General features: G+C 37.8%; 1 protein-coding gene across 1 annotated transcript; it reads left to right on the forward strand.

Annotated features, from left to right (window-relative positions):
* The first annotated feature begins 42266 nt into the window (after nucleotides 1-42266).
* RSPO3 (R-spondin 3) lies at nucleotides 42267-119691 on the forward strand. Its single transcript, XM_081250950.1, has 5 exons — nucleotides 42267-42381; nucleotides 74296-74487; nucleotides 76514-76660; nucleotides 81547-81744; nucleotides 119283-119691. Exons 1-5 carry the CDS (start codon nucleotides 42285-42287, stop codon nucleotides 119474-119476), a joined length of 828 nt encoding a protein of 275 aa, XP_081107076.1. The 5' UTR covers nucleotides 42267-42284; the 3' UTR covers nucleotides 119477-119691.
* Nucleotides 119692-144179: the final 24488 nt, after the last annotated feature.

The raw sequence follows: 144179 nt of genomic DNA on the forward strand, positions 1-144179 counted from the left end.
GCTACTCTCTCACTTCACCCCAGCTTCCCCTTACCCGCTCCATGCCCTCAATTCTGTTCTCTATCTCTGCATCTTTATTCCAGCCCTGCCACTAGGTTCATCAGTACCACTTTTTAAAATTCTATATATATGCGTTAGCATGTGGTATTCGTTTTTCTCTTTCTGACTTACTTCCCTCTGTATGACAGTTTCTAGGTCCATCCACCTCACTACAAATAACTCAATTTCGTTCCTTTTTATGGCTGAGTAATATTCCATTGTATACATGTTCCACAACTTTATGCAGTCATCTGTTTATGGACATTTATGTTGCTTCCATGTCCTGACTATTGTAAATAGTGCTGCAATGAATATTGTGGTGCATGTCTCATTTTGAATTATGGTTTTCTTAGGATATATGCCCAGTAGTGGGATTGCTGGGTCATATGGTAGTTCTATGTTTAGTTTTTAAAGGAACCTCCATACTGTTCTCCATAGTACCTCTATCAATTTACATTCCCACCAACAGGGCAGGAGGGTTCCCTTTTCTCCACACCCTCTCCAGCATTTATCGCTTGTAGACTTTTTGATGATGGCCATTCTGACCAGTGTGAGGCGATGCCTCATTGTGGTTTTGATTTGCATTTCTCTAATGATTAGTGATGTTGAGCATATTTTCATGCATTTGTTGGCCATCTGTATGTCTTCTTTGGAGAAATGTCTATTTAGGTCTTCTGCTCATTTTGGGACTGGGTTGTTTGTTTTTGTTGTTTGTTTGTTTTTGTTTTTTGCTTTAATTTCCACAGCTGCTTCTTTATTTTACTTTTTAAACATCTTTATTGGAGTATAATTGCTTTACAATTTTTTACAATGCTGTGTTAGTTTCTGGATTGTTTGTTTTTTTGATATTGAGCTGCATGAGCTGTTTGTATATTTTGGAGATTAATCCTTTGTCAGTTGCTTTGTTTGCAAATATTTTCTCCTATTCTGAGGGTTGTATTTTCGTCTTGTTTATGGTTTCCTTTGCTATGCAAAAGGCTTGAAGTTTCATTAGGCTCTATTTGTTTTTATTTCCCTTACTCTAGGAAGTAGGTCAAAAAGAATCTTGCTGTGATTTACATCATAGAGTGTTCTGCCTATGTTTTCCTCTAAGAGTTTTATAGTGTCTGGCCTTACATTGAGGTCTTTAATCAATTTTGAGTTTATTTTTGTGTATGGTGTTGGGGTTTGTTCTAATTTCATTCTTTTTCATGTAGCTGTCCATTTTTCCCAGCACCACTTATTGAAGAGGCTGTCTTTTCTCAATTGTATATTCTTGTCTCCTTTATCAAAGATAAGGTGATCATTATGTGCGTGGGTTTACCTCTGGGCTTTCTATCCTGTCCCACTGATTTACACTTCTGTTTTTGTTCCAGTACCATACTGTCTTGATTACTGTAGCTTTGTAGTATAGTCTGAAGTCAGGGAGTCTGATTCCTCCAGCTCCGTTTTTCTTTCTCAAGATTGCTTTGGCTATTTGGGGTCTTTTGTGTTTCCATACAAATTGTAAAATTTCTTGTTCTAGTTCTGTGAAAAATGTCATTGGTAGTTTGACAGGGATTGCATTGAATCTGTAGATTGCTTTGGGTTGTATAGTCATTTTCACAATATTGATTCTTCCAATCCAGGAGCGTGGTATATCTCTCCATCTGTTTATGTTATCTTTGATGTCTTTCATCAGTGTTTTATAGTTTTCTGAGTACAGGTCTTTTGTCTCCTTAGGTAGGCTGATTCCTAGGTATTTTATTCTTTCTCTTGCAATGGCAAATGGGAGTGTTTCTTTAATTTCTCTTCTAGGTTTTTCATCATTAGTGTATAGGAATGCAAGAGATTTCTGTGTATTAATTTTGTATCTTGCAACCTTACCAAATTCACTGATTAGTCCTAGCAGTTTTCTGGTGGCATCTTTAGGATCTTCTATGTATATTACCATGTCATTGGCAAACAGTGACAGTTTTACTTCTTCTTTTCCAATTTGTATTCCTTTTATTTCTTTTTATCTCTGATTGCTGTGGCTAAAACTTCCAAAACTATGTTGAATAATAGTGGTGAGAGTGGACATTCTTGTCTTGTTCCTGATCTTAGAGGAAATGCTTTCAGTTTTTCACCATTGATAATGATGTTTGCTGTGGGTTTGTTGTATATGGCTTTTATTATGTTGAGGTAGGTTCCCTCTCTGCCCACTTTCTGGAGAGTTTTTCTCATAAATGGGTGTTGAATTTTGTCAAAAGCTTTTTCAGCACCTATTGAGATGATCATATGGTTTTTATTTTTTAATGTGTTAATATGGTGTATCACATTGATTGTTTTGCATATATTGAAGAATCTTTGCATCCCTGGGATACATCCCACTTGATCATGGTGTATGATCCTTTTAATGTGTTGTTGGATTCTGCTTACTAGTATTTTGTTGAGGATTTTTGTGTCCATGATCATCAGTGATAGTGGTATATTATTTCCTTTTTTTGTGATATCTTTGTCTGGTTTTGGTATCAGGGTGATGGTGGCCTTATAGAACGAGTTTAGGTGTGCTCCTCCCTCTGCAATTTTTTGGAAGAGTTTGAGAAGGATGAGTGTTAACTCTTCTCTAAATGTTTGATAGAATTCGCCTGTGAAGCCATGTGGTCCTGGGCTTTTGTTTGTTGGAAGATTTTTAATTACAGTTTCAATTTCATTACCTGTGATTGATCTGTTTATATTTTCTAATTCTTCCTGGTTCAGTCTTGGAAGGTTGTACTTTTCCAAGAACTTGCCCATTTCTTTCAGGGTGTCCTTTTTATTGGCATATAGTTGCTTGTAGTAGTCTCTTATGATCTTTTGTATTTCTGCGGTGTCAGTTGTAATCTCTCCTTTTTCATTTCTAATTTTATTGATTTGCATCCTCTCCCTTTTTTTCTTGATAAGTCTGGCTAAAGGTTTATCAATTTTGTTTATCTTCTCAAAGAACCAGCTTTTAGTTTTATTGATCTTTGCTGTTGTTTTCTTTGTTTCTATTTTGTTTATTTCTCCTCTGATCTTTATGATTTCTTTCCTTCTACTAATTTTGGGTTTACTTTGTTCTTCTTTTTCTAGTTGTTTTAGGTGTAAGATTAGATTGTTTATTTGAGATTTTTCTTGTTTCTTGAGATGAGTTTGAATTAAGAGAATTTGTAAAGAGAAAAATATATGGAAACCCGAAGGTGCAATATCTGGTGAATCAGAACTTCCCAGCCAAGCTGTAACAGTTTTTGCCTGGTCATCAAAGAAACATGCAGTCTTATGTTATCCTGATGGAAGATCGTGTTTTCTGTTGACTAATTCAGGATGCTTTTCATCGAGTGCTGCTTTCAGTTTCAGGGAGCAGTACTTGTTGGAATTAATCGTTTGGTTTTCCAGAAGGAGCTCACAATAGAGGACTCGCTTCCAGTCCCACCATATACACAACATCACCTTCTTTGGATGAAGACCAGCCTTTAGTGTGGTCAGTGGTGGTTCATTTCACTTGCCCCATGATCTCTTCCATTCCACATTATTGTACAGTATCCACTTTTCATCACCCATCACAATTTGTTTAAAAAACAGAACTTTTTTTTTTTACGTTTAAGTAGAGAATCACATGCAGAAATACAGTCAAGAAAGTTTTTTTCACTTAACTTATGAGGAACCCAAACATCAAAGCAATGAATATAACCAAGCTGGTGCAAATAATTTTCAATGCTTGATTTGGATATTTTGAGTATGTCAGCTATCTTCCACGTGGCATAACATTGATTGTTCTCATTTAATGTCTCAATTTGATCACTATCAACTTCAACTGGTCTACCTGACCTTGGAGCATTGGCCAGTGAGAAAGTTCCAGCATGAAACTTAATGAACCACTTTTGATACGTTTGATCAGTCACAGCACCTTCTCCATACACTGCACAAATCTTTTTTTTTTTTTTGCGTTTCAGTTGCATTTTCACTTTTCTTGAAATAATAAAGTAATATAATATTACTTAAAATAATAAGTAAAATAAAAAGTATAATAAAAATGTTGCTTTTTTTCTTGCATCTTCAATATTAAAATGGCTACACAAAAATTCACCAATTTTGATGTTTTTTTTTAAATGCATGCTGATATGACAGCTGTCACATACAATTTAACAAGATCGTTTCGAATGAAGTTAAAGACAGCTAAACATTACTAGAGCCATCTTATGGAAAAAAATGCGACTAACTTTTTGACCAACCCAATATTACATGGGATTCTGCAGGCATTAGATCTGCTAGTATAACTGAAATCTTGAAAGATTTTTCTTTATTTGTTTTTATTTTCAGGGATTTTGGAAAGGGAACAGGACTTGAATTCAGAAGACATGTTTGGAAGCCTTGCTCTACCACTTTCTAGCTGTAGTTATTCTATGAATCTGAGCTTCCTCATGCAAGATAGAGAAATGTCTTCTTCACAAGCCTGTTATTAACATAAGATGATATCATATAGAGAGCATTCTGCAGTCTGTAAGGGTTATACAATCTTGCTATATCTGATCTAATCTAGTCTAATGAAACACATCATAGTTAAATGGAAAGGTTTTTCCTTTGTCTTCATTATTCTTGATTTGGCTGAAACATTTTACTCTGTTGATCAACTTCTTCCTGAAACAACCTCCTGTGTTTTTTAAAAGAATGCATCTTCTCATTTCTACTTCTTTCCTTCATCATGGTACTTTCCTGATCTCTTCTGGAAGGATCATGATTTGAAGGAGGAGGGTGGGGGAGAGAAGGGGAAGGAAGAGGGAAGAAAAAGTATCTGAATCAGAAAAGCCACTTTCAAATAAGACTCCACTGCTTGGTACAAGGCCTTGTACCAGTTATTACTTTGTTTTTAATTTTCTTCATCTGTATACTTATACTAAAAATATGTATCTGATAGAATTCTTGTGAGTGTTAAATAGGTAATACAACTGATTATCTACATCCCCTATGACATGACTAGGTTGAACATCACCATGCCCTACATTCTGGTTTAACTCAATATCACCACTCCCTGTGCATCAACTAGACTTATCTCCCAATTTAGATCTTTATGTCCTTTAGTCTAACTCAAGCTTCCACATCTTGTCAACATATTGCACTGTGCCCCCTGGAACTCATGGTTTGTCATCATCAATAAACCCAATATTCTCAACCTCTTCTCCACCAGTTCTCTTCATCATCAGATTCACTGTACCTTGCATATCCCTCAGTTGATGGTTTTTTCTTCCACCCACAGGGATGAGGTAGATATTATCTCTGACTTTTATTGCCACTTGCGACTTCCAAAAAAATTCTGGTTACTTCCAAGTTCATGCTATCAGACTCTGATATGTGATAACCCTTCCTTATTGCTGATGCCTATCATCATCCAGGTTGCTCCCTCTCCTCCACTGAATATTTTATCATCTTTCTCTTTACCACCACCTCTGTATTATGGGAATTTCAATATCTATCCAACACTTGGTGACTTGGTTCATTGACCTCCCACTCATTCTATGCTGTTCTTATATCATAACCTTGAAAACAGCTAAACTATGTAATGTTTCCCAAATATACACTGTGTTTTCCAGCCTCAGAATATTTGCTTAAGCTCTTTTTTCTGTTATAGAGCACCATCCTTTTTCATTTCTACCTAACAAATTTCTACTCATCATTCATTGCCTACCCTTAATAACATTTACTTCATGCAGCTTTTCTTGATCATTTAATTTGACTCTGAATTCTCCTTTCTTAAAATCTTGTGTCATTTTTATTAAAGTTAGTTTTTAATTATACTCTTTTGCATTCTTGCCTTATCTTTCTAGTCTTATACAGATGTTTATTTTATGGTAAGCCCTTAGATAGCAGGAACTACTTCTTACCAATGGTGGCATTAATTGATGGATCTAATACAGACATTTTCCTAAATATATACTAAAGAATCCTTGTTTAATTGGAGAATTATTGCTTCTTAATTATAGTTAGTAATTAAAATTTTTTTTCATCTCAATAGACTGCTGGTTCCCATAAAGAATATGGAGTCAGGCAAAGGACTAAAGTAGCATCTTTTTCAGATTCTGATTGCCTAAAACTGTGCTTTTATATTCAAATAATTTTTGTTGAATGAATGAATTGTTCTGTTTTTGTAGGTCAGGGTTTCCTATGCCCAATACATCTGAAGCAAGACAGACGCTTGCAAGAGGCAAACAACCTGCAAAAGTCTTGCAAGAAAAAAATAATCCTGAGTAAAAGTGGTGACAATTCTCTAAAACTGTAATTCAAAAACTTGACCAGTCACAAGAATCATCTGCAGAATATTATAAAAAATGTAAATGCCTAAGCCCCATCCCAGACATACTAATTAAAATCTCAGCAAGTGAAACCAACCATCCAAATAACTTAACGATCTGGGGATGAGACAATTTTGGAAACACCTCTTGTAGGACACATGGCTGAGAGCTGGTTCCATTTCCTACCAGTAAATATAACTTCTGTACTCCATCCAAAGTAATTATATATAACATATTTTTTTAAAATTTGAGTGTATGTAATCTGTGCATTGAATAAGCATTTAGGAAATATAATTGAGGCAGAATAATTGAATAAATCTGCAGGTCAGTGATAATTACAAGTAAATACTTTAAATGTGGGAAACTAAATGTGGCTCTACTTCATTTAAAATAGATTTATATAATATTCATAACCCAATTTTGGCATATGAAAAAGGAATTTTCAATTTAGTGTTTTTCTGGAGATTTGCTGAATACAAAAAGACTAGGCAATGTTAGCATGTATTTGATATTGTCTGTTCTTGGCTTGTCATGTATAATTGTGTCATATGGACAGGTTCAAGCCAAGTAGAGATAATTTAGCAATGTAACAGTAACATGACAGCTAGGAAAGATTATTTATGATTATGTAAGATAGCCAATTGTAATTTCTGTTTGTTATTCGTGGGGTTAATCACAGTGGCATAACACTAACTTTTACTTAGCTAAGCCACATCTCCTCTATTTTCAGAGAAAACTGAGCACCACACCTTGTTCTCAGAAAAGATTTAATAACTGAGAACTGAAGTGAGATTGAAATGTCAAGTTGTATTTCTCATATTAAAATTAAAAGCATTAGACTAGGAGCAGAAACACTGGACATTGTTGAGTCAACTGATCTAAGTTCTTCTGCTAATTCTACCTACTGAATTGCTATGGGGAAAATGAGAGCTGTTTTAAGTACTGAAACTATATTTTTATTTAAATAGCAATGAATAGGGACTTCCCTGGAGGTCCAGTGGTTCAGAATCCGTCTTCCAATGCAGGGGACGTGGGTTCGATCCCTGGTCAGGGAACTAAGATCCCACATGCCGCGGGGCAACTAAGCCTGTGCACCACATCTACTGAGCCTGCACACTCTAGAGCCCATGCACCACAACTAGAGAGCCTGCCTGCCACAACTACTGAGCCCGTGCACCACAACTAGAGAAGAGCCCACGTGCTGCAATGAAGATACCGTGCGCTGCAACTAAGACCCAGTGCAGCCAAATAAATAGCAATTAATAATAATAATAAAGACAAGAGAAAAACCTTGCTTCATATGTGCTAGACATAGGAAATTTGACCTATAAAGATAGAAGTCATTCATTCAACAAAAATAATTTGAGCATCAAACGATTGTAGTAGACACTCAGAAGCCAAAAAAAAAAAAAAAAAAAAAGAAAGAAAAGAAAAGAAAAAGAAGCCACTCCACCCCTTTGGATTCATGGTCTAACAGAGAAGCCAAAAATATTAAGAGACAAACAATGAATATATTTATTAAGCATTTATTGCATAGTCATCTAATATGGGATGAGTTCTCCATGGGCTTTTCTAACCATAGGAAACTTTAAGGAAGAGAGAAAATTTAGTTGGGCTTGAATAATAAATGAAAAGATAATCAGGCATCGGAAAGCATTATAAACAGTGTTCTGAAGTAATAAACACCATATTTGCAATCACAAGACTTTGGTTCCATTGAGAGTCATGTAATTTTTGAAAGCCAGTTAACCTTTCTGAAACTCAGGTTTTTCACCTGAGAAATGGGGAAAATAATAATATCTACCTATCTCTTATCATATAGGAAGGATCAAATAAAATAGTACCTGCAGAAGTGCTCTGGAAGATGCAAAGAGCCATGAATATGTTTCGGATGATTTGAGCTGGGGAAATGATGTGACTGGAAGATCCAGAGGCCCAGTGAGCCTGGTGTGTAGAAGAAGGAATGTCGACAGTAAGAAAGCCAACTTAGCTGAAGTGGAAGACTTACTGGGAGTAATGTAAAGTCAAGTTAAATAGACATAACTAGGGTCAAACGATTTTGTTTGCAATCTTGATAAGCTGTTTGGAGTCATTTTAGTAAGCAATATAAAAGCACTCTAAGCTCTTGCAGTTGAGGGGAAAGGGGGCAAGTCAAAGCTGACTTATTTTCTACCAAAGCTATGCAGATGGCTCAAAAGAGGGAGAACATATCAAATAGTGAAAAACTGTAGCATTTTAGAAATGACTTCCTAGCAATCTGTGCTAGAATATTGTCTATGATAATGGAAAGGAAGGGCTGTGTAATGACAGAAACAACTTGTCAGAGTAGCTGACTTGTTGCTAACGTGAGATATTCCAAAAGGATACCCAAGATTTATATTGTTGTTGGGCCATGAATAGAAATGGAATACAGGAAAATAAAATCAGTTTAAATGTTTATGGGAGTAGAGAACCAGAGAGGCAGGGAACTGCCAAAATAACAAAGTTTGTTTTAATCACGTTGAGATACTTTGAAAAAAATGAATGGAAAATTTGGGTAAAATAGAAATACTGAAGTCATGAGTATAGAGTTGATAATGGAAATGCTAAGAAATTTGATTTATATGTATGAGGGAGAGGGGTGTAGGATATGCCCATAAATAAGGGAGTTGGTAAAAATGAGAATGCTTAAGAAATAAACAAAGGATGAGAAACAAGGGACAACAAGTAAAGATTACTACTCTTATACTTATTTTAGCAATTAAAATTTTTTAATATTAAAATTATTAAAATATTAATAATTAATTAAAAAGAAGCCCTTGAGTAAATCTTTAAAGGTATTGGGACAACAAATTGTAACGGTGTTGGGTGTGTTTGTAGACAAAGGGAAAACAGGAAATTTAAGAAAGAAGTTCCCAAGAGGGACTGAAAGATGAAATCAATTTTTTTTCATTTTGTTTATGATATAAATATTTCCTTTTCCTTTCTCTCTTTCTTACTAAGTAATGCTTATTTTTTCACAATGTCACCTCGAGGTAAGAGGGGGCAGTTGAGGAAGAAATAAAAAACAGGCATTGACACCCTCTTTAGCAGAGTGGGACAAATCTCCAATAGGCTTGGGAAGCATTGCTGATTGTGGAGGTCAGAAGACCAAGGGGAGCTTGGTGAAGTGGAACTCAGGACTCTTTCACAGAGGATCAGTTAGTTAAGTGGGAAAGGAACTAATTTTTATAGAATGCTTATTAGATACCCAGCATCATTCTAGCTGTTTTACATATAATCTAGTGAGCTACAGTGTGCTATTCGCATTCTTTGAATAACCTCACAGAAGTTAATTTGCCAAAAGTCAAATATCTAGTAAGTAACAAACATAGGGATTTAAATGTAGATATGTCTGACTACAAAACTTGTGATTTTTCTTTATCCCACTCTTTCCTTATCTGTAAAATGAAAATTTCAGACTAGATACTCTCTAAGACCGCTTCCAATTCTAACATTCTCTGCATCTCCATGGTATAACCACTTCACTGGACAACTCACCTTATTCTTTCATTGCTGGCAAAGCAGGGTTTTAAAATGAGCCCTTGGACTGGTACTATGACTGCCTGATCTTCCCCAAGTTGCATTTCTTTCATTTAAAAATGCATCCTTAATTTAGTAAATATGTCATATTTAATTTTGAAAAAAATAAAACCCCTGTCAGAATCTTTGCCTATTTTTTGAAAAGTACTAGTAGAAGTTAGACATTAAATGGGAAATGATCCAGATGTTAATGAATATATGTTTAGGTGATATTACTTCCTCTTTTATTTACTCCAGAGCTGTAGAATACTCCAACTGTGCTTTAAGAATTCTGTATTCTGCAACAAAATTTTAAAAATATCTACAAAATGATGGAGTTTGAATAAAATTGATGACTCTACCCTAATCCTTTCACTTTATAGATGAAATAACCAAGGCACAGAAACATGAAGGCAACAGAGTATTCAGTAAACACACGGGCTTTGGAATGAGACTGTCAAGACTAAATCTTGGCTCAGTAGCAAGGGTTTCTAGGAATCATTCTTGGTCTGATTCTCAGATATTTATCTGTAAAATGAGGATAATTATAGTATCTACATGATAGAGTAGTTGAGATGGTTAAATAATTTAATGTATATAAAGCACTTCCCATAGTGCCTGACCCAGAATAACAGCTCAATAAAAAGCTATTGTTAAAAACATACTGTATAACTCATTTATTTTCATTCAAAAACAAGCAAAAACAACCCATGGTTATAAGTCAGGAAAGCTATTTCTTTTGGAGAGGAAAAAGAGAGTAGAGATTAAAAATGGGATGTGATGGAAAAAGGTAGAGATGGAGACATACTGGAAACATTCTGGTTTTAGACTTGTGTGGTGTTTACATGTGTGTCACTCTGACAATTCACCCAGCTGTATACTTAAAGTTATGTAGTTTTCTGCATGTATTATTTTGATTAAAATGTTTACAGTAAAAAACAGTTATTGTTATTACTACTATTATCTTCATCATCAACAGCATAGTCAATATCAGCAGCATCAGTCTTGTTATTCAGGATTAGTCAGAGGCAAAACTCAAACCCAGGTCTCATGAGTCCTACTCAGTATTCTTTCACTTTAGTTTCAAGGTTCTCCACAGAATTTTAAGTTAATAATACTGCACAAAATTCTTTAAAAAGCACCTTCTTCTTGAGTACCTCTCTCAATACTGGCAACTCTGTTTCAGTAAACGTCACTATATATGTAGTTTCCACAACCCGACCCAGACCACAGTCAATTAGGATGAGTGACCCGATAAAAAGCAATACTAACTCTTCATCACAAATGCAAATAGCAATATTACAGAGCTGAGATAATTCAATACACAATCATTTGAAGACAAATTGAAGTTGACATTTTTCATCAGTCTGGCTGTTTGTGGCACAACTATTCTCTAATCCTCCCACATTTTTCAGATGGTAGTAATGATAACTCCCATTTGCATAGAGCTATACAGTTTTTGGAAAAGTTTTCAACTCACATCTTTCTGTTTGATTCTCATTATCTCATTTTATAGTTGAGGACAATGAAGCTAAGGAGTGACTTGCTTAAGGTAACCCAGTTGGCAAGCAGCTGAGTCTGCCCTGAAATCCAGAAATTCTGTCCCCAAGTATAAATGTGCCCTTCCAGCTAGAAAGCACTCTCGCCTTAGCTTGACTTCTTACATATACAGACAATTATTTACAAGACTGTCAAAATGAGATTTTAATTTCCAGACCAGGTTCAAGTACAAAAGAGTCGCCAAGTAAGTTCTCAGAGTAACTGCAAGGCACTAGCATCCTACAAAATAAGTTAGTCTTATTCAGACACAAATATTAATCTGGTTTTCTGGAGCATTACTAATTGTACTCCTGCCAGAGAGAATTAGATACCTGTGAAGATAAAACTCAGAATCTTTCTTTAAAGCATGGAAACATACACAGTAAACTTTCCAGTGGAAAAAAGAAACCTAACAGAACAAGCAAGCAAGCAACGGTCATCTTTCTAAGTTGTTATCAAGACTTCTGTGCAACATTTGATTCTGTAATCTGTCATTGCCCAAAGCCAAGAAATAAAAAGACAGTGGGAGTCAAGTCCTTTGTAGAAAGCAGTGGAGCTGTTGGGGGCTTTATTCCCTTCCTTCTGCCAAATGGGATGGGACTCTGGCAGCAAAATTTTGAATAAATCGTGAAAACAGTTTTAAGGGCCAAGAAATTACTTCATAAGGGAGAGGGAAGGAGATAGAGAAGGAGGTGCTGGATCCCTGGAGCAATCAATTTATGTGCTGTGATATGAGCACATAAATTATCTTTATCTTTATAAAGATATAAAATATCTTTATCTGATTTTTATAACTTTATCTGATTTTTATAACTTCAAATGCTATTGGTCACCAAATACCCTGCATTTTTAAGATCTCTGACTCATTTTTTAACCTGGTGACTTGTCTCTACATACCGGTTATTAGTTCCATTTTTCCCAAGTAATTCAGTATGCATCACCTCCACATTCCCTGAGGGTATTATCTTGTCTTTTGTTAACTAGCACTGGTTTTCATTTTTCATTCTTCAATTCCAATTCATTTTTCAATATCAAGCTAAAATAATTACAGCAAGTTATGGTGAAAAAAATGTTGAATTTATTATAGGGAGACTTGAATTGAGGTCCTGGCTTCGTCATTAATTGTATGACTGTATCAAGCTTAATTGTATCAAGCCATTTTTACCCCTGAGGAGCTCAGTTTTCTCCTTCATTCAGAAAAAAAAAAATGTTTATTTCTAATGTCTAAGTCTTTAATATCTTCTATAGTTCTACAAATTTCTGACTTCCAAACAATCCACAGGAATTCCTATGTTGCCAAACACTGAGGTAGTATTTCTAAGTAAAATACACTCTCCTCACATTCTGGTAGGAGAGTAAAAGAATCTATAGGCTACAGCACATATAGCTAAGGTCACATTTTATTCCAAAGTATTTCCATCCAGGTGAATTAAATGAGCAAATACAAAAGCAGTTAAGATTTTATGTATTTTATATCTTGCTTTAATGTGCAACTTAAAAATATATATAAAATAATATGGAAACATTAATATATCAAAAATTAAAATAAGGAAATTGCGAGTCAAATAGAAGACCAAGACCATAAGGGTAGACAGAACAAAGACTTGTTTAGATTGACAAGGTCCTTTACTGTTATTAACGTTGATCTTCATGTCAGTCCTCACATTATGTTTTCCCCATGCTTAAAGATCACAAACTTTTGTATGGGGCAGTGAAGTTATGTTTATTATTTTCAAAGTCAAATATTTTTAAATATTTGTGGTCTTTTCTTACAAAATATCTACCTTATTAAGGAAAAGCCCTGTCTCACACCATATTTCCTAAGTCCCAGATCATATCTGAAACACTCAGGATTGGGCAATTCTACATGTCTTATGAAAATAATGTATTCTCTATGCTTTTTAATGCATATATATCTGATCCATACTTAAATAGGTATTAAATCCAAGGTCTGGATCTTTATTGAAATGGTTTTCAAGATATATCTCCCAGTTATATACTACTTTCTGATTCTTTTGACCCCACTGTCAACCCAGAAAATACACATCAAGTAAAAGCTTGATGGCCATCTTGTGGGGATCTTACAGAGGGTGTTCATGTTTTGGGCAGAGTCTGGCTTTTTTTTCATAAAAGCTGGTAAAAACTGGGTGTGGACTTCAACCCTATGGACCAGTTCTCAGGAATGAGATAGAATCCCAGAGGCCTGGCTAGATCAAGTTTGTTTTGCAGAGCACTAGACAGCAGATATAAACCAAGGAGCAAGCACTAGTTTTATCACAGGGATTACCAGTCACTATCTGAAGAGTATTATTAAACAGAAGATCCAAGAGAAAAATGTAAAGACGTAGACAGGAAATAAGGCAAAATCTCAGGAGCTACAGAGATCATGAGCAAGTCAGAAATCAGTGTGGATGGTGGCATGTAGTGAAATGTTTATGGTATTGCTATCTGGTCCATGAATGAGTGAGGCAATGCTGCCAGGACCTTTTTTTGGGGGGTGGAGAGGGGATGTTGAATGGTATATAGATTAGTGAGCTTAAAGGAGCATTAGGTTGGATATATACCACCACAGCTATCCAGTAGAAAAGACAAAAGTGTCAAACCCTCTTTAGATGTTCTGGATCCTCTGAGGCCACCTTAGACCCATTGTTTTGGCAAAGTAATCGTAATAGGCCTCTCAAATCACTCAATAGTTTAAGTGTAGAATATCGAGAGGAGAAGCATGTTTTTGTCAAATTTTGCTTTAGGAGACATTTCTCCATGAGCCTCTTCCATTTTTCCACATCTTATGAGCTGAGGCACTTTCTATTATTGTTCCAGACTGTCTTTTCAAGGATATTTGTAAAACAAAGAGCCTTTGGAAGATAAAGACAGGTTACACACCAGAGCAAAGGTCAGGTTTGCCTATTGTCTACTGTAACAAAAATTGTGTCCATTTTCAGAGTAAAGGGCAGGAATGGTTACTGTCCATTATAAAAGATTCAGGTTTCCTCATTTCAGGACCTCTCTCCTTTAATACAACCCACTGCATGGACAGGTATTACCTAATATTTGCACTGTCTTATGAGAATGGGGTGTGGGGAACCACTGCAAGTAAATGTTTGATACTCTGGCTGTTGCTGTTACTGCCAATAAGGTCATTTGTCTCTGAAGCAGGAATCCTGTATCTTCTGCCAGCATCTATGAAACTGTGGCAGGTTAACTTAGCTTGCAAGGAGTATAAAATCTCAAACAGAATAAAGATTAATTTAAAATAACTTGCTTGTAAAAGAAGTATCTTAAGAGAGACTCATCTCTGTTAACTGCTTCCATGTGAAAGGTGATACTTTACCATAGGCTCTGAAGAATTTAAAAGCTTGAATTTCATGTGATGTTTATCTATTATATTTTATACACCAAAAATATTGGCTTTATATAACCTTACTTCAGAAGCATAGGCATACCTATTGAAAAGAAACCCATTCATACCTATAGATACATTGAATACATTATCTCTACCCTAAATGAGATTTCCTCTTAACTGATAAAACTTGGATTTAGAAATCTCAAAAACTTTCCCCTTTGACTTTGAGTTTCACCTCAGTTATCCTTGATCTCTACTCCAATTTGCAACGAATTTTTATTTATGTCCTTAAGATATTCAGTACATTTGCAAGTCTCAAATGGTAACCATTTATAATTGAAGCATATCAACCTACTGTTTTTCAGTTATCACATCTACAGCATTTATTTGTCCGAGTCAGTACTGTAAGCCTTTCATTAAAAACTGGAGGAAACATGAGCCACATCTACATGGTACTCTTTACAGAGGTCCCTTGTAATTTTTTAAATTCTTTTTTAATTTTATTTTTTTGCGGTACGCGGGCCTCTCACTGTTGTGGCCTCTCCCGTTGCGGAGCACAGGCTCCGGACGCGCAGGCTCAGCGGCCATGGCTCACAGGCCCAGCCGCTCCATGGCATGTGGGATCTTCCCGGACCAGGGCACGAACCCGTGTCCCCTGCATCGGCAGGCGGACTCTCAACCACTGCGCCACCAGGGAAGCCCTAATTCATTTTTTAAACATTATTGGCATTATAGCTGGATTGGGGATGTCATCCTGGAATACAGTTTGAGAAAGATACAGAAGGGGAGGATGAAGGATCATAAAATACAGACATGAAAGAAGAAACAAAATGTAGGGTCTTACATTTAATTTTAAGCAAAGAGGTCAGTAAATTCAAGAGGAGCCCATGATGGGAGGAAATAGAAAGAGCAGAGGTGACAGGGCAGGTGGTGGCCTGAGGCAGACATGCTAGTACACCCCAAACTTAGGTTATTCTATTTTATCACTTTATTCTCCCAAACAACTCCATCAATACAAATGCACCATCCTATTCACTTCAGCAAATCTTGCCAACACTCAGTAAGTTTTAGTTTAAACACATCACACAGATGTTTCCATTCAGCAGAGAAATTTGAGAATTTTCATCAGGATATACAAAAATTGAGTCTGGAAGTTTGTGGTCTAACAAGTCCTCCCGCTCAAAAGCAAAGGCATGATCACTAAAAAGGCTGTTGACGAGGGGACTGAAACACTGAGAGGTTTCCTAGATGATGGGAAATATCACACCCACCCAACTAATCTGTGTTATGAATCAAGTCCTCTTTCTGGCCACACCAAATTGTCCAAAACCAGATTTTTGTGCTTCCTCGACTTGGTGTCACAAAAAAGAGGAACTGTTTATTTCAATAACTGCACACTGGAATTCATGGTTTGGGTTTTTTCTAGGAATGCATGACAGGGCCCTGAGTAAGCAGGGCTCTTATTTCTATCAATGGAAGTTTTCCCCTAGAATATACATTTTAAACTATAATTTTTCTTTTAGTTTCTAATTTTTCACTTTCTGCTATTTATGCAATAAAAGTCATTGATCACCTACTATATTTAAAGCATTTTACACAGCACAGAGTACCAAATGATGAATAAAACAAAATCTTTGCCCTAAAGGAACTTAAAGGGGGCAGTTATCTTTGGAAACAGACCATCATAGAAACAAACACATATTGCCACGCCAACAAAAATATTTAGGTTGTTAGTTGGTTTAACTTGCCACATTTATTAAGTGATTTCACCTACCAGGATAAAGACATTTTATAAATATTACATATATATATACATATATAAAAAATTGTTACTATACTTTTGCAAAGTTGAAAGTGATACAGAATCACAAGTGGCTAGGCTTATTCTTGTCATTCGTTTTTAGTAAACTAGAAATATAAAGGCACTATAAATACAAAAACTAGTTTGGATTAAACAAATAATAACAATAGTAGCTTGTGGTTTTTCTATAACCACTATAAACCCCATTCTCCAGTCATGCATCCAGCACTTGGTCACTCTTTTCTGCCTGTATAAAGGAGGAGCTAAGTCATTCTTATCTTATTGTGAATTTACTGCCATCATGAGGTTTGCATTTTTTAAAAAGTGAATCCAAGGAAAGTAGTCCAAGGAAGGTTTCAGACAGCTTGGCCAGGATAGAGATAATATAGGTGTTGAAGACCCATCCTACAGCCATCAAACAGCATCACACAGTCATCTGATAAATTTATTGTTAGGGCTTATCCTTTCGACAGCCAACCTCTATAGTTAGTTGCCCACAGGATAATTATTACAGTGACATTGCCAGCTGTAGACAAACTGCAACTGAGATCTGGCCATTATATATATATCAGATCTCTTAGGAGACACAGACAAAAATTCAAAGATCATATCCTCGAATGTACCTCTATCCTATCGCCCTCTGCTTCAGACGGTAAAATCACCTTACATTCATTCATATATGGTCTGCACTTAATATCTGGAGCAGCCCTAGAGGAGAAGAGAATCAGTACATGAAATCTAAACACAAGCCTCTAATTTTCACCAGTCATTGTGACTCTTACCTCCTCTAAACTTATTTTACAAAAGCGAAAATACCTCATCTTCAACCAAATTTGGTCTCTGTTCCCTTTACCCATCTTTTCTCTCCTAGAATATTAACTCCCTCTCCCTACCTCCAGCGTGTGCATTGTTTCAGTTGCTTCTGAACACAGCCTATGCGACCATGGCCTCACCCTTTTGTTTTCGCCCATTCATGGTCCCTAGTCCTCCTGTGCTTCCTAGCTGGAAAACCTCCAAACTTGTATCAAGGCAACAAATCCCCCTTCTTATTTCTTGGCAACAAATCCACCTTCTTATTTCTTAACACCCAGGAAATAAGGAGAAAGTCACTTACTGTGAAAACTGTGGCCTCTACCTGTTTCTGGTTTCTGGCCTCATCTGGGCCTGCGATGTTTCACTTGACCCTGGCCTTTGCCTCTCCCTCCTGGTTGCTCGTGTTAGGCATCCAAATTTCCACATCTTTCCTTGGCCTTATGCTTCATCCCACTTGCCCCAGCCCCAGCCCATGGTTTCTTCCTAACTACCGCCCCACCTTATTCTTAACTGCACATTCAGAGTGAGCTTCCTGAAATGTGATCTTTCCTTCCTTTTACTTTGTTGCTGTTTTGAAGAAATCAGTGATCATTTCTTTCCTGGACTTAATGCAACTTTCTAACTGCTCTCCCTGCCCACAGTCTTGCCTTTCCCTAGCATCTGCCCCCTTATATACAACACATTTTCACTCGAATCCTATTTCCATATGCTGGTAACTCCCAAACCTATATGTCCTGTCCTGACTGATCTTCTAAACTGCAGGTTCCTAGTTACAACTACCTTCTGAATATCTCCAAGGGGACATTCAGCAGATTTCACATGCTTAACATATCAAAAACAAACTTTTAAATCCCCACCCTATAACCTACTCTCCCCTGCACTAAGGTATTGAATCACTAGTACAAGTTAGAATCTGTTACTCATTGTAGGCCCGTTCCTCTCATTTACTAGTCTCCCCCAGACATCACATATAATCGATTGCTAAGCATTGTTACTGAATCTCTCAAATACTTTTTGAATCTATTCTCTTCTCTGTAATCCTCTTACTAATGTTCAAGTTTTGTCATTTTGGGTCAGAATCATGAAAGTATCCAACTAACGACTCTTGCTTCCTCAACCCCATTCCCCATCAATGCACCTGCCATGGTGATGCCAGAGCAATATTTCTAAAACATACATGGGTAATTCAGTATGAAAAGGCTGGAAGTCTCTGACAAATCTTCCCACCCTTCACCATCTGAAAGAAATGAAAAGATGACATACACTGGAACTTAAGACCAACAGTGAACTAACACCAGAATTTAGGAAGCATTTGAGAAGAATCCTCAATAAAAGGAAAGTCAGGGGCACTGCCCACCATAAGGAGGAGGAAAGAATATACATTTGTTGAGTATCTACCATGCATCAAGTCATCTAGTGGGGGCTTTAGACAGGAATCCAATTCATCGCAACTCACTGGATCCAATGTGTACTATCCAGAGGGAACACCTATATATCCTTGGTGGTAGGTGCACGTTTTCGAAGCAGGCAGGGGGCTTCTTTCCACTTCTACTGCCCAATCAACCATTGGGACCTCCCTTTCTACATCTGGTCTAATCCTGAAAATCTAGGAAACTGGGTAGGAAATAGAGTGTGAGCACAGTAGTAACGGCACATTTATGTCTAGAACAGATACTTCTTACAAGTGAGTCATTATAGACATAGGTAGAGACAAGATTTGTGGAAGCAGAGTATATTGAAGATTGTAGTTTTTAATGTACTTATGTGTTCAAAATGGCATATAGCAGACAGTGGAATGTAAAGGTAGATTAGATCTTAGATAATGACACTAGATAAACAGTTGCATAGTGAAAACTAGGCAAGAACTCTCTGTACCAACCAGACATTATGGCCAGAAGTCTAAGAAGTAGACTTAACCATCACTAAAGTAAACAGACTCTGAAGCCCAAGGGGAATGCACATACCCAGTGTGTTAGCAAACACCAAGAGTAAATAAACAGGAAACTAAAACAAAAATAAAGAAAGCTGGACTTCAGGAAAAAACAATAAAAATTAATGGTAACCTGAGAGAAGTTACATCAAATTTAATGCCCAATGAAAGAAAGAGAACTATGAAGGAATAAATTTAAAATGTGTATATTTGGTATTTTAAATTAAGATACAAGAAATTAGAACATTTATGAAATAGAGGAGAAAGCCATAAGGGTGAGATGAAAACCAGCAGAGTAAGAATCACAAAAACAAAGATATAGGTAAGATAAGAGAGGATTGCTTTCTTAAGCTAAAAAGCAAAAACAGAATTAAAATTCACATTGGAAGACACAAATTATGATATTAACACTGTGAGAAATAAAACCAGTAATGTAGTGAACATCCTTGAAGCAGTCTTCCAAAATACTATGAAAAAAGAAAAAAACTAAATGGTGGATATGTAAGCAAGGTAACAAATATCTAAATATCCAACAAAAGTTAACACTTACAGAGCAGCTTTCAAAGCACTTTACATGCATTCCATCCACTCAGTTCTCTCAACAATCCATCCCCATATTTACAGATTTAGAAACTGAGAGGAAATGACTAGCCCATGGTCACAAAGCTAGTAAGGAGAGACTTACAACTAAGGACATTTGACATCAAAGTCTGCTGTTTATTCGTTGCTATGCTATAATATCCAGGGGAAAAAACAGTCACATAAAAAAGAGAATTTAACTGATAAGGGATTTAAAAAGTTACATTATGGATTTATTATCCATAAAGATAAACATAACCTAGGCAAGAAATTTACGTGATGACTACAAAGAAAAAGAATAGCTGACATAGATCTTTTCTGTAATAATAACTGGCAAAAAGAGTTGAGGGAAAACTTTTTGTCCCAATAATTTAATATTCAGCCAAGTTAGTATTCATCTGTGAAGGTAATTGAAGATAGGCAAAGGTTCAGAAACATACCTTCCTTACAACACATATTAAAAAAAATAAACATGCTTAAGAAATGTTTGAATCATACAGTTAAGTGGGAAAAGTAGATTATAAAACAACAGGTATCATGTGTCTTTTTTTGAAAAAATGTATATCATTACCAACATATTCACAGAAAATATTTGAAAAGTTATATAGCAAAATGTAACATGTATGAAAGGGTTTTTTTTCAATGTGAATTTCCTATTTGTATTATGTAATTGCTTGTGTCATAAAAGAATAATAAAAGGTAAAATTAAAAAAGGTTTCTGGAAATGAAGAGATGAATCAAAACTTCATAGGTAATCATATTATTTAAAAAGATGGTAAGTGCTGAACTCTATTAAGCATAGAATCAATTGAAATACTCACTTGATAATAAAACATAATGAGAAACCACATGAAAAAATAATTTGCTAATAATAATCTAATATAAAAGTCAATATTTTTTAAAACATCAATACCTCAGTAGCAGGAAGGGTTAAAGAGTAAAATATTCCCATAGTTCATAACACATGCGGGTCCAAAAGCTATCATGAGGAAAGAATAAAAACAAGCACTTTTAGAAGAAGAAATTTTAGTGACTGGGAAACATGGAAAGCTAATTGTCTTCTTCAATTAAGGAAAAATAAATTAAAACAGCAATGAAATTTTTTTTCACACATGGGCTTGGCGTAAAATAAAGATGTATACTATCCAGTGCTGTTGAGCTTGAAAATTGTTGAAACTGATCACAGTAAAAATGTGTGCAGAAGGGGCTTCCCTGGTGGTGCAGTGGTTAAGAATCCGCCTGCCAATGCAGGGGACACGGGTTCGAGCCCTAGTCCGGGAAGATCTCACACACAGCAGAGCAACTAAGCCAATGCACCACAACTACTGAAGCCTGCGTGCCTAGAGCCCGTGCTCTGCAGCAGGAGAAGCCACCACAATGAGAAGCCCACGCACTGCAACAAAGAGTAGCCCCTGCTCACCACAACTAGAGAAAACCCAGGCACAGCAACGCAGACCCAATGCAGCCAAAAATAAAATTAATTAATTTTAAAAAAATCTTAATGCTTCACTTGAGAAAGAGTGCAATCAATGACTGCAAGAGTGAATGAGAGAAACCAGAAAATGAAGCAAGGAAGCAGGGAAAGCAAAGACAACATGGGCCTGTATGGAGCTGGCACAGTTTCACAGGAAAGTATAGCCAGGGACATGTCCTGGCAGGCCACATGGAACATCCATCCCACATCCAAACAGCTGGGGGTGGGACGAGGAATGAACTAGAGAATCAGCTGTCTCTCATCTCTTATTCTTCATTGGTCAACTTTTCCCTCACAAGTTAACTCTGTACTTCTGGATTGTATTAGTCATGACATCGGACGAGTCTTTGGGAAAGGCAAATCTCATGCCCAATGTTCAGTGCTCAACTGAACGCAAAACCAGTGGGAAGAGATAAAATTGTCATGCATTTAGTTGAGTTGAGCCTAGTTTAGATGCTGCTATCGTTCTGCCTTCATCAAGTGCAGTAAAATCTGACATCTTGCCAGGGGAACCTGAGACAGTAAGGGATATTTGGGGATGAGGTGACTCCACAGTATAATGGCCAAAGATCTCCACTGAGCAAGTAGCCAAGACCCCAGGAAGTACATGACATCCAGTGAATGTGGGAAGATGCATGTATGTTTAATTCTACCACAGATATATTAAATTACATAAGTATACTAATTACAGAAATAAAAATAAATAACTAAACGAACAAAAAAGTTACTAATACATTTTTACCTTCAATATAAGGGAAACTAAGAAACTAAAGCATATTTGAAAGTGTTTTAATTCTACTAGTTAAGCAGGAGTAAAATTTAAAATGGGATGCTTACTTTCCAAATTCCTAGACAAGTAAAAACCAAAATATAGTTCATCACTAATAAAAGGAGACTCCCAGGAAGCACAAAAATCAGAAAATATAAAACAAAATACTAAAAAGGAAAAATCATACATTTTAATTATGCTAAATGGTCAACTTCCCTATTAGAAGACAAGGATACATAATATTAAAGCAAACAAACAAACAACCAATATCCAAATATTTATTGGAAAAACCTTCCTCATCAGTTCTGAGACTTCTCAGAGCACAAACTAAGATATTAACTTCATTTAATGCAAAACATCTCCAACTGTCAATAGAAGAAGAGCACCCAAATGAGTAGATGAATATAGATGAATAGTCTTAGAGTCTGTGCATGCAATCTAATGGCCAGAACTGAGTAATTTGGAAGTTTGAATATAAAAGCTTCATTTAATTATTTTAATGGAATTTATCTTATCTATAGTTATAGAAATATGATTCTATTTCCTTGTTTTCTAGTATGAAAAAATTATTTTATAAATCATGGAAACAACAGTGCATTGAGATTTTTTTGGTGGGGTGAGGAGAGAAAAAGTGAAGGAAGAGTGTGAATCCTTATGCTTATGGAGAAGATTCTTTGAGAGCTTTACTTCTCTATGTGTTTTGCATTTTTTAAAATCTTGGCACAAAATTGAACAGAAGTATAAAGGCAACAAGAGAAATCTACCAGTAATAATTCAGATAAGACTTTTGAGAGAGTTCATTATGATTAAGATAAGTTCCTTATTTCTGGGCATCTGCCCCAACATAGCTTTTTTCCCTACAAATGTTTTATATATTTTTCTGCATTATTGTAAATAAAACTTAATCTTTTTTTTCCTCTCTAGTTCAAAGATCTTTAGTGGATTTTCCAAAGCCATATCTAAATGTCTGAGATAATTATTGCACTACAAAAATTTACATATGCCATCAAAGTCTTTACCATTTATCCTCAGGAAATATTACAGTTAAAAGAAAAGATATTTTTTTCTGTTCCATTATTTCTATCCTTGATATAAACTGCACCCCAAAACATACAAAATATGAAGAATTAAAACCATACATCCAGCATAAAGGCAACAGAGACTCATGACTACAAGCAGTGTATAGGTTACTATGAACACTACTCTTCTGGCACTAATTTTTTCCCTAGGAATGGTCTTGGCACTGGCTTTATAAGTCTTTATAGATAAACACATTTGCTATGATGTGTTCAGTTCTAGATTCTGAACATTTTTATGGTATTAGTGTCTTTATTCCAAGGTATTCAAGCACTAGCTTTATCAGCCATTCATTTTAAGAGCTTCCAAAAAGATTTGAGTTCAGTACACACAAACACATCAATTTGTCAGTTAATCCATACTTTTCAGACATTAAAAGAAAAAGAAATGAAGAAGGAAGAGAAGAAAGAAGGAAAGAAGATGATGACACAATCTAAAATCCTGAAATACTGAAAGTAGGTCAATTCTATGACAACATCATAAAATTTATGTTCACTTTATCAATATTGGCCATAAATATGTTATACTTTACCACCTATATTATTATCAATAGCATAAAGTGCCAGCCTGAAATCCAAGTCAGCTCTGAAGCCAAGAGAAAAGAATGATACCAACCACATCATGAGGGCAGAGAGCCAGCCGCTCCTTAGTAGAGTCACAAAGGCTTTAATATTTAAAATATTCCTCTATCATTTAAAGGTACACCTCAAAATGTGAAAGGAATCATCAAAGAAGATACAGAAACCAAGACTCTAAAATCATAGATGATACTAATTGTCTCTATTACAAAATTCTGTTCAGAGTTTTGAGGTAAGGGATAAAAATATTTTTTTGTTTTCTACCATATCAATAGTTTGATTTCATAAATGAAAACATCTTCATTGTACAACGAAGACCTAGAAATTGCACAGGGAGATCAGCTCAGTGCTTAGAGGGGTGGGATAGGGAGGGTGGGAGGGAGATGCAAAGAAGGAGGAGATATGGAGGTATATGTATATACATAGCTGATTCACTTTGTTATACAACAGCAACTAACACAACATTGTAAAGTAACTATACTCCAATAAAGATGTTAAAAAAAAAGACTTAGAAATTAACATGGAAGATAAGTTATCACAAAGCCTCTGCAGTCTACGTGAGACATTGCACACTCCACACTGCTCAGCCTTATAGAACTCCAAAAAAAAGCAGCTGAACAAAACATAAATCCAAAGGACAAAACTAAAATACAGAGTGCCATGAACTCCTACCAGAGCTCATCCTTGCAAATGGCATTTATCCCTCTTTAATACTGTGTTTCAATCTGGCCTTTAACATCAATCTTTTTGACACTACTGACTCTAGTATACTATAGTACCATTAATATAACAATTTTCAGGTATATTTTTAATGGAGATAAAGTTTTCTTACCCTAGTCATCACATCAGTCCAGAGGAGGCAAAAAGAATTGGGGGTGGGGGGTTGGGAATGGAGGAATTGGAATTAAGCAACTTGGATAAGAACTCTGCCTTCTGCCCCGAGCTGAGCTGAGAGGTGAGGAGGCCACCCCTACGTGAAAGAGATTCAATATCAGGGTAGAAGGAAGAACACTCTGCCCACGCCCATTGGTAAAGCCATATATGTTCATGACATGATAATATGAAGGACATGAGGATGCACAAGGCCCTCATGTCCAGAAATCTCAACCCCACCACTTAACATTTTATCATCAGGGATTTATGCCTTTGCAATTACCAAGGGAAGGGATCCCACAGCGTAAGCTGACACCCAAGAGGAAAGAAATGGCAGCCACTTGAAGAAAGAAATCCAGAAAAGCTAAAATACAGGATGAAAGGTTTGTGATGAAAAAGGCCACCGAGAGAGCAGGTAATTGTAAGTTACCAAAAAAAAAAAAAAAAAAGACAAATTCCACATGTGTCACTCTTTTCCCTGGATAAAATTCCATTTCCTAGTAGAAGAAAAGGACAAGAATCAAAGCAAATAAAATACGTATTGAATACCTAGCATATAAATGTCTTGTTGTAGCTGTGGGCTGTAAGGAAGAAACAAAATGTAGAAATCAAAGTAGGAAGATAAGAAGGAGGCATAATAATAGAAATCAAAGTTACAATAATTAAGAAACTGTGAAGCAAAATTCTAATACACATTTTGTACTAAATGTGAGAATTTCTAATTCCACATTCAGCTCTATTTAGAGATGTGATCCTGTTGTGATATGGAAATAAATTGATGCCTGATGAGAAAAATGCTGGCTACTCCTCATCTCCAAGAGCTACATCTACAGGAAAGTAACTATGTGGAAACGTTATGCAGATCTTAAAAAACATTCACTCAAAATCTGCTTTGAGTAGATACCAATTTATAGTTGCCAGAGAATAAAATCAAAGCTGTGTGATTTCTTAGAAATAAATATGTAAAATGCAAAGGACAAAGAAATACAAAATAATTTTTCCTCCCTCAATCCCTAAAGAGAAAATTTCCTAAAACTATTTCCTCACAGATACAAGAGCTGTCTCATCATTCAAGCATGAAGCCTGAAGAATTGCAATTAGTGATACTAAAACATGTCTTCTTAAATAAGTTTTTAAAACTAGGTGTTTTTTAATTCAATAGCATTCTTTTGTTCATGCTTAAATAAATGTTTGTTGAGCATGTCCCATGAGCAAGCCATGTTGCTTAAAATAAAGAATATAAGCAGATCACTGGATCCCTACACTTAGGGAGCTTTAATGTGTGTTGAGGTAAGACATGTCAAAAAAACAACCATAAGGCAAGGTAGAAGATGATAATGCCGAAAGAAAAATGAAAGCAAAATGCCAGGAAAGTTCAGAGGAAGCAGAAATCATTCCCATAATGTTGGAAGGTACAAGACGTTTTTCATGGAGCACACACCAGCTGAGTCGGGCCTTGAAGAACATGTAGGATTTCTATAGTTGTAGAGAGCACTGGAGGAATTCCAAATGAAAGAAATAGTGCAATAAAAGGGGCAAATGTGAAAAAGCCCAAGAAGCGTTTAAGGGAAGAACACATAGTCCAGTTGTGTATGTTTAATGATGGTACAAGTATTTTAAGAACAAAACGCTGGACTTCCACAGTTCTTCTAGAAGTTCCTGACTCATACTCAGATTTTCAAGGCATGCTTTTATACAAACAATAAACTATCTTCTATTGAAATAATATCATGAAATTTAGATCTGGGCCTTTCTTACTCAACCCTCTATTTTAGCAGAATTGAAAAACTGACTTTCAAAGAAGATAAGTGGCATTTCCAAGTTCATACAGCTAATTAATGGCAGCGATGAGACTCATAGTGGAGCTTATATTCTGGTCTGGAAGGAAAGATTTTCCCTGGTCCATAAATACTCTCTCACTCCACACCTTACCTCCCCATTCATGACAAAGTATGCACTGGTTCACAGGCTGACCCATGCAGTCTGTAAGGAAGGGACAGGGTATTTTCTCTGTAAGATGCTAATTGGCTCACACAAGGAGTCATTCCCTACCTTGGCCTCATTAGCTCCAGGTTCCCACCAACTCCTGTACGGGACCCTTATTAACAAAGAGGGTCAAACAACGATGTCAGCAAGAAAAGGAATTTCTAAAAAGAACCAATAGCAGTTGAAATGCATGAAATATAACTTTCTTAGATTTGACTCCCTCTAGAGTATGTTGGAGGGAAAGACTTGATCCAGGGAATTCTTTTTCAATACACATTTTAAAACATGGAAAGTTCTTGATACAATACTCCCCCTCCTCCACAACATCTACAAGTTTTCTTTAAAAAGAAAAGCCAAAACAGTTCAGTCATTCTTAATGGAGAGAGCTAAAATGTTTCTGGCTGAGTAAACTCCTGATTTATATCTCTAGCTCATCACCTGCTGATACGAGGACCAGAGACCTCTAAAGTCAAGTCATTAAATACTGGCTCTGTGATTTAAAGTATTAAAATTCCAAATTCACAGTAATAGCTTTAGTGTGAGGCAGCTAGTGGTTTTTTCTAATGGGCTAGCATTTAATAAATGCTATCAAGTAAACCTATCATGAAGCCTTTATTTCTACAACTTAAAGTTCACTAACCAAATTCAAATGATATTCAGCTTTTTCACATGTATAACGAACATACATTCATTTGTAAAATGTGTAAATGCTATGTGTTGTTTTATGGCAAGATATATATGCATGGTTTCCATACTGCAAAAAGGAAAATCTGGGACTTGCTTAATTCTCCTAAAATCTTAACCTTTGAATACGTTTAAGAGATTTTTTCACCCGTTTTGCATTCTCAATCTCAGGTAGGCTTATTCAACATAGAAGTTTTGTCAAGGTCCCTGAATCATTAAGTATCATACATCAATAACAATGGAGGTATTTATGAAATCCCTCAAGGGAATGATACTTATGCTAGGAAAATCAAATTACATCTAATCATTTTTGTTCTTTCTAGCAGGAAACCTACATAAAGTACATATATATATGTGTGTACATATATATGTATATATGTATACAGATATAGATGCATTGTAGTTATGGATATACATAGATATTTTAGTGACCTGTTTAATGAACTTCGGCTATTCTAGGTTGGTAGACCCTATTAAAGTGTTATTTTAGTATCTACCACCCCGAAATTTAAATAGCGTATTTTTGGGAGAGGCATGCTATGCAGCTTGTGGGATCTTAGTTCCTGGACCAGGGATTGAACCTGGGCCCCAGCAGTGAAAGCGCCGAGTCCCAACCACTGGACTGCCAGGGAATTCCCTAAAAAGAGTATTTAAAGAAACTTGAAAATAACATGAGAAAAGAAACCATAAAATCTTTATTTGAAAATACCTTAACAGTCATCCGAATTTATGTAGGAATTCTACTCTGCAGGAAAACACATTCCACTTTAGGCAGCTCTCATGGTCCAAAATGACCCTTATGTCTTTCTCTCTCAAAAATGCTCCTCTCAGTGAAGAAATTTCTCATTAGGCCTTGGGTCCCCAGCTATTAGTTGATTAGTAAAGTACTTTGGCTTGTCTACTAATATTAATAATTAACTTGATCGATTAATATACATTAAAGGTGCAGAGGAAAGTCATGCTGGTGGGAACCTGTAACAAATTGGTTATTTATTTGGACACTCTGGTACACTGAGAGTTCATTTTGACTTCATTGAATACTGCAAAGCAGATAATTTCTCACTTTCTGCAGGAGTGAGAGAGAAGAACTCCTTTTTCACAAGTTGCAAAATGTAGTGACTAATCTTTATTGTATTGTATTACACAGTTGTGTGATGACTCCTGACGTCCATAGACCATTTTCCATTCCACAGACTGGACTCACTTGACTTTTTGTTTATTTAAGTGACACTTTTGTTTGAAATTCTGGGTGCTTCTTATCCCTTTGAGTCACACACTGTGTCTGGGAGCCTCTGCTCTGGCACTTTTAGCACCTCATTAATTACTAACTGTAGCAAAGTCCTGCTGTTTTGCAACTCCTCTGCCTTTGTCGGGAAAATCACAACCCCTTGTTAGAATGAGAAGGCAGGACAATAGTTATCTGCCAAATGTCCAGTTTGGAAGCCTATTACAAAGGCTAATTATCTTAAGGTCTTGTAATTTCCCTAGATATTCAAACTTGGTAAGATAACTCATTGTGTCTCTGAAGCACCTTTAAGCTTAGCACCAGGGGAAATCCAGGGAGCTTTTGCATTCAGCTAACTAAGATTAAGAGAAGTTAAATGATTGTGAAAGCTATAAGTGAGAAAAAGTGATGAAATAGAATATAGTCTCCTCGTTCACATAGGCATCTTTTAGCGGGAGAGGCCCAAAGCTCAATACCCACAGGCATAATAGCACTCCCAACTTCTTTAGCACTTATTGTCTGAATCTCCAGTTTGGCTCTCAGTATGTGCTCTGCTGCAATGTTGTTTATTTTCTTGTGCATACAAGTTCTGACCATCCGCCCCAACTCCTTCAGAGGCAGGGGCTGTATCTTTTAATATTCTTCTTTTTTTTAATCTGTAGCACATAGCAGAGTACTCCACACATTTCTCTAATGTAGGTATTTAAAATACACGGTATTTTCCTACTACAAAACTATAACAAATAAAAATCTAAATAATTATATAAATCAATACAAGGTCTTAGAAAGAACAAGGTCTTAAATGACAGCTAACAATTTTATGAAGGATTAATCTGTCGGACCGATTTGGTGTTCTATGTCGAGAGGGCAGATATATTGAACAGATGCAATGAGCATACTCCACACCAGTATTAGAAATGCGTTGTTGCCCTTTGCGTCACATATACCAATAAAAAGACTACATCTTCTTGAAATCAGTATTCCTCAATTTGGGGGTTAAATAAAAGAAATCCAAAGGATAGCTTTCCACAGTACTGAAGAACACCTACTCATTCCCTTCGCGTTGAACCCTAAGACTCTCAGTCATGTTAACCATTCTGATTTGCTCTCTGTCTTCCCCTAAATACTCTGGTTATCTTCTCTGAAATGTTCCCTTTCAGCACCACCTCTTTCCCAAACAAAGAGATTTAGAGTTGTTGAAAATTATTCACTGGTCTAGGTGCAGCAGTGGCTCTTGATAAAGCTAAGGGGACACAGACTGATTTGAGCTCTACCCACCTCCACCTCTGCTTAGACCTTATCAGATATTTTGGAATGTATATCTCATCCCACATTCTCTCCTTTCCATGTTTACCTCCCTGCTTTGTGGGTCTATTCCCTCTCGTCATCTGGTAAAAGGATATAGGGGCACTGACTAGAACCTCCTGGGAAATGTTGAAATCATACAGATGCCCAACAACCAGAGATTCTGCTTTAATTGTGTTGAAATAGAGGCTCGTTCATCAGTACTTTGAAAAGCTCCCTCAAATGATTATATTGTGAAGCAGCTCCTCAAACCTTAATGTACATGAAAATCACCCAGGAACATGGTTGAAATGATTCAGTAGATTGATTCAGCAGGTCTAGAGTGGGTCCTGAGATTCTGCATTTCTAGCAAGGTAATCTCTGGGGTGCTGCTCTGTGGACCACATGTGAGCAGCAAGGCTTATTAAACTGACATCTTTGGGAATGGAGCCAGAGCTAGAGCTAGCACTTACTCACCCGCCTTCCCTTCTGCTCTCCTTCTCCCCCACATACATTACTTATATATTTTAGATTCCAGTGGTGAGTAAGACTAATAGCATGGAGGGGAAGATTGAGAATAACCTGGCAACCAGCCTCGTTGGAAAAACGATTAGGTGAACGCATGTGACAACACACCATAGCGCCTTGTGTGGACACTGGAAGGTGAGCTCTCGGGAGCTGCTGCTGAAAGGGAATCTGAATGTTCTGAAGGGGCAGGTGCACAGACTGGGTCATTCAATTGGTCTCAAAGGAGAGAGAGAAAAATTCAAGCGTAAGTCTTTTGAACAGGAAGAACTTCAACACCTGAACTACCCTTTCCCTATATCTTCATCAGATTTGCTTCAGAATCTGGCTTCACACCCAAGTCTTTAAAGACTGATACCTTGACTGCACTGACCTAGTTCTGCTCAGTTCTCTGTAGTCTAAAGAGGAACCTTTGTAACCTCTTTATATCCTCCTCATAACTAAATTATGAGCTCCTGGAGACCTGTGCCCATCATTTTTTTGGTGTAATTTTCACAAAAGTTAATACATTTATGCTTACTGTCCACATAGCAGACATTCATCATTCTCACTAATCGTTAGTCTGGAAGCAGAATCCAAGTGATTTTCATATATTGAAGTAATCTGAAAATAAGTGACAATTTCAGCAGTACAAGTATAGGGTATTACATGGAATAAACACATTGCCTTATTTAATTGAGGAGGGTATAATTTTTTTTTCCTTAAGTACAACTGAAAAAAAAAAACAGGGCTACTTGTATAGCAAATCCATATTGGAATTCTCTATTGTAAAAACAAATATGGGCTTCAGTTAAGAAAGTAAATACAAAAATATTAGATCTTCCTTCTATTATATTCAGAATTCATCTGACCCTAGACTTTGCAAATGCAAGTAAATGAAAGTCTATGAGGAATTATTAAAAGAACCAGAATTAAAGTGTTTAACCCAAGGAAATGGGTAAATTCATAATATTTTAAACTGTATTAAGAATTCTTCCTTTGAAAATGGTAATGAGGAACAAAGGCGATGCCCAAAGAAGGTAGTAAAGGAATGTTGAATAAATGTGAGTGAACAAAAGAATGGACTAGTGAATGAATGAGTTGTTCTCAGACTCCACTGATGTGAAACAAAAGGATACAGATTTCTAAAACAGCCCAAGTGATGAAACACTGAATGTTAAATGAAACTGCATTCACAATCTTGGTGTGGTCAAAAATATCCTAGTAATGAGAGTGACTGGGCTTTAGTCTCAGCTTTGCCAGTGTGACCTTGGGCAGGTCATCTCATCTTTCAGGTCTCAGTTTCCTCACTTACAAAACAAAATTATTTATATATATATATATATATATATATATTAAGTGATCTCTAAGAGCCCTTCCAGTTCTAGAATTCCATGAATTTGGGGAGTCAAATTAAACTAAAACTTTCATTAAGAACCAGAAGTTTTACCAGTTTCTAAGCAAAGATTCTAGTTTGCTTTTGAGATTTCAATTCAGTACAGAAAACTTATGTTGGCATAAGCTGCATTAGTGAAATAAAATTTGTTCTGTATTTTTTAAAGCTTGCAAAGAAGATTGTAAATTGCTCCCCACAAGGTCTTTAAAAACAATACAGACTTTTGCATCTCAAGGATGCCTTATGTGTTCTCCCATCTCAAGTTCAAGTGGCAAACAGGTTTCCCTGTTGTATTCCAGCTCCCATCTAATGGCGGTCACAGCAGAGAGCCCTGTATGTAAAGCATCCTGAAGCCCCTTAGGACTTGGTGTTCCAGGGTGCCACAGTCACAGCAATAAGGTGCACTTCAGTGGGAGGGAGTTGTAGCACCAGACTGAAATATTGGCCAAGTATGAAAAATTAGATTAACTACCAAACCCTTCAAGTTCTCTAAAACACATATATATTAATTCATCAATAGTAAACATATCTTACTCCAGGGGATTCAGCTGTGCCATCTTTCAGTCAATTTTGCCCATTATCAGTAAGAACCTGTTGAATTTTACCTTGTAAATTATCCATTATTTTTATTATGATGGAAATTTTCTATTTTAATTCTCTTATTTATTCTCCTTCTGCACACTTGTCTTGACTTACATATGCTAGGACCTATATTGACTGAAGGAATCAGAATCTGACTTAAGGGAAGTCTCAGAAGCCCAGTAAGTACAAAGCTGTATTTCTCACTCATGCTATATGTCCAACATAGTCAGCAGCGCGTAGGGAATGAGAGGGCTGTTCACCATAGTCCCCCAGGGACCTAGTCTGAAGAAGGCTTCATTTTGTCCTGTGCTTCCATGAACATCACAGCACTAGAAAGAAAATGTGGTAAACCTGACTCTGGTTCTTAAAGCTTTTATCTTGAAGTGACTTAGTGTCACTTCTACTCTCATTTCTTTCCACATATACATTCTATGCCTAACTTTAAAGGGAGGGAGGGGGAGGGATATGAAATCTCTGTACATGTCTAGAAAACATAGCGAAGGGGGATAAGACTATTTGCTGAACATTCACGTGGCTACCACATGAAGCCATGCCAGGGCTGGCATTACAATTATTATAGGGAAACTCCTGTGGTCACTTTCAACCCATACTTGAGTGCTGTACAAGATGTCTCCGGCTCCCAAGAAGGTCTGTCCTTGAACTATTATGTTAGGTCCCACCAGCATAGGGAGGAATTTTAGTTCATCCTCTGATCTTTGATTATAAGTTCCTTATGGACTTTTTACACAAGGTCCTAGATATCCATAACAATTGTATCCCTCCTATATGAAAAGAGACATGAATGATTGCCTGTCAAGAGGAGACTAGACTATGACTTCTTTGTCCTACTCTCCTACTGTATTTCTTCCTGTTCCAGAAGAATTCTCCATGTCCTCTTCCTTCTGACAGGGAAATCTTTAGTGACTACACTGTGGCTTTCAGTGGAACTCTATATTTGGATCTCCAACTTTGCTTGTATACATAAAGGGAAGTTTTAAAGTATAGAAATATCTTGACTCTCAAAAAATCTATGGCAAGGTGAATATTACTGGGAATCCAAGAAAGGCAACATTGAGACTCAAAGCAGAACAATGAAATTATGGTCTAGGTGATATCTGCCCTAACCCACAAATAATAAATGGCCTTGATTCAATAGATACAGTAGCCATAGGGCAGCATAATTTTCAAGAGAATGAAAAGTTCATGTGCTTAACGTTTTCAAAATTGGTATCTTCAAATTAAGCAATGTAGAATATTAAACTTCAGGGCTATAACTTAAAATGTTTTTCACTAGCTGGTACAGTCTTTATTTAAAATGTAGCATGGGTCCTAGTATACAATCAGAAATATCTATGTTGTCATTGAGGGTTCCCCCAGTTAAGCATTTAGAAGTTGTTCATATCAGAGAAAATCCTTTCATATAATTCTCACGAAGAAGTACCAACAATAGCAACAATTTTGATAGCAATTAATTTTTAAAAGAAAATGGATAAAACGTAAAAATGGCATAGTATGTTTTGCCTCACCTTTTTGTGTTTAAGAGTATATACTCATCTATTTTCAATCTTCAGAGCACTTTCTGTACAATTTTTCTTCTTTCCTAAGTCATAGGACATGCCTACTCTCAGGTGAAGCTGTATCAGGGAATTTTAAATTACTTTCAGAACAATCCATTGTTTAATCTTTGCCATAATCTCCTCCTATGGCAAGGGAATTGCAATAAGGTGTCTAATTTACATTTTTGTTAGTGCTTCATTGGGTCACCCCTAGAAAACTAAGTTCATCCTTGAAACAGTCACACCTCCCCTTCTGCTGCTTTTTCTTTCAGCTTCTGTTTCTGCCCTTACTTTTCAACCTCCCATAGTCACTGAGCATCCTTATTCAACACGTCTCCACATACTCACGTTTCATAACGCCCTGCACATGTTGGACCTTCTTCCCTTGCCACATGTCAGATATCTGTTAAGAAAAAACAATCTAATTAAAATAATTCACTCATTCTTAACTTGCTTGGGAATATTTGCATTTAAATAAATGTTTAATTATGATAATTTCAAGTAGTATACAGGTGAACAATTTCAGCAATGGGACTAGACAGATGAAAAATATGTACAGTCATATGCACATATAGAGAAAAAGTAGCCTTACATCTTCCCTACATCTGGGGCATACCACCCAGGCCAGCATGAAATCAAAATCAAAATATGTTTCTAGAAAGAAAGGTTTACGTGAGGGTAGAGAAGAAAGAAAGAATGGCAGAGCTAAGCTAATCCTTTAGAGCGGTCCCTGACCTTTTTGGCACCAGGGACCAGTTTGGTGGGACAAGTTTTCCACGGTCGCAGCGGGGGGAGCATGGTTCAGGCAGCAGTGAGAGTGATGGGGAGCGGCAGATGAAGCCTTGCTTGCTCGCCCCTACTCACCTCCTGCTGTGTGGCCGGTACCTAACAGGCTGCGGTTGGGGACCCCTGCCATCACTAAGGTGTGAGCTAGGGTTCGGTTTCAGAGTAGGGCACTTCTAAAACGGGGAGGGCTAGATTGACCAATGGATGAGACTCATCAGGGGATGTTTGGGTAAGGTTGGGTGACCAAAACCCTGTCTGGGAGAACATGTTGCAAAGAAATACCAGAATGTGTAGTGGATGGTGGAGCGTTGCGGCTAGGGCGGGAGAATGAGAGAAGCCAGACACCTAGGAAGGCTGACCTTCATTTTTTTGTGGGTTACTCTAAATATACTCAAACCCTTATAAGAAATTGGAGAAATGAAACGTCATTTTTCTCCCATGAGAGGAATCCACCCACAGTGCAGCTACAGTAAACTGGTCAAATCATTAACCCACAAAGACCCCTGCATAGGTATCAGCCATTAACAACACTCCCACATAGTCAATATTGAGCCACATTGAATTGCCAGAGGAGGAGGAGGAGGAGGAGGAGGAGGAGGCCTGATACCACTCCAGGAGCATGGCTGCCTCCCTAGCAAGCAGGCAGCCAACCTTGACCACCGACCTTCACAAACAAGATAGAAGGAGAGCTTATCCCTCAACCTCGGAATTAGGGCCGGTCTAAGCAAGGGAAGGAATCCCTCCTTATCCACATTTTAAGACTCACCATTAGTCCTTTAAATGCTGCCCGTCTTAGACACAGAGTTTATCTCCCCCCACCTTTCCCCAAAGCATTGTTCCTTTTTCCTCTTCCCACAACATACCACCAGCCTTATCACATAGCATTTATCTCGTGGAAGCTTTAATGGTTTATGTGGCTGTCTCCCTCACTGAGGGTGTTCTACTGGAGGGCAAGGCCCTAGTCCTCATAGTTTTCTATCCCTGGAGCCTAGCATGGCGCTTGCCACATGTCCAGTGAATGCTGAAATAAGGGTAACCAGCTGACCAAAAGTAGCTACCCAAATGCATTGGTAACAACAAATGTAAACCATAAATGATAGGTAAATATATAGATAGAGAGAGGTTGTTTTTGTTTTGTTTTGTTTTTTAATAGAGTTGCTTTGATGAATGTTTCCTTAAAGCTTGTTGTTGAACATGCCCTTATGTGCCTCTACATGCCATTTTATTTCTGTCATAAACCATAACATTGTTTTTTGTTTTTTTGTGGTACGCGGGCCTCTTACTGTTGTGGCCTCTCCCGTTGCGGAGCACAGGCTCCGGACGCGCAGGCTCAGCGGACATGGCTCACGGGCCCAGCCGCTCCATGGCATGTGGGATCTTCCCAGACCGGGGCACGAACCCGTGTCCCCTGCATCGGCAGGCGGACTCTCAACCACTGTGCCACCAGGGAAGCCCCCATAACATTGTTTTTAACCAGAGCACCAATACAACCTATAAAGTCACCCCTTCCATATTCTTGTCTTAAAGACCTTGCATAAGTCTCTGCTTCTTTGTCCAGCCCGGAGTTCACTCATAGCAGGCACCATCAATATACATTTCTGGAATGAAGAGATGACTGATGTACCTTAGCTCCCACCCTTCACTGCCCTTTCCAATAAAGTATCCTCACTCACCTATGGACTGTAAAAGACTGGTTTTAGACCTAGCAGGAAAAAATAAATATAAAAAATTATTCAAAACAGCCTTAAAATCAACATCATCTTTTGCTACTGCTGTATCCTGACTACTTTGCTCCTTCCCTTCCTATGTATCACCTTGTTGCTGATGCCTGGCTACAATTTTGAACATGAACTTCGCTTTGCTCCTTGCCATTCTGATTCTAGTTTTTCCCTCTGGTTTAGCCCACAGCCATGCTCTGATGTCTGTTGTACGCCTGCTTCTTTACTTGCGAAGCCTTCCTGGCTTGTAACCCTGCAGCCTCCTCTATTTCCCTCCCCTTCACCCAACTCAGTTTTAATCAGAGTGCATTCCTCTGGAAAGGCCAGACAACACGGTAGAAAAAGCACTGGCTTTGAGTCAGATGACCTGGTTTCAAGACCCAGCTCTGACACTTTAGGACCCCGCAAGAATTTTTGGAAAATACTTTTAAAAAGGACTATTTATAATAGCACAAAGTGAAGGGAAACAAAGGAGATATTAAGGCACCCAGGAACTAGCCATTTCCACTCCTAGGTAAAGAGGCAGGGAGAGTCAATGGTGTTATTGAAACCTGGTTAAGAACTAGGGCCACAGAAGAGGGGCTGCTTGACGGAGCTGTGGTCACCCCTAGGGATACAGCCATTTCCAGAATGATGTCGAAGAAGGGAGGGAGCAGAATCACTCTTTCCTCCCATACTCTGATCTCCTGCTGGTGCCCTCACTGACTGAACTCAACCAGGAATCAGAGGAAGAAAGTTCTGGGGATTTGTCCATAGAAATCAACATCCTGGGGGTCGGGGATGGCAGAGAAAATAGATGTTAGGGTAATATAACCAGAATAGTTTCTATATAAGTTTAGGCAAGCAACTTTATCTTTCTGGCTTACGTTGTCTCATCTAGGAAACAATGTGTTTTGAGGCTGTTTTGAGATAACACATGCAAGAACAACTGCAAAAATGTTGCTCATTAAAATTATCCCTCATGTAGCCTTGCCCACGACATCTTATCGGACTTGTATGTCATTGACAGTAATCCTTCAGCCTAAGTCTGTGACCACAGCCACTCAAGCTTCACTGTTGACTTTCTGAAGCGTTTCCTAGGACAAAGGAGACATGGATATCAGTCCTCATCCAAAGATATGAGTAGGAAAAAGAAAGGACTAACACAGAGTAAAAAGGAAAGGCTGCACTCAGTAAAATCCATGTTCCTTCCTCACTTACAATTCCTAAAGACAAAAGGAGATTGAGTAGTGTCTCCATGAGGTGCAAAAGTCCTTTACCCTAATCTCTATGGGGGTCTGCCCAGAACCCGAGGTTTAAAATGTGTTCCCCCTTGTCCCAAAGTCTAGAGACATCTAGACAGATTAAACTAGTCCTGGACCTAATTTGCCAGGCCAGTGTCATCTAGGATTCTTGTAAGGGTTTAGGCATTTCCAGAAAAATCAACGCGTTTACAGGCAGATTTCTAAATCTGGACCTATTCAGTTAAACATAATTCCGTAAGTGAAAGATGTGATGTCACATAACTAGAAATAGCGTTGACATTTGCAATTACAAGTCTGTCTTTCTTTTTTGGGAAATATTGCCATTATTTTCAGAGCTGAAAGGGACTTTGGAGATGATTTACTTGAATTCCCTCATTTTTCAGATAAAGAAACCTGAAACACTACAATAAATTCAGAGCAAGGACTCACCTTGATCCCTAGATTTCTTGCCCTTGTTACCACAACACACAGCCTCTTTCTGTTAAAACTCTGTAGTCAAACAAAATTTTCTGAGGTAGTAAATAATTTATACTAAGTACTACCAGATATTCACTTTCTGAATGAGCCCAGCAAAGAACTGATTTGTGAAAGTTTTTAAAAATAGGCACACCAGACAGTGCTCACCACAATTTTATAAGTGTCCCATAACTTCATCTGGGAGGAAGAACATTCTTTCTTGTTGACAGAAAGTAATTCATCATGGGTCTTGATTTTCTCGTGTTCTTAATGCTATATAACCATTTAATCATTTTTAAAATTGCTACAATAATTCTGTCGCCTTTATTTCTCTCTCTAAAAATAGTAGTTTCCTTCATCTACTCATTTCAATGGCTTTTAAATACTGCTGTCTGCTCTCTATTTCAGGGATGACTTCTAGCTGCATCAGTTACACAGACACCACCCGGAGGACCCTGCTTGACTCACTCACTCAGATGCCTCCAGATCTGAGTAACTGGAGAGTTGAGCATTTTCAGGATCTGCATGTTAGCTCCGTGGTATAATGACTGAAGTCAGCCCGAACTTTGCCAAACATCTCTCATCACTACCAGTTATGTACCCTTCCAAACTATTGGGCTTGCTCTCTCTTTCTGGAGCACACCCCCCTTTCACATATTTGCAGTATGGATTCAACAATATGACAATCATTTTCTTTCCTTAAAGTGGCACTGCTGCAAGTGACAAAAATAACTTGTTACTGTTGTCAGTGCCTGGTGGGGGAGGTAGAAAAGGAGAGATGAGAAGTTGCCGTAACTACTCTGGATGTGTTTAACCCTCTATCTTTATCCAAAACTATTCTATTCTCCTGACCCGACTCAAACTCCTGGTTATCTCAACTCCCCGGGACTTTGATGTTTTCTGGAGAAAAATAGCAAGCAAATGTTGGCTTCTATGCTGAGCCTATAGTTTTTAACTTGCTTTAGGCTTGGGCCCTGGAATTCATTGGCAGCCACAGGCTTCTGTGAGCGCTGTTTTCTTGATTAAAAAAAAAAAAAAAAGTGCTATGTTGCACAAAATAGGCCATGGCAAGCTTTCCATAAGCTGTAAGGACAGTCGAGGGACACAAGGCTCAGCCAGGCAAGTAAATACACATTTAATAGAATGGTAACATGGATCAGGAAAAAGTTATTCTAAAGCATAGTGTCAAGAGAGAAAGAATACACTCGCCGTTTATTTAATGTTTTCCTTATGTTTCCTCAGAGCAGCACTTATTACTTGACAAGCTTTTCCTGCCCACTGCATCTTTTAGTTCTTTTCTGGGATGGCTCAAGAACTGCAGCTTCTCACTGTGTTTGTTTATTTATTTACACGCCCATTCCTGTCCTCATCCAAACTAACATATGTCTGCACAACACACGGTGAAAAAAGTGAATTCTTTCTTCGTGTTTATTTCCCTGAACTTGTTCACCAAATTGCTTTTTTACATCCCCTTTTGCAATCTCATCCCATCCGGCTCAAGTATCCCGGATTAGAAAGGCCGTCTCTGGAGTCCTTTTCAAAGGGAGCCTCCCACAGCCTTTAAATCCCCCACGTTTTATGGTGCAGATATTCAGGATCTGAGGTATTAAGAAGGAAAGCAAAGCTGACTGAGACGGGCATAGAAAAGTAGAGTAGCTTCTTTTTTGGATAATCATTATTGGAATTGTCCTGTTGTCTGCAACTTTTCTGGTTCAAAGTAATAAACTCGGTCCTTCTCAACTGGACATTATGCAACAGATAAAGGAAGGGAGTGTGTGTGTGATGTATGGAAAATACAGTTCCACCACAGAAACAGAAATCTTGCAAATGGGAATTTTTAAATAAGCCCCAAATCATAATCTTGATGGGTTGTTGTCTTCCCCATAATAAAGAACCTAAAGAAAACTATTCCTGCCTCCAAATTCCAATACAGGAATGCAAAGTAATAAATGATATTTAATTAAGGAATTCATATGGGAAGACCCAGTCTCTCAGATTCTAATTTTTAGCACCTTGACAGGAGTGCCTATTTCATGTTCCCTTCCTTTTTCTTCCAGGCCATTTCACCTCCTCAATCCTCACTTTTGGGATGTATAACAGCTACACCATTGAAGTCTTCATAGACACAACAGTTTGAAGCACTGCAAGCTTGAAAATGGAATGGCTAGACACAATCACCTTTCTTTTCTCCTCTCATTTATCAACACAGAAATTAAGGCAATCTGGTAATAGGGATTACAAATAGATAAAAGAGAAACACAAATCTTAATTGTTCCTGCAAGGCTTTAGCTATTTTCTAAACCTAAATTATTTGAGCATAAGAATTAGCAAGGTGTCTTTGAATCAGGGACTTTTTCAAAGCCACCTCTCAGAAGTCTGGGGCTGTGTAAAACTGTAATGCTGTAGAGTGCAGTCCTTGAGACAGTCTGTGTAATACAACACATAGGACAGATTTATGTTAAAAATCACTTTGGGGGCTTGTGACTTTCAACTAAATACTTCTTCAGAAACTACTGGAAGCTCTTCGACTTGTGCTACTGGAGAAAAGAGGTGGGAAGCTACCACCGACTAATAAGAGCCAGGGTGTACCCCGCTCTGAAGGGCCGGCCCTCGGCTTTCCCACCCCGGGGTGGACCAACGAACCTTATTTTTTTTCGCTGCCAAGGGCCCCTACCTGAACTTGGAACAGAAGGAAGTAGTGGACCCTCTCCCCTCCTCCCCAAGCAGGGAAAAATCTTTCCAAATCTCATTCCCTGTCCCCCCCAGATGGGAAACCAAATTGCACAAGAGATCTCGAGAAGATTTGAGAGATGGAGAGTGAGAGAGAGAGAGAGAGAGCGGCGCTGGGCGAGGGAAACTGCGGAGGGAGCTGCCTGAGGGGAGGAGGAATCTTCCAGAGCCTCAGCAAAGACTCCGCTTGGGAGAAAGTCTCAGCACAGTTGGATTTCCAAAGGTGTGTGAGCGCGCACACCTCTGAGTCCTACCCGCTCCGGGCAGGTAACGGGCGGCCGACCTGACCACCAGTGCCCACTGAGCTTCCCCCGGACCACCCGCCCGGCGCCCAGCTGCAGCTACTTCTACTGAAAGAAAGAAAGGAAAGGAGAAAAGCAACAGAGGAGGGGCTCAAGAACGCTGGGAAGGAGTCCGCAGCCAGAAACCCTGCAGCGATCTGCCAAGGGGGCGAGAAGCGAACTGCTCTGGGGCAGTGGTTGCGCGCCGGCGCCGGGAGTGGAGGCGCGAGGGAGCCGGGACGCGGGGCCCCGGGAGCGGGGTGCGCCCAGCCTGAGGCGGTTGAGACCGGCCGGAGTCGGGGGCGGGGAGGGGGGCGTCCCGCGGCCGCTGGACCGTCCACCTCCACGGTCCCAGCCCGAGCGCGCCCGCCTCTCCCCGCGACCGCGACCGTTCTAAAGAGGGGCTCTTCTGGGCACGCAGTGCCTCCCCCCACTCCCTCCGGCTCCCGTTCTCCCGCCTTCTTTGCAGTGTCCAGAGATGCTCCGCCGCAGACCCGGGACCCCTTAGGCGCCTCTTCCCGTCCCTCTGCCAAATCGCGACGCCTGTACTTTTCCAGCTCCCTCTTTCCCTCTTGAAATTGAAAGTTATTGAGGTCGCTCAGGGTTGTTGCTCCAGCAGTTTCCTTCCCCGCCCCCGAGCTCCCCCCGCCCCCAGCAGCCATCCCCCTCCCCTCCCCCCTCCCTCGCCCCGTCCCTCCCACCCACCCTCTCGCCCTCCCTCCACCACTGGAGCGGCTCCTGCTCGCGAACAGCAGAAGCAGCTCGGGGTCTCTCCGCCGCCCCTTGGCCATGGCCGCGGTGCTGACGGCGCCCGCTCCCCTCCGCTCCCGGGGCCCCCGCCGCTGCCGCAGCAACCTCTAAGCCCAAGGGGTCGCCACCGTCGCCACCGCCCACCCGGATCCCGCCCGCGGCCGCCGCCGCCGCGCACCATGCTACCTGCGGCCGCCCTGGCGAGGCCGCTCGCTGCTTCTGGAACCCTCACTTGCGGCACTGACAGCCACCACCGTACGGGAGCCCCCGCAGCTCAGGGCTCGGACAGTTTGAAAGTACAGTAGTTGGTTTCCCTGACCACCCGACCCGCTTCGTTTGCCATCCCAGCTCGCCTATCGGATCTGAGTGGAGGAGTCCGCTGCTTGGATTCTCTCTTGCTCTCCATATACGCCTAACACCTACGTGTATTTCTAAAACATTTAATATTAATTAACAATCAAAAGAAAAAGGAGAAAAGGAAGGGAACTATTACTGGGTTACTATGCACTTGCGACTGATTTCTTGTTTTTTTATCATTTTGAACTTTTTGGAATACATCGGCAGCCAAAACGCCTCCCGGGGAAGGCGCCAGCGAAGAAGTAAGTGCAGGCTTTTTTACGCATTTGCTCCCTCCCGCCGCGTTCACCTGTCGGGTCGCTTTGCCTGTCCTGAGTCGGCTCCCAGAGGCAGCGGTCCTGCCACCCAGCACCCCACGCCTCGAGAGGAGGTAACCGTTTAGGCTCCTGTGTTGGCGTCTTTCACGCCTTCCTCTCCGCGCCCCTCTCTTCCCCCGCGTCCTTCTGGGTGCCAGAGTCCGGCGGACCCGGCGCTAAGGTGGCTCCCGCACCCTCATAATTTCAGGTTCGCGGAAAAGTTCGGCCCTTCGTTAGACTAGCTCGAGGGATTTGTGCTTTCGTCCCGAGACGTGCACGGGGGCCTCGAGCCCCCAGGCATCACGGACACCTGGCCGGCTGGATGCCCCTGACCACTGAGTTCCCGCCGGGGAAGGCGCGGCCGCGGCGCCCGCTCACCTTGCGTCGCCGCCTTGCTTGGGGAGACCTCGCAGGGTCCTCCCGCGGCGCTGGGGTCGCGAGGAACCCTCCCGCCCCTCGGGAAATGGCGAGCGAGCGCCTGCGCGGCCGCTATACCCCCAGCCACGCACGAGTGGAACCGAAGGGCGCGCGGGGCGCTCGGGGTCCGCGTGCCTGCGCGCTTAAGGAGACGCTCGGCGTCCCAGTACGAGGGATGTGAGGGCTGCCGAACCGGCCGCTGGAAGCTGGAGGTGCCAGGTTTCCAGTTACAATCTTGCCTGTCACGCGTGAGCGCTTTTACCGTCTCAGGCCCTTTCAAGTGGGTCCCCTGGGGCAAACACAGACTGAGGGTGGGGTTCCCCCTAAAGACTCAGGCTCGCCCCCTCGCTGCCCCTTTTCCCGATTCCAGTTACTTGGAAGGTTGGCTTGTGAAGACTTCCTAGGACAGTGCCCTAGCTGGGATGAAACGGGCACCGCCCCCCCACCAGGGCACCCTCATCCCGGGTTGGTCTGTTTCAAGGTGGCGTCTTCCATAGATGAGGAGACAGACCCGAGAAAGGCACCTCTCCCTGCCCCTGGGTAGCCCGGCGCGCTGGCCGCTCCGCTCCGGCGTTATGTGCAGGCGTGGGGAGTTCCTTCGCAGACAGAGCCGAGGGCGACCCTGGCTCCAGCGTGGGGGGCGCTGGCGGGGACTGGGAGGGAGAAAACTTCCCGGGGCGCAGAGAGCGATGCTATTGCCTTGACCAACTCGGACCTCCGCCGCCCAGGAGCCAATGACGCTTGGCGGCGCCTGGTCCCGCGCGCAGAGCCACCTCGGATCGCTGGCCCGCGAAGCCCCTGGGGGCAAGCTCGGGTACAGCGCAGTGGACACAGCACAGTCTTGTGTGAGATGGAGATTTTAGTAATCGCTTCTCCGCCACTGTTTGTGCCCTGCCTCTGGACGTGAGGGACCGCTGAAAGCTCCCTTTGTGCCGCTTGCCTAGGGCAGACAAGGTTTGATTCACCTGAAAATTGCCTGTAAGAAACGCTGTACCAAAGCGCCAGGGGCTCCCACCCGGCCTCAGCGCCTCTAGGATCGCGTAGCCGGGGGCAGGAGGGCCTAATCTAAGCACGTCGGGGCATCCGATTTATGCTTGGCCTCTGGATGGTTGTATTCTTCGAAACTCCTCCACTCACCCACTCACCCTTTCACTCGAGACTTGCGGCCGCCTCCCAAAAGAAGTGGCTTGGAGCTCGAGTCTTGCCCTCGTTTCTGGCGGTCCCCAGGTCCCCTTCTCGCAGAGTCCGGCCAGGGGAACTGAATCGCAGGTCGGTGGGGAGAGAGAGAGATGCTGGGCACAAGCGCAGCCTCCTGCTTTCCATCCCTCTTCCAGCCAGTGCCCAGCCGGCGCCCATGGCCCACACCCTCCTTCACCCCACTGAGGACCCCAGGGCCAGGAGCCACACAATCGCAGGGGAGGGACGGGGTCCTGAGTGTCAGAGTGGTCTCCGATTGCAGTTTGGGGGCCCCTGTTCCTGATGGAAGACACCGGAAAGAAAGCTGGCCATCCATTCGTTCTCACTTCCCCCCAGCAAGGACAGCGGTGCAGGAAGCTGCCCAGTGGCGCTGCCCCAAGTCTTCTGGGAGCAGAGAGGGATGGAGCACCCCTAGGCTCCGATTAGAGAGGATTTACAGAGTCCAAAGGCGAGCTGCTTTTTGATCTGCTTTAATCTTCTCAAGGCCATGTCAAAGGCGCCCTCTTGTTGTGTAGTGGGGATGAGAAAGGGAGTGGGTGGAATTGTGCTGAAATTCCGATTGTTCTGTGGGTGTGGGGCCGGGAGAGAGCTTCCCTAGCAGGGGATGCTCCTTGCTCCTTCACACTTGAGTCTGCCTTTGCTCCTGGGGTTTGCTGATGCAATCCTGGGAGAGGGGCGACCCCTTGCGTTCTCCGAGGAGACAGAGGAGACTCTTGGCAGGTGCAGCATGGGGTTTGTTGTTGTTGTTTGTTAGTTTTTGGTTTTTTTAGAATGGGGCAGGAGTAGAGGGGAAGGTCCAGAAAATCAAGGTCAAATTGCAGGTGTACAAACTCGCTTCCTTGGAAATCTCTGAAAAAAACGTTTTCTCAAATAGGGACTGGGAAAAAGTTGTTTAAATGAAAAATAAGGTAGTAGTCAAAGGTATTCTAGAAAGAAACGGTCTTTCCTATTTTTGCTTCAAGAGACAATTAAGGTATTTAACCTTTTGGCCTATAGTTAAGTAGCTTCACTCTCCTAAACTTTTAAATCTTAACTAATGATAGCAATTTGGGGTGTAAGAACTATTTTTCATAGTTTTGAAAGTGGTCTCTTGAATGTTTTGGTAGAAAAGTTTCTTGCAAAAACACGTTCATTTGCAGTGTTAAATATTATCAAGTCTAAGGAACCATGGCTTATCCGCAGATAAAGCAGATAAAGCTATCTGTATCAGTAATCTCCTGTTTCCCTCAAGGAACTGCTATACCATTTATCTCTATTTTGTTGCAAACTAGTGATCCTGTTTCCTCTTATAGAAAAAATAACATTTTAAACAGGAATTTTGTACTTTAAAAAATATCTATTATGTTATGGATGAATAAATACTCAATAACTTTTTTACCTGCTTGGATTCATATACAGCTCCTAGAGTTGACTAAGTTGAATTTACTCAAGATAAAAATGAAACGCAATCCTTATTCAAAAATCTTCAACCAGAAATGTTTTCAGAGGATGTTAAATAAAGAATCCTGAACGGAGTTTTAAACTCATTTCCAGCTCAGCCTTTGCTGCTTGGTACAGTCAGCTTCTGGATTCTAGCTTATCTGCTAATAAAAGTAAAGGTTATATGTGCCATAATAACGGCAGTACCTTACAATTGCACCACACTTTCACTTGAGTTATTCACTTGGGTCCCTAAATAGCCACTTGAAGTATAGAGGCAGGTATTAATATCCCCATTTTACAGGGAAAGAACCCCAAAACAGAGGCTAAGTAACCTATACAAAGCCATACAGCTACTAAATGGAACTTATTTCCTGCTATTTATGCTATATGTTGGCCCATGTCAGAGAGAAGATATCAGGCGTGTTAAATAACAAATGTGATGGTCTCAAAACCATCATTTATCTTGTGTTTGTAGAATAAGCTGTTCTAACTGACTGGAAATTTTTGAACTGATATTTTTATGTATTTATTATACATTAATGACCAACGTCAAAGAGTTAAATACCTGATAGTGATAATGAAGCTTGCTAAATATAATATAATATTATTTAGTTATTAAGAAGACATTGTAGGATCATATTATGCCAGAAGACTATTGTGAGAAACATCAGATGCCATTGTAGTACCCTTTTTATTTGATGCCATCTATTAATTGGTTTTTAATTGCTTAGATTCCAGATAGATCCAATTTTTGAAAAGCCATTGTAGGCATAATAATTACCAAGCACTCACTGCACAATATATAAAACTTTTAAAAATCTTTCACAAAGATGTTTGAAATAATGGAGTAAGAACATATGAGAAATCATTTTAATGGTTATAAAATGAAAACCGATTTATTGGAATACAGTGGCCATTGCTCATGATACCGTTTTGGATGTTAAGCCATTCTTTGAGATTCTGATACACTCTTTTTTTTTTTAACTTATTTTGTTTATTTATTTTTGGCTGCATTGGGTCTTTGCTGCTGTGCGCAGGCTTTCTCTAGTTGTGGCGAGCGCGGGCTGCTCTTCGTTGCGGTGCGCGGGCTTCTCATTGCAGTGGCTTCTCTTGTTGCGGAGCACGGGCTCTAGGCACGCGGGCTCAGCAGTTGTGGCTTGAGGGCTCTAGAGCGCAGGCTCAGTAGTTGTGGTGCACGGGCTTAGTTGCTCCGCCGCATGGGGGATCTTCCCGGAGCAGGGATGGAACCTGTGACCCCTGCATTGGCAGGCGGATTCTCAACCACTGCGCCACCAGGGAAGCCCCTGATACACTCTTGATGATTACACAGCTAACCTGGAAAATAATAGGTTAACTACAAGACAGAAAAATCTTTCATTCTATTATGCATTTTATCATATTAATTTTGAATGGAAGTGTATAGTTTGGATATTGGCTACAACGCATTTTTTTCACCTGTCTACTTTTGTCACCAGTCTACCTTGTTTTTGAGTGAAACACTGTTTAATAGATGAAGATATGAGTAAAATTTGCCAGAGAAAGTATACTCTGCAACATATTATGTGATATCTGTATGAATCCAAGCCCCAAATTCAAACTCTTAGGCATTCATGGAAACATCTAAATATAAACAGAAGACACTTATTTTTGTGAATTCTAATTTAATCATCATTACACTATCAAAATTGTTTCTTAAAATATCTCTTTGTTATACTATTTTAATTCTTTATTACTTCAATAAAAGGATTTTATTAAGAACATTAAGAATGATAATTTTTGAATATTGTCTTTTTAGTCCCAAGTTATTCTATGTAAAGTAATTGAGAATATAATAATCATAAAATTGATTGAATGGCATTACTTCAATTTATTTTATTATTATTATTTTTGTGTGTGTGTGGTACGCGGGCCTCTCACTGTTGTGGCCTCTCCCGTTGTGGAGCACAGGCTCCGGACGCGCAGGCTCAACGGCCGTGGCTCACGGGACCAGCCACTCCGCGGCATGTGGGATCTTCCTGGACCGGGGCACGAACCTGTGTCCCCTGCATCGGCAGGCGGACTCTCAACCACTGCGCCACCAGGGAAGCCCTACTTCAATATTTTTAAGCATGAAATATGAACGGTATTTTAACTTGCAAGTAGATACGTTTTGTTGAATCATTTCTCCATTAAATATTTCCTGGAATTTAATATTCTACAAATTAGGTCCCCAGAAAGTGATGAATGGGAAATTACAGCATGTAGTTAAATTTGATTTTCAAGTTATTATGGGGAAACTCTTGCCACACTACTACAAAACAAGTTTATTAGTCATCTGATCATTTTAGTCTATTTTAATCTGGACAGAGATCTCCAGATTGCTACTGAGTAGCTCAAATATTTTCTAGTTAAATGGTTAATCTTTTTTTAAAAATGCAATAGTTCTTTTGCATTCTATATATTATTGATAGAATACTGTGTGTTGTCAGAAACCTTTGTAGAGTTAAGACCACATGATCCCTCTGCAATTATAAGAATGAACTATCAAAAAATAAAAAAATTCCACATACAGCAATTTTCTAAATCGTCTTTCCCCCCTTTATCTCTATCCAAATGTTTCATTTTGGACGTTGTCCTAACCTCTCTTCCCACTTCCTCACTATTCATTCTCCCCAGCCCCCAAAACATCCTTTTCCAAGCAGTGAATTCTTGAAATGCCATCAGAGTGGGTATTATGTTTCATGAAATGTAAGAATCAACTTTGGTTACCATTAGGAAAACATCATTCAGTTTTGAGACCATGGTAAGGATCATGTAAGACAGTGTGTTGAAATTATATGTTTTACTTGGTTAAGACTATTTCTTCTCTGAACCGTGCATCATACACTGGCATTCTTTTGAGAATGATCATTTGAAAAAGTGTCGCATCATAAGTTATATAGATATTTTTTGCCTTGCTTTTGATTTTGAGGAAAAACGTGGGTTGCTTTCGTGATTGTGAATTTTTTCTTAAGGTTTAAAATGATTCGATTGTCTTAAAATTTACCATTTGTTGGCCAACCTAGTAAGTTTGAAATGCTTTGCAGGTATACCTTACCAAAACATATAAAGTATAAAATACACATCTGTAAAGGACGCTGCCCATTTTTCCTATTTGTTTAATTCTGTCCATCAGATCTTTCCATTCAGGACTATTACTAGCATTCCGACTAAAGTACTTACCCAGCAATGCTGAAAAGAATGGAATGTTCCATTCTCAAGGATTGTCGGGGTGCTGAGGATGCCATTGAATGCTAAGAAATCCCATTTTCTGCTCCAAAGATGTTTCAACAACATGCAACTTTTAGGCAAAATACCTGAATTCTTTTTACATATAAAAAGTTTGAATAATTTCAAAAACTCATTTTTAAAAAACATGGCTGCAGGTGCCTCCTTTCTGATAATATTTCTGCCTTATTTATATTCTTGGCGAGGTAACTAGGTAACTGGGTAACCTAGGTAACTAGGTCACCTAGGTAACTAGGTCTAGTTACCATCTGCTGTCACTAAAACTGTTCTGGAAGTTTTTAGGGAAAATTCAATGGTACTAAAGGAGATGATTGCCCAATTAAATACATATTTAATGGCCTTTAACTGCTTTTATGCTTTATGCCTTATGCAAGTATCTAACCCAGTCTTCAAAATACTACCTTATTAGGTTTCCATCTGACCTTTAAGAATCTGATGGATAGCAGCAAACATCATAAATTCATGGTACAGACTGAGACCTAAGAAGTCATTGAAGGAGAATTCCCAGTGTATGTTGAGAAAAGTAGGCTAAGAAGTAGAAGACCTGGGTTCTATGTCTAGCACTGCTAGTAATATCTGAATAACCCAGACAAGTCCCTTTACCACACTAAGCTGCAGTTCCTCATCTGTGAAGTGAGGTGGTTGGTTAAAAATTTAGATCTAAGCAATTCTTATAGGCTCTTCAACTTTTAATCTTTTGGTATAAGAACATGAACCAGAAGTAGCAAGTTAGTTCTTCTAAACTTAGTTGTTTTATTCAACCAGGTTTAGTGGATGAAGATTAAGAATACAAACAGGGACTTCCCTGGTGGTCCAGTGGTGAATCCACCTTCCAATGCAGGGGATGCCAGTTCAATCCCTGGTCGGGGAACTAAGATCCCACATACCGCGGGGCAACTAAGCCCTCAGTCCGCAACTAGAGAAGCCCGTGCGCCACAATGAAGAGCCCGCGTGCGGCAACGAAAGATCTCATGTGCAGCAAATAAGACACGATGCAGCCATTAAATAAATAAATAAATAGATAAATAAAGAGAGGAGTAAAGAGGTCATCTTAAAAAAAAGAGAAGACAAACATAAGTATTCACTTATTATAAGTAAATCCATCATATAAAGATTAATAAGTAACTTATCAACATAGAGACTGAATTAATTATGATATTCCTCACCCATCACAATATCTAGTGTCTGAAAACCATAGCCATAGCGTCAATCCACATACTCCATTTTTGGCAAGTCCATTTTGTCCTTGGGCTTAGAGTCACAGGGAGCTGGTTTGGAATCCCAGCTAGAGAGATGCATCAGAACTCCCCTACCATGACAGGATCTTAGAAGTGGCCCTGTGATGGGATGGAAGCAGCAGTTACAAAGGCCCAGGTTTAAGCTTATAAGACCCTGTGCTATGACAGTGACTGATTGAGCATGAGAGGGCATATGAAGGGAAAAGAGGAAGAGAGCCATATTTGGCACTACACTTTGGCTTATAAGGACTCATGTCTGGGTGAAACAATTATCTCTATCTTTTTGATTAGAGATAATCAAAAAGAACAGGAAAGTAAGACAAGCAGATTTGTTAGGAAACTTATTTTCCTTTTGCGCTGTCTTTGAGGGCCAGCAGGGCATTTAGTAACTCTGAATCAAAGTTGCAGAGAGTTTCCGGAGCTGAAGATAGCATTTTTGAGTTACTCCCATAGAAGGGATAGTTGAATACATGAGATAAAAATCTGGCAGTGTCTTGTTTATTGTTATTAAAGTGTTTGCTGTGCTGACATTGAGACTCACTCTTACTGGTAGTATCAAAATAAGATTAATTACATTAAGGTATTTTGTCTATAGAATCGAATATATCATTTTCAACTGTGGTTTCTCATTTTTATAGCCCTTTTTGTGCTACATAAGAAAATGGTCACTGGTATCAGGAGTGGTAATTTTACGTTGCCAAGTCTTCCACTTGAAGATCATACTTGGAAGTCTCATCACCTGTGGAACGATATTCCTTTGCCACAGGATCTTAGGAGAACTGAAAAACTCTATAGTAAGGAAAGATTAGTTTCCTTAAGGTGTAAAAATGATTTTTTATATCGTTCCACTTGGATCTAGCATCTACTCACAGCATTCTACTTTCAAGCAGATTTCTCAACAAAGTGTGCTCTCTTAAAATAAGAAATTCTCAGGATGGAATGAAACTTGAAGGAATTCAGTCCATCTATATAATACGTGAATTACTTCTGCAACATCCCCACCGAGTAATTGTCTAGCCTCAGTAACAACCAGGTTCCACGCCCTCTCTTGCTGCTTCTAGACAAGTTGGGTCTTCTGAATCAGGAAGCAGGTTATATTTTCTAGTGGTCTCTTCTCCTACTTCTCCTCTGAGCACTTGGCTGGGGCATGGGATTACATTTAGTTACCTTAAAACATCTTTCTAAAATGAATACACAATAATTCAATGCACTATATTCACTCCCAAAAATTGTCCTTAGAAAACTAGCTAGTAAGCATATTTATAATTATACCCCAATACAAAGCACATTCCTGAGAGTAAGTGGTAAAGCAGCCCCCATTTTATAACCACATAATACAAACCACCACCACACAATATAAAATAACAGAATTTGTGAAATGCTTACTTTAGAACACTATTTTCTTAACATATGCTTGATAAGCTGGTAAGAAAAAGTGCTGCTAGTTTCTCATTGTTAGATACCCTCATACAATGGGACCTCACATATGTGAACACACAGTCATCTCGACAAAAGCTGTCATATAAGAAGAGACAGTATCAGCCACATTTAGATGAAAAGAAAGAGGTACCATAGTTCTCAGAACCACTGTTATATTCACATACATTCTATCTTAATAATCATTTATATTTATATGTTAAAGTGAGTATTGTGATAATGATTATTGTTTAAATAGCTGCCATGTTTTAATCACCTGTGAGTGCCAGACTCTGTCCTTGATGTTTTTGCAAATATTATTTCAATTAGTCCTCACACTTACCCTGTAAGGCAGGTGCCAGTAGTCCCATATCAGTCGCCTGAGGTCATTCAACAAAGATATGGTGGACCTGGGATCCCAGCTGAGGACTGACGCCAAATCCCATATCCTTCCTTGATTTTTTCATGTCACTTCAACTATTGGGATTGGTACTTGAAGCAATCATGGGCGTGTTTTCTCAAACGCTACCCCACTTTTTCTTTCCTTTACTCTCTTTGCTCATTATCTCTTCCTACTCATTTAACAAACCACAAGTCTTCTTCAAACATTTACTCTAGAGGTTGCTTCTGGTATTCTAATACTCCTTCCCACATCTCTTTCTTTTCTCTGTCCTTTTTCCTCTCTTTCCTTAAACCTGCCCTATTGATGGTTTTTAAACATAGAAAGTTGCTGATTTTTTTCATTAGAAGCAATAGAGTAGCACAGTTTATATGAAATAATCTAAGATTATTCTTCCCATCTATGGTGTGTAATTCCAAGAGAAGACTAACTAAGGCATGAGAATGTGGGCAAAGTCTATAATTTTGCAGTTAAATACCAAAATCCTTCTCTATAATTTATAACCACAATAGATATTTCACTGGCTAGTTTTTGCTGTCCAGAAAAGTTGTCTTTATGGTGCTTCATAAAATCTCTTATTTATATTACTTTTACTATGAGCATTAACAGTAACCTCCACTCTGAATTCTTGCTTTATGGGCCTTGGTGCAGTGATTTTTCAACCCTGATTTCCAATTAGAATCACCTCGGGATCTTAAAAAACAAAGCCAGACTCTATCTTAGACCAAATGAAGCAATCTCTGGGGACGGGGCCTGGACATCTGCATTTTCAAAAGTAGTTCTGGTGATTCTAAGGTACAGCCAAGACTGAGAAGTACCATTGGACCCTTAATTCAAAGATAACTCTTACAGCTAAGCAACTGTTGAAAACAATGCCAGTTTCATGAGAGTTCGACAGAAAAAATAGGCTTGTGTGGAGTATGATAAGAGATGAGATATGTGTCGTTCGACCAGATAGTAGTTTAAAATATAAAGCAGTCTGATAGCCCCAGATTGTTTATCAGTTGAGTACTGTTTAACTTGTGGCACTGACTGGTGCAGATAAGACCATCTGATTGAGAATTGTCTCAGCCAGAGGGTCTAAGAAGACATAGCAGAGTGCACACAGTAGAACATGATGGTGAGTTTAACAGATACTGCTGCTGTTCTCACAGATAAGAACCCTGGTGCTAGGTGAGGTGCGATCAGGAGTGAGGGTGCTTGCTGCTGAACTATACCAGGGGTTAAGGAGGCAGTGAATAGAAGATGAGGTAACAGCCATACCCCCAATTGTTTTTTCAAAGCTACTTAATCATAAACAACTGTTTTCATGTCTTACCAGATGACTGTGCCCTAGAGTCCTCTTTGTTTTCAGGAAAAATGAAATGGTTAGAAAATGGTCTCTAATAAGAAATAAACATCCTTTTCTTTTATGGTTTCTACAATTACTGACTTTATATTGACTACTGGTGATCAGTAAAACTACTATAAATAGCATAGTTGTAACTCTATCTTAATGGGTTAAGTTTTGCAGTAGGTTGTTTATTCTTGAACTTACTATTCTTACTTCTCTCCCAATGTGCTCTTCTTTAAGTGGTTATCTTCATTAAATCTTGTTTATTATTCTTTTCTAGTCCATGAATGATGTTCAAACCTTGCCATAAACCAGGGAAAGCTCCATGTAAAAGTGAGGTGGAAGTTTGGGCTTCCTGTCAGACTTAATTCTGTTTGTTAAGGGGGCTCCTTGGGAGAATTTGGGTTCCAGTGAGTCACTAGGCCGAATCCCAATAACCACAATTGCCAAAAGTAATTAGACTGAGGAAAGCCAGGCTTCTGGGGAGGAGGGTCATCACAGCACACTTGAGCCATTGCTCCGTGGTCAGACCTAGTTAGTTGTCCCTAGGGATTGGGAGCAATCATGAGTTACAGAGAGCAGGAAACCCACCAGAAAACAATGCTTTTCCACCAATTTTTTTTTCCTCAATAGGTTATTCATCCTAAGCATGCAAGAGATGGAAATGTGCCACCAGTATACGTGCGCAGTGCAAATCACCGTCATCTTATAAACCACCTTGTCTGCCTGCATGAGGGCAAACGCACACATACAGAACTCCTGCTGTCATCACTGCAAGTTCTCCTCCTCCCTTCCTGAGTAGATAAAAAGAACCCAAGGAATGTAGTCTGAGTCTTTGTACAAGAGGTGTCTGATTAGGATGGGAAGGGAAGGGGGAAAGGATCTTTGTAAACATCCTAAGGTCAATTTAGATATAATATTCCTGACGTAACATTTGGAAATAAGAAAATAGTAGTATATTGCACAGGACAGGAGCTCTAAAACCTCTAGATCTAGGAAAAGGCCAAGAGCAAGCTAGGATTTCTTTTACTGAAAACAATACCATTTTGAAATATGGTGCTGTAAGCAGGTAAATCAAAATTATTAAGAACTAAGCAGTGCTTTGATTTTAAGCTTTCAATACGCTAGAAATTAGAAGATTGTTAAGCCTTTCTATAGGAAAATATTCAAGTAGCACAAATATATCTATGCTTAATAACCTCAGTGAAAGTTCACCTTTGAAACTATTGACACTGCCTCAAATACCCAGCAAGGTTACTCTGTCACCTCGTGTGCTGGATCTTTAATTGAACAAAGTCACAGAGTTCCCACTGTCCTTAATGTGGTAAGTTTCCCATTCTCTTATGATTCAGAATGACGTCAGTATATTTTAGTACTCCTATGACCTTAGACCTTAGACTCCTGTGACCTTAGACTCTCTTTGTTTAAACATGTGGATGGGTGATATTGCTTATTTTAAATCCACAGAAAGGCACGCAGTCAGATTCTTATTCCGGCCAGCCTTCTGTGTCAACTGGCAATCTCCAGGCAACACTGGGCAAATGAACCCTGACCTCGTGCCCTGTGTACATCAAAGAGTTATAATGATCTACTATCAATATGATACTATCAGTTTATTAGAATCATATATTTGATTTTATTTGGTCTTAAATTTGACCATGAGCTGATTTAAGAATTGAAGAACCTTAACTTTTGGAAATTTAGCAGCAAAACAGTGACCTTGCATTTACTTGTATCACTCACTACCTTCTGATGGCATGTAGTTTCTGCCATGCAGTACAGAAGATGTAGACAAGTGCTGCCTGGCCACAAACTAAATGAGCACATACTGAGTTGCTGAAGATTTGTTTCGTACAGAATTCCATCTTGTTTTCCACTTTATGAGCAATTTGTAGATCTAAGTTTAACAGGACCCTCATTACTGTTTGGTAACAAGAAATAAAGACCAAAGGCGGTATCCTTAGCAGCCTCAATTCACAGATTCATTTCATGCCACCCTCAAGATGTTAACTCTTAGCCCTCTCCACAAAGACTAGTATAATTTAAAAGGGGCAGTCTCTCCTACAGCATATTTCTAAGACATCCATCCAACATTCCAGTTCTGTCCAGAGCTTGATGTAAATCCAAGCTTTTAACATAGATCAGTGGGATTCCCTTGGAAGCCAATTAGACTTGCAAGATCATGTCGATGCATCCTTGGCCCTAGTACAATCAATAGCATGTGCCATTCTACCTAGCACTGAGCCTCCAGGGCCCAGCCCTGATTCATGTGTGTTTTCAGACTTGTGAGCATTATGTGCCCATACCTCAACGTTTAATTTCTAATAGAATAAGGGAGATTTCCAGCAAGAATAGGTCCAGACCATTTCAGGCTACTTCTACCATTTTCACTACCCATGTGGACACCTCATTGACGTTCTAGGAATTCATCATGAACTGTTTGCCTCTGAACTTAATATCTTGCACATACTATAAATGGAGAGCTTACAAACCCAGAAATCTTTGTGTAATAATTTTTTAACCAAACTACTTAATTCACAGACTTTGGGGCAGAAGTACCCTCGTTCATCAGATAAGAACACATTTCAAATGAAAATTGCCAAGATTTTCCAGTGCAGGATATTTTCTCTACCCTTCCTAGCCCAAACTTACTTTCTCATCCACTCCTCAAATTCTAAACCACTACTAAGATGAGTTGAACAGCCTTAATTTTAGGCTCTTCCAAAGAAAAAACAAACACACAGACAGCCGAGTTAATTTATGAAACACTGCTGCATTTATCTTGGCATTTATCTTGGCAGATTTCACTTCTCTCCTGTCTAACTCTAGCATGCTGACTCTCGCGCTCAGCAATTCATGGAAGGAACAAGTCATTTCTATATATTAAGCACCTTGAGGGCCACTGCACAGAATGATTTCGGTGTTCCTTCACACTTCCTATACAAGTTTCTTTCCTCATATACAATTTATTTGCTGGGTCTCTGAAACCAAATCCATCCCTTTACTTTAAACCTGAAGCAAATGGAGATCCATTTTTATAAGAGCAATAAACGAAAGTGGCTGTTCAGATACTTTACTTGAATTTGTCTACACACTGAAGTACCTTTTTGTTAATACAAACCCTTCATATTCTAGCAAGCAGCTTCCTGAAAATCTAGGACTGCTTAAAATTATAAGACCAGGAACCAGGAATCTCCCCTTCCCCCGACACCAGCCCCTGTTCCTGGGAGTATGCCAGCAGTTTTGCAGGATTCATTCTGACAACTGTTCTGGTGTAAATATTTAGAGAAATCCCTTCCATTAGAGATGAAACAAAGTGTAAGTAACTGTTCCCAAAAGATATATCTTATTAATGTTTGCAACAACAGGCCTTATGCTATCTGATGCACAGATTCCAATATTGTACACTGGAGAAAAGACTAAGGGAAAAAAGAATCCAGATAGGAAGTAGATTGAACTCTATGTAACCTGAACTGAAAAATATTATAAGTTATCACCAGAGAGATGAAATGTTTTAATGTGCACAGAATGTAGAGGAAATGAGTTAAATTAAATTGAAAATAGTAAAAATTGGCTACTAGTGTTTTAATGGTTTAATAAAAAGTGAGACGGAGCAACTGGGCCCGTGAGCCACAACTACTGAGCCTGCTCATCTGGAGCCTGTGCTCCACAACAAGAGAGGCCACGATGGTGAGAGGCCCGCGCACTGCGATGAAGAGTGGCCCCCACTTGCCACAACTGGAGAAAGCCCTTGCACAGAGGCGAAGACCCAATACAGCAAAAATAAATTAATTAATTAATAAACTCCTACCCCCAACATCTAAAAAAAAAATAAAATAAAAAGTGAGGGGAAGTTACAGATTTTTCTGTCACCCTGCCAGTTCAGTGTAGTTCTTAGCTATTTCTCCATATTCCCAACAAAATGAAGTAATACATCTGAGATCCTATGTGATGTAAGTTCTGGTTTCTGTGTTGTTATTCAAGAACTATTAAAAGGGAAAATAGCTAAGCTCTAATACTTGTATCAAATATCGCTTGTTAAAACAGGGTGGTAACCTAGCCTCAAGGGGTGGAAGCGCACCAGTGTTCCACTTCTGCACTTTCCTGTCTGCATGGCATTTTCAAGTGTTTTATATACTAGGGGATTACACAGCTAAGTCATTTAAAACATTGGAGGCTTCATTGACTGAATTTCAAATTAATTCTAATTCTAATTAATTCTAATGTATTGATGATTACTGTGATACTTGACTAGAAAAGGTACACATCCTTTACACTACTTATTGTTTCCTCCTTCGCTTGATGATTTAAGGCCTACACTAAAATATAAAAAACCAAGAAGTTTAATTCTGTTTCTTTATTGATAAGTCACAATCTAAGATTTCTCATTACTATATGTAATTTTTTCTTCTTTACAGGAAAAGAAGAAACTTTACATAGAATCTTTTTTCTTTACTTTACATAGAATCTTTTTTCTGCTGAAAAGCATTTTAGAGAAAAGATCTATATAAATAATGTTAAAATATCTACAATGGGATTTTATTCCTCCTTGTTTTGCTTCTAACTGATAGTGACAATCATTCACTGCTGAGTCTCCAGTTGGATCCCACTTGAATCCTGTATTTGTTGGTGATTTTGCAAAGAAAATAAAAAGAGGTTTAAGGGAGATGACATGGAAACTTCATAAACTTCATTGTGGGAGAATAACATCTTTCTCATTGCCTTTTTAGAATCTTGATCTCTTTGAGTTTGGACTATAGCTAGAGAAATGCCACATTAGAGGGTAGGTGGGTTGATTTCTAATTAACACTCTGCGGTATAATTTAGACAAATCATTTAGTCTGTGATTCAGTTGCATCCACTATAAAATCTGACTCTTAATCTTTCATTTATTTGAAAGCAAGAGACTGAACTTGAAATCCCTGCAACAGTAAGATCAAAGAGCTTTCCCTTTCCTTCTTGTAGCATGCTCTATCCTTAGACAACTATCCGTCAAAACTTCAAGAATGTGGAGTTAGAGCTTGAATTCAAAAGCATGAGATTCTCTTTGTACTTTCATGGAGTTTTTTAGATCATATTTTTAAAAAGCTAACAAATGAAAAAGAAGTTCTGTTGGGGGGAAAAGTACAGGGAAAACTGAAATTAAACTTAGCCTAAAATAACATACATTCATTCATTCATTCAACAGCTACTTATTGAACATTTAGTATGTGCCGAGATTACAAAAGTGAACAAAACACACTTGATTTGTAGCATGTCACAGTGGTTAAGGAAAAAAAAACCATGAAACCAGAATTAAACAGTATTTGGCCTAAGATAAGTGAGAACTGTTAGGCACTCTTTCTAAGCTGTATAACTTTTCTTTTTAAGTCTTGTTTAAATAGAACTGGAAATCAGATTGTTTACAAAGAAGCCTAATGAACACCCAGATTTTCCTCTGGAAAACAAGGATACTAGACATCATGTGGGGAAGACACAGGAAGGTAGAGGAAAGATCAACTGAAAACACTGGAATTTATTGGGCCTCCCAGTATTTTCTTGCTTGAAAATTTATGACCAATGAATAGGAGTCATGGCTTAGCATGACGTTTGTGACAATCATAGGAAGTTTGCTATGCAAACTGTAAACGTGGTTGGCATTGTTAGGTAAAGCTTGTAATGGAGCGGCATGGTTTAGCTGAGCGAATTTCCTTTTTTGGCACTGAATAATTTCTATAGTTGAACTTTCACACTAGTTCATTAACTGGAATTACTTTTATCAAACAAACAAACATTAAAATATTGTATGTTTAAACATTAGTGCATTTTTGTCCATCTCTCAGAGGCATTTTTCAGACCTTTTATGGTAACCCTTGACCACTACATGGAACATACAATCCGATCTACTTAAAGCACCAGTTTGGCAAATGCACGTCAACAATTTATTTGGATTTCTTATGTGATCTTTCCTAACATCAACTGAAAGCTTTAAATGTCAGTTGCCAGAATTGAGAGCCTTGAAAATAATATGATCCAGTTCTTTTCTGTATGTTATTACTAACTTGTGAAGGATTTTGAATAAGAAGAGGTGACTATCAAGTGTTTTTATATATGTTATCTCATGTAGCCTTCACACCAATCTCGTGATATATAGTTAACTATTTTAGAAATGAAGAAACTGAGGCTTAAACTAATTCGGAAATGGATCAAAATGACATAGTCAGAAAGGGTAGAATTAAGTGTATACCCAGATCTTACCGCCTAAAGCACAGCTTTCCCCATTACACTCTGCCTTTCATTAAGCCCATTAATGGAGAAGGCCAGAGGAGGTTTAAATGAGGGAAATTCTCTTTATGCTCTGACACAGAGCTACTGATGCCTCCTTAGACAAGAGAGTAAACTGGGCTAATTGACAGAAGTGGTTAGTTGGGAAGTATAACGAGAAGCCTTTAAACTGATGTTAAAGCAGGGGCCTGGGGCTTCCCTGGTGGCGCAGTGGTTGAGAGTCCGCCTGCCGATGCAGGGGACACGGGTTCGTGCCCCGGTCCGGGAAGATCCCACATGCTGCGGAGCGGCTGGTCCCATGAGCCATGGCCGCTGAGCTTGCGCGTCTGGAGCCTGTGCTCCGCAACGGGAGAGGCCACAACAGTGAGAGGCCCACATACCACAAAAAAAAAAAAAAAAAAAAGAGCAGGGGCCTGATAAGATCACAACTACTGTTCTTAAAAGTTCACTGTAATTGCTCAATGGGAGCAGAAGTGGTGGTAGGAAATGGAAAGATGTGAGCTCCATTCATAGGAAAGGGTGATTGGAAATGAGAGTGGGGAGGGCACCCGGCTCTCTGGTTTAGCCAATGAATGTTGCCATTTACTAAAATAGAAAATACTGGAGAAAGAGTCATATGGATTAGGTGTATTATTTTATTTTTTTATACATTTATTTATTTTTGGCTGCGTTGGGTCTTCGTTGCTGCACGTGGGCTTTCTCTAGTTACGGCGAGCGGGGGCTACTCTTCGTTGCAGTGCGCGGGCTTCTCATTGCAGTGGCTTCTCTCATTGTGGAGCATGAGCTCTAGGCGCGTGGGCTTCAGTAGTTGTAGCATGAGGGCTCAGTAGTTGTGGCACACGGGCTTAGTTGCTCCGCGGCATGTGGGATCTTCCCAAACCAGGGATCAAACCTGTGTCCCCTGCACTGGCAGGCAGATTCTTAACCACTGCGCCACCAGCGAAGTCCTACGGCATGTTTTAATAACTAGGAAGATTGCAGGGAATAATGCATGCAGCATAATTCCCTCACGTAACTGAAGAGGAAAAAGAGAGGCCAGAGAAGTGAATTACTTGACTGAAGTCACTTTGCAGTGGAGCCAAGAGTAGAAACAACTCCTGTGGCCATTCTGTAACACCAGACACCACATGGCAGATGGTTCCAAGGACTGACGTTCCAGAGAAATGCTCTGTGGATCTTCTGGCAATCTGAGTTCTTATTTGTTTAATTAATGGTCGTTTCAAAGAGAATTATTTGTTCACTGGATACTTATTTCACAATCTCTTCACTTTCTTACTCCATGAGATCCAAACACTAAAAAGTTTCTATAACCTGTTGTCCTAGTCTAGCAAGACTCACAATAGGGCACAGTTTTTAAAAAACAAACCAATTAGGGGCTTCCCTGGTGGCGCAGTGGTTGAGAGTCCGCCTGCCGATGCAGGGGACACGGGTTCGTACCCCGGTCCGGGAGGATCCCACGTGCCGCGGAGCAGCTGAGCCCATGAGCCATGGCCGCTGAGCCTGCGCGTCCGGAGCCTGTGCTCCGCAACGGGAGAGGCCACAACAGTGAGAGGCCCGCGTACTGCAAAAAAAAAAAAAAAAAAAAAAAAAAAAACAATTATACATACTCTCATCAAATACAATTGTCAGTTTCCTCATCAAATATATTCTTATTCTATTCCTGGGAGTGGTTAAGTCCAGATCTGGCCCTGAGATGGTAAAGTACTATTATGCCCATTATTAACAATAACATATCAATATATTTTTGTACAGCTTATAAACACATGCATATTTGTATGCATATTTGTCTTACAAGTTCATGGCCATTCCTGCATTACCAGAATCCCCATTTATCTCCTGTGAAGTTCCTACTATTAGTTTAATTTCTTTGAGTCTGACAATAAAGGCATGTAAATTAGGGGAAATCTTTGTTATGGATGAGATGATTCTTATTGGCTGACAAGGTGAATTGGTGGCTCTTTAAGGTTCTTTCCCATTTAAATACCCATGTGTGAACTCATCCTGGAAGGTGGGGTGGGGGAAATTCCAAGGGAAAAGGGTACCAAATAAGCTATTTTAAAGACAGAACAGAAATGCTCTTAAATCTAAGAATAAAATTCTAAGCCCATGGCTCCCCTGATAGTCCTTATAATCTAAAATAAATTAAAAATAAAGATTCATCATTATTTTATAAAATATTAAGGAAAAAAACTTTCCCATTTTGTTATTTCACTATAATTATTTATTTTTGTTATATATCGGGTAATGAATTAGGATCTTGAAATTTGCTCCCTGATTAATATTCTGATGATACAATATCCAAAGTAACATGCCTATAGAGGGTATGATGGAAGATGAACCAAGTTGGATCTCTTTTTGTTACTAAAGATTTGGCTGTATAGTCTCAATGTAGAGTGATCATTATCATGGACCACAGGAACATTTATTTCATCCAGTGAGGAGGATGGAAAATCAGAGGAATAACAGTCAGGTGCCTCTGCTCCTACTCTGGGCAAGATTCATGACTAACTTTCCAGGACCTGTCTCCACAATGACTAATCACGAAGAAATGAACATCAGGGAATGATTTTAAATACTGAAAATGTAATGTGATATTGATGCTGTAAGAAATCACACTTAGCTTCAGCATTTTAGTTCTCTTTGGTTTTGGAGAACTCTTAGATTCCATACCTAAATTCGTGTACGCTCAGGTGTAATGACTGAACTGCCGGGTTGCAAGCATTCCCCCCAACTTTGTTTTCTGAACTCCTATTATGCATGAACAACTTTTCCTAAAGTCCCATCACCTTTCAAAAGCACGACATTTCCTTGTTATTGGCACAGCCAACTCCTTGGCCTGCTATTCATGCTCCTTATGTTTAGTCATAACTTTCTCTCCCCTCTAATTCTCTCCATAAATTTCACATTCCAGTCAAACCAAAAAAAAAACAACCCTGAAAAGTGCCACTAATGCTAGGTGATCCTTGTCAAGGCACCAAATCTCCATAAGCCTCAGATTTTGGTTTTGGGGAGTTTGTTTTTTTTTTTAATAAAATGAAGGGGTTTAGGGTTTTATTCTTTAGGATGCATTATGCACCTGTTAATGTGCCTTGTCCTGTGCTATGTGTTTGGGATACAGAAGGGAAATAAGACAAGTCCAAGCCCCAGGACCTCAAAATAAAACAATAATTTTCCCCTGCTTTTCTCCCTCCCTCAATCACCTATCCTTCTAGTTTGATATCTGAATTCCCTTATTTCAGTTAACCACATCATTTTATGCCTGGTCTCCCAAGTTAGAAACCCCCAACTCAACATTTATTACCCTTTCATTTTCCCTTTGAAAATTGATTGTCAAATCCTGTCAATCCTGTCCAGTCTTCTTTGAAAATAACTTTAAAATCCACGCTCTCTTTTGGCGTCCCATTAATACTATTCTAATGCAGCTAACAGCAATGCCAGGTACAGAACATAACATCCTATTGACTCTCTCAACTCTTAGTCTCTCCTTCCCAGTGATTCTTTTCTCCACCATCAGAGAGGATTTACTTAGAACCAAATTAGATCATGTCACTGATTTGTCCATAAACATTTCATCCAAATTACGTGTAAGATTAAATTCAAATCCCCACCCAGTTTCTCCTTATTTCTCAATATCCAGCTCAAATGTCAGGTCTCCCAAGTAGGTGTTTCCAGGTGGTTAGTTGTTTCCTTTCTCCCTGGCCTTGTACACAGTGTTTACCACGCTGGCTTGACCTTGTTTATAGTCTCTAGCCATACTTGGAACTCCTAGGTCTTATCCATCTTTTCATCCAAAGCACCAAGCATTGTTTGACAAACTGTCTGAAGGAAAACAGAAAGCATATTGGGTGTGCTCTATGGTAGTAGAACTTTCTGAAAGACAGATTAACGTTCACTGTGGGGAGATGTTTTAAGATGTTCAATATGAGGGGATGCAGTAAAATAATTATGTTGGCTGCCCCCAAATATCATAAGATTTGTTTTACTAAACATGATTAAATCGACTGTTCTGGGGAAGCTGTTTGAACTAAATCCCTCTGAAGTTCCAAAGGTTTATGATTCTATCAGCTGGAAGCTAATTAACTGTGTGGATGTCAGTGTTCTCATCTGAAATCTAAGATCCCATAAAATTCCACAGTTTTATCTTCACCATTATCCCAAATGGTCTTTATATATTCCTACGTAAACATTCCTGTTCATAACATTCCCCCCTTTCCATTTGTCTAAGTTCTTCTCTTCCTTCAAGTGCCGTAACTATTCCTAATCATTCTCTACAGTCTTCAGATACCTCAGCCATCAGTCATTGCTCCTACCTTTTCATTTCTGTTGTAAATTTCTAAACTATGTATTTATAGCCCTCGGAATATAAACAGACTATTCTACTAACTGTATTGTAGAATTCTTGAGCCAGGGACCGTGTTGTGTCTCTCAGTCCCTACTAGAGAATTTCCAGTAATCACTGAATAAAATATTTAGTTGTGAGGATGGCCATGATGTGATACTGAGAGTGTGGTATTTGTATCACCTGCATCACATTCACCTGGGGTGCTTCTTATAAATGCAGCTACCTAGGCCCACCTCTTCATTTCCAAATCAAAATCTTTTGGAGTAAAACCTATGCATCTGCATTATTAACAAGTACTCCAGGTCATTTTCATATACAGTAAAGTTTGAGAACCACAGGCATAGACCTTCACGTTCTCTATACCATTCTGGTACCATTTCCAGGGCATGCCTGACCTCCTTCAGTCTGTTGAAGCAGTTTCTTGTCGTCAGTGTGTTGCTAGAGTCCCAGAGGACTTCTTGCTCAGAATGTTGTTTGAGACCACCATTGATACCCATTAAAAGCTGTGTCTGCAGTCCTTAAAATGTAGCCCCTCTAGGGGCTTCCCTGGTGGCTCAGTGGTTGAGAGTCCGCCTGCCGATGCAGGGGACACGGGTTCGTGCCCCGGCCCGGGAAAATCCCACATGCCACGGAGTGGCTGGGCCCATGAGCCATGGCCGCTGGGCCTGTGCATCCGGAGCCTGTGCTCCGCAACGGAAGAGGCCACAGCAGTGACAGGCCCGCGTACCGCAAAAAAAAAAAAAAAAAAAAAAAAAATGTAACCCCTCTCTATGACTGTTCGTGAATCCTTGGTTCCTCAAGGTTCCCCAAATCTGTGTTAGAAAGAAGCTTCAGCATCTGCCCTCTCTCCTGTCTCCTTGCTTGGAGGCTTTTGAGGAGTTATTATTGACTAAAGCTTCCAGCTGCCTTGAATAAGAGTGGAAATAGTACAAGGATGTGTTTGGTACTTCGTGAGTAAAACAAAATGTCTTACACTTACTGATTTGTAACAAGTGCCTGTAAGAGTGCTAGGTGCTTACACATGGTCTCACTTAATCCCCCCAGTGTCTATAGAGTAGATATGTTCGGGTTGCAGATGAGGAAGCTTAGGCTCAAAGAGGTTAAGCAACTATGGTCTAAATAAATAATCAGACTCTTATTTGTGAACTCTTCGACACAGATTATTGGTTTTATTCATCTTTGGATGTTCACCAACTAGCCCAGTGTCTGGATGTTAGAAAACTTAATTGTTTAAATGAATAGCTAGATGAAGAGGGACCTTCTGGTTTTTCAGTTAGTAAATGTCAGCACTCTGTTTGAGTCCAAAGCCAGTTCTCCACTGCCCAGTTCCTCTAGGAAACATGCAAGGCCCATTTCTGAATGAGAGGGTACCACAGTGAATCATGCACATAAATACAGAAATGCATCATATTCACAGAGGTGCATTTCAGCTCCTTCTGTTCTGTCAGTAATTTTGTGAATCTAGGAGAAAAATCCACTTATTTTTTTTCTGCTCAGGACTTTAGATGTCACACATAAAGCTGGATTTATTTAATGGTATACCCACTATTTGTACATCTTGTGCCTGTTAAAATATCACAAGTCCCTTGCCTGCTGTTTGCTTATGCTAAGACTTCAGCCATCAGATATGCTGCTTTAGCATGCTATGTGGTGAGAAGATTTAGGTTTATTCAGAATATAACAAAGTGGAGCTTGTTTTTAGCACAGACTGAAGTTTGTCTCATTCAAGAATATGAACTCAGTAGTTGTAGAATCATACCCATGCAGATTCATTACCATTCAACTATCACATTTTCTGTTTATGTTGATTTCTAATTAATTTTCTCCTTAAAAAAAAAAAGAATGGCTCTCTCAGCCAGACTGGAGCACATAATGATTCCCACTGTTGGATGAACACTGTTGGATCTGTCTCATGAAAAACGCTGTTATTACCACCCACTAACTCATCAACAGGTCCTGGCTCTCTACAGAATCTGGGTCTCCATTACCCCTGTCCATGCCTTCTTATCCTCTGTTCACCTCCACTTGGGAACATGGCCACTTGGAGAAGGGGAAGCTTTCCCCCCAGTTAGCAACAGCTGGAGATGCTGATTCAGTACCTTACATTTTACACCCGTATCAGAGTACTTCATGATAGATTTTCTACTTGTAGTTAGGAAAAAAACCCACTATTTTTGGTTCTACAAATGCTTTTTGTTGCAGTTTCAGCAGTAGTATCAACTATAGCTCTCTGGTAGCTCATAGGAAAACTAACATGGTTTTCACTACTTTTGAAGAATCAACGTTGGAATTAGCCCTTAGGTTATTTAAGTCATTTAATGGGAAAAAAAGAACATAATAGTGGGATTCTAAAAGGAAGGTTATAAGTGAAAACTATAATGCTGTTGCTCTAAATTATTTAGACTGTCAGTAGGCGTCACTAATGGCAAGAATTCAGAAAAATACAAAAAGGATTATATTCAAGATTGCAAAATGTTTTACTTTTTTACTCTTTTTATTTATTCTTATGACGTCTTACATATTTCATAACTTTCCTGTTTCTTCTCACCACCACCAACGCCCCCTCCCTCTCCACACACACACTCCAGTACAAGAGAATGAAGATTTAAAACCCCAAAGCAAACTAAAATTACTTCTTGAGGGAGCTGGGAGGAACCAAAGAGAAATAACATGTTCCCAAGAGCAAAGTACAGGTAGATCAATGTACAGTCTCTTCCAAGATTGCAATCTGAATGTAAATTCCCAAGTTATGTCTAGTTAGAACATTATCCTCTAATATAAAAATTAATAGGAAAACATGTTTTCGTGGAATACAAGATGCTGGTTCTGTTCCATGACCCATAAAATTGACAAAAATTAAAGTGAATAACTAAATCAGACAAAAATGTGTGCTTTCCTTTCCTTCTGATATCTGCTTACCAATGCAGAGTCTAAAGGTACTTGGTAGATAATCCCAGCTATTTACTTTGGTCGAGAAGGGTCTGTAGGATCTGGCTCTAACCTCCTTTTCTAACCTCATCTCATACCAGTCACAGCACTGCAGCCTCATTGGTGTCCCTTGTGCTGTTCCTCATGTCCTGTTCCTTCCCACAGTCTTTACACTGGCTGAGGCTCCACCTGGGGTGCTCTCCCTCAGGTTTCCATGGCCGAGTCCTTCTCATCCTCCAGGTCTCAGCCAAAGGGTAAACTTCTTAAAGGGGCCTTCCCTGACCAACATATTTAAAATAACTTCCCAGAGTTATTCTCTGCTTTACCCACCTGTTTATTTCCTGCACAACACTCATCACAATCTTTAATCATTTAATTTTTTGTTTACTTGCTTATTAGCCAATTAACGTCATGAGATCGGGAACCAGATGTCTTATTCATTCCTTCGATTTCTGCACCATGTGTAGTGTTGGGCACATAGTAGTTATCAGAGGTTTTTGTTAAAACCCTTAATACTAGTCTCCACTATATATATGTATACACATATATATGTACACACATATATATGTGTATATATAGCTGTGTGTATAATATATATAATGTATGTATATTAAATTATATTACATATAATATTATATATACTATATATAATATTATGTATATAATATACATATATATATATATACACACACAATGCAACCCACTTTCATCTTTCACTTCTAGTTCTGATGCTATAGCCTGTGCATAGACAAAGTACAGCCGTTGTCCACCAACTTGGCATCTAATTCCAAATATTCATCATATCTTAGATTTGGGGAATTCTATATCTGCCATCATTTGCTAGTCATGTTCTTAATATTTTGAGCTGGCTTGATTTTAGTGGAAAGTCTAGCTAATTGCTACCTAATGTTAGGTCTGTTTTATTGCTGTGGTTTTATTTTAAAGTATTTATAGAATATAAATATTAGACTCCCTTCAGGAAATTATTATTCAGTAAGAGAAAAAGAAAGATTTTCCAAGTTTTCAAAGAAATAGTTTCCATTAAAAACAGTATGTTTCCCACATAATAATGGTGGAGCCCTAACTGGACTGTATTCAGCAGCTGGTGAATACATTCCTCTCTGAGACTATTAGGAATTTTGTGAACCCATTGGTCTGGGCACAAACTTTCAGAGTATCAGAAGTTGATTCACTGGGACAAAAGATGTGGCAGACTCAATGATTTTAACTGCTTCGGGTCAGTTTATGTCTGTGCTATTGATTTGACAAAAGACCAAATAGAATGTGTGGGTGTCATGTGTCTAATACAGGCGCGCGCGCACACACACACACACACACACACACGTGTGCATACATTTATATATTTAAATAGCATAGGTGAATTTTAATTCATTTAATGATTAAAACATTGGTATATGAAGACATTAAAATCATCAGATGATACACAGTACTTCAAAAGTAGCAAAATCTATATATGTATACATATAAACATGTTGCTCTTTTAACAAATTATTAGTCAAAAATAATAATAGAGGACTATGATAGACCTCTGTTCATCCAGGTGTCATTGTTTAAGAATGTAAAGGAGTATTGTATACCAGTAAGCGATTATATTTGTTTAAGCAGCTTTTGATATTTTGCTGTCTATACCTAATACTCCCAAGTTGCCCAGATGGTTCTAGAGATCTTAGCCATTGTCAGTTCTGCCCTAAAAGCTTTAACCTATGAACAAATAAGAAACATTGACTCTCAATATTTTCTGGGGTTTATTCAATAGAATTTGAAAGAGACTGCCAAGTTATTCAAGTTTTTAACATTAGATTTTTCTTAAAGTGAATATTGCCAAACATTCCAAAGGAAACATGCAACATCTCTTTCCATGACCAAAAGATTACATTAAACTTAAAAATGACTCTATAACAATCAAGTCCCAAGATCTGATAGAAATGTGCAGTCCTAATTTAGGCAAGAAAAAAGTCTCCATTTTCACCAGGTGAATGGATAACTGAAGTAAATGGCACCTAGAAAAGCTTTCGTTATGTTATTTTGAATGATTTATTTCATAATTAAGCATCCTCAAAATGTATGTGATTTAAAATTGGTTTCTTTACTATGTGTTCATAGATACAGTTCACTTAAAGTTAATTATTATAGATACTTTCCATTAAATATTTACTGCTTTAACATTGTTATTTTCTTAAAAACACAAATAAATGGCTTATATTTTATATTTATTGCTTTCATTCATTCAATAATCAAAAACTCTTTAATGAAGGGACTTCCCTGGCAGTCCAGTGGTTGAGACTCCGCGCTTCCCCTGCACGGGGTGCAGGTTCGATCCCTAGCCGGGAACTAAGAGGTTGCATGCTGTATGGCCAAAGGGGAAAAAAAAAACCTCTAATGAGGACCTATTCAGTAAGCAGCTACCCTGTGTAGAAGCTGAGAATTATCCAGAAAATTACGAAGAAATTATCTAGACCGACTATATTTCTGCCTTTAAGAAACTTTCAGTCAATGCGAACGTCCTTGTAAAAGGAGAGGACATGGAAGAAAGGACGGATGTAAAAGTAACTTTTTTGTGTGTGTGTGTGGTACGCGGGCCTCTCACTGTTGTGGCCTCTCCCGTTGCGGGACGCACAGGATCAGCGGCCATGGCTTACGGGCCCAGCTGCTCCGCTGGCATGTGGGATCTTCCTGGACCGGGCACTAACCCATGTCCCCTGCATTGGCAGGCAGACTCTCAACCACTGCGCCACCAGGGAAGCCCAAAAGTAACTTTGATTATAGATTTCACCTGTCTCTTCTCCCTACCCTGTCTCCTAAGGCCACTACATGGAGAAGAGCAGACAGTGAATGTTCTGAAGACAAGAATGCTTTAGGGAGAATCTGTATGTTTCATTGGTTAAAAATAAATTTATCAAATTGGTTAATTTATTAACTTTTGATTATCTGAATTATAAAATCAGTGTTACCTCATGTATTTAGCACTTCCTTTGAACTTAGTCGAGCCTATTATAAACCTAAAGTCTGTTAAATGTTGTACTTCTGGAAATTCTCTAGCCACAGTTAAATGACTCTCAGAGGTAATTGGCAGCATGCAATAATGGATTTCTGCTGCATAGCAATTTACAGTAGATGTTAATATTTGCAGTTGGACTGTAGAAAGGGATTAAAGTAAGGGAACTCCTTGAAGTTTACACTTAAATTGTTACAGAAACAGAATTTAGATTCCAATGCTGCAGTTGGTTTGGTATATCATAAACATTGAAAATAACAAACATTGTGTATTTTCCAAATGCTCTAGTACCATTTAAAACTCTATGTTCTGCACATTTTATCAAAAAAGTTGAATTAACTATCATGACAATGGCCTTTAGGAACAGTTGCATCAGTTACATATCACAAGATTCAAACAGAGAAATAGTAGGAAGACTTGCCTAACAGCTAGAGAAATTGAAGTCACTTACACAGGGAGTATCAACAATTCAGACACTGAAAACTGGTTTAAGTGATGCATTAAGGTATACTCTTCACATTTAACTTTCGTATACAAGTTAAGAAAAGATACTTTCCTCTTTCCCAATTTTAGGAAAAGATATAAATATTTGACCATGTATTTGAAGCATTTGTAATCAGAAGTTCCCAATTTAAAGTTCCCATGAATTCTGCCCATTTTTTCACTTTATATTTACCCATGTTACACACCTAGAGTTTACTTATATATAAACAGATTGGTACCAGATATCAAAGATCTAGGTTCTAACCTTTGATCTAAGTTCACTATTTGTCCAGCAGTTTACAACATTTCTTTGAGTCCTAGTTTGGGGTTCCAAAATAAATAATTGTGATAACTTCTACCCTTACTAACGGCAGTTTCCATGGCTAATTTAGCTTTCTATGAGATGCATGCAAAAGAGGTAAAAATTGAAAGCAAAAGTGGTATAGAAACACAGAGTATTACTAAATTTAGCTGATAATGTATTTTTTCCTTATTTGGACTACAATTCCTCCTTCTCGCATCTTCGGCACCTCCCCCTTTCAAGATCTCTTCTCTAATTAAAAGACTCTCACGTACATCTCTAGCAACCATCACGATATTAAGCTCCATCTACTAAGCATCACTCTTTGGACAGTTCACAAAATCTGCAAAATCAGTGATCCCAAACCACATTTATATTTGTAGACCTTCTTATTCTATGAACCTTGCCACAGCCCTCCAACTGCGGCTTTTATTCAGCCGTCCCTTTCCTTTCTCTTCACTGGCCGGACGTAAAACACAAATCCTCTTACTTATTCAGTCCACATTCTGTTGGTCAGCATATTTGATTGAGTCCTAAATATCCTTGGAATATGCATCCTTCTCTCACCACATTGCACTGTCTCTGCTATATTTTAAGCTCTCATCAGTCTTTTTACCTTGATCCTTACGTTAGTCTTCTCCTAGCTTCCATGCCTGCCATGCTGCCAGGGAAATTGCCTTTCTGATACAGATGGGATCGTATCACTCACCAGATTGAAGTCCTCCAAATCTACAGAATAATTTCTTTGGAAGAGCCCACAAGGGGTTTCATAATCTAGATCTATCCTGTGCTTCCAATTTTCTTGATGTGCCTCCTACCTCCATTCACCACTACTTAAGCATAAGTTGCATGGAACTCATGCTGGTCTCCTTGATGGGGTAATTGTGGTGTTCCTGCTTCCAGCCCCATCATGGCTGCTTACATGCTCATAACTTCAACACATTTTCTAAGATTAAGTTCAAACGTTAGATATTCTGTGAAACCTCCCCACCACCAACCCCTCCAATGCTCATATAAAATAGTAGTACAAAACATTGTTTGCAAAAAATGTGATTCAGAAATAGAAAATGAAGGTATAACTAGAGTGGGAAAAAAAGAAGCAGCATGACAAAGTAGAATTCTATTTTCTCTCTTAGAATTATAAGATTTTAAGGCTGAAAGGGCTGTTACAGTCAATCCAGACCAAAGTTTTCTGTGGTTTCCATATAAAAAGTAAAAACTCTTGCCTTAAGATGAAGTTTGGGAAATTTGTATCTAGTTGTGTCATACCAACTGCATAATTTGAGTGATCCTTGTACAGGGTTCAAGAAAGCAAAATATCATGCTACTCAACTGTAAAAGAATCTAGAATCATAGAACCTGAGCTTCATAGTCTCAATTTTTCTTATTTCCCACAGCATAATACTTAACCCTTCCTGAAGAAATAAAGTTCGCCATTATTTGTACGTGCCCATATTCAAAATTCCCTGATTAAAAACAAACAAATTTTCTCTGCCAATTAGGACAATTATATCTTCTTTAATTTTTCAAAACTCTGTTTTGACAAAACTTTTGTCTAAAAAGGCAAAATATGGGGGAAAAAGAGTGATTGTAGTACCACGTGTGAGTTGAATGTGCTACAGTTCATCAACAAAAGTTTTAAAGAGGGAATTAAGCAAGATACTTCGGCACATCTCATAATTTGGGGCAAAATTGTTCCTAATCCTGGGACCCATACAGAGGTCTCTCTGGCAGAAGTTTCCAGACATTCAAAACCCAAATTTTTAAATAAAATTTATGTCAAGATATATCAGTTTTTGAGGCTCAGAATATGTAAGTCATATTTATTTTCATAACCGATCAATTTAAAGTTATAATTGACAAAAGTTTCAAGGGGCTTAAACTTACAATTGTGTTCCTTTGAGCAATTGCATTTCAGAGATGAGATAGATTGATGTGGGTCAATCCAGTCCATCTTCATTTAAATTCAGTCACTTACTTTCCTGAGCTTGGAGTGATTTTCTTTCAAACTGAGGTCCCGTTTTCCATCAGGAATTCTTATGAAAAGGTTTTACAGGTTTTGACCTACACCTCTCACTTTTTGAAATGGGTCGATTAGATTCCAAACACATGGAGCTCTCTTCACCCCTTTCTTTTTTAGGGTCTTTCCCAGATTAAAATATGTACACATTTTCTGTAAGTCTCCAATGCTGGAGTTACTGGCATGAAAAATGACCCTGTTCCTTGGAAGGCAGTATTCACTTACAAGTCCCCCAGGTCCTGTAATGTCTAAACCTCCTGTGCCACTTTAGATGTCTGCCCCACCCCGCAGAGGAGCATATACAGGAAGAGCAGACTTCCCTTCCCCCACACATTTCCTCAGTTTATTTACAAAACGTCTTGGAATGAGAATGAGCTGCTTGTGGTTCCTGTGGCTGATTCAGGGATGGTTTCCTCCAGGCAGAGAATGCTGGTCAACCAAATGACCTTTCTGCAGCTAACCCCTGCGCCCCTGTGGGAAGGCTGATCAGGCTTATGGGTACCCCTTCTAACTAAGCCTGGTGGGATTTGTTTTTGCAGTAAAGAACTTAGCAATAATCAAACATCACTGTGAAGACAGACTTAGTAATTGCAAGGTCCCTCCCCGCACCAACAGGAGTCAGAGAAACACGGGGATGCTTTTGCACTCTTGTGCCTCAACCTTGCTTCTCATAGGGTCAGGATTATTCCCTTCTGAATTCCTGAAGGGACAATAAAGCTATTAATATTGTATATGAATAGAGAATACATTAGGAGAAGAAATCATCCCAAACACCAGCTACATGAGAGATGCACCTCAGTCAGCAATTTTCCATGAGCTCACATATAGGTGTCTGTGACCAGTTAATAGTCATAAAAAAGGTTTAAAGTTGTGAAGATCTCAAGTAAACATGAATCTTCCAAATGTTTGTATTTGTTCAGACTTGCTAATGAATATTCTCACCACACATATTGGTGACTCTTAGAAACCTTGGGATTCTCAGGGATATATGTAGTAGTAGCCCTTAGAATGGACTGGTCATGTCCTCACAAAATATATATTTCACTTAAGTAGATGAAAGATGAGGGCACAAAAACTATAAGACTTCTCTCCCAAAAGATCAAATATTGAACATAACTTATAGTAAATATTATTATAAATTCTTACATATGATCCATGTGGAACTACTGATAAGATAAATCACATTTTCACCATTATATCCATTTGAACTGATAAATATTAAACTCGTGTGAGAAGAAGTGTTTCAGGAAAGCATTGGCAGGGAGTGAGGTGCTAAATAGCTACATAGTTGCAGAATCAGTTTGCTTTGAATCAAAAGGTGAAATGGTGTTCTCTAATAGACCAGAGTTGGAAAAGGTATCGTAAAAATTAGTGTCATTACTAAGATTAAGCCCCAGTCTATGTTGTCATCCTTATTTGAAGACATTAGAGACATCCACCACATAAATGAAAAGCAAAACTTATATGTATTGATTTCAATGAGTGAGCACAAAATACTCATCTCTAATCTGCCAGGGTGCTAGTTCAGTGAGGATACTTCCACTAGGTATATAGTATCTATAAATATTTTGAGGCAATATATTCTTATTTTTCAAATGCTCAAATTTTAAGAACTTTGAAATTAAAACAATATATGTATGTATTAAAGGGAAATACCAGATCATAGAAAAGAGGGGAAAATTCCCAACGTATTCACCCATTACCACCAAGTTGAAAGCTAATAAAAGAAAATGTGTATCCTGCCCAGAGAATGTCATTGAACTTCTATATCTATGATTTAACTTTCATTTCTGTCTTTCTACATTTGTCCCCCTAGTGCATCCTAACGTCAGTCAAGGCTGCCAAGGAGGCTGTGCAACATGTTCAGATTACAATGGATGTTTGTCATGTAAGCCCAAACTATTTTTTGTTCTGGAAAGAATTGGCATGAAGCAGATTGGAGTGTGTCTTTCTTCATGTCCAAGTGGATATTATGGAACTCGTTATCCAGATATAAATAAGTGTACAAGTAAGTGTCTACACAAAATTATGTTTTTATCTCATCCTTGGGGAACTTTCCAGATTTGAAATGGCCTCTAACCATATTTGTAATATTCAATGTTAAGTAAATAATAATATTTACCTGACACTTAGGCTAAACCATACTTGAACTTAGCCCTCAGGGCAGGAAGATTTTCACCACTATAAAAAATACCCCAGTTTTTTTTTTTTTTTTTTTTTTGCGGTACACGGGCCTCTCACTGTTGTGGCCTCTCCCGTTGCGGAGCACAGGCTCCGGACGCGCAGGCTCAGCGGCCATGGCTCACGGGCCCAGCCCCTCCATGGCATGTGGGATCTTCCCAGACCGGGGCACGAACCCGTGTCCCCTGCATCAGCAGGCGGACTCTCAACCACTGCGCCACCAGGGAAGCCAAAAAATTCTCCCGTTTTGAGGGGTTTTTTTTTCATCATAAAAACAAAAACTGAGGGGCTTCCCTGGTGGCGCAGTGGTTGAGAGTCCGCCTGCTGATGCAGGGGACGTGGGTTCGTGCCCCAGTCTGGGAGGATCCCACATGCCATGGAGCGGCTGGGCCTGTGAGCCACAGCCTCTGGGCCTGCGCGTCTGGAGCCTGTGCTCTGCAATGGGAGAGGCCACAACAGTGAGAGGCCCTCGTACTGCAAAAAGAAAAAAAAACAAAAAAACAAAAAAACAAAAACTGAGAACGTGGTTATCATTCATTGAACCTGTAGAAAGGTACCACAGGCACCAGTGCCACCTGAGTTCCCACCACCATCACAAAATCCAAGTATTTAATGACTGAAAGAAGTAATTCAGCTATTCTCGCTTCAAGAAGGATTCCAGTACAGCAACTGAAACATTTATTTATCAGTTGGAATTAAATGTTGGGAACACTCTCAGATCACATCTCATCTGGACTGAAAGTTTACTCTCCACACTGTAGACCCAGTAACCTTTTGAAATGTAAATTAGGAAATATCACCACTCTAGCATACATCACATGTGGCCCTGCCTTCCTCTCCATACTCAGCTCCTACGACTGCCCCTCAACCACTTTGCACTAACCTCACTGGCCTTCTTGCAAGATCTTCCCACTTCAAGGCTTTTGAAATGACTGTTGTACACTCACCGTCCTGGCAGTTTGGAAAGCTCTTTGCCCACACCTTTGCTTGGCAGGCTCTCTCCTTTCATTCAAGATTCTGCTCAGATGTCACCTTCTCACAGAGGCACTCCATGACCGTCTTGTCCAAAATAATCAACCTCTCCCCCTCATCAGTCACTTTTTATATCTTTTTCCTACCTTTTGTTTTTGTCGTTATTTTTTCCAGAGCACTTATCACTCTGGAAGTAGACTGCTTAGTTTCAAAGACCACTCTGCTCTGTGGTCCTGAGCTAATTACCTAAACTTTCTGAATCACAGTTTCCTTCTCTGTAAAATGAGAATCATTCACTGGGTTACTGTAAGGTTTAAATGACAATATTGTAAAATACTTGTAGCAGTGTATGACATACAGTAATCACCATATAAGGATCAACTATCATTATTGTTTATTGTATCTCCCCTCCTAGAATGTAAACTTTGTGAAGTATGGGCCTTATCTCTCTTTTGTATGCTGCTGTCAATGTACCTAGAATAGGGCTTGGCAGACAGTAGGCAATCAAATATGTGTTGAATTAAAAAATAGAGCTCAAGAGCAGCACAAAGGCAATATCCTAGTACATTTCATTAAAGTTCTAATGAAACATTTTCGCTATCATTTAATATAAATAGACACTTGGTCTTATAAGCATTCTTGTCAAAATTTTTTTCATAAGGCAATAAATACATAATTTTGAAATCAATGACTGGTGTACATCAACTAAATGACTATGGAGGAATCTTTAATTTGGTTTGGCAAAATAATTTTGAGCCTAAGTGTTTGTTTGACATACAAGTTGCATGTGCCTGTGTCATAAGCATACAGAACTGGACCAACAATAAGTAGTTAACTGACGATAATGGAAGCATATTTCTCTTTTCTTTTTTCATTTTCAGAATGCAAAGCTGACTGTGATACCTGTTTCAACAAAAATTTCTGCACAAAATGTAAAAGTGGATTTTACTTACACCTTGGAAAGTGCCTTGACAATTGCCCAGAAGGGTTGGAAGCCAATAACCATACCATGGAGTGCGTCAGTATTGGTGAGGAAGAGCTCTAAGACTTAGGAGGGATGAGAAACACCAGAGGTGATAATGTCAGTCTCCATGGAAACGCTGCTCAAAGTGCTGTCTCACAAGAGCCTGAGGGACCACCTCTAAGAGGCTTGCTCCCTCCTTCTTTACAAAGATACCATCCTAATGGGCCTTACTCAGCGTGTATCACAGTAAATTTAACACCCTGTGCATGCACCGTTATTTCTTAAGGACCATCGATAACTGTTTCAACTATTGTGATCATTACAGATTTATTTTGTATCACTATCTAATGAAGTTTTACTTATAGTAATTTATATGTATACATGCACACTTCCATATATATATATATATATATATATATATATATATATATACACACACACACACACACACACACACAAATTTGATCTTGAACTAAATTTCCACCTTAGGTTAAGAGTTTCCACCTAGATCTAATGTCAACCAGTGACCAAACTTATTTTCCAAAAGGAGGAAACATATTCTCTGGATACAGCCCTTTAATACTCAGTAGATGGATCAAAGACTTAGAGACCTGGATCTGATATGGTTAAAAAAAATCTCACTTTTTTCTCTCACACTGCTTTGCTGAAACGCCCTGCTTGCACAGGTATTCAGAGACAAGGAGAGGATTTTGGACTTAAACTGACAGAAGGACACAGTCCCAGGGCCTGATTAATTGCAGGCTGAGTTTCCTGGAGGGGAGGTTCCTCAGACAAGTTGTTTGCCTAATAACGGATCACTGTCAGGCTATATTTTCCCTGTTTTAAATGGTGTGCAGCTACTACAGCTACGAGCTTGGTGAACAGTTGGGGAGCAGATGCTAAACCAAATGGGGAAACAGCTTACTAAATCTCAGAATCCCCTGGGCAAGAGCTGCAAGAACCTTTTGATACTGCAGTGCTGTTGGCAAATGCACACAATTGTCCCCTTGATTCAGTGCAAGATAGTCTCCAGGACACCCCTGGGCTCCCCACAGACAGATCCATTAGAATCTTAAGTACTGGAGAAATAACTCTAAAGTGGTGGTTTAACCATTTCAGGTCCACATGAGACATTTATTTCTAAACAAAATTTTTGTGAGAAGGAAATAAATAGTTGACATTTTAAAGATAATCTCAAAAGCATCTGGAAAACAACTTTCCTGAAACAGCTCATGGCTCAATTTGGTTCAGTCTTATTTTTTCCTCTAGTCAATAAAAACACAGGAAAATAACTTAGAAATAGGGTAAAAGGTACATGAGAAAGCACTTCAAGTTCATCTCTCTGTAGGTCCTGAGGGCTGATGATTAGAGGTGATAACTTCCAAACTGTGGAGAAAATAGGAAACTGTTCTGAAAATATTCAAGGACAGAAATTCAGGATAAGTTGCGGAAAGTTTGTGATATTGCTCTACCCAGGAAAGGGGCGAATGTTTAGATTTTCTTAGTTGTTGAAGGTGTAGCAACAATCCTTCAAAGGCCATTTATATAAATGTGTTAATGCTTTCCTATCAGAGAGCATTTAACACCTGGCACTGTTGGATTAGCTATTAAGGCTTCCTGGTAATTTATAATACTATTTAGACAAAGACTGTTTGGTTAACACGATTACGTTTAAGAAATTTATGTATTTTAGAATAGGGGTTAGCAATCTAAAAGCCATTTAGTGAATCAGGCTCATTGAGCAGGTAGGTGTAAATGACCTAGGATATAGGAATAGGCAAATCAACAGCTTTAGTTCCTGGCTGTTGTTGCTTGTTCCATAAGGGATGCTTCCCATCATGTGGTATCTGGCCTACAAGCACTGTGTGGACCATGCCTGTGGGCTTGCCTCAGAATTTCATAAAAAGTGATGACTTGCCTGAGGATTACAAAGGACCATTAAAGGCTGTTCCTTTAACAAATATGAAAACTAGGACCCAGAGAGCTGAAATGGTGATCCCAAGGACACAACATGAGTTATTGTCAGTGCTATAATTAATACCTCTACTCTAGCTCTCTACGGCAGAGGTTGAAGAATGTCTCTCCCTTTGCTAAAATCTATACTGTATGACTTGTTTCTTACCCAGATTTTAAATTGAGAGAACATGTCATAAACAGAGAAAACACCATCTTCATACAGAGCTAGGGTAAAAAATTTATGTCACAACATACCCACTCCTCATGGTTTGCAAGTCAAATTAAGCAAAAATTTCGACTGAATCCAATTTTATAGGAGAATGTATTTCTTCCACTTTGTGCTCCAGAAATTTGCTTCCTTTCTGCACTGTCATTCTGCCATCCTCATTGCTCTTCGTGGAGAGTTGGTGCTGTTCAACTAGTCACAGAGGGAAGATATCTAGCTCCAAAGAGTGAGTAGCAAAGAGCATGGCCTTGCTATGTTCTCTCTGGAACCATGCAGTCAGGCAGCAAGAATGAGAACAAATGAATAATGTTGTAAGACCATTACTGGTGAAATATCCAATTCAACTTTCCTTCCAATTCAAGAATCCCTTTTACAGCATTCCAGGCTGATGATCAACCACACCATGACCACTTCCAGGGACAAGGAGCTAACTACATTTTTGAGACACTTGTTTCATTAGTGAACAGTTAAATGTTCCAATGTTAAGATTGTTCTTAATACAGAAGATAGAAGAAATGCAGTTTCTGTTGAGCAGTTCTGTTTTTTTCTTAATTACCTCTTAACCAAATAGTGCCCCAGATCTATACTGTTCATTTAATGACCTGAATACTACTTAAATCAACCTATTTGTTGTCTTTACATGATCAACAAAGTTTCCATTCTTTCCAAAAATAGTTTTTGGATGCTAACATTAAAGGTTCATTTGAAAGTATTTAGCTAAGAAAATTTCTTCTCCTCTCAAGGCCTTTTAACTATCCCATCTTATTAGAGCTCTTTATATCTGAACTCGCTAGTTGTGAATATATTTCCTCCTTCTTCTTCAATGGAATAATCTAAGATTGGCACTTAAATTTCATTTTTAGAACCATTCGCCATCTGACTAAAGACTCATAGCTACTTATGTTGTAATTTTTAAAATCTGTTTTTCTTAAGTCTAGGTGTACATTTGCCTAGACCACCTTTGCTTTTATGAAAATTGCCAAAATTTGGGTGATTTCCACATCACGTAATTTTTTTCTAATTTAGTCCATGTAGTTCTGGCATTAAATGAATACTGGACAAAGTTACAGCTCACAGACTTGGATTTTTATTTTTCCATTTGCTGTCTTGGAGGTGTTTTTATTTGTATGTGCAAAGCTCCCCTACTTTTTAATGACTAATATTGGGATCAGAGATATGACCTTAACTGGCAAGAGATTATGATATCATTAAGTGATTTGGTTGCTCTGTTCTTTAACCAACTGAACATGAAGACTCCTTTGAAAGTGGTTCAGTAAAGTTCATTTAAGTTCATTGAAACTTAAATTCACTTATCTAATCATTTCCATTCAACTCTGTGTTGCATTCAGATACCTAAAAGTGACTGAAAAAGCATGTGAAGAAAATGTATTGTGAATGGCTTTAAATTTCTGAAACATTTAGCTTATATTTCTTTCTTTTTTTTTTTTGCGGTACGCGGGCTCCCCACTGCCGCGGCCCCTCCCGTTGCAGAGCACAGGCTCTGGACGCGCAGGCCCAGTGGCCATGGCTCACAGGCCCAGCCGCTCCACGGCATGTGGGATCCTCCCGGACCGGGGCACGAACCCGTGTCCCCTGCATCGGCAGGCGGACTCTCAACCACTGTGCCACCAGGGAAGCCCAAGGTTATATTTCTTGAGGTTGTATGAAAAATAGTATTCTGCTCTAAAATAAGGATTCTTTAAATCAGAAGGCAGCAAGGTTAGTGGGAATTTGTTTTTGTGGAAAGAGAGTCATATCATCTGAAAGAGTTACTGTTGCAAGCCATTTCCATTGTAAGTCAGGAAATTTTATGAACATAAATATAAGAATATCACCTTGCAGGTGTTTATTTTTTATTAGAAGTGCAAAAATCTGTTATAATACCTTGTAAAGCCAAGATTGAAAATCTGTTATAATACCTTGTAAAGCCAAGAAAAAGGGAAAAATCTACAAAAGAAGTTTTAGAAAAAGTATATCAGTTCATCCTAGAAATCAGCCAGTCAAGTGAATTCTAGAAGCAGTTTATCAGCTGAAATTGACCCAGAATTCACTTAAAATAGATACTGCTATGCCTGATCTACACCCATGAATAAATGACAATATTTAAGTACTCAAGAAAAGGCACATGAAGTAGAAAAAGCACTGAGTTGTAGGCCAAGGACCTGAATACATTTTTTGCTTAATCATTCTCTAGCGCAGAAGTTCTCAAAGTGTGTTCTCAGTACCTGCAAATGTGCATCACGTGTATCAGTAGAAATGCAAACTCCCAGGCCCCACCCCAGGCAACTGAATTGGAAACTCTGGGTGGGGAGAGGTCCAGCATTCTTTGTTTTAGCAAGTCCTCCCTGCAGGTGATTCTGTTGCACACTAAACTTTGAGAATCAATTCTCTACTATGTAATAATGACTAACCTATCAAGTTATGGTCAGGATCAATCAATAATTGTAGCAGTGCTCTAGAAATTGTAAAGCATTGGTCAGTTGTGAATAATTAAATTCATGCCTGAGTTAATCAAATCTACAGTGAAAAGTATACCCAATGCAAGAGTGAGTTTACCTGATAATATGAGGACCAAAAAGTGGAAAACATTCTATTCCTGCTTTTACTTTCTCTTTGTTTTATCTTTAAGTCATCTTGCCCGACTTTGTTCTGCAGGATTTCTGCTCAGAATTTGGGCGAGTATTGATGGAAGCAAGCCTTCTTGTTTATTTAACAATTGTGAAACTATGTGTGAGCGAACTGAGGCTGTTTCTGGTGTTCTGTTTCAGTGCACTGTGAAACCAGTGAATGGAGTCCTTGGAGTCCATGCACGAAAAAAGGAAAAACATGTGGCTTCAAAAGAGGGACTGAAACACGGGTCCGAGAAATAATACAGCATCCATCAGCAAAGGGTAACCTGTGTCCCCCCACCAGTGAGACAAGAAAGTGTACAGTGCAGAGAAAGAAGTGTCAGAAGGGAGAACGAGGTACAATCATACTAACTTGTGCTTGTTTGAATCCTCATGATTTGATGCAAATTTCACTTTATTTCTTAGGAAACATTTATTATTATCACGCATGTCTGAAAACCCTAAAATGTGTACCAAACAACGAATATGTTGGCTGTAAATTACAGAATATCAATGTGGTAATTTTTTAAAATGGAGCTTGATATCAGAACTTTAAACTACACAAAAGTGTGCTAATTGAATCTTAGGGAAGGGGGCTGCATTATAAGCATATAATATATGCCTATATCTTCCTTTTGGGCCATTATCTTTCCTATCATCTACCTTCCTAGTACCTGGAAAACTTAGGGGAAGCCTCAGAAACACAAGGTCTAATAATAACATTTGGTACACGAGCATGGTGAATACCAGCCATCAGCTTACTCCTTTCTTCATTGCCTACAAACCAAAGTAGTGCAATTAGGTGTTAAGCTTTTGTAGCTAAACATATTTTAAAGGTTACATATTTTATAAGTATAATACAAGCATTCATGACATTTTATCCCCAGATTTTTTTTCATATTACAGTAATTTCATACATCAGATTATAGAACCTACCAAATCAATATTAAATAACTCTGTGTAAGGGCTGTTTTGAAGTCGTATGAGTGCCAAGGAAAAATATATCATTTAATCTGATGCTTTAAGGTGATTAAACTTCCATATAGAAGATCTGCAGTTGTTGACTTTTAAAATATAATTTTTCCATCTTTCTCACTAATCCTCAGCACCACTGCCTACAAATATGTTATGTAGCTATTGGTGAGCCTATAAATGATCCTCTCAATTAATTGCAGCTTGGCTGACTCTGTAGTTGAACTCCCTTTGCTTATTTCATTCATTCATTCATTCAACATCATTTTATTGAATTTTTATTTTATGGCCACACATAGTGTTAAGCCCTGGGGATTCACAACTGAATAGGGTACCATCTCTATCCTGAAGTTATACTCAGAGTCCAGTGAAAGGTTGAGATGTTTAAGCAGATAATCACAATATCACATAATAAGGGAGGTTTGGTGTGTGGAAAATTTCGATGGAAACACAGAAGAGGGTGCTGTGAAAACTTGAACTTTGCTCATACAGGAAAGAACTTGGGTCACCCGTACTTTGCAGTGTCTTTCACTGTACCAAAAGACCAAATTGACCATCATCAGGATGGACACAGCCTGTCGTTGCCATTAGTAATCAAGTAGTTAATGTGATAAACTTTTTGAATACATGGATTATTTTAAGGGAACTTCAAGTTTTTGTAAATTTATAAGAGCTTTTGATTAAAATTAGGTTTAAGGAATGAAAGTTGGCTAGTGTAAAAGGTCTTTCTGGCATTTGTTACCAATTAATTTAAAACATCTTAGATTTTAAAAGTTGGATTTGAAAATAAAATATTTCATCACTCTACTTGCTGGTAAGCTCCCATAGCCGTACATTTACTTATGTTTACTAAATTTTCTTAAAATTTAATGACTTACAGGTGGTCTTTGTTCATATTATTCTTTCCACAAAGATTCTACATTACTAATCAGTATTTAGTATACTTTGCTTTTAAAATATAAGTGAAGAAAATCTCATCCAATAGAAAAATTAAATTATAATTCTAATTACATTTTTTTCTTTTATTTGAGGATGTGGTCTTCCAATATATTTTGCTAGCACTGACTTAAACATTAACATTGAAAATGTTAGTTTTTAAACTAGCAACAACTAAGATAAATAATGCCATAAAAAGTTTAAAATCGTAACCTGTAACATAAGCTTGACTTAAAAATTTCTTTCTGGTCCTTGTTTCTTCCCCTCTGAGTAGGATACAGTGACATTTTATGTTTACAAAGAAAATGTTATACAACTAGAAAATTTTAGGTGCTTTATTCTTTTTCAAATTTGATAAGTAGGAAATGTGGATTACATGTATAATTAAATTAAAGATTTGGCTCCATTTTTATTTAATTTTCATTCATCTTTTTATATGTCTGTCAAAAATGATTTCTCAAGTAGCCTAGAAAGTTAAGATAGGAAGGTAACCACTTCTCCCTTCAGTCCTTACTTCTCTAACCTATTAGTTTTCTTAACTTCTCTTAATGGTAACTCAAATATCAAAAATATATCTATTTGAATATGAAGAAACCAAACAGAAAAGTAATTATGACCCCTGAACATGCCACTGTATCAAATATCACATCAAAATAATAACACTACCCAGAGTCTTCTTGTTTATATTGTATATCTCAGAGCTATACAATAGTGATAAATATAAACACAATAAAGTGATGAAGACATGATTTCTCCTACCACTAGAGTAGCTATTACTTGAGTTGCACCTAAATGATTGTAGATTCATAAAATAACATCAGTTAGGTTCATGGCTGAGCATTTTCAGATGAGAAAGCTAAAAGATAAGGTTTTTAAAAAAAAATTTAGCCTGAAAATCTTGAATTTAAACTTATATCTATCTTCCCTGCCCAGGAGGTTAACAACAGACAGAAGTAGATAACTCATATTTGGAAAAAGGTATGGAGCATGTGTTCAGGAATTTTTCTGCTGTGTTGTAATTGCCAAAGTCAAGGTCTCCAGGGAAGAATGATAAGATCCAGAAATGACTTTCTAAAATGTACACAAAGAAGAAGCTGAATAGGAGAAACTAGTTTTTAGTAACAGAATGGATTATTCTGGTTGTGAGATGCATATTTAAATATATGAAATTTTCATATATATATATGAAAAATTGGTTGCAAAATCTTACACATACACACATTTTTCTTTACTAATATTCTTCTCATGCTTAGAATAGTTATAGTAAGTTAATCTGAGGCAATAAATGTCATTTCTGTAGCCCCAAATCTAAACTTTCATCTGATGTACTACTTGTTTGCACATTTAGGATTATTTCCCTTTACCTGGCATGCTGCTTTTTAATATCTTAACTTCTCCATAAATTACTAGCTTTAATAAGAAGTTATTACCATTGCAGTAGTTTCTAGCTTGAGCCTGTCTCAATTGAATTATATTTGAAATGTCAAAGATATATAACATTTATTTTAAGAGATTATGAAGGCTAACATATATACTAGTATCACATATGCCTTAAAACAATATATTTTAAATAGAAGTAAACAAGGAGAAAATGCACTTTTAATGGCTGCCAACTCATATTTATTAACTCTTTTGTTATATTGCGTGTAACCATCTTAGATAAGGGTAAGTGAAACAGAACAGGGGAGCATATATGTGTCTGCATTTGATGCAAAAGAGTGATTTTTTTGTTTGGATTGGAAGGCAGGGTGCAAAGAAAGGAAGATCACCAAAATGTTCCTCATTCATTTGTACATGCCTTTAATTAACTGAAGAGAATTTCCTGTAGGTACTGGATTTTGAGGCAATTCACAAAGAATGAAAGAAATTTTGTTCTTTGGTGAATTGCACGACTAAGATCCTAATTAATTACATGTAGTACATGATCTTGGGATAGAAAGGAGAGAGAAGAACAGAGTCATGGAAGAAATGGGGCAGGGTCTACTTTCTTGGTGTAAAGAAGAAATAGCATCCTTCCTAGCAAAGAAGGAGAAAAATAATCCATTAAAATATAAATAAATAAAATGTCCAGAGACATTTCAAAGGAAGAAACAGGTGTGGGAATTATTGTATTATTTGAACATACTGAAGGTCACCTTATGTGCCTTCCCAAAATTAAAAGTACAGTTGTAAAATTCTACTAGGTTTTACATAGAAGAAAAGCGTTATATGTTAACTTACAAATTGCTGTTAATCATGCTTTCAAATACCAGTATTATAAATATGCATTATATTTATCATGAGCACTATATTTAAAGTTACAGTAAAATTTGTTTTTAAAAAAGGAAACAAATAAAAAATGAGTCTGCTTTGTTCCCAGGTTTGCACCTCTGTCTTTTAGTTTACTTCTTAAAATCTTTATAACAACTACTCCAGTGATGAAGAGTTGAGTTTTCTACAGGAAGGATTCATATTAAAGATTCAGTCAAATTCAAAACAAGACATTTAGCCAAGATTTTCAGAACAGTTCTCAAAATCCAAATAGAAGGAGTCATTAGCTCAAAATTGTAGGATGTCAACTGGCTTGGAGAATTTTGATGATGGCCTCTCACCACCATCACCTCATGGAGGAGGACCAGCTGGCCTACAGACACTCATCCTGTTTAAGCACTGGAGGATGGGAGCTTTCTGCTCTTTCCCTACACCCAGTCAGTACACTAGCCCTTTAACATAGGTCAGAGAAAATTCGACAAAGTACAGAGCTGAGATAAGAATGGCATTAAAGACTGTGGTTTTCAACCAGGCATGATTTTGCTCCCCAGGGCACACTTCTCATTGTCACACTTGGAGGAGGGGGATGCTACAGGCATCTAGTGGGGAGAGGCTGCTAAATATTTTACAATGCACAGGACAGCCTCACACATCAAAAATTTTCTGCCAGTAGTGCCAAAGATGAGAAACCCTGGTATAAACTCAACAATCTCTCTTTGTTATCCCTCTTTGAGGCCATGTTAGTCCTTACCCAAATGGGTTTTTTGTTTAGATTCTGGGAAGGACCAGTGAAAACCTTTCATTGCCACCAATGGAAACCCGCACATGGTGCAGACCTTTCATAACAAGAACAATTTGGTGAAACAGAGGGGAAATTTTTGCCCCCCAAACATTACAAAGGTAATAATCAATTTTATTAAAAATTAATATTCTTTGAATTTCAAATATTCCAGTACCACATGAAAATATTTAGCTATGTTTGAAACCTCCAAGAAAGGTAGTCTATTGCAATAAATAATGCCTTTCACTCTGAGCAATGTTCCTTAATACAAATGTATGGACTTTCTCTTAAAGGCTAAGCCCAGTTTTCATTTAATGTCCCCAATGGAGAGGTCTGTCATTTGTTTAATCACTATTTAGCTCTCTCTCCACTGAGACAAATTATGTGGCTACAGTCATCTCTTGTTTTTTAATACACTCCTATCTACTAGGTTAAACCATATGAAACTGCCATTTTTGTTGATTATAAATGGTCAAATATAAGCAGTTTCATAGGGTTCAACCTAATACTCCAAAATTTTATCTCTCTGAATTTTGTAAATACTAGAACTAGACCTAGAGTACCATTGTTACTGATGAAAACATTACAGTTTGTATATGCCACAACTTAATTTAAATATTAGGCTTTTAATATTAATACAGGTATGCTATTGTTTTTGAAGGATGTAGGCACTCCTAACCTCTGAAGATCCTCATAAAAACATGGTTCATCTTTGAGTCCTTTTCAGTTATGCTCACTCATTGCCTATGCACTGATTTATTTGATTATATATTTTCTCCTTTGCCATATTACTCAACTCTTACTCTTTGTTTCTTTCCCACCAATTACAGCTTAATCTTTGAAGAATCAAATCAGCTGCAAATTTCACAGCTATGTGTCCGAATTTATTATCCATATAGTTAAAAGAGTGTTATCACTACTGTGACAGGTGCCAATTTCTTTCATTGATTCCTCTGACATTGACATTACAGTGGCAAGATCTTTGCAAGCATTCTCTGTTGCCCAGGTTTGTGGGTTGAAGACCATGCTAAGATTGTTTATATATGCACAGTTTACTTCCCTCTGTAATAATGGAGCTGAAGGATCACATCCAGCACTTAGATAGATTTTGAAAAAAGTAAAATGACAGTTACTAGGTTTCTTGCCTTGAGCACATTTTACAATTACACTGTATATTCTTAAATTTCTCAGTGTTAATGAAAAAGTTCTGCAGAAAATAAGAAGCCTTTTATTTCATGATTTGTAATCCCAGGTACTATACCTTTTATTTTATTTTATTTTATTTTATTTTTGCGGTACGCAGGCCTCCCACCGCTGTGGCCTCTCCCGTTGCGGAGCACAGGCTCCGGACGCGCAGGCTCAGCGGCCATGGCTCACGGGCCCAGCTGCTCCGCGGCACGTGGGATCCTCCCAGACCGGGGCACGAACCCGTGTCCCCTGCATCGGCAGGCGGACTCTCAACCACTGCGCCACCAGGGAAGCCCTATACCATTTTTTATAATTCAACCAGCAGTTATTATCTTTTTGTAATCAATAGCAAGTTCATACCATTCCATTTTCGTAGGCTCTCTAAGATTTGGGGGACATTCATAGTCGTCCAAATTCACGGTGGGCACTATTCACAGTGGGAAAATACTTAAGTGTTGTTATTATCTTTGTAGTCCCTACCTTGCTTTGGTGGTAGAAAAATCATTTTTAGGCTTCTGTGCTGTGTTGGTGTGTCTACTGCAGCATCTCTATTCTAAAACAACCTTTATAATAAATTATTCTTGCAAATGCTTATACTTTCTGAGATTTCCTTTTTGTTATTTTTATAAATATCTAATGCTTTTCAACCCATTAGTATGTGTAACATAACACATACTGGTCAGTCTGTTGAATAGAGTAGCAGCTGTAGTAAACAAAGCATTCTTCAGCCCCCAACCAAACAACGATCTTGCCATTGTTTAGCTCCTGTGCATCGGGGTGAAGTTGTTTCAGGTAGCTTTTGCTGCATAAGAAATAGCCCCAAAGCATACAGGCTTAAAACAACCACCATTTATTTAACAATAAATGTGGGTGGGTAATATGGGCTGGGATCCACTGTGCAGTTCTGGCTGGTTCCCTAATGTGGTGGACTGGTTGAGGGTGGAGGAAACTGCTGTTTCTATCATCCTCAAGGTGGCTATAGGGGTTCTACAAGTTTCTAAGAGGGAGAAAAGAAGCAGTTCCTCTCGAGTTTGGGCTCAGAACTGGCACAGTTTTACTTCCACCATGTTCTGTTATTCCATGCAAGTTACAAGTCCAGTCCTGATTCAAAAGTTGAAATAGATTTCACCTCTTGGGGGAGAAGTCCCATAGTTACTTTGCAACTTGTCATGCACATACAGGGATGAGTGGAGAATTGTAACCGTTTTTTCCATCTACCACAGAGGTCTTTCTCTTGTTTGCAATTAGATGAGTGTGATTGCTCCTTTATTCAACATTCTCTTCCTATCTAATGTAGTGTCTCTTCCTTTGTAAAAACACTCAGTGGTTGATACAGGAGATGGTATATAGGAGATTATTTCTATTGTATTTTCCAGTTTGTAAAGGGCAGAATAGGAAGAATAAATAAAAGGCCAGGCCAGGATACCTTCATACACTCAACACATGTTTATTAAAGCACCAGCTATGTGCTAGGCACTTTTAGGTGCTGAAGATATAGCAATGGACAAGAAAGACAAAAGTCCCTGCCATCATGAATCTAGATATTGGTGTCATGGTTTATGTTGGTCCACAAAGTAAAGACAATCGATGATCAGCTCACTTGTAGCATATGCTTGTGTGGACAGTTTTCATCTTTGCGATTTTTTTCTGTCGGTAGCTGCAGTTTCATTAGGTTGCTAACACATTTACAAAGACATTTGTTTATTCTGGCAAAAACGAAATATCCGCCTACTTTTTGTTTTGGTCTCAAGGCAAATCTATTTTTCTGTGACCACCATGTTGATATGCTAATATGTTTTTGTGAGATGGCTAAGTAGGGTTAAAGGTACAGCTTGTGGCTGTGGAACAGAGCTGAGTTAACAGGCCCTTTGGAGAAATGACCCTGAGACCCTGGCTTCATGTGCAGCCTGTTCTAGCCAACTGAGATCCCTGCCAATTAGGAGGGTTCCCTAGAGAGAGCCTCAGAGAGCATCAGCATAAATTTAAATTCTGGACCCCCAAGTATAGTTTCCAAAAGGGCCTTCTTGTCCTTTGCTAATTACAAAGTAAACATTTCTCCACCAAAAAAGACACTTCCTCCTTTCATGCTCCTGTCTGCCTTCCCACCTCCCTAACACAGTCACTCCTTGAAACTGCTGGTGTTGCTGAAACCTCTTTGGCAAAGAAGACACCCCACATTTGAAGGCACAAAAGAATTATTCTTTCCATAGATCATTATCTTATTCTCTTTTTATCTACTCCAGTAACTTCTTCGTAGAAGTGTTACAGACTAACTTTGTAGATTGTTACAGCCTGACAGAAAAGACTGGTTACCTCAGCCACAGGCCTCCCAAGAGGTGTGACCAAGCAAATACAGCCAGGTTACAATTAAATTCCCTGACCTCATTGAAAAAGAAACATTCTCAAACTTGTTTACATTAAAGCCGCATCATTTTTAGCATCACAAAAGGGAAAGACCACTCGAATGGTTTAATTCTTGTACATTGCTGTCAAAGCAGACCCCAAATAGAATGTGGTATATTTTTGTACTAATGGACAAATCCAAGCATGAGGTTTTCGACACAGTGGCTGGCATCAGTGTACATTAACATGTACAAAATGGATGTAAATGAGAAATTCTTCAAAACTTGTTATTCCACTAAGTTTCTGCTCTCTTCCCCAGGTACCTCACTTTCCATTTAATTTTCTATTCAGTTCCCTTTTCCTTTTGGTTAAAGCACCTCATTCCTCATGTCCTAAATTGGAAATGCTTTTCTACCATTTTTCTTACTGTTTTTCAGTTTTTCTAAAAAATCATTTGTAAATGTATGTAATTATTATTTTAACAGAAAAACAATATCTGAGTGTTTATCCTTCATTGACAGTCCTTTTTCACCAAGGTCACTGTTACCTTCTGTGTATTCATCAGGATATTTGAAAAGACAGATTTCAAATTACCTTAAGCAAAAAGAAAACTATTTGCTAAAGACACAGTTTGCTCTAAGTGCTCGAACAATATCATTGGCTCCATCTTCTTCTCTCCTCTTTCTCGCCATTTCAACTCATCCTGCCTCTGTGTCTGTTTATTGGCCTTGTTCTCCCCTGCTACAGTGAGTCTGTCTCTACTCACAGGGAAAGCTGGCTCTGGGAAGCCCTAAATCTGTATCCATGTTGCTCTTGGTCCAAAAGGATAGTGCGCTCTCTCCTTCAGAGTCCATTCATCCAATCTCATGGAAGGTGCAAATTGACCCAGCTTGGCTCACACGTCTACCCTTGAACCCATCACTGTGGCAGAGGAAATGGAGTACTGTGATTGGTCTGCCTCAGTCACATGCTCACTATTGAAGCCAAGGGACATGTGGGCCACTTTGAGTAGCAGTTCTATGTAGAAATGAGTGCTAGGGTGACAAAACAACAGATGCAAATGATCTTCTTCTAAAAAAAAAAAAAAAAAAAGCTCAAAATCTAGAAGCTTGTACTCTTCTATAGGGTAATCCCTGTCCAATATTATTTATGGAAAAAAAACATTTAAGTGAGAAAGTGTAACCAAAGTTTTACTCCATCTGTTTTAGACTAGAGAGGCATGTCTAGCACAATGCTAATAATATTTTAAGTAATTTTTTTTCTGATTTCTCTGGTTTGCTAGAAAACTTTTTTTGTGAGTAAACTGGCTCTGAAATGAATAGAAAAAGAATCCAGTACTCATATGAAGGGTTTCTGGGATTGATTTGTGCAAGCTTAAGTAAAGACATGTCCATTTCCATTTCTAGCTGCTGAGGTTCTGTGTGAAATGTACCAGTGTGGGTAATGACCTTTTGCTTGATTATACATCAGGCCAGTGAAACTTTAAAATTAACTCAAACCTAATTACTGAACTCTTGTGTTTATACTGTGTATACACCACCCGGTCATAACTCTAGCCTCTGTGAGCCCAAGCTGCCATAATTGAAAAATATATCTTGTAAAGGCTTGTTTTGTTTATTTGTTGTTTCTGCTGGAAAAGCCTGCTTTTCTTATTTTTGCAAGAGATCAGATTTAGGAAATAGTTTATGAACACAGTCCAATTACATTTTATATCTCTATGCAAAACATACATTTTAAAATGAGATATCCCTTTTACTTTTGTAAGATGTGAAATCTAATGTCTGGAAGCACAATGCAACTTATTTTTCACTGATTTTTGAATAATATCACATTTTAGGCAAGGAAATATCAACATACTGAACTCATACTTGGAAAATATGAATAATTGCTAATTCCAAAAATGAGTCATAGAAATGTATGCATACTCAGGATCAGTAGTTAAAATATCTAATTAATTATAACCTGTGAACAAAAATTATTATCCTAATTTATAGAACACTAATTAGATAGCTAATTACTTTTTTATGGACCATGGACATATGAAATAGTGAAATATTCCTCAAAATAATAAGTACAAACTGTTAACATCTGATGTCATGCTCCTCTGGTTTCCAACCAACACCAAAATCATAAAGGAATTTTGTTTTGTTTCAAATTGGTTTGTTTCAATAGCTAAGACGCAGTTTACTACAGTATTTCTTGGGCAAACTTGTGGTGGATTCATGCTTGTCCAGTTTTTCTAATTTTGCTTTGAAATGTGTAGGAGAGGGAGTTTTCCTATTTAATGTCTCTCCCTCGGCCCTTCGGCTTCCTACCATGTAGTATGCCCTTAGTGTCCCTCCTCCTGCTTTGTTTCCTGCCTTAACACCCTTTCCTTCCATTCCTGCAGGTTTCCTCCATTTTCAAAGGTTTATATGTTCACAGAATCATTGTTTCTTCTTGTGTTCACAGTCTTCAAAGTAGTTTAATATTTGCAGTGTCAGCCTAGTTAAGTAAAAGAGTACTGAACTAGTTTGGAAACCAAAACCATCTCAGTTCAACTCTAGATTTGGGGTTTATTTTTTTCTTTGTTTAATTTTCAAAAAAACATTTTTTTTTTTTTTTTTGCGGTACACGGGCCTCTCACTGTTGTGGCCTCTCCTGTTGCGGAGCACAGGCTCTGGACGCGCAGGCTCAGCGTCCACGGCTCACGGGCCCAGCTGCTCCGCAGCATGTGGGATCTTCCTAGACCGGGGCACGAACCCGTGTCCCCTGCATCGGCAGGAGGACTCTCAACCACTGCGCCACCAGGGAAGCCCCCAAAAAGCATTATTTTTAACGTCAGTAGTGGTATATATGATATGGTACGTATGGATACCATAATGGCATACTACCAATATAACATAATGGTATACATGGATAGCAAAATGTTTTCCCCTTTTTGTTCTTAGTACTACAATAAAAATCTCTATAACGTTAATGACCTGATGCACTCCCTTTCTATCAGAGGTTAAAGAGTTTAAATGTTAATACATCGTAGTATTTAGAACCCAGGCTCTGGAACCAGAGTACCTGTTTTCAAATCTTAATTGTGCTTTTAACTAGCTGTATGACTTTAAGCAAATTACTTAGGCTTTGTATATCCCATTTTCCTCATCTGTAAAGTGGGGATGATAACAGTAACTACCTCACAGAGTTGTAGTGAAAGAGTGATGTAGCAAGGAGTTAATGTGTGTATAAAACTCTTGAGACTTGTGTCTGGCATCTGGTAAGTGCTCAGTAGTTGTGAGATCTAGTATAAAATAGAGTCCCAAACACTGGATGGAAAAACCAAAGGATGTGCACATTTTAAAAATTAATGTATTCTACCAGATTACTTTTCAAAAAGGTTTGAGCAGTTCACATTTGCAGTGTATCAGAAATGCCTATTTCCTTATAAATAGGAAATGTCTATTTCCTTATGCCAAAACTGGATGTTATCAGTCCTTTGAAGACTTGCCATTCTGATGGATTAACAGTGGTATCCTTTTGTTTTTCTGACTACTAGTAAGGCTGATCATGTAAAATGACAGAGCTGCTATGGAAAACATCATGGTGGTTTGGCAAAAAAATTAAAAACAGAATTACCATATGATCCACTGATTCCAAGTATGTAGGTATATACCCAACATAAATGAAAGCAGGGTCTCAAAGAGATATTTGTACATCCATGTTCATAGCAGTATTATTCACAATAGCCAAAAGGTTGAAGCAACCCAGATGTCCATCAATAGATGAATAGATAACAAAAAGTGGTATATAGGCGTACAATGGAATATTATTCACCTTAAAAAGGAAGGAAATTCTATCACATGCTACAACATGAATGGACCTTAAGAACATAAAGCTAAGTAAAATAATCCTATCACAAAGACAAATACTGTATGATTCCACCTATATGAAGTACCCAGAATAGTCAAATTCATAGAGATAGAAAGTATTGGGTTGGCAAAACAGTTCCTTCGGCTTTTTCGGTAACATCTTATAAAAAACCTGAACGAACTTTTTGGCCAACCCAATAGAATGGTGGTTTCATGGAGTGGGGAATGGAAATTGTTATTTAATGGATACAGAGTTTCAATTTTACAAGAGGAAAAGATTTCTGGAGACTGATGGTGGTGATGGTTGCACAAAAATGTGAATATACTAAATGCCATTTGATCTGTGCACTTAAACATGGTTAAGAAGGTAAGTTTTATGTTATGCACTTTTACCACAATTTAAAATAATAAAAGAAAATAGCAGTGCTCGTATTGAAGTATGGGCTAACCAACCAGTCGCCCTCTGCTAGGGTATTTTATTTGAAACCGTTAAACAAGATGGTTTATAAAATCTTTTATGTTTTTCAATTAGACTCAGGTAAAACCTGAACTTGACATTTCTATGAACCCTCTGCTACAGTATAACACAATATTTTTTCTTTGGAAAATTGTTTGAATCTCAGAAAGGAAAAATATGTCAGTGTGCCCCCCAAGGCATTGTGCAGATGTCATGTCAGATGTCTTAGGGTATATGTTGCTGTAGCTGTAGGATATTTAGGGTGACAAGAAACAAGTAGCTGTGAACACTAGCTCTCTTGGGAGATACTAATATGCCTGGTTTTGTATTTGTTTGTTTCTTGACTTTCTCCTCAAATTTGTATTCTCTTATACTAATTTATGGAAGTGTGGCTTCCATATTTGTCATCTGAAGCAACAAAACTATGGAAAAGGGACATGACATTTTTAATGTTCCTAACACATACACTGTACACATAACCTTTAGCTTGTAGTAATAGTTAATTAATGGCACCATATCATTTTGAACATCTTCTCTTGTTATTTGTCCCAGCTAATCCCCTAGCACAATGCTTTTTTCAGGATTTTTGTCATATATCATTTTTGTCAGTTTGTCATTTTTGATTACTAGATGCAGAATCTAAAAGACTAGGTTGCAAACCAGCCTTAAATTGGCTAGGAGCTTAGGAGAACTACTCTGAACACTTTTTGTATAAACTCTAAGGAGGTCAGATTTAGAAAAATCTCAGCTGCTGTACTTGGATCCCATGAGCCACTGACTATTTATAATTAATATTAATAAATGGCAGATGACAGATGTTTATTGCTTAACTAAAAATGTGTGTGCAATACTAAATTTAAAAAAACAAGTGAGTTTGAGACCCAAAGGACTTGAATATATGTATTTAGAATACTGAAAAGAATAAAACTACCAACATGTGATCCAGAATCTTCTAACTGCAAAAACCCAAAGTTCCATAGGAAACATAAAACTATTTTTAATTAATGATATTAAATATTCGATTTGCCATGAAATGCTATTCCTTTAAACTAAAAGGCCTGTTTCACAAGCCTACATTTCTCTGGAAAGGAAGCTCATGAATAATTAAAAGCCCTTAACTATTGATCTTACTCTCTAAAATCAAGTTTTTTAACATATACAGCTTTTACAGTCAAATTAAAAAAAAATCCAAATTCTGAGTTGGTTTAAATCCTAATATTCCATGGAGCCCCACTAAATAGTACAACAACTAGAAGGGAATTTTCTTACCACTGGACCCTAAGGGGTAAAGCTAGAGTAGTTTTTACCTAGTTATATTATTCCTGGGAACTTGATAAGATGATTAAAATGGAGATGAGACTTCTGGCTATTAAAGAAGAAGTAAAAATGGTTTTCCAGGGTAATTATAGTGGACCCCAAATCACCTTACAAAAAGCCAAAGAAAATACTTTGCTTGGGTTGTATATCCTTACTTAAATCCAATAACCATAACCATTGACATAGATTCTTTATGATTGGGCTGTGAGTTAACAATATGATTTGTCTAAACCTTGGCAGTTTTGCATAATTATCTTATGTAGTTCTTCAAATATTTTGGGCATGTCTGCATTGTTGTTATCTACTCCATTTTAAAAATGAGGAAATTGAGGCTTTGAGTGTGAGTAGTTGACTTTAAATCACACATAGGAAGCAACAGACTCAGGACTCAAACCCAGACCTGACTCCAAGTCCAGTGAAATTTCAAGTAACTGAGGCTGAAGAAAGTTTATAACAACCTTAAGAGTGTTAGCTAGTAAACAGATGAATCAGGACTAGAATGTGGATCTTTTGTCTATTAATCCAGTCTTCTTTCTACACTGTCTCTTTCAACACTTTTGTCACATATTCAAGATGACCACTTATTTCTATTTTTCTGACCTTTTAAAATTATACACACCACACATGTGGTTGGCATTAGCCATTATTTCTTATTATTGTCATTTTGTTGCTGATAAAATTGAGAAACTTCTATTTCTATCACGAAATCTGCTAAATCTTTCTTTCTGTTTTACAATCATTTTGTTGTTCAAAGAACAAACTTGAACTTAATGAGCAAATTGGCCTTTTGCCTCAAATCACACTGCTGTTTTAAAGCCAAATGGTTTTCACAAATTGCTAGCATCGTATTCAAATGGAGTAAATGGTTATGTTAGCAGCATCACCCTGTCTAAACAAAGACACTGTCAGTCAGTAGAGTCAGTGACCTTCAGGCTCTAAGTGCCATGTGCAATTTTCACAGGGTTATGTTTAAATATGGGACCTAATAAAGATTCTCATTTGGTTTTTTAAAAGGTTATGAAAATTAATACCCCATCCAACTACTATAAATTAACAATGAAGACGTAAAATGAAATTTACTAAAAAAATGTATTTCGGAGGTTCAGATTTTCAACTCAATTTATGAAGTATACATGGTCTCCTAAGTGTCGTGTGAATCAGTGGATATGCCAGACGTGGAGCAAAGTTCCCAGCCCAGGAGGTTTCCAAGCCTGAAGCAAGCTGTAAGAGGACAGAGTTCCAAGAGAGAACACAATGTGCATGTACGAATAAAGCAGATGCAGCATGACTTTTAGTTTGTTCTTTGGGAACTCACGCCTATATGGAAAAATCACATGCTGCTCTCAGTTGCTGTAGACATCTGCTGAAGGCACGTGAGATTGAGTCTAGGGCGACAGTGCAAAATTCCTCCTAGAATATAGTAGCTTAACTTTGAAAACAAGGGAAACTGACTGTTAGCAGAATAAGAGTTTCACTATAACGTTATAAATATATAGCATGCTCCTCCAAGTAGGCAAAGAGAGGGCAGGAAGCTATTTGTTTGCAAAAAAGATGGGAGCATGTATTTCCTTTAGTAGTATTATTAGATAGCTATTTACAGACTTTAGTTTGGGCTGTCAAAGACCAACCCATAAACAGTGTGTGTGTTTATGATACCTTGTTCTTGGCAAAAGCTTAACAATTTAAAGAGGCTTTTAAATATTTTTTAGACATGAAATTGAGCTTACAAAATAAGCTTAATGGCAAGTTAGTCAGAAACACATGGATATGTTTTCTTTAAATTATATACAGATTTTCAGAATTAAGATGTGGTAAAACCTACTAGTGATCTATTAAGCCTTCTAAAGCACTTGAAACATAATTAGAGATTTTCGAATTCAAGGATGGCCTAATGGAAATAAGAACAAATTGGTGGCTGCCATTTTGGCCTTGCCTGTGTGTTTTTACAAGCACTTCATTAAATCTCATTTTTGAATAGTGGATATGCTCCCATCAGGAAAAGACCAAGAGGTGTGAAGAGAGCAAAAGAAACATGGGATGTTAAGAAATCAGGGTTACAGATACATTATGAAACGGCTTATATGCTGGATTTTATTTTGTTGCTGCTGTCCTGTGGGAACATGAGGACCATGGCTTTACAAGCTGACCTCACTGCCACCATATTCTCTAGAGCCATTAGAATGTAACTAGTCTAACTTCATTCTCCTCAAAATTTAAGTATGTGTGTGCTACACGGTAATTAAAACTAATAACATATGGAGTCAGAGAACTGGGAACAGAGTCACCAACACATTTTTCTTTAACAAAGCCCATTTTGTGATCTATTTGTGTTTATTCTCAGCCATACAATAGATTTACATTTGAAGTACTCAGTAAAATTTTCCTAGGCCAATTTACAAGGATGTCTGATAGAAATAGTGTTTAGATTTATGGCGACGTTTTCTACCTTTGGGCAGCTTTATCTTAACTCTTTAAACTAGTCATGGAATCATATGAGTCAGTAATTCTTTCATTTGTATTCCTGAATTTAGGTACAAATGCATGAAGATTTATTCAATTTTAAAACTTTATAGTCAATAGATTTTGTAGCACATTTCAATACAAAAAGAAGTGATTTCCCCAGCTTGTTGAAAACACTCACTCTCACTCTCTTTATGTTCTATGATTCATTTGTCCTCTAACATATATATTTTCCTGGTATGAGTTATTTATTGATTTGTGGTTTTATCCCTATAATTGACACTTAGTGTCTCATATCTTGGGTATGCACATTTGTTTTGTTTTGTTCATCTGTCTAACTTAGAAAATTGAGTTCCTTTACTGAAGACAAAGTTCCAAAGCATAGTATTTAGTTTTTGTTAGTGTTGGAGGGATGCATCTTGCTTAATATTTAAAATTCAGAAAATCCAGAGGAATAGCTTTGCTAGTGTTTACAGAATATGTTTGAAAAACATGCAGTTGTGATACTTGCCTTGATTGCATATGATTAATCTATTGCAGTCAAGTGGAAAATTGGTTAGGTGACTGCTTCAGTTATCAAATAATACTTCCTTGTAACTGATTTTTTTTTCATAAATGATATAAAGGTCTGGAAAAGTTTATACTTTTTGATAATTTAAACACCTCTAAAAACAACTGTTTGTTCCAATATTAATTTGCATAACAAATCCTTTTTCTCCCTGAAGATATTACAAAGGTCAATTTTAGCACATTTATCATAGTCCGTTCTAAATCATAGATCCAAATTCATGGACTTGAGCTGATTTTTTTTATTACTTTGCCTGATTTCTGTTATCTCCATACTGGTCTCAATCGAAAACTAGTAGGAACAGATCTAGTATTAAACCCTGAATATTCTTAAATACTGTATTAAAACTGGCTCACCAAATTTTCTAATACTGGTGCGTGAAGACACTTCATATTGAATGAGGGTATTGTTAGCTGCATTCTCTCCATGATTCATCTTAAATTTTTTTGTTATAAGCTGTGTGTATTTATAATCAAGAAACATCACTATTATAAAGTGCCCATTTGAAAATAATATGCTGTTGGATGCTTCGTAATGTTAAACAGATGCAGACATAAAGACAAAAGCAAATTCCAGAGTATTTTTGCAGCCATGAAACCACCATAAAAAGAGGTTTGTGACCCCAATGTTACCTTAACATTGTCTTCAGCATTTCATATTTAATTATAGTAGATTACTCACCAATATAATAAATATAGATTTATGAGATACTTTAATGTTCTTAAAACAAATGAAAACCACCCAAGAGGAGCCTCACCAACCCTGAGGTTGTCCAGATTGCATTGGCTAAGATTAAGTGGAAGATCATTCATCTCCAAGGGTCATGCAATTAATCTCAGAGTGGGAGTTAAAGCAATGACTAAGCAGAAAAAGAAGCTGAAGTACAAGCCTGTAACAAAAGGAATTGAAGCTCCAGTGTCAGGGAACTTGTTATTTCCTTTTTCTTGGTGAATAGACCTAAATCCTCACTTCTTACTATCAGCTTCTTTGGGTCCTAAAATCCCACTTGTTTTAGGTCGGCCATTTTTCATGACTAGTCTTAATATGGTCAAGCAGATGGAAAGAATAAGCCTTTAAAAGAGACACAACGTGGGGCTTCCCTGGTGGTGCAGTTGTTGCGAGTCCGCCTGCCGATGCAGGGGACACGGGTTCGTGCCCCACTCCGGGAAGATCCCACGTGCCGCGGAGCGGCTGGGCCCGTGAGCCATGGCCGTTGAGCCTGCGCATCCCGAGCCCGTGCTCCGCAACGGGAGAAGCCACAACAGTGAGAGGCCCGCGTACCACACACACACACACACACACACACACACAAAAGACACAATGTGTTTTAATGTCTAGGAAGGGGGGAGAAAAAGCACTTTATCTTAGGAGTCACCAGAAAGAAATTTAGCATGAATTTATGGTAATCCAGGGTTTGGACAATGAAAAACCTCAAGACACATTTTAAAGAAGAAATATTTTACTCTAGAGTTTATATATTTATTTAATTTTAAATTAAAGTCAAAGTTCATCTTCATTTAACTCACGTGACACCCATTACAAGGTATGAATTCCTTGTAGCTGAATTACTATACTATTGATAATCCCTGTGATTCTCTGTGGCAGCAAATTTTTATTTCTAATAAACACTACCTGTTTCCACCCCTTCCACTCTACTAAGATTCTCAAACCTTACATTTTAAGCCAAGACTCTTTCTGAACTTGCTCTTTTCCTTCATGGTAGAGTCTTCCTCTAACTGGGGAGAATTCTGACCCAAGATTGGCCTATATTTGGGGTTTTTAATGTGATGTGCCACGGCTGATGGCTCACAAAAGTGACTGCTAAGTCTGCTGCTCATGTCAGTGTTCCCACTGGATATTTTGCTCATTCTTTGGGAATTTAGAAGAATAACAAATAACCAACAAATCATCAAAAACTATAACATGTTACCCAATTCTTGGGAATAAGCCAATGAGACTAAAATCTGCTTAAATATCACAAATGTGAATTCCCAGCCTTTCAAGCTACCAAATTGTACCAAACACTCACTGATGACAATTCCATACCTCAACTGTACAGAAGAGGCACATTCATCTGGTTAGCTGTCAACCATGAGAGTCCGTCTCCTTCTTAAACCCAGCTGGCCATCCAGCAGGCAGGACCTGTGTATTTGCCCAGAGACAGCAGAAGATAGTGCCCTGTCAAAAAGAGGACGTGGATACAAATGTAATCTGGAATTTGTTGGAGGTTGGCACCAAATATTCCATGCCAGTAATAAGTTCTGGTCACAAGAACTTAACTCTATATTCTATTAGAATTTTTGATAAGGTATAACATAGTAAGTCAGAAACTATAAAGATGAATAATCAAAGCTAGGGGAAAAACTAAATTGGTGAAACAGGAACTGAAAAGTTTTTAAAAATGTAAATTAAAAAGATTTGCATCTACTTTCTCTTTTTTTATAACTTGAGTAAAAGAGATGAAAGACAAAGGGAGAAAGGACTCACAAGAAGCCAAACTTTTTACAAATGTGCTTGTTTTTCCTCAAAAGTCAATTATTTAATGGCTGTCCAGGGAAGAGAGTCAGAGAGAGCCAAATAGTGGTCTTAAAGTTTTGTTTTTGTTATTGGCGTTTTGCTGGGTTTTTTAATGATAGAATAGAATAATAAATTTTATTTCACTAGTATTATTCTCAATCTGTTGGATACAGTCCTTTGACTCATTTCTGAAATAGAAATGAAGTGTGAAATGAAACTGGTATTAATAGAATATTAATAGGTATTTACTTAGCTGCTCTTCTAGGGCTTCACATCCTATGAGAGAGTCTATAGTCATCTTTAATCCAAATATTGAAATGTTAACTAATTCTATTTCACTGTATAGATTTTTAAGCAGTAGATTATATATTATAGTTAAGTAATAACATTTTATAGAATTTGGGTTGGACAACAACTTTAAATATTACAAACAACTCCTTGAGATTCTCTAACATATACACAATGTTTTTTAATTACTAAACTCATAACAGAATATATATCTTAAGGCAGCTTTAATTTGAGTCCTACTTTTTTCACATAATAATAAAAATGAAAGATAAGTAATATGATTAAATTTGGGGCAACTTAGTTTTTAGGTACCTCTTCGAGATTTTCCTAAAATGATTGGCAGTCTGATAAATTAAAAATATTCTCCATGCTATAAATATTGCTCAATTGTAAGTCAGAATAAATAGTAGAATATCTGTTTACTATGAATTTTCAAAGAAAGACATGCTGGACTAAGGGTCAACATCACCATGATACAACATTTATTGCCTTGTATTACATATTACATATAATATAATAATATTATATATATAATCTTAGGCATTTCCAAAAGATATTTATCTTTTGTGAGCTTATATAAATCAATAAAATACATGGATATACAAAATACATGTTGTTCTAGATTTCAACTAGATTTTTTCATATTATACTTTAAAAGTATGAAAATATCACTGAGAAAGGAACATCTGTGTCTTTTCACATATAACTTTTCCTGATTATTCCTAAGAAAGCAGACTAAACATGCAGTTCTGACAAAATGCAGCATCCCATTTTGATTTCTGGTTAGCTCAGAAGCCTTCACTGGCTGAAAAAAGTCTCTGAAAAGGGCAAAAGTTTCTGACCTCAGGAGGTTCTGATAGGAAGAACTGAAGCAATGAACACCATGAGTACAGAAAACATTGGAATAAATTCCCCAAAGTTCTGTAACCACATTGGTGTGGGCGCATGGAGGAAGGCATAATTTCATTCTTAAAGAATCTCCCTGTCTTCACATTTTTTTCATTTCTCTTAAAGCTGATCTTGCAGATGATACACTCCAGATGAATTTCTGCTTAATAGGAATCCTTGTTCACAAATTGATACTGAAAATGTATGCACCATATACATAAAAATAAGATGGGAAGGACCCCCTCTTGTTTCACAATTTGTCTTATAATTAATCAGATCATTTTTAGGAAAAGCAAATTTTCAGTTCTCACAAGAATTGGATAAATATTAGAGGTATGACTTTTTAAAAAATTAGTATTTCTGACACAGCTGCTTTTTGCAGGCTTGGTCACCAGTAAATTCTATTTCTCCAAATTTCGAGGAATAAAGTTGCCAGAAAGAAATCTGTGGTGCTTATGTTCTAACAGTCTGTCTAGACAAGTTAGATGCTATTCAGAGCCAAAATGATCCATTCAGGTTACCTAGAGCATTTGAATAGTAGGATAGTGGTCTTCAAAACCATTTTTGGTGTATATTTATGAGCTGAAATATAAGAAAACCATTACAAAGTTTGACTCATATTAGTTTTCTACTGCTGCCATAAATTACCAAAAATATAGTATCTTAAACAACACAAATTTATCACCTTACAGTTCTATATGTCAGAAGACACACACAAGCCTAATTAGGTTAAAATCAGTGTGTACACAGGGCAGTGTTCCTTTCTAGTAACACTGGGGAAAATTCACTTCCTTGCCTTTTCCAGCCTGTATAGACTGCCCACATTCCTTGGCTCATGGCCTCTTCCTTCTTCTTCAAAGCTACAAATGGCAGGGTGAGCCCTTTGCACATAGCATCTCTCTGGCCCTCTCTTCTGCCTCTTCTTCCTTGTAAGTTCTTTTAAGGACTCATGAAATTAGACTGGGCCTACCTAGATAATCCCAGATATTCTATCCATCTCAAAGTCAGCTGATTAGCAACTTTAATTCCATCTGCAACCTTAATTCCCGTCTGCCACGTAAAGTAGCATATGCATAGGTTCCAGCATTAGGACATGGACATCTTTGGGAAGCTATTCTGCCTGCCGCACAGCTGTTCCAGTAAAGTAGATCATGCTTCTTAAAAATTTGAAGGGCTCCCAATTTACATAATGCTCTCTGAATGGACCCTGGGTAAATGATTACCAAGCCAAGGACCAAACATCAACTAACATTGCTCCTTTTTATGAAGTGAACATTTACGGTAATGATTTCCTCCATAAGAAATTGTTGACAGATTCGGCTAAGTCTGCCCAGTTCTTTCATTACTCTGCCTGTGTGTCCCCTCTGACTATCTCTCACTGATTTAAAAAGGAAAGTTAATCCTCATAAACAGACTGTAGAAAATATGACTAAATCCATCATCCCTAACTCATCATGCATGTGTTGTGCATATTAATCAGTGGACAAACTGAAGCTTAGAAAATTGGAAGCTGGATGTGATGGAACCATGAGTAAGCCTTGTATCCTCACTGCTTCCAGCTGGGGTGACGTAATGATGCCATGCCTCATATAGAACAGTTTTATTTACTGGATCACATCATCACCAAAAGCAAAGATTCCTTTACTAAAAAGAACATAAAGAAACTGACAAAGCAATATAACTGTGGCAAAGGCAAACTAAGTCTGATAAATAACTTGATGTCCTACTAGAAAATCTGTTTTTATGAGTAGAATTGTCGTTAAACTCTTTTGCTGTTTAAGCCTTGTGGTATCACTGCTTGTCTAGTTCTGCATGATTCTGGCATGGAACACTCTGCCTATTCATCCTTTCTTGTGACTTTATGTGTTGAGTAACTACTGTATGCCAGGAACCATGCTAGATGCAAGAAGTGAAAACGACAAGGAAGATACACAAATCTGTATGAGACTCACTTAAGAGTTCACAATTTCATGTGAGAGTTAGTTGTAAACAAATAATGGCAAAATAGACAGATGGGTACAGTGTTCTGGAAACAGAGGAGGTAAAGTGTTATTGGCTCTTGAAAAGTACGTAGAATTTTTCCAGCTAGAGAAGCTTTCCATTAAGGACGAGCATCTAAGGCACAAAAGCAAGAAAGAATGTGATGTGATCAGATATTCATGAGACATGTGATGTAGCCGAACCAAAGGCAAATTAGGGTAAAAAATAACACTCTATAAAATAGACTGGAGTCAGATTCTGAAGGGCCTTCTAAGCTATGTATTCCCAACTTTGGAAATACAGGCACTGGGGAGATTAAAAAAAACAAGAGACCAACAGGAACAGCAGAGCAGCCCTCCGTGCTATAAGGGGGTAACCTGACAGCAAAGTGGAAAACACCTGGAAGCAAAAAAATGCAGTGGCCCTAGTTTTGCAGAATTACACTCTGGAGATGGTAAGAGGCTTGAACTAAATGAGAATGAAGAGACAGTAACATGTTTGAGCGATACATAAGGAGTAAGATTTTTTTAATTTTGAAGCAGATGGACTTGAGTGGGTTAAGGACTTCCACCAAAGGTCTTAAAAATTAAGTGCCCCTGAGGTTTTATTTTAGTCAAATTAGGGCTCTTCTGTTTTCAAAGGTAACTTGATTTACTCAACTGTTTTATATCTTCATGGAGACCACCACCACCATCATCATCATCATTATCTTAGGGGTTATAATTTTATTATTTTTTCAATGTTCCAAGTAGTTATATATCATTTGTTCCTCACACCTATCCCAAGTAGTGAGAAGAATAGGAATTATCTGTTCGTGTTTATAAATGAGTCAACTGAATCACAGAAAGCGCTTCACTTAAGGTCACATTGCTGCTAAGTAATATAGCCAAGTCTAAAATATACATTTTCTGATACCCATTTCAGATGTTTGACATTTAATTGAATGTCACACATATTTTTAAGAACATATTTTTTAAAATGAGGTCTTGAGAGTTTAAGCAACATCCCCCAAGGATAGAAAATGACTAAATCGTTTGGCAGAGAATCAGACTCAGATCTTTCTAACTTCAAAGTCCAAGGTCATAGAAGCTATACTTTACTGCATCCCTACTCACCTGCTGGAGAATAACTGGGGAAGGCTTCATGGAGAAAGCAGCCTTTGAAGTGTATCTTAAAGGATGTATATAGGCAAGGAGCGATTTTCAAAACATTTAACAACTAGTACAGCAAAATATGTTAATATATTAATCCATGTATGAATCAAAAATATTAAATATATTAACATACATAAAGAATACAACTGCTTATTATGTGTTGTGAGCAGTAGCAAAAAACGTCTATTAGAGCATTCAGTGATCTCTGAAATATTTGCTGATTTTTAGAAATCATGGGTATTGTTTTCTGTTAGGACAGATTCATCACCCACACCTAGACCTGTTCATACTCAGGGAAGGCTGCCCAGGAGACAGCCTTCTGTGCTTCACTCCTCAAGGCCTGTGCATCTAAAAAGTACCAATAGAGTTTCCAGGGCCCAAAAATGTACTTGATTAAGGGTGGCCAAGGTGTAATAGAGAAGAAAGGATTCTTCTTCCCATCCCCTCAACCCCCAGCACAGCAGAGAGATAAATCTGCCAATCTTACTCCTGCCATCCTTAAATATTTTTACTCCTCATCATTTTTAATCACCTCCTGACTACTACCCTTTTTCCTAAAAGTTCCCTGGAGATAAGGGAAGGGTTTATATCAATCATTGGTCATATATTCCCCTTTCTACCTTCATATGGTCTTCAGGGACACAGGAAGATTGTGCATTTTGCTCAGAAGGTAAACATGGGATATTAAAAACTATTTATTCCTTTGGAACATTTTTTTTCTATTTCATTTGGCCTTTTTATTTCCAAGAGCATCTTATTTGATTCTTAAATACTCAATTAAACAATAAGGATTCATTTTTGTGGAGATGGTGTAAGATGGATTTCATTCCTTCAGAAACTGTTACGGTTTCTTTCATTTTCAGCTCATTTGCTTAAGTCTTTCCTACGACTTTCTCTCGTTAATTGCATTACACGTGCCATTTGCTGCCCTTGCTACACCCTCTTAAATTGACAGTTTCATCATATTACCCAAGGGCCCTTCCTTTTGGTGGAATTCCACCGAACACAAAATTCAATGGATTACAACAAAAGCCACAGTCAGTCAAAACTCAAGGGGAAATCAAGCTGCTGAGACTGTGCAGTACCACTTCAAAAGCCCTAAGATTGGGCCAAGATGAGCCAGGGTCATATTTCATTATTTTAAAAGAAGACAACATTCCCTACTCCACCAAATAAAGCATCATTTGTGCCTGCTATAGAAGATAATTTAAGGAAGAAAAAAACTATTTTGCCATCTTTTAACTTTTCATAATCATCCAAGTCCCTTCCTCTCCTCCTCCATTTCCCCACTCTCTCCCTGACCACTTCTTATTCTCCAGTCTCAGAAAAATGTTCTTAGGCCACTCTTTCCCAGTTTTGGGCTGAGAGGTTCCCAGCCTCAGGGAAATCTTAGAGCCTTCAAATCCCTAAAACTGTTCTAGAATTTCAGTTCCTTCTCACAATAGAAGAGAGGAGGATCCTCTGTAACCTCTCTGTCACAACTTGGACTTCTAAGTTCTCTACCTGAAACAGCCTTAGGGATACTCTAGTTAGTTATCATTGGTTTGGTCCCAAAGATGATCTTCTAGAGCATGACAAGTTAAAATTATTTCCCTGCAGCCATGATGTAGCTCTCTGGAGTGGATTGTAGTCACTTGAAACCAATATTGTATGGAAGTGGCTAACTGGCAGAGGACTCCATAATAATAAATGTCATTCATTAAGACAAGTTAGTTGTTCAAAATACTGGGTAATCACAGCATGCTTGCATATGTGATAATAACACCAAAAGCATCTCTCTCTATGTCTTTCCTTCCCCATCTCTCCCTCAAATAGAATGACAAGCATTAAATCAAGAAAAGAGAGCATTATTCATCTTTTCATTTAATTTTTTCAACCAATATTTATTGAGTCACTACTGTGTACAGGCTCGTGCCAAAGAGAAAGGCAAAGCTGCCACATTCTTTGGAGCAATGGTAGCAATGCTTACCTGTGTACAAGGTATGGAGGCCTCCTATGCCTCCAGGTTCTCTGTGCACAAAATTATGCAAGTGAATCAGGAACCCACTGCTGAAAGCCCCAATGTTATCCACCCCACCTGAAATAACCCATCCTGTGAATTGTATTTTCTTTCTAAATATTTTTATAGGGAAACAAAATTAAGGTTGAGTTTCTACAAAGATAAGTCTATCATATTTACAGTTATTACTACATTGTTCTTCCTATTTTATAAAAAGTAGAAGCATAATTCAATATCATCATGACATATTACAAAAGGGCCTGGAAATATAGATCAAAATTCAGTAGATAATATATGTAGGTAATACATAAAATATACACTTAGGGACCCAATCAAAACAATGGAAGGAAATGAACTAATTAGTAGCAAAGAAAGAAGAGGGAAATTGGACTTCTCATGATAACGTCAATGTTAGGAGGGGAAGTCCACATGTAAAAGTTTGAGTATCCAAAGAATGAACATAATTCTTTAAATTCTTCTACATTAATCAGATGCTTATTAGAGCACCACGTTCTATTTTTCCCACAACATTTTGAAAGTTTGCAAAGAAAAAAAGAAAGGGTGCAACTTAATTTAAGTTAAATTTAATTTAACATATGGAAAATACATTTGATAAGAAAAAGGTAAAAGTCACATAACCTAGCAGAGTCTCTTAATTTTAAATTTTCTGGTTTCTGAAGAACTCTTGTAATTGGCTAAATCTCCTTTCAGACTTACTGAAAATTAAATTGGAAAACAGGCTTTCTGTCTTTGAATTGATATTTTTAAATCCACCCGAAAAATAGAACTTTTCCATCTGTGGTGGGAAGGGACCTATAAATAAATATGTGCATATATATTTATATGTATACACAAACATACACACACATTTGTTGCACATGTGTCTACTCTCCCAACTCGTCCCCCACACTAACATGCATCAATACAATGAAAAAGGAAGTACAATGAAAAACTGTAAAATGAGATGTGGTAAAATATTACTAATCTCAATTATAGGGTGGATATTTCTAGATTAGTGAATGCTCAACTGCCAAAAACTTCTAAAGAAATTAAATCATTTGTATTCCATTCAAGTATATGTAACTACTGTTGATGAAATAATTACAAGGAGCTACCTTGTTGCTTATGGAAATGCATGTGAAAAGTATTTCTAATTAAGAACAGATATTCACACGAACAGAGTGAGAGAAAAAGTACTTAAAACAGCTTGTGTTATCTGCTACAGGGGAAATACACCCCTTATTATCTTATTTACATTAATGAAGAAAATTTATTTCTTGCAAATGTTAATATAGTAGAGGCTACATGGGGTACGCTATGTTTCCTAAGCTAGTTAAGAAGTCAATAGTTTGAGATAGAATCTGTAACAAAAAAAGAAAGAAAATACTAAAACTCGTATTACTGAAACTAGTGTTAATAGTGAAAACATTTGAGAATGTACTGAAGTTGCTTAAAAAAATTAGCTTTACATAAGTAATCAATAAATTGCTGAAAATACTAAATTATAACTATAAAAGAGTGTGACATCTTTACTAAAAATATGGAGAAGCACACACTAGATAAAACACTTGGTAGTTGTTTTTCCCCCTGTGATGTAATTCCAGATTAGAGTTACATTTTTCCTCCATCAAGCAGTAAAAAGTTTCAAAGGAAAGAAAGAGTGGGATGTGGTAGAATGAGAATTAGACAGCACAGTCAACTAGTGCATAAAATGATAAAAGTGACTAGAATAATATCAACATTTTTTGTATAATCAATCACTGCCAATGTGTCAGCAAGTATGAGGCCATCTCCTCCTGTCAATACAACCGAGTACACAATTTGGGTAAGGGAGGAAGTACAGCATAGTCAAACATGCCTATCAACACTTCTTTTTTTGTCTCAGAAGAACAAAATTCTGAGACAAGTTCTTGGAGCAAATGGAAATTTATCCAAATGAAAGTCAAATGATAAATGCCAAGAGAATATTCTTTCTTTGGAATTCTTTCAGTTCTTCAATTTAACCAGCTGGAATGAATTTTCAAGTAGCATTCTGTTCAGACTTTTGAAATGAAGGACTTTCCTGTTAATTGGAAAGCTATATTTCATGAAAGATGAAGACAGTGCTCTTGGCTTAGTGATTCTCTTTAAAAAAAAAAAAAAAGGCATTTGGTGGATATTTACCATAAACAGATTCCAGAACCTGTATTTCAAGTATGAAAGACTGAACTGTGAACCTACACACCTAACTGAAGAAAAATGGGAAAATTCAAATACCAGTGTTATTCTGACTAAGCTCTACATGAAAACACACTGTCATTGTGTTCTCTCATGAGAGGAACATGTGAGGATGAAAAACAGTTTTAAAATATCAATTGTTAATTTTCAGAATCTAATATTGATATAACTGAGGTTTTTGGTTCTCTAAGGTAAATGAATTGGGTAAGTCAACAAATATAAGCGTTCTTTATTGTGTTACTTTAGCATGTGTTAGTGGGGCTGGGGTAGGATGATTGTCAACTCAGAAAGATTTAGAGCAAGAGAATGAAAATTCACCAAGAAAAGTTCACCAAGAAAAACATTTTTAAGACTCAGATTTTCAAAGCAGTCTACACTTCAGGCAGTACTTTCAACTTATTGTTGACTAGTGATACATTAAATAAAGTTGTTACATTTAAAATTTAAATTGAGGACTTCCCTGGCGGTCCAGTGGTTAAGATTCTGCACTTCCACTGCAGGGAGCCCAGGTTCGATTCCTGGTCGGGGAACTAAGATCCCACATGCCGCGCCGCTCAGCCAAAAGAAAAAAAATTTTTAATGACACAAAATTAGGAAAAATAATTTATCACAAAAATATGAAATGTTTTTTAAACATTCATTATAGTGAAGTATTAAAGAAATCATTGTCCATACTTCTTAAAGGAATCACTCAAAATATGGTCTGACAATTGTGTATTCTGCTTTTAAAATAATTTTGTAGGAAATCCTATCCATAATAAACTATTTTACATACTTTAAGTCTGGCAATATGCATATGATAGGAATTTTCAAAGAGGCTATTCCTAGAAAAAAACTGGGTGGTATTTTTTATATTTAAATTTCTGCAATAGATTTTTTTAAAGGATGATATGAAAAAAAATTGACGTAAACATTCCATAGACTCATACATATTTTCTACCTTGATATATAAGATGGTAGCCTATAGCAGCAGTCAACATGAGTTGAGGGTGGGCTGTGAGGAGGGAGACAAGGTAGAGAATGAGTGTTACAACAAAGATACACACATCAATTAATTTCTGAAACACTCATTAATACTTCGAGAAGACTGGTCTCTACTGAAAATTTTGGGAGGACATGCAACAATGCTACTAGGCAGGTTTCAACGGTTTTTGAAATAGCGGTGCCAGCCATATCACTGTCTAATTTCTGAAGATAAGCAATATACACATATCCTCGTAAATTCATAAAGAGTATGTGAAACAATCAAAATATCATATGCAGAGTCATTGTTTGTAAAGAGAGCAGTAATAGTCATTTCACAAGCTAGTCATGAATTTCATGGTAAAAATAATGAACAAAATTTGACTGATTTAATAGGTGAAATTTACCAACACATTCTTTGACAGCAAATGAAAAATCAGAATAAGTTTACTTGCTTATCCAATAGATGAAATTGTATAAGACCCAAGATCTAGTTCAAAACACACTATGCAAACATGCTTAGATCAGGAAATTTTCAACATGTAAATTGTATGTGATTTAGTTTCCAAGAATTTTGTAATCTAACCTAATATGCTGGGTAGAATTTCAAAGTGAAGTTAAGAAATTTTGCACTGAAAAAAAAACCAACACTGAACTTACTAATTTCAAATGAACTTTCAAACAAAAGGTAGTTGATTCAAAAGAAATAAGCCCACATAAAAGAATATTAAGCTTAAAATAGTTATGTAATGTAAATCGTAATGCACTGTTATATTTTTTTAATATTATAAAATAAAATACAGGATACCCTTTACTTTTATAATGAGTAAATTGTAAATATTGCAAATAGTAAAACATTTTGGGTTTCTTTTTTCTCCTTGCACTTCTAACTGTTCTTTTAATACTGACGACTTACAACAAGAAGGCATCATAGTATGCAGTATCCAGTATCTCTCACAGTTCCCTTGGCACTCTAGGCAATGTTCCTTTTGAGTGCAAGAAGTCCAGGGTAGCATTCTGGGCAGCAGAATCATGAAGATGGACTGGAGTTGCATTTGGGGGAAAGGCGCATGGAAAGTTCTGTTAGGACGTGGAGCCAGAATTCAAAATTTCAGATCCTGAATCTTCAGTGAGTAATGAAACTATTTAAGCAACACAGGGGAAAAAATCTGTAAAGCCTTATTGACAACAATCAATTCATAAGGAAAGTATTTGATTTGGCAAAAGCAAGTTCATTATGCTGAAGCATATTATGGAAATATAGATTCTGAAAAGTTGTTATTATTGGTGTTTATGATATCTGCCATAAAATGAAATTATTTATAATGGGACTGCCTTCAAGCCTCAGTGGGATTGTGAAATTTAAATTCATAGTTTCTCTTTCTCTTTTTCTGATATTAAATGTAACAAAATATAAAAATCTCTGATAATTTTATTAGAATTTCAAAAATGTAATAGTGGTAGTTTTAAAAGTCAAATAAACTTTCTAAGTTAGATATGAATTATAAGATGTATATATGTATACAATATCCTACCTCTACATGATTGGGAGACTAGTGGAAATCATGAAAACTAAACAGACTTGTAGCAATAAAACAGAAGAGGGTAGAGCATGAGGTAACTGGATGGTGAAGGCACAAAACATCTACTGCAAAGTGCTCTTAGGTTCTGAGGAGCAACTGGCAGCTCAGGAAACTGAAGTTTCAAGAGGTCAAGGAAGTATGTTCTAATTTTTACAAAACCTCTATGTTTTCCTATGTTAGTCCACACACACACACTGTCTTTTCTTTTTTGTTTTTTTGTATTCAGTAGTTTAAGTGTGAAATAAAACAAGAATACAAGGATGTCGTGTCACATTGTGCTCTCTTGAGACACAGTTGTGGAGGCAGAGGAAGACGGTGGTTAAGAGCCCTCGTTTTCCTCATCTTCCCATAGAGGTTATAATAGAGCTTATAGACCCAGTGCTCGCTCTTAGAAGTATGGCTGGCACATGGAAGTGTTCATTAATTTTTAGTTATCTGTCATTGCTCTTACTATTTTAAAAACAGACAGCTCAAGTCATCTTCTCCTTGATTATTGCAACAGGATTACTAATTGGGAGTTTAAGGAGCAAAGAGGAGAAACATAAATAATTCAGCCTAAGAGAAAGTTAGAAGAGTGAGGAAGATTTCCCTGAAGGGGTGACACGTGAGTACTTAAGTCTGAGTTAGAGCAAGGGATACTAGAGAATGCATTCTAGGGAAATGAATCAAACATACGGGAGTGTGGCAGGTGAAGTGCAGAGGTGACTAGGAAGAGAAGGATGAGGTCTTCAAGGCTGCTGACTACATAAGCAGGGGCCAGGTCACAGGACAAGCACCCTGGGCGCCATGGCAAGAAGTTTGGGTTTATCTTCTTTCACTTCCGAAAATTTACACTCAGTGCCTTTCAGTCAGGACAGACTTGTTTCAGAATCCCCAAAAGAATGACACAAATAGATTAACATCTGTTACATTAACCATTTTCAATTGGTGGCAAAATGTGTTTCAATCTTAATATCTTTGCAAAAATGGGCTCAAGGTAACTCCCCAAATTACAGCACTTAGCAGAGCATGTAATGATACATCAAACTATTTTTCTGCGAACTTACTCAGAAGCATCTTGGAAGTTAAATGGAAGTACAATTGAACTAATTCATGTATTAAACTATGGTTGACCCTTAAACAACTTCAGAGGGTTAATCCAAGTATAATTTATTGTCGCCCTCCATATCCATGGTTCCTCTGCATCTGAGGATTTGACCAACCAGAAGCTATAGTACTGTAATATAACTGTTGAAAAATATCCATGTATAAGTGGATCTTTGCAGTTCAAACCTGTGTTGTTTAAGGATCAAATGTACAGAGTAGATAAATCAAGTAGCTTAAATTTCCATTTGGAGAAATTGTCTGCCTATTTTTTTTAAACCTATCATTCTTTCATAATTTCACTGTATTTGAAATAAATTCCTGAGTTAAAATAATAGCAAAGAAATAAGTGTTTCTATTTTATTAAAACAAAAACAAAACAAAACAAAAGGTTTTAATGCATTGCTCAAGTCAGTTCTATTTGGTAATAATATAGCTGAGAAAGAATTTGGCCTTGCTGACTTTCAGCTCTGTTCTTCACCACTGGGTCAAGCTGTCCTGTTCTGTGCCCACAGTTTAAAGACCCTTAAATATGTATTTACACGATAAATCATATTTGCTGAAGTTATACTGTAGCAATTTCCCCTCCTTTGTGAAATTTCTTCAGTGACGTCTTAACAAAAAGGAAAAAAAGTTGGAATTTTCATCCTCTATACATAAATTTCAGGTCCAGCTCTAGATCCAAAAATCATCAGATTAACCCCATTTTCACACCACTTGTGTTCTTTTGAAGGTATAAAGCCTTGGCTTTCCAGTTGAATTTCCTTCTACGCCCAATAAAGAGAAAATACCTAGCAATAAATTTTGTACCTCTGATGGAATATTTATTTAATTGGTTTGAATCATAGATTCAGTGATATTTAGTCCTCAGTTTAGAGTGTAGGATACATTCTCAGCTTTTTGAAAGTCTTGGAAGTGGAGCTACTTAAGCTCAATAGCTCCCCTTAGTGGTATCTTGCAAGAAATTCACCAAGAAGCAGCTTTTATAAGGACTTGGACACAGATATTTCTAAACATCTGGAAAACTGTGAACTGATATTCATAATTTGAATAATTCTCAATAAATTAATTATATTTGTGATTCTAAGGAGAATTCTTTTATTTATTACCACATTATATTTAAAAGGGTGATTGAGCATTTTCTCTGGTTTTTATTTTTACTTGGAACTTATATGTAATTTAAGAAATATAATTCAGGATCATTTCCTTCTCTCTTTGTTCTTTTAATATGTTTATTCTTTTCACTTCATATTTCCTTGATATATTTTAAAAAGACTATCTGCATCTAATTTTTGTTTTGCATCTAGGTGTCTATTCCAAATGTGCCTAATCAGAAAACTTGACTTAAAAATTAATAGCTACAGTAAGTCAAAATACATATTTGGTATCCATGGGAAAAAATATAAGAAAAAAAATGATAAGCCATGTGATATGAAATAAACTTTTTGAGAGTATATGTTTAAGGAAATTGGATCCTCTGCTGATCTACAGCTACGGTTCTTAAATGAAGCGGCACATAAGAATAAACTGGGGGTAAACATGTTTTTAACTGTAGGTTCTTGGGCCCATCATGAAAACTACCGAATCATAATCTCCAGGAGTGGCACTAGGAATCTGTATTTTTCAGAGTCATCTGCGCTTGGAAACCTGGTCTGCAGAAGGCCCTAGGAGGTGTTTACATAAATGGCTATATACTATTTTATTAATAGAAAATAACTTCAGAATCTCAAAAATGTCAATCACCTACTCAATTATGTGACACTGACTTGCAACAAAATCTTAAATAATACATGGCTATATGGTCTTCACATAGACTTTAGCTACTCGTTTAAAAGTTAAGGCTCAAAAATAAATACTAGTCATCACCAATACTCACTTTATGGGTTCTTATTACTTATAGAAGTGTTTCTGAAATAGAAAATAAGGTCACATGTTAAACTAGTCACAGAAACACCCAGACTCTGCTTTGCTCTCAGATTCTGATACTTGCCCTTCTCCAGTTTTCAGTACCACTGGTCCTCAGGACAAACTCCCCAAATGGCAATCAAGTCCTGTCTATTGTTCCAGCTTCTCTGGGTAATATACTGTATATAAACTCTGATCAAACCAAGGAAGTCTGCTTCAGTTCCCCAGATTCACCATGTCCTTGAATGCCTTCATGCCATTGACATATTGTTCTCTGCCTACCATGCCCTTTTTCCCTCTTCAACCTGGCAAACTCTCACTAATTCTTTAAAGCTCAGCTCAAACATCACCCCATCTGGGGAGTCTTTTTCGATCTCCACTGGCAGAGTTCAATGCTTTTCTTGCTCTGCAACCAGTAGATCTTGTGCATGCTTCTATTTTTGCATTAGTGTGTGACTATATTTATTGTGTCTGTCTCTATATCTCACTTGTATCCCCAGGTTTTAGCCCACTCTTTGGCATGGGATAGAGGTTTAATTTGTGTTTGTGTAATGAGTTATTAACATTCGCTTTCATTTCTCCCATGGTTAATGTGTGCCATGCACTATGCTAAGTGCTTTACAAGCAACTCACACAATCCTTAAAAAGTTTAGCAAGTAGTAATGATTATCCACATTTTAAATATCAGACAATTAATCCCGAGAGATATCAGCAACTTGCCAAAAGTCACACAAATAGCTGGTGGCAGACCTAGAATTTGAACACCATGTTTTTTTTTTTTACTCTAAAGACAGTGTTCTTTTTTTTAAATTTAATTTTATTTTTTCTTATACAGCAGGTTCTTATTAGTTATCTATTTTATACATATTAGTATATATATGTCAATCCCAATCTCCCAATTCATCCCACCACCACCACCCCTGCCTCCCGCTTTCCCCCCTTGGTGCCCATACATTTGTTCTCTACATATGTAAGACAGTGTTAAACATTACATTTCTATGCAAAGGCTCAGATTGTACTTGATTGCTAATAGCAATTTCTTTTTGGTGGTTTCTATGCAAAGTCCGCCCATGAGGGTGGAACATCGAGGGAAGATGAACATTCTTTTAATCCTTGGAACACTCTACAACATAATTCTGGTGCGTGTGTGTGCGTGCACACACATAATCAATGAATGACAAAACACAAACATATATATGTAAGACTGTGATAACTGGAATGCTTAGTTTGCATAATTACCAAAAAAAGTATAAAAATAACTATTGACCACATCAATGAAAAGTCACCAGAATAGAAAAAGAAATCCTCTTTAATGAAAACCTTACCAGATTTCCCAAATTGCATGTGATTTTTTAATGGACTAGAGCCACTCTTCTGCATTTCTATTTCTTGGACAAGAGGAAAATATATTACTTACGCAAAAGGGTAGTTAGCATTTCCAACCACTAACACATGGCCTGTAAAAAGTAATAATCACATTTTTCTATTGTGCAATAGCCCTCTGTTGGGCAACAACAATGTACAATGTGCTAGTTTCCTGTTACTTTAGTAGAACCTCCCCTTTCACTCACCGCCTAGACTAAATAGTTATTCCTTGGATAATAAAACTATGATACTGGGTTTCAAGCTACTTCCAAGAATGTTTCTGCCCATATTAAGAAATAATCATATCAGTTTGCTAATAAGCAGAAATGCACTGTAAGTTGAGTACGTTGTCACATGTAGCTAGAAAACATATAAATCAATCTCTGACCAAGAAAGAAACAGTATATTTTTTACATGTCCAAAACTTTATGGTTGGGACCACAGCTGTAAGATGTTGGACCATCATCAAGAGAACAATGTTAAACACTGAACTTTTGGATGATTTCCATAAAAATAACATTTTGTTTGGGGTTAGGAGTTTTTATGGAACTTTGGAATGATTTTCACTGACAATATTTTTAGAGTTGAACTTGAACACCTCCAAAATGCTCTTCAGAATGGAAATATTATGTAATCTAACCTTTGCAGCCATGTCCTTCAGAAAATCAAGCATATACCATAAAAACCAGCATTGCTCTCTTTCAGTTCATGCAGATTTGTGAAAACTAAATTATGGTACATATTCAAGAAAGTAAATTAACTCTTCAGTTTTCTCTATTTAGTTACTAAGTTTATGTCCGCTCTTCAAATGTGTAAAGCCAGCATAAAAAGAAAAAGAAAAAAAAACCCTGAATTTCTTCTGTAGAAATCTTATCAATCCAGCAATATTCTTTTAAATGAAAAGAATAATGGAATTGGTGAATCAATATACAACTAGTCAACCCTAGACATACAGTCAACTCTCATATTTTTTGCTCATCTCTACATATCCAAAATAATTTGACTGATATTTATTTTACATGGTCTGAGTTCTCATTTTTGTTAACTGTCCTTTTAGAGTACAAAATTTGGAGGTGTGTTATGTTGAGCCCAACAAGGCAAGTTTTCATAAAGTAACTGGAAGGTTTTGTAAATATAGTCTCAGGCAAAGCTAGCTGTGGCATAAAATCCAAGGAGACTGTGTTGGCCGAGTTTACGAATGCAGTATTAATATTGGTTCCTAGAATTCCATAACCAGAGCTCAAGAAAAGGAAAGCCAAACCACTGAATTCAATATTTGCAGCCTATTTCAGGACGTGAAAATATTTTGGTTCTGTCATGCAGATACTTCATCCAAAATACTTTTGTCCAAAGTGACTTTTTGTAAACTGAAACTAATTTCAGATTTTACATGGCTCAGTGTGTAGGGATACACCCAATCAGAATTTCTGCCACACCAAGGAGTAGTTTGTTCCTAGTTTTCATTTACTATATTGATTTGGATCAGTAATTTTTCACTGGGATATGTGTATAAATGGAGGTTACTAAAACCATGCCCTTGAAATTATTTTACACTGTAGATTGTATATGTAAAATGTTAACATGATAATAAAATATCTAGTTAATTCACTAATTTGAAATTTAAAAAAACGATTCATCTAATTTGGTGCCAGACTCATGCATTTTGATCAAATTACTCTCTCCTAAAACTGTTAACAGTTCCCCAAGGCCAATAGAATAAAATCCTTTTCTTCACCCTGGCTCCAGTCTTTCTTGCAATATGCTTTCCTGCATCAAAACCTTTAAAGTCATGTTGATTCCACTTTTTTAAATGCCTCAGAGTGTGAATCTGAATCAATCTGTGCTTCAAACCCAGTTCAAGGTCAAGGTCCTCCATGGAATCCAGTATATTCCAATAAATATCTACTCATTTGGCTGATAGAGACACAAAGTCCCTGCCCTGGTAGCTAATACCATAGAGTTATCGATAAGTTATAGACACAGCTACCCCTGCATGTAGAGAATTTGTGATGGAAATTAATTTCAACATATAAATACTTGCATTAAAATATAGTTATCCTTGGGCTTCCCTGGTGGCGCAGTGGTTGAGAGTCCGCCTGCCGATGCAGGGGACACGAGTTCGTGCCCCAGTCCAGGAAGATCCCACATGCCTCAGAGTGGCTGGGCCCATGAGCCATGGTCGCTGAGCCTGCGCATCTGGAGCCTGTGCTCCGCAATGGGAGAGGCCACAACAGTGAGAGGCCCGCGTACCGCAAAAAAAAAATAAAATAAAATAAAATAAAATAAAATAAAAATATATATATATGTATATAGTTATCCTGGTATTCCTCATGAAACTTTATTTGCATATTTTTAATGCAAATTAATTCTCTTCTAGTAGATGGCAGGCAGATATATCAGCATATTGCAAGTACATAACTGCTACTTGGACAATTTTGAAAACAAAATAGTGCCTTATGTAGGAGCCAGATAACATATAGACATTAATAAATTTCTTAGATGACAAGAAATCTATTCAAAAATTTCTATTAAATATCCATAAATAGCTATCATGTAAAATAATATTCATATCAAACTTATAGCAATAGAACCCTCTGGAATTCAGAACTATCATATATTAATTGCTTCATTATATGTTGTATGTGTTTCATGTTTACATTGTTTGAAATATAGCACAGCCTTCATAAAGACTCATTGAATAAATGATTTAAATAGTAGATATTTGGTATCTGTGGGCAAGGTATACAACCTAAGAGAAATTCAACTAGTTTTTAAAAACTTAGAATAACCAAATAGAACATGATTGAATGTTTTTTTTTAAAGGTGTATCCTTTCATTTCAGGAAAAAAAGGAAGGGAGAGAAAAAGAAAAAAACTTAATAAAGAAGAAAGTAAGGATGCAATACCTGATAACAAAGGTCTGGAGCCCAGCAGAGAAACTCCAGAGCAACGAGAAAACAAAGACAAACAGCAGCAGAAGAAGCGAAAGGTCCAAGATAAACAACAGAAATCGGTATCAGTCAGCACTGTACACTAGAGAGTCCCATGAGATTGTTGTAAACTCGTGATGCTGCTATCTCCACCAGATGCCCAGGACAGGTGCTCTAGCCATTAGGACCACAAATGGACAAAGTGTCAGTTACTGCTCAGTCTAAACAACATTCCAGATAGTTGCTATATTCTTCATACAAGCATAGTTAACAACAAAGAGCCGGAAGTTCAAAGAAGGGATGTTTTTGAATGGTTATCTTACGTGCTTCTGTGCATTTTTAAGAGACAAGAAATTTTGTACATAATCATCAATAGCCTATAAGATGTAATAACATAATGATGACATCTGGAGAAGCAACATCTTTTTCCTATAAAAGTATTTTTTCGAGCTATTTGTTTAAAGAAGCAAACGATAGTTCTGCAAATTCAAAGATGTGGTATCCCTTCGAAAGGAACAGGAGATCAGAGGAGAGAAACATCTTTCAAAGGACAGTGTTGTTTTGTGCAGGAAATCTAGAGAGTGCTCAGATATTAGGGCCTGGCATTTGGAATCATAGGAATTATCACCACAGAAACAACTGTTTTAAGCTTGGTTCTCTTGCCCTCATTTGTCCTTCTGCAAGAAGCATGAGAATGAACATATTTACAGAATTAAATATACTGTATGGGATTGGCAAAATGTGGAAGAAACCATAGAGTTGGAGATGACTTTTGTGCTTTCCAAAACTGTGAAAGGTTGTGATTACCTGGAACAGGTCTCCAGTCTATGTCAGCACTGTGTGGTTCAGCCTCTGCTACCCCTTGGGTTATGTAAGTCTGTAAACATGTACCTGTAAGTTACTTCCAAAAACAAATCATACTTATTAGAAGAAAATTCTGATTTCATAGAAAACGAAAACTAGAGCAAGGAAAATATAACATGTTTGCAAAATCATGTGTTTTCTTTCTCTCTCAACGGAGGGGGGGTGGGGGTGGGGAGCAATCTTATTACCTGCTTAATGGTCCACCTGGAACTAAAAGGGATACTACTTCCTAACAAAGTGTATCTAATGGGGGGAAAACCACCACAATAAATATATTTGTTGATAGTTTTTAAAGCTTTGTTCATTTTGTTTTATTAGAAAATTGTTACTCTTAGAGACTCCTGAATTAGGGAAGAGGATTCTGTATCCTATGTAATTCAGAACATATTACATTTCTCAGTGTTTGCTTTTGGAATCCACTTTTATCTGAGCCATTGGAGATTTACTTACAAGGTATTAGGAGATAATTATTCAATTTTTTTCTTATTTTGATCAAAAAATTCTAGTTATAGGTGCAGGGGCATCCCTAAATGATTTCACTACTCTCCTTTCATTGCTTCAAAATTAGCATCTTTTCTTGTGTGTCGGCTCCTCCTGCATCTTGAACATTTGGTCTTTTCTTCTCCATATTTTCTAAGTCTGTGGTTCTCTTTTGGGGATTGAAGTCACCCTAGCTGGAGGCCTCACCAGTATTTCAAAGAGGACACAGTCAGCCCAGGGCAGAAGGAGGCATGTTCCACAAAATCTCCTGACCCACCATAACCTTCTTTTTTTTTTTTTTTTTTTTTGCGGTACATGGGCCCCTCACTGCTGTGGCCTCTCCCATTGCAGAGCACAGGCTCTGGATGCGCAGGCTCAGCGGCCAAGGCTCACGGGCCTAGCCACTCCACGGCATGTGGGATCTTCCCGGACCGGGGCATGAACCCGTGTCCCCTGCATCGGCAGGCAGACTCTCAACCACTGCGCCACCAGGGAGGCCCCCACCATAACCTTCTTGTTGTCATGGAAGGACACACAGCTCGCCTGTCCACCAGGCTTCCGAGCCCTCTAAAGATCACTGCTTTCTGAAGAGCTGGCAATGAATCTGATTTCTGGCTGCTTATTTCTGGTCATTCTTTCTCCACCAACTGTACTGTTCATATAGACTATTGGCTTAATTCTCTTTTCCTCTTCCAAGATATAAAATTTTTGAATGATGTGTTCCTGTTTCTTACTCTGGTGTTTTCTTTTCTTGTCCACATTAGATGTGTTTCAACTAACTAGATATATTCCCAATGTATAAAAATAATTCTATCTTCACCTATAATTTATGTCACTAAGGAGAAAAAGATCTTTTCCTACTGAGCTATATTAGGTGGAAGTATATTCCCATCTTCTAGAACTTTGGGGTGGTCTCTATCACCATCTTTGTCCTCAATCTTATGTAGTCAAGCATACGTGGCCATATTATTTTTGTGTATTTTCTATGTTTATCATTGTCTTCATTCTTTCAACAAGCAATTACTGGGAAGGTCTACGCCTGCATATGCAGTACTGGGGAAAAGGTTAAATAAACCAGTACACAACAATCGTGGCAAATGACTATCATGTCTTCCCAGGTGTTTTGACTCAAGACTTTTACCCTGTGGTCCCCCAGACAATGGCAGATAATCTAAATCCTTGATGCAGCATGTAATTACAAGTAGAAATATTACAAAGGAAAAAGAAATGAAAACTAGCATTAATGGTCACACGTTGGGGAAATATAAGTGAAGACAAAGATAACATCAATTTTAACTGCAATTCTCAATCCACACATAATAGATCTTTAGGCACATGGAATCATTATCATCTTAAAACTAGCAGCCTACTCAACTTTGAGCAAAATCTCCTGTTTAACTTCTGGTAAAATTCCTGCACTAGTCACAGAAGGCATTAACTTTCTGCTCTGATTCTGTCTCTAAGATCTGGTAAACTGTTAATGGTAACAGATGGCTGATAAATTCTTGATACAAAGAAAATCGAGGGAGTGCAGCAATGGAAATCTATGTCTGATCCACACTCCTGTTCTAGTCTCCAGATTCTACTTTATAATAGAGAAGAGATCTCTCTTCTATCCAGTCATAGGTGTTAACCACTGACAAGTTACTTAACTGCTCTGGGTCCCCATTTCTTATGTGCAGCATGAAAGAGGTAGACTAGAGATGATCATTGGCAGGGAAGCATGTGACCTTTCTGTTAGTTCAGGGTGATATCCCTAATGACTTTGGGTTCCCCAACCCTGCTTTTCCAAAAAGTGGGAATGTGTAGGCTCTTAGATGAGAATTAAAAGGTTCACTACTCAATAGAATAATTATTCTATGTATAAATAAATATCAATAAAAATAAAGCCACACGCATCAATCAATTTTATCTTAATATATGATATTATCCATATATGTGCACAAATGTAATAATTTCAAGAAATAAGTATATATGTGAGAATCATGGAAATGAAATGAATAATAGGAACCAAAATGTAAATACCAGTTTTGTCTTGGATCTTCTTAAAATTAAGAAATCTTTAAAGTATGCATTTTTTATAAATGGACATAAAGATACTATGTCTTGGGCTTCCCTGGTGGCACAGTGGTTGAGAGTCTGCCTGCCGATGCAGAGGACACGGGTTCGTGCCCCGGTTTGGGAAGATCCCACATGCCGCGGAGCAGCTGGGCCTGTGAGCCATGGCCGCTGAGCCTGCGTGTCCGGAGCCTGTGCTCTGCAACAGGAGAGGCCACAACAGTGAGATGCCCGCGTACCGCAAAAAAAAAAAAAAAAAAAAAGATACTATGTCTTTCTCATAAATATATTTTAATAGAAGAACTGACCAGACTCTATCTCAGTCAGACTGAAACTATTTCTGGGCAAATTAGTCGAGGACAAGGCCTCTTTCTAAGGCCGATTTGTTACTTCTTGTAACACAGAGTTGGTCTGGAAGCCATGATAAATTTACCCTCCACTGAAAGAGTAAGATTACATAAAGCTGGTGGTTGGATCAACTGAGACTGTTCCTGTTGCAAACAATGACATTTCATCTCACTAACTTAGTAGAATTAACACTTTTTAAATTATATTCCTACTTCTAGATTAATTAGAAAAAGAAACAAAACCTAAAAATTGTACCTCCTTTGTGCTAGCCACTTACCCTTTGACTAAGTTACATCATGTAATTATCCCTAAAGCCCTCTGAGCAGGTTATTGATATCTTTGTTTTTAAGTTGAGGAAACTGAGGCCCAGCGAAGCACCCAAAGTCACAGAAGCAGCAACCAGTAAGCCTGGAAGTCACTCCAGCTCTGCCCCTGCTCCTTCCTCTACCTCATAGCTCTTAAAATCCTATTTATTCTTAGCTCCAAAAATGTCCATGAACACATTATGGGAGTATTTTCTTGTGATCTGAACTAGTATCTCATAAAGAAGAAGCTGAGAAGTCAAATCACAGAGGCCTTAACCCAGGGTAAGACTCAACTCTGAATCTGAACTCAAATGTGACTACATGTATGAGTGTGAGTGTCTGTCAGAGGGCCTGTAGGCTAGCTAGTAGGAGAGTTGATGGGAAAAGGAGAAGTGATAATTATGTTCCATCAGTAAAAGACCAACATTCAGACAAAAAGGGAGCAAGTGTGGCTCCTTGGGAAAGTCCTGGATTGCTATAGCTCTTCATGACTGTGGAATGACTCACAATTCAGTTCTCTTTCAGTGTAAGCAGAATATTGGCCAGCTCTATCATCTTTTCCCTGAGTCCTTGTTCAGAGTTAAAATAATATAGGAAGAAACATAAACAGGTCTTTTTCACTACTGGAATTGCCAAAACAACTTATTCAGATAATGCCTCACTTTCTCCCAGCTACATCAGACATTCAGTATCAATATTTCAATTGTCACATACCTTTTCTTGCCCATCCTGTCTCTCAAATGTAGCATGTCCATCATATAAACAGGTTTTTTAAAATGAAGGAAAGAAAGAAGAAATGGATGGAGGAAAGGAAAGGGGGAGGCAAAAAAAATAGTAAACACAACTTTATTCATAGTCCTCAAAATATAGTTGTAAGAGAACCTCAACTAATAAGAATATTCCATTAGCTGGAAAATTGGCAACATGATAATTTCAGAAGACAGAATTACATGACCATAAAATAATCTGATGTATAAACAGTTTGAGAAAATATCTTACACTTTTATATCTGCATTGATGCAATGAAAAATACTGTTCAAAATGATGTTGAGACAATCCAAGGTATTGAATCATCTACTAAAGATTAAGTTTTACTTATAAAAATAGAAAATTAGTAAATACATATTAGAAAAGTTTTTAAAGAAAAGTGAATAATAACTTTAATTACAAAAGATTTCTGGCTAATTGAGGTTTAACTGGTATGCTAGCTTTTATACTATTAATACCAGTTACTATTTTAGTTATCCCTATCAAATTTCCATCACGAATAGATTTTAAGCAAGAGTTTTGTTCAACCAACTCAACAACCTGTTAAAAATGTTACAGAGGCACCTACTTTTATAATAAAATCTGAAATAATACAGTACATTTATAAGTGCTTTGAAATTATAAAGCACGATAAATATATACTCCACTATTGTTGCTAGCTAGTTACTAACTAAAGCAACACATTGCCTTTTCTTTCTCCATTCCTCACACTGTTGATCTCACTGGAGAGTATTCTTAGAGGAAATTATCCATATCACTCCCAAGAAGGTATTAATAAAAGCACAAATTCCTGAGTTGACCCCATGTTTGAGAATTCAGCATGCAGTTTTTCCTTCTGGCTTATTTTTCTGTAGCTGCTGTCAGTGGAGCTACATCAAAGGTGGGACAGGAAACACCAATTCACTTTGTAAATTTTGTGGTAGCCAAATACAATAACATAAGCTACCACTAAATATTGATTTTATACCAGACACATTTTTGAGTCAGTTGATGCTACTACACGTGCTCTCTGTTCCCGGACCAACCATGCACACTCTTGGTGAGTCCCAACCCCCCAAGAGGTAGAAAGATCTTTAACAGATCAGTCAACCATCTGGCCATGACAGTCGCAAGGTTTGAAAAAAAGAAAATAAAAGAAAACTTATGATCCCAAAGGAATGGGGACCCTTAGCTACTCAGTGGCAACCATGTACTGCCTCACCCCTCTCTCTCAGAATGCTATACAAAAAAAAAAAAAAAAGCCACATTCCTAGCCTTGGGGCATGGGTACTGGGGTCTCCATGATGGCAACGCCAATCATCCTAGCCAGTAGCCTCTTTCCTTGCTTTGGTCCTGTACTTTGCTTGATTATGTTTTTTTGGTTGGCTGGTTTGAGAAGGAAAAAATGATTTTTTTGTTGTTGCAGTACGCGGGCCTCTCACTGTTGTGGCCTCTCCCGTTGCGGAGCACAGGCTCTGGACGCGCAGGATCAGCAGCCATGGCTCACGGACCCAGACGCTCCGCGGCATGTGGAATCTTCCCGGCCCAGGTCACGAACCCGTGTCCTCTGCATCGGCAGGCGGACTCTCAACCACTGCGCCATCAGGGAAGCCCGAAAAAACTATTTTTAAATCATTAAGTAGTGATGATTTAATGACTTGATTTAAAAAATTAATCTCGGAATAAGTTGGAGGAGAAATAATTTAGTAAGTTCCTCTACTCAATAAAAAACTAAGGAAAGACATTATTTTACACTTCTTAAAGAATTAGTTTAGGGCTTCCCTGGTGGCGCAGTGGTTGAGAATCTGCCTGCCGATGCAGGGGACACGGGTTCGTGCCCCGGTCCGGGAAGATCCCACATGCCGCGGAGGGGCTGGGCCCGTGAGCCATGGCCACTGAGCCTGCATGTCCAGAGCCTGTGCTCCGCAACGGGAGAGGCCACAACAGTGAGAGGCCCGCGTACCGCAAAAAAAAAAAAAAAAAAAAAAAAAAGAAGTAGTTTAATAAAATCAAAACAAAGAACCCAGAAAAACAAAAATAAAAACACTTGGTATTTAACATCCAAGGGATTTTCCTCATGTGGTAACTATTTAGAAGCAGATCCTATTTATCACTAAGTTTGCCCCTACTGATCTTTTTCCCATAACCATTAAGAAACAGTTATGACTCATTTTAGGAACACACCAAATACTATGGGAAAATAGATTATAGTTTTATCCAAACCAGCAGTGAAAATAATTTATGAATCCAAAATGTCAGAGACAAGCAGAGTCAGTTTAGGAAAGTGGGTCATTTTCATGCAAATGAGTCCTAGCTTTCTTGATTGCCATCTTAGTCTCCTTTTAAATGTTGAAGTTTTTAGGGTGGGAGGGGGGAAAATGAATTATTGTGGTAAACCAGTATTTCCGCTTGTTGACTGTGGAATATTTAAAGCATAGCTTAATATGCAACATGTGAAAGGAAGGGTCAAGAGAATAGAGCTTAATTTGTATCCATATGATCCAATCAAATGTGAAATGCTACGATTTATAGAAAGGAAGAGATCATTAGAATGTGCTGCTGCAGGTCTCCAGATTTTTCAAATTTATTATGAAAATTGTCCTTTCCACAATCATCAGAATAGATTGTTTGGGGCTTCCCTGGTGACACAGTGGTTGAGAGTCCACCTGCCGATGCGGGGGACACTGGTTCGTGTCCCGGTCCGGGAGGATCCCACGTGCCACGGAGTGGCTGGGCCCGTGAGCCATGGCCGCTGAGCCTGTGCATCCAGAGCCTGTGCTCCACAACGGGAGAGGCCACAGCAGTGAGAGGCCCGCATATCACAAAAAAAAAAAAAAAAAAAAAAAAAAAAAAAGATTGTTTGGTCACAGCCATTCCTGCAGGCCAAAGCAATTTGAAATTCAGGGCCAGTATCAATTTCCTTGCCTCTACCCTTTCCACCACCCACTGCTTAACAACCAGTCAATTAGATAATAAATAAATTAAGACTAAATTAACAAGGAACAATTAAAAATTAATAAGTTTAAAGAAAAATTACTGTAGAAAAGCATCAATTGTTTCAGGTTTAATATAGTCACTAGGGGAGAGTAATATAAAACCAGTCAGTAGATGTATTTCCTGTCTGTCTTAGTCCCTTTGGACTACTATAACAAAACAGCAGAGCCTAGTAGCTTATAGATAACAGTTCTGGAGGCTAGAAGTTCAAGATGAAGGCACTGGAAGATTTTGTGTCTAGTGAGGGCCCACTTTGTGGTTAATAGATGGAAACTTCTTGTTGGGCCCTCACATTGTGGAACAAGCTAAGGATCTCTCTGGAGCCTCTTTTACAAGGGCACTAATCCCAATCATGAGGGCTCCACCCACATGACCTAATAACCCTATCTCCTAATACCATTACAACAGGCATTAGGATTTCAAGATATGAATTTGGAGGGGGACACATTCAGACCATAGCACCATCCACTAGTTAGGTATCATTTAAATGAATAAATAATCAAATGATAGATTCTACCATCCTTATTGTATTGCTAATTAACAATAGTGCTTTGAGGGGCCAATAGAGCTACCCAATTAGATTTAGTATTTCCATGTGTATAGGTTACATATTCTCTTAAAATTTTCTGTCAGGTCTCCAGGTAGAGGTTAAAGCCTTATATTATTTTGTAATAATTGCTCTACAATCCCTGGCATCTATAGTAAATATTAATGTTTTCCAGCCTGTAAAATGATAAGAAAACATATTATTGCTTTTGTAGATATATAACTTTATAAGTTTTGATACCAAAAAAAAAGAAAATTTGAAAATACAGAACTCTAGCTTTGCAAAGAAAGTGATTTAATTATCAGTTTGAAGGAAAAGTCTTTATCTATGAAAATAAGACTGAACTACTGAACTAGCTAGCAAAACTAAGCACTATCCAAGCAGTGCTTCAAAAGATTGAAAAAAAAAAATACATCTTTGAGTAGCATTTCAGATGGAGAAGTAGGTGGGTGTAAGATTATTTTGGACCCTCAGAGAAAAGTAGCATATTGTCCTGCTTTTCCTTGTGTCACTTAAAACACTATACAAAACTCAAATATTAAGTTAAAAGTGAATTAAGAAGACAAATTCATTCCCAAATCACTTCTTAAAGCTTGGAAAGAAAAATAATGCTAAAGAAGAAGAAAATAATTAAAAGTGGAATCCCCTGTACATTCTAATTTGCAAGATGAAACTTCAGATTTACTACAAAGTGCTGCATTATGGTTCTAAAGACACCTCACCAGCCCTAATCCATAACTGTCCTCAGTGCTTCCCCAGCCTTCATTGGATACCACATTTCCAGCTTCTTCTTTGCACGGCGTCCAACCTGTACTCCCAGAAACTCAGTGCTAGATTTCCCAATAGAAAGTCTAAGGGATTCGCAAAGCAGAGGTAAAGAAAAGCAATCTTTGAAAAAAAATTGCTGTTTTATGTTACAAAACAATTTTTGAAGGAAAAATGCTATTCAATATTGCCGAAGTGGCAGTGAAGTTGTCACAATGAGAAAAATGAGAACTTTGTTGAACTTTCTCACCCTTGTTTTACAGTTTAATATTGTTTTACTTTACAACACATAAAGGAAAGGAATGACAGCATCGTTCAATACAGGAAGCCTCCACAACCTTGATCCAGCCCGACTGCACAGTCATAACCACCTACTGTCCACCCTCCTCCACACCTCCCTGGTCCTAAGCCTGGTTTGAGAAGCACCAGTGATGCTATCCAAACACTAGGAACTGCTCTCCATCCTGGGTGCCTTGGGAGAATCTCCAGCTATTCCAGTTTCAACCTGCACAGGAGCCAGATTTGTAAGCAAATGCTCGAAGTCCCAGTCACCCCTTCTGCCTTGTGTTTCTTTCATTTCCTGTGTGAGATAACTGGTCCAGAAGCTCAGCTTTTCCTCCCAGGATGAATCATGTAAAACCTTACAGGACTGGAAAAAATAAGGAAAAGAAAGAAAAAAAGGAAAAGAAAATTCCAGAGTCCCCATAATGAAAGAACATGAGAGGAATGAAAGAGAACATACTAGAGGTTACCAGACACTCCCATTCTTTCTAGTGCTGGGTAGCTTTAACCCACACCCACGTCAATTGTCTTTACTTCAAGAAGCTGTCTCTCTAAAAATAAACTGACCAATGTATCTTTAAAACACAAATGGCTTGGACTGTAAAAATAAACTTTGCAAAATAAATACCAAATAACATCTGGAGGCAAAGCTTTGGAGGGGATGGGGTGAGAGAGAGTGCTAACTTCTTAGTTCTATCACCAAAGTATGGGCTTCATTTTTTAAATTTAGGACATGCTTTCCATTATTAACCAAACACAAAGCAAAAATGTACTAATTTTACTTTAAAATCCCAAATAATGTAATACTGTCTGTAATTATGTCTTTGAGCTAACCTTAGTGATATTTTAACTCTGTTTTCTAGTATTTGAAACTAAGAGTTCAGTTACTAAGCCACTTCATTTAAATATGAAAATGGTTTGTATTTAGCTCTAATTATTATTTGTGCTAGTAGCCGAGAAAAATACCCCCTTTTGCCTTGGGAAACTAAAATCTCCAATGTAATGTGCTAGGAAGATGCAACATTTCCATCCTAAAAGAATACAATAGTTATTATTACATTAAATTATTTCTCCTTGCAATGACAAGCAAAAAGGCCATGTTCCGTCTGCTTCTCATATGCATCCAACTTGTGGGTAGTGATCCCATTCAGTTAATATTTATAAAGACAGCAACTGGTCAGACACTCTTCATATGCAAGAAAATTATAAGGAATGCTTGAGTCTCTCCTACTGAATTTGAGGATTATTGTGTGGATACTTGCCCCAGAGTCACTTTGCTTATTTTGTGTAAAGCTCTCATAAAATTTTTGTAGGTGACATAGGCATTGTATGTCCAATGCCAAAGAAAAAAAACATTAGAAACTTCTGTAATTTTTTAAGTAAATTGTAAGACCTCCAAAAAGATATATATCTTCATGCCTAATTTATAGTGAATAATAATAATCAGCTTAATTATTCTAAACTTATGTACCCTCAGTTATTTCTTCTTCCTACTTCATAAATCTTGATTTTTTTAAATAATGAAACAAACTTGTCCATTACTAGTAGGATAATAAATATTTCTCATTAGTCAAATAAATATGTAAGGATGTTTAATCTCACATAAGTGTGTTTTAAAAGTGCACTCATTTCTCTTTCCATAGGGACTAGAGTTTGGCAGAGGATGTTGCTGAGATATGGCCTGAGATATCATCTCATCTGCTAACAGTCTGCTTCTCATGACACATATTCTATTTTTCACATATGGCCTAAACTATACCAGCAAAATGGGGAACTCAGTTTTCCTATCTAAAAAAAAAGACACCATTTGACTGCATCACGAAACACTCCAAATGCACTTCAGAAGAAACAGCCAAGATGAATAGTTAGATGGGCTTGCTGGAGAACACTGGGTGACAAGTCATCACACATTTCATTATAATTTTTTTTCTTTCTTTTTCTGATTAACCAAAATGCCAGTTTTAGGCAGGCTGCATAAAGGATGTTTTAAATTCCAGTCTCTTCTATCAGGAACTGTAAATGTTGGCAGTAGGTCAAATTTACCCAGACTACAAGTTGTAATAAATTTAAAAGACTCTTCCTCAGCTTTGATGATTAACCATTTCCTCTCTTTCAACAAACAAAACTTCAGCAAACAAAAATAAAAAGGTATTCATATTGCAAGTTTCAAAAAGAGCATTTGCTTTTCATTCTACAAGTTTTTAAATGTCACAAAGTAAAACATATTTAAGCAGAAACAAATATCCCATAGCTCCACAGAAGGGAAGAGGAAGTGCAAACATGGGAGGCACAGTGCTGGCCATTTTTCCATCTCTCTACCTCCACTGCCCCTTGACTGCCCTCTTCAGTGACTCCTGGCTCCTGTTTCTCTCCTGATCAATAGACGCCCATTTGTCAGCATCAAGAAACAATCCAAATGTGCTTCAGAAGAAAAAGCCAAGACGAATAGTTGGATGGAATCATTGGCGAACACTAGGAAATAAGTCTGGGGTTACCTTGTTGAGTGAAAGTTAATGGAAAGGGCACAGTCTTTGGAGAGTGGAAGAGTTGCCATTAAATCCCTCCATCACAGACTAACTGTGCAATCCTGGAAAAGTAATAATTTAAGTTCTTTCATTCTCATTATCCTCTTGTATAAAATGAATATATTATTCCAGACTATACAGAGTTGTTGTGAGGATTAAAGGAAGCAAAGTATATGGTTTGCAAAATAAATTAATTAATTAAAATAAAGTTTTAAAAAAGTATACAACTTGCCAGGCACATAGTGGGTACTCAGTAAGTTGTTGCTGTTATCGTAAGATCTTATATGTGCTTTGTTTAAAATCTTTAGAATTTCCAAATCACTCGAAACGGAAGTTCTTATACATACAGTCATGTTCTATTGCAGTTTGCTTCACTGCACTTCACAGCTATTGCGTTTTTGACAAACAAGGTTTGGGACAACCCTACTTTGTCAGATGATGGTTAGCATTTTTTAGTAATAAGATATTTTTCTTTTGTAGATATCAGCAATGTATTTCTAAATATTCTTTATTTTATTTTATTTTTTTATTGAAGTATAGTTGATTTACAATGTGTTAGTTTCAGGGGTACAGCAAAGTGATTCAGTTATACATATATATATCTATTATTTTTCAGATTCTTTTCCTTTATAGGTTATTACAAAATATTGAGTAGAGTTCCCTGTGCTATACAGTAGGTCCTTATTGGCTATCTATTTTATGTGTAGTAGTGTGTATACATTAATCCCAAACTCCTAATTTATCCCTTCCCCCTTTCCTCTTTGGTAATTGGTAACCATAAGTTTGTTTTCTATGTCAGTGGGTCTATTTCTGTTTTGTATATAAGTTCATTTGTATCTTTTTTTTTTTGAGATTCCACATATAAGCGATATCATAGGATACCTCTGTCTTGGTATCACAGTGCTTGTGTTCAAGTCACCCTTATTGTACTCAATAACAGCCCCACAGCACAAGAGTAGTGATGTTGGCAATTCAGATACACCAAAGAGAAGCCGTAAAGTGCTTCCTTTAAGTGAAAAGGTGACAGTTCTCAATAAGGAAAGAAAAAAAAAATGTATGCTGAGGTTGCTAAATTCTATGGTAAGAACAAATCTTCTATCTGTGAAATTGTGAAGAAGGAAAAAGAAATTCGTGTTAGTTTTGCTGTCCCACCTCAAACTACAGAAGTTACAGGCACAGTGGGTAATAAGTGCTTACTTAAGATAAAAAAGGCATTAAGTTTGCACAATAAGACATTCAGAGAGAAAGAGGGAATAATCACATTCATTTAACTTTTATTGCAGTATATTGTTACAATTATTTGATTTTATTATGTTATTGTTTTTAATCTCTTACTGTGCCTAATTTATAGATTAAACTTTATCATAGGTATGTATGTATAGGAAAAAAACATAGTATATATAGGGTTTGGTATTATCTGCAGTTTCAGGCATCCCCTGTGAATAAGGGGAGACTACTGTAGTTCTTTGCCAGTGAAACAAGGTAGGAGAGAAGTGATGGAGTCATAGGCCATGAGAAGAGTCTGGCATAAAAGAGCATACATATGCTGTTTGCGGAACTCCAAGTAGCTTTTGTGTTCTCTAGCAAGAGATTTGGTGGCTGTGTGGGCAGGGAACAGGTGACAAATGGCCTTATAAGCTATGTGAAAGACTTAGGACTTTATCTTGAAAAGAGTGATGAGTCTGGGAAGGGTTGTGAGAAGGGCAATGGAATGATTCTATTTGGCTTACAAAGATGGCTTTGGTGACAAAGAAAGGATGAACTTTTTTAAAAAAATGAACAAAGGAAGACTCAGATGAGCAGCAGTTTTAAGTATGGGGTATAAAATTATATTACTGAACTCAAAAATAAATAGAGCCTGAATTAATGAAGAGAGAAAGGTGAAGGAGAGTAGGGAATAGATATCAGACATCATTTGAAAGTAGGAGCTACAAAATGCAGTGACCAGTAGGAAAAAGCTGGTGAGTGAAGTGAATCCCATGTTTCTCTTGGTGTGTCTGAGGATAGAAGTGTCACTACCCAGAGAATTGACTACAGGTAAGGGTCGATTGCTTCTTTGCTTTGTTGATTTTGAGATGTGTGAGGAATTCAATGGGGATGAACTCAAGGGAGTCTGAAATACAGGTCTGTCTCTATTAAAATGTAGAAATATCGAATTAGGAGTAATTATCAAATAAATAAACCAGAGGGCATGAGTGAGTGGATCTGAGCAGAATACATTAAAAGAAAAGAAAAAAGATTGAACACACTCAGCAATATTTAAAGAGTGAGCAGAGAAAAGGGAAGTTATGAAGGGAACTGTGAAAGTCAGTCTGTGGGGTAAATAAAGAACAAAGAAAGTGACAACACAGAAACATTAGGGGTGGGAATCAAAAGAAGCTGTGATAATATCAAACGCTACAACAAAATCAGTTAATCTAAAGGCCCCATGTTGCCAGGGTTTGCAAATCTGGTAATCTTTCAACTTGTTTCCTCAAAGTTGCGCGAACAGAATTCAGATTCCAATGTGCTGAGAACAGAATGGGAAGTAGGGAACTGCAGACGTGGAAGCAAAGCAGTGGGGAAGCTCTCCTCTTGGTGGATGAGAAAGGGAACCCAGAGCAGGGCCCACACAGAGTTAAATTATCTTTTACTTGGGTCTGCTTTCAAAGAAAGAAATTGGACTAGAGCCTGTTCACCTGCTAAAGCAAAGGAGAAAAAGGATTTTCCTGGTTTCACAGACACGGAGTACAATTATGCTAACCTGTAATAAAAGTAAAAGTACAACCAAAGATATTGTAATAAGCATGGAGGACAAATAGCAATTTAAACAGTATTTCCATTTTAACATCCTTCTCCCAACACATCTTCCAACTCTCTCTCAAATCCCCATATCACTTTGTAATTCTCAGCAAGATCTTTTTTTTTTTGTCTTCTCCTTTATTTGTCTCTTTTTCCACAAAAATGCATTCGGTAATGCTATTTTACCTTAACTGATTTTTCTATCCAAAATCAATCTATATCACTGCCCTCCTTAACACCCAGGTCAAATTTTTCAACTTTTAGACAACATTGCCTTCTCAATTTTTTGCCCAAAACTTGTATATACTATATTAATTTCTACTTTTTGTTACTTTATAAACGAATTACAAGCAAAATAAAAAAAGGATGAGTCCTTTTAAAAATATAAAAGACTGAAAACTTAAAGTATAATAATAAAGTATAAAATATAAAGTATAATATATTATTAGTATCACTTTAAGGATGCCATATCTCCTCCTCCATCAAATTGTAAGTCAGTGTTTGAATCATGAGTACAAGTCATTGACAAGAAGGAAAGCTGTTCAAGTCAAGTTATCACTACCTAGTAGAAAATATTTACAAAGAAAAGTTTAAACCTACTAGGTATAATATATAGTCTATGAAGCATAAATTTTTGGCTCCGTATTTGCTTTCCTTTTTTCAAATACATGCAGCAGGAGTCCAATGTATGCAATCCTGTTTAATGAAACCAGTTATATTTTGTTGCAGTTTGTAACTCTTTCACATATTGGCACAGTTTCATCTATTCAATTAAAAATTAGATGTTTTACTCATGTGTTTAGTTGCTGATAGGAAGCATCTTGTGCTCAGCATATTCAGCAAAAAATTGGGCTAAATTGTCTCCATTAACTTATTTGGTGTCTAGAAACAGAAACCTAATGTAATGCTTATTGTATAGATCCAATAGTAAGTATAGAATTCTAGTTTTCTGCCTGATAGAAACTCAGATAGCCAGTAAAAATCACATATCTTCATAGTTCCTCCTAAATAAAAAAGAGAAAAACTTGCTTTCAAGTCAGATTTTAAGAATTTTCTTAAATCTGTTGTACATTCTTTTGAAAAACAACATCAATTATGTTTTATCACCTCCTCAAAACAGCTCATTTTTTAAAATTACTTTATTTTCAAAACATATTTTCTTTTGCCTAAATAACAGGGCCTGCCCTGAGGAACAAATGTAGATTCTGAAGACTACACCAAAGTCATGTGTTTATATCTAACAAAATTATAAAACTAATATTAAGCTACTGACGCAGAAGCAAGAAGACCAGACATTACTTTCAGGGGAGACTGTACAGGCCACCGAGGAATTACCACAGCTCTCAGACATCAGGCTCTGCCTTACAAATCACACTTTTCCTTTCCTGTCATGTTTTATGGTATAGGAGATTTTGGGGGGTATTGTCTTGTTTTGTTTTTAGAGTTTATAAAGTAATAAATTAGGGAAATTTCAAACACTATCTTGAATTTCAACGAGTTTCTCTGGATATTTTCATGAATAAATTTACAGAAGTGGCTACAATTAGATGGATTCATATCTAGCTGAGCAACGTTATAGAAGGAATATTGGTAAAATTCTCTGTGTCAACCTGCAGTTTCTATGATGGTGCACCAAAGTCTTTGTCCTTCATCCTTTACTGTTATTTCCTCTCAGTAGGTTGGATGAAGCTAAAGAAATTTGAAAAAAATATATGAGAATGCTGAGAGAAATAACTGATGCTTTGGATGAGAAAATAAGAATTGTAAAACAGCCACATAAACTGCTATGTCAGTCCGGCACCAAAATGATAAAATCAGGAAGAAAAGAAAGCATAGACCTACATTAAAGTACAACAAACTAAAAAGGAGCAAGGGAACTAATAGCCATTGGCATGGAAAAAATCAACCCATAGAGGTTCTAGTTGACCACAAGCTTCGTAGGGCTAAGAGTTCGATATGGTATGTAAAGGAGCTAATGAAGGATGGTACTGTGGACCAGCCATCCCTCAGGAATGCTGCTATTTCCACCTCAAGGGCAGGTCCTGGGAATTAGCTAATCTGAGTGTCTGTACACCTGGACTAGAATGTCTTCAGAGACCCACAATAAAATCCCCTTATCAGTTAGCTTAGAATCTTGAAAAGTGACATTTCACTCATGTTCTCAAGCCACTGCCTGTTCAAGTTCACCCCTGAGATCTATGGGGAAATGGGAGGTCAGTGAATCCCAGAACATAGGTGGGATTTTCTCAGGAGGGGAGAGGATTCAGGTTTGCCTGATTAAATACCAACTCTCTCTCTCTCCAGGCCACCCCTGTCTTTGAGAAAATTAGTCAAATTTCAGCTAAAACAAAGAAATGGAGAGCTCAGTTTATGAAGAATTTGGTAACATGTTGCATTCTAAATATGGGGTTGGGAGAGATGAAAGGGAGGAGTGGATAATTCAGACTTGAAGCAACATAGATTATACAGAGAAAGGATCCAGTTTGGGGGAGGTGACCAAGGATAAGAGGGATGTGCATGAAGGAGGAAGAGCCAGAAAAATGAGATTTCCTGTTACTGTTTTTAAGCCTTAGCTTCTCCTTAAAACTCAGGACCTCTAGCATAATCAAGCTTCACACTTACAAGCAATTGCCATTTTCTGATGTCCTACTCACTTCCCGCACGCTTATCAAAGGCTTGAGCATATCAATCATAAGGTCAGGTTTTTGCCCCTATTTCTACTGCATCTTGGATGACTGCCACTTCTGTGCAGACAGCATACCCAACACTCCAACCTCACTGTCTATATATCTCTATAGGGACACCCTGGACCATACAACATCCAGAATTCTTCCAGCTCTGAATTTATAATTTCTGGATCTCCACAATCTATGGTGATCTCATCTTTTCTGCTCCCTCAACCTGTTGGTCTACAAAAAATATTGTTGAATCTCATTAAGGACTCTAATCCTTTGTCCTTCAATTTATCTTAATCTTTCATCCTCCTCGTGGCTTCATTAAATTATTCAGCTGAGTTTCATTTTCCTCATTTGTAAATGAGAGTAGTAATACCTATATCGCATATTTGATGTGAAGATTAGATATAAATTATGTAAAACACATAACATTGCTCCTTGCTAAGTGTAGGCATTCAATGATCATTATCAACTTCGATCCATCTAAACTTCATAATTCATTACTTAAAAAACTCTCTTGCCAAAACCATCACTGTCTTTGCCCTTTTATCCTTCTTCTGCACCAAATTAGCTCTAGCCCAGGATCTACCAGTCACTTCTTTTCTAGTCTCATATCTGGCTGCCAAGCACTGCTAAAAACAAATGCCACAACCGCATGGATTGATGTCACTACAAATTCATGGTCTCCCACATCAGTAAAACCTCTACCCCTAGTCCACTTCCTCTCTAGTTCTCCACAACAATATTTTCAAACCTTCACCACTCTGATTTTTTCCATCACTCTGAGTAAATGAACTCTCATTTAGAGAGAAAAATAGAGACCATAATACAAGACCATTCTCCACTACATGTGTCTCCCCCAAAGACAATCAGATGTAAATATAGTTAGAGCCACCTTTACTCCTTTTCTTTATATTTTAGCTAAGTGGTTGTCCTTCTTCATTTCCAATGTTAATCCTCCCATCTCTTCTTTGAAGTACATCTTTCCATTTCTTTGAGAACCTTACTTAAATCAAGTGTTTTTTCCCCTCTTCTGTACCTTTAACTTCTCTTTTTTTTCTAGCATCCCCCATCTTGTCTCTTTATCTCCTTCTAGTGATCACCTGACTTTTCTGTTTCCTCTTAGAACCATGTTTCTCCAAAGAGCAGTTAGTACTTACCTCCACTTCCCCATTTCCTAGGACTGTCTGAACCATTATATCGATGCTTCTTTACCTCCACTAAATCCAGTCTTACGAATGTCTCTCTAGGTGCTAAAAACAGTAGACATATCAGTCCTTACCCTACAGGACCTCTCTACTACTCCTGATGTTATTTATCATTTTTCTTCTTGAAACTCTTTCCTCAGATGATTGTTATATCACCTACTCTTGATTTTCCTCCTTTATCTCACATAGAGAAAAATCTCATTCACTGACAGGATTTTAGCTACCATTTAACATTAATACTCCAACATCTAAATCTCCAGCCCTGGTCCACTCCAGATCCATGTAGCTAATGCATAATTCAAGAAAAACAACCAAACAAGCAAACAAACCAAAGGTCTTGACTTGGATGCCCTATAGCATCTCAAACTTGTTATGTACCAAATTGAACTCACTATCTTCCACCTACCTTCAAATTTGCTTATCTCTTTTTTTTCCCATCTTGGTAAACTGCCACTTCCCATCCATTTTTTACAGTCAGAAATGGCATTCAACCTTCACATTTATCCAATGATTAAGTCCTCTCAATTTTTTTCTTAATGTTCCTTAAAGCCATAACTTTGTTATTATTATTACTCCATGATTACTGTCAAACACTGGCCTTCCATGTGGTTTTCTACAAGACGTTCCTCATCATTTCTGCTGAAAGTCACTGGAGCCATATTCAAATAAATATTGCTATTTATCCTTTCTTACTTTTATAAGTAAGTACTTATGGGCCCCTTTGCCCAGAAGCCTCTGGAGAGTCTCATCGTGTGAGAGACTTCCCTTCTCATGCAACTCTGTCCAAGCACTGCCTAATAAAGCTTGCCCTGTGTTACTGTCTCTCGTGAACATATTTTTTTCCTTGATGAGCCCCAAATTCATTTAACCTGGGCAATGACCACATTATACTTCTTTCAGGATAAAACCCAATATTTTTAGCAGAGCATATCAGAGAACTCACCATCTGGTCTATTTCTCCAGCCTCACTTCTTGCAGATACTTTTCTTTGTACCTGCTACAATCCAACAGTACCTTATTAATTGCATTTCCTCAAATGGCTATAATCTGTCTCATGTTGGTTCTATGATAAATTCTTTATTGGGATAATAAAACAATACCCAAATATCAGTAGAAAAATTTAAATCAACCAAGGTTAATAAAAGGTTAGTTAACTGTTTATGCTGTATTCTTCAGAGGCTCAAGTCAACAATCATTCATTTATTCCTTCAACAAATATTTAGCACATACGTACTCTGTGCTTGGCATTCTTCTAGGTACTCAAGGTAGATCAGTGAATAAAATGGACACACACACACCAATACCTGTGAAGCTTCATTCCAGAGGGGGATAGGGTGAGTTGGCAATTTTAAATAGATTTCAGGGCGGATACACGTGAGTGAGTTTGGGATTTTACTTTGGGATGAATGGGGAGCCAATGGAGGGAGTGAGCAGAGACGTGTCATGATCTGACCAAAATTTCAACAGAATAAGTCTAGCTTCTAGGTTAAGAATAGATTTAGAGGATAAAGAACAAGGGATGAAGCTGAGAAAAGAGGGTGTCCTAGAGTAGGGTGATACCAATGGAGCTGGTGATAGAAGGAGAGATCCTAGAGTATTTTGAAAACAGAGCTGCCAGATTTGCTCATAGGTTATAAGTAGGGTGTGAAAGAAACAAAGGAGTTAAGAATGACTCCAATATGTTTTGGTCTCAACATCTAGAAAGATGGAGTGGCCATTAACTATGTGATAGGGAAGACTTTAAGTAAGGTCTTAGCATTTATTCTTTCTCTTCAAGCTTAACCTTTCTCCTCAATGAACAGTAATTGTTATTGTGTACCAAAGCTTTGAAAACATACCTTGATTCCTGGAGAAAAAATAATCCAAACCAAGCAATCCCATCTCATATTATACAGTGAAATAATTGCAAGTTGGGTGGAGTAATTTGTTCTAGATACTCTGATATTCCATATGGTCTAAAGCACAATACAATCCAAATTGCATCCATAATAATGAGTCACAAACAGGAACTGTTTAAGACTTGGAAAAAATACAGGATAAATACCAGAATGGATTTTGAGATTTATCGTGAAAAATCGATTTTTCTTTAGTTTTGTTTTATAACCTTCTTTTTCCTCTTCATCCTCTCTTCTATTACCTTCTAGTTTGTTATTCTTTTCTCCTTTCTAAAATTGCATTTTTTTCTTGGTTTCTCTTTGATCTATTAAATTTTCAAGGCATTGGTTTTATACTTAAGTTAAAATATGATTTCTGAAGCATGTGTGGATTAGAGTTCATCCAAATCATCATGTTTTATTTTCATCAGCCTCTTTCTGTTAGCAATACAAAAAGACCCAAATCTACTACAAAGCTGAACTGGTAACAGAGGGGCACTGATGATTCTTTTCATTGAGAGTAAGCAGAATAGGTACTTGCTTTATTATTTGCTTGAGCAAAATACACACATTGCTTTAAGAATAGAAAGTCCCAGGATGAGGATAATCAAATATTTATGTCAGTCTGGGGAAAAAAAAGCATAAATTTTAAAGTCAGAAGACTTGGGAACTGCACATTATATCTTGTAAACTAACTTTGGGCAAGTCATTTAACCTCTCTGAGTCATAGCTTCCTCAGCTACAGGCATCATTCTATAGTTTTTGTCTTTTTTTCCTTCCTGTTTATCTTATTTATTTCTTCCATTCGTCTTTACTTTCTTTCACTTCCTCTCTCCACCTCTTCTTTTTCTCTCTCCCTTCCTTCCTACCTTCCTTCTTACCTTCTTTCTTTCTTCTTTTCCTGCTTCCTTTCTTCCTATTATACTTCATGCTATATAGAATTTGAGATTTCAATAAAAACATGCCCAATAAAAAGTAGAAAAATGAAAATAGGAATAGGAAGCCAAGAGTACAAATAAGTATCCTATAAAGCACCAACAGAGCTGTAATAGTTGATCTCTAAACAATTAAAATTGAAAAGATTTAGCTTAGGTTACTATGCTTCGATTAGAAGAAAGATATTCAATCAACACTGTCAGCTGGAGAGAAGCAACTACAGCGCTTTATGGAGGTGTTTGCAGCCTCAGTTCTCAGTCTACTCCATCACTTGCACACATGATGTAAGTATTTATTTCCATTCCTAATATGGTCTTTCTAAAACTCTCCCTATCTTTCCATACACTTACGAGGTCGGTAAACATTAAGTTGTTTAACCTCTCTGAAATCAGTTTCATTATCTGTAAACACTAAAATAAAAACATAAATCTGGGCATTTCTACAAGAATGAAATAACAGATGTGAAAGTGTTTGTAATAGTTCTCTATTACTATATAACCATACTGCCACAAACCTAGAGGCTTAAAACAACTCAAATTTTTTATCTCAAATTCTCCAGGGTGAAGTGTCTGGGCATAGCTTAACTGGATCCACTGCTCAGGGTCTCATAAAACTGTAATCAAGGTGCTGTTCATGATGCTGTTCTCATTTGGAGCTCAGGGTTCTCTTCCAAGCTTAGTCATTGATGAGAGAATTCAACTCCTTGCAGTTGGAGGACTGAGGTATCCATTTTCTTTGTAGCTATTGGCTGGTGATCAAAAGCCACTCGAAGTTCCTTGCCATGTGGCTCCCACAGTCAGTTCATAGCACAGAAGTTTGCTTTCTTCTAAGTCAGTAGGAATGTATTTGCTGATGCTTCTTATCTCTTTTATGAGCTCACTCAATTAGGTCAAGCTCACTGAGGATAATCTCCATTTGAGATTGATCAGTCAACTAGTTAATAACCTACTCATAAGAGTGATACCCCATCATATTCACCCACATTCATGACCCATGACTATACAAGGTCATGGGTCATTGGGGATTAGCCTAGAATTCTGCCTGTTGTATGTAACATATTATAACACCCACTCCCCACATATAAAACAAGTTTTTATAAAAAGCGCAACTTGGTTTAATCTTTTGGCACACCAGATCTTGACTGGTTCAGTCTGGGTACCACTATAGAACAATATTACCTTAAGGATTTCTCCAATTCCTGAATTTTTTGCTTTCTTCATTCATCTCTTTCATTCATTTAGCAAATATTAGTTGACTATCCACTATATGCTATTCACAATGCTAGGCAGTGGTGTCATAGTAAGATAGGTATAGTCTCAACCTTCATGGAGCTTATAGTTAGTCCTGAGAGAATAAAACAAATAAACAAAACAAACAAACAAAAAACAAATAAGTAAACAAATAGATACAATCTTTGCAAATTATGGTAAGAGCTTTCAGTCATTAAGGGGATTTTAGCAGAAAACTCACATTATTCAGATGGCATTTTTAGAAAATGACACTGAACATTCTTGAGATTAATGTTTATTGAGATTGACTGGACCCATTCATGAAATGAGAATTTGGGATTATTTACCCCAAATAAACATAAATATGTTGGCCTTAGGGAGAACTCAAGACTCTTTCATAAGCCTACCTTAAATTCCACTCACAATAAAGAATAACTCTAGTCTAATTTTATTCAAGCCTCAGAGCACTGAGCTTGGGCCACAGTCCTAGTAAGGGGATTAAGATGTGTCTGCCCCAGTCTAGTCACTCAAGTCCCTTCTTTAATCTCTGTATATTTTTGCCAGTAAATGTGATCTCAATTAGAATTTTCTCCAACTGAAATGGCTCATCATTTAGGATTAGTTTGGCTGCATATAACATAATAATATTGACTTAAACAAGAAATACATTTATTTCTATCTTGTTTTAAAAAAAGCCAGAAGATATGTGTTCCAGGGCTGATATGGAGCTCCATGATATCATAGACCCAGGTTTCATCAACTTCAGCTCATGCCTTCCACCTCATGGTCCAAGGGAATGAGGCAAATTCTCTGGGAATTGGTACAAGGGAACAGCCAGTTGAAAAGAAGGAGGCATGAAGAAGAAATGGGCAAAGAGCACATGCCAGCTGATCATGAAAGAAGGTTTTTGAGAAGCTGTAAAAACAAACAAACCAAAAAACCTCTGCTTACATATCATTCACCTCAATTGCATGCCATACCTAGCTGCAGGGAAGATTAGAAAATGGAGCCCTTTTTCCAGGAAGTCATATTTCCAAATAAAATCCAGGGTTTCCATTACAGGAAGAAAAGGGAAATGAAAACCAGAGTAGGCAACTAGCAGTCTCTGCCATGTGGTCTAGGCCAAGACATGAATTTGAGTGGAATAGGCAAAGTCCTCTGCTTTGGGCCAGTTTTATTTTGGGCCACTCAGGCTAACTCAGTCTAGACAAAAGGGGTGCTCTACCTGGGCCAGCCCCATCAACTAGCATTCTCAATATAGAATTTGAAGTTGAAGCCCCAACTAGGACTGGTAGAGCAACTTTTTATGTAAAAAAAAATAGAGCAATTGAAAGTCTTTTTTTTTTTTTTTTTTTGTGGTATGCGGGCCTCTCACTGTTGTGGCCTCTCCCGTTGCGGAGCACAGGCTCCGGACGCGCAGGCTCAGCGGCCATGGCTCACGGGCCCAGCTGCTCCGCGGCATGTGGGATCTTCCTGGACCGGGGCACGAACCCATGTCCCCTGCATCGGCAGGCGGACTCTCAACCACTGCGCCACCAGGGAAGCCCGAAAGTCTTGATGTATTAGTCAGGATTCTATCACATATAAGTGACAGAAACCCACCTCAAACTAGCTTAAGCAAAAGGGGAAGTTTTATTGGAAAGATATTTGTCTAATGTTCAGAACTTAGAAAAATACCAAACAACCTAGACTTTGGAAGAATAAGGGTTGAACTGGTCTCAGGAATAAACCAGATACTGGGGGACTCTTCTGTATATGATAATATTCTCAAGACATTCTCCCTACTTCTCACCTCTATTTTAGGGGGTAGCAGTTAGCTTTATTTTCCTGAGTTTCTCATTATGGTCAATATGTAGAATGCCTCCTGACTATTCAGTCACATCCTACAGTTTCTGACTAGAGAGGAGATAGAAAGAGATTAAATTCCTGGAAAGAGACTCTGATTTGCCCAGTTTGGGAAATATTCCCATCCATGGACCAATCAATCTCAGCCCCCAAGTGAACCAGGTAGATGAAAACAGGAATGAATGGGTGCTTTACATGAAGAAGGAGGAAAGCAACTGAACAAATAAGCTCAACAAAGGTCTGCTGGACTTGGAGCTGATATACTGAAGTTTTGGAAGTCCTGAACATCAGTTCAGGCAAAAAGAGGTCAAAAGAGAATAGATGTTTCTGTATGTAATATAGAATTT

This window comes from Mesoplodon bidens (genome assembly GCF_964165515.1).
Source record: "Mesoplodon bidens genome assembly, chromosome: 12".
Classification (NCBI taxonomy): domain Eukaryota; kingdom Metazoa; phylum Chordata; class Mammalia; order Artiodactyla; family Ziphiidae; genus Mesoplodon; species Mesoplodon bidens.

Excerpts from the sequence above, each read along its gene's own strand:
- RSPO3 (XM_081250950.1), top strand. The coding sequence starts at position 42,285 with ATGCACTTGCGACTGATTTCTTGTTTTTTTATCATTTTGAACTTTTTG. Across the intron at positions 76,661-81,546 it reads CATGGAGTGCGTCAGTATTG|TGCACTGTGAAACCAGTGAA; the intron begins GTGAGGAAGAGC and ends GTTCTGTTTCAG. Across the intron at positions 81,745-119,282 it reads GTGTCAGAAGGGAGAACGAG|GAAAAAAAGGAAGGGAGAGA; the intron begins GTACAATCATAC and ends CTTTCATTTCAG.